General features: G+C 39.7%; 17 protein-coding genes across 25 annotated transcripts; 10 read left to right on the top strand and 7 right to left on the bottom strand.

Moving 5' to 3' along the window:
* Positions 1-313: 313 nt before the first annotated feature.
* Positions 314-5,285, bottom strand: LOC128258229 (forkhead box protein biniou). The gene is made up of 4 exons (XM_052989738.1): positions 4,048-5,285; positions 2,459-2,735; positions 1,739-2,129; positions 314-796 (listed from the first exon to the last, which is right to left on the bottom strand). The coding sequence occupies exons 1-4, from the start codon at positions 5,112-5,114 to the stop codon at positions 495-497; spliced, it is 2,037 nt and encodes a 678-aa protein (XP_052845698.1). The 5' UTR covers positions 5,115-5,285; the 3' UTR covers positions 314-494.
* Positions 5,286-12,929: 7,644 nt separating this feature from the next.
* On the top strand, positions 12,930-14,099 carry LOC128258329 (uncharacterized). Of its 5 annotated transcripts, none has more exons than XM_052989904.1 (4): positions 12,930-13,225; positions 13,277-13,345; positions 13,493-13,684; positions 13,752-14,099. In XM_052989904.1, exons 1-3 carry the CDS (start codon positions 13,193-13,195, stop codon positions 13,682-13,684), a joined length of 294 nt encoding a protein of 97 aa, XP_052845864.1. In that variant the 5' UTR covers positions 12,930-13,192; the 3' UTR covers positions 13,752-14,099. The 5 variants fall into 5 exon arrangements, with proteins under 5 accessions (XP_052845864.1, XP_052845863.1, XP_052845862.1 ...); XM_052989903.1 differs by having other exon boundaries at positions 13,748-14,099; XM_052989902.1 differs by having other exon boundaries at positions 13,745-14,099.
* Positions 14,100-17,950: 3,851 nt separating this feature from the next.
* Positions 17,951-27,097, top strand: LOC128258227 (G protein alpha i subunit). Its single transcript, XM_052989736.1, has 5 exons — positions 17,951-18,505; positions 25,063-25,534; positions 25,599-25,693; positions 26,030-26,218; positions 26,280-27,097. The coding sequence occupies exons 1-5, from the start codon at positions 18,385-18,387 to the stop codon at positions 26,468-26,470; spliced, it is 1,068 nt and encodes a 355-aa protein (XP_052845696.1). The 5' UTR covers positions 17,951-18,384; the 3' UTR covers positions 26,471-27,097.
* Positions 27,098-27,388: 291 nt separating this feature from the next.
* LOC128258228 (uncharacterized) lies at positions 27,389-28,284 on the top strand. Its single transcript, XM_052989737.1, has 2 exons — positions 27,389-27,542; positions 27,607-28,284. Exons 1-2 carry the CDS (start codon positions 27,476-27,478, stop codon positions 28,203-28,205), a joined length of 666 nt encoding a protein of 221 aa, XP_052845697.1. The 5' UTR covers positions 27,389-27,475; the 3' UTR covers positions 28,206-28,284.
* LOC128258226 (putative serine protease K12H4.7) lies at positions 28,197-30,377 on the bottom strand. Its single transcript, XM_052989735.1, has 5 exons — positions 30,264-30,377; positions 29,325-30,209; positions 29,068-29,206; positions 28,527-28,998; positions 28,197-28,427 (listed from the first exon to the last, which is right to left on the bottom strand). The coding sequence occupies exons 2-5, from the start codon at positions 30,110-30,112 to the stop codon at positions 28,354-28,356; spliced, it is 1,473 nt and encodes a 490-aa protein (XP_052845695.1). The 5' UTR covers positions 30,113-30,209; positions 30,264-30,377; the 3' UTR covers positions 28,197-28,353.
* A 1,309-nt stretch (positions 30,378-31,686) lies between these two features.
* On the bottom strand, positions 31,687-35,071 carry LOC128258438 (uncharacterized). Of its 3 annotated transcripts, none has more exons than XM_052990041.1 (3): positions 34,936-35,071; positions 34,022-34,486; positions 31,687-33,940 (listed from the first exon to the last, which is right to left on the bottom strand). In XM_052990041.1, exons 2-3 carry the CDS (start codon positions 34,413-34,415, stop codon positions 32,748-32,750), a joined length of 1,587 nt encoding a protein of 528 aa, XP_052846001.1. In that variant the 5' UTR covers positions 34,416-34,486; positions 34,936-35,071; the 3' UTR covers positions 31,687-32,747. The 3 variants fall into 3 exon arrangements, with proteins under 3 accessions (XP_052846001.1, XP_052846000.1, XP_052846002.1); XM_052990040.1 differs by having other exon boundaries at positions 34,714-35,070; XM_052990042.1 differs by having other exon boundaries at positions 34,786-35,070.
* Positions 34,446-36,915, top strand: LOC128258440 (uncharacterized). The gene is made up of 4 exons (XM_052990043.1): positions 34,446-34,464; positions 35,679-35,765; positions 35,825-36,117; positions 36,547-36,915. Exons 2-4 carry the CDS (start codon positions 35,696-35,698, stop codon positions 36,745-36,747), a joined length of 564 nt encoding a protein of 187 aa, XP_052846003.1. The 5' UTR covers positions 34,446-34,464; positions 35,679-35,695; the 3' UTR covers positions 36,748-36,915.
* Positions 36,916-36,990: 75 nt separating this feature from the next.
* Positions 36,991-39,781, top strand: LOC128258437 (cilia- and flagella-associated protein 52). The gene is given in 6 exon segments (XM_052990039.1): positions 36,991-37,545; positions 37,604-38,308; positions 38,489-38,678; positions 38,680-38,719; positions 38,782-38,998; positions 39,065-39,781. Coding segments are annotated over 6 exon segments (2,226 nt in total). The 5' UTR covers positions 36,991-37,123; the 3' UTR covers positions 39,717-39,781.
* Positions 39,782-40,354: 573 nt separating this feature from the next.
* Positions 40,355-45,668, top strand: LOC128258472 (UDP-glucose 6-dehydrogenase). The gene is given in 4 exon segments (XM_052990101.1): positions 40,355-40,741; positions 43,442-43,501; positions 43,503-43,581; positions 44,236-45,668. Coding segments are annotated over 4 exon segments (1,431 nt in total). The 5' UTR covers positions 40,355-40,591; the 3' UTR covers positions 45,378-45,668.
* Positions 45,669-46,016: 348 nt separating this feature from the next.
* LOC128258473 (SURF1-like protein) lies at positions 46,017-47,386 on the bottom strand. Its single transcript, XM_052990102.1, is given in 6 exon segments — positions 46,017-46,266; positions 46,268-46,460; positions 46,520-46,714; positions 46,774-46,847; positions 46,849-46,896; positions 46,964-47,386. Coding segments are annotated over 6 exon segments (903 nt in total). The 5' UTR covers positions 47,168-47,386; the 3' UTR covers positions 46,017-46,077.
* A 196-nt stretch (positions 47,387-47,582) lies between these two features.
* On the top strand, positions 47,583-48,657 carry LOC128258145 (ubiquinol-cytochrome-c reductase complex assembly factor 1). The gene is given in 5 exon segments (XM_052989576.1): positions 47,583-47,630; positions 47,632-47,640; positions 47,755-47,943; positions 48,002-48,253; positions 48,332-48,657. Coding segments are annotated over 5 exon segments (774 nt in total). The 3' UTR covers positions 48,608-48,657.
* LOC128258140 (uncharacterized) lies at positions 48,592-49,829 on the bottom strand. 3 transcript variants are annotated; one of them, XM_052989571.1, is made up of 3 exons: positions 49,811-49,829; positions 49,219-49,424; positions 48,592-49,164 (listed from the first exon to the last, which is right to left on the bottom strand). In XM_052989571.1, the coding sequence occupies exons 2-3, from the start codon at positions 49,379-49,381 to the stop codon at positions 48,659-48,661; spliced, it is 669 nt and encodes a 222-aa protein (XP_052845531.1). In that variant the 5' UTR covers positions 49,382-49,424; positions 49,811-49,829; the 3' UTR covers positions 48,592-48,658. The 3 variants fall into 3 exon arrangements, with proteins under 3 accessions (XP_052845531.1, XP_052845530.1, XP_052845529.1); XM_052989570.1 differs by lacking the exon at positions 49,811-49,829 and adding an exon at positions 49,665-49,746; XM_052989569.1 differs by lacking the exon at positions 49,811-49,829 and adding an exon at positions 49,612-49,630 and having other exon boundaries at positions 49,219-49,552.
* A 117-nt stretch (positions 49,830-49,946) lies between these two features.
* Positions 49,947-56,833, top strand: LOC128258131 (uncharacterized). Its single transcript, XM_052989555.1, has 4 exons — positions 49,947-50,104; positions 50,325-51,727; positions 54,218-54,396; positions 55,151-56,833. Exons 1-4 carry the CDS (start codon positions 50,097-50,099, stop codon positions 56,012-56,014), a joined length of 2,454 nt encoding a protein of 817 aa, XP_052845515.1. The 5' UTR covers positions 49,947-50,096; the 3' UTR covers positions 56,015-56,833.
* A 731-nt stretch (positions 56,834-57,564) lies between these two features.
* On the bottom strand, positions 57,565-64,095 carry LOC128258134 (mediator of RNA polymerase II transcription subunit 15). The gene is given in 7 exon segments (XM_052989558.1): positions 57,565-57,957; positions 58,607-58,998; positions 59,001-59,484; positions 60,392-60,449; positions 60,502-60,685; positions 62,324-62,628; positions 63,906-64,095. Coding segments are annotated over 6 exon segments (1,425 nt in total). The 5' UTR covers positions 62,403-62,628; positions 63,906-64,095; the 3' UTR covers positions 57,565-57,729.
* An 8,877-nt stretch (positions 64,096-72,972) lies between these two features.
* On the bottom strand, positions 72,973-75,267 carry LOC128258137 (zinc carboxypeptidase). The gene is made up of 5 exons (XM_052989560.1): positions 75,021-75,267; positions 74,448-74,963; positions 73,999-74,092; positions 73,413-73,709; positions 72,973-73,355 (listed from the first exon to the last, which is right to left on the bottom strand). The coding sequence occupies exons 1-5, from the start codon at positions 75,168-75,170 to the stop codon at positions 73,162-73,164; spliced, it is 1,251 nt and encodes a 416-aa protein (XP_052845520.1). The 5' UTR covers positions 75,171-75,267; the 3' UTR covers positions 72,973-73,161.
* Positions 75,268-76,436: 1,169 nt separating this feature from the next.
* Positions 76,437-77,123, top strand: LOC128258142 (uncharacterized). The gene has a single exon (XM_052989572.1). It carries the CDS (start codon positions 76,504-76,506, stop codon positions 76,954-76,956), a length of 453 nt encoding a protein of 150 aa, XP_052845532.1. The 5' UTR covers positions 76,437-76,503; the 3' UTR covers positions 76,957-77,123.
* Positions 77,124-93,929: 16,806 nt separating this feature from the next.
* LOC128258133 (amidophosphoribosyltransferase) lies at positions 93,930-98,525 on the top strand. The gene is made up of 3 exons (XM_052989557.1): positions 93,930-95,146; positions 95,209-95,378; positions 96,996-98,525. The coding sequence occupies exons 1-3, from the start codon at positions 95,101-95,103 to the stop codon at positions 98,421-98,423; spliced, it is 1,644 nt and encodes a 547-aa protein (XP_052845517.1). The 5' UTR covers positions 93,930-95,100; the 3' UTR covers positions 98,424-98,525.
* The last annotated feature ends 23,371 nt before the right edge of the window (positions 98,526-121,896 follow it).

The raw sequence follows: 121,896 nt of genomic DNA, 5'->3' as shown, positions 1-121,896 counted from the left end.
TTTCTTACGCATCGCCACTACATGTAGAGCCATTCATAGTGATGTGGCTAACCAAAGCTATATATTTAGTTGGAGATGTTGTTGGACTCGTATAAGAAATTATTTAAAACATACATACTCATATGCATAACAATACCCAATACAAATTATAAAAACTTTAATTATTGCAATGATCACTTGGTAAAATTCAGTTCCCATAAGAATGATACAAAATGCCATTCAAAAGCTATCGAATCACAACAAAATTACACAAAAACGCAGTTGATTTTAAAAGTGTATATTCATTTAGGTGAAACATTCTCTGCAATGCATGTCTTGTTTATAAATAGTTTGATTTTGTTGCTATGCGTATAAAATATTTATTTATGTGTAGTTTCTCCTCTAAGCACTATTCAACTATCTTTTGTCTGCCGCTACTTAGGAGCTAATTAAATGTGATTATTGTATCCTTTGAGGTAATTATGATGAATTATGGCCTTGCCCAATGAAGGTGGCTAATTGGTGTACTTGAGGGCTTCGTAATATCCACCGCCGCCATTGAGAGCCACCGAAGTTGGGGGCGGGGTGATGGGCGGCAAGTAAACCGGTTTGCGATCGATGGGCGAATGGTCGATCACATGATTGCCACCGGATTGCGATGGCGGCGGGGTTATGGACGCGTGGTTTTGGTGGATGGACCCATGGTTCTGGAGGTGATGCTGATGGTGGTGGTGGTGGGCTTGAGCCTGGGCCTGCGCTTGTGCCTGCTGAATACTGGATAGTCCGGGAAGTTGCTGCAAAGAAATCGAGCGGAGACCTGCGGAAAAACGTAGAGAAAAAAACCGATTAAAATTGCAGCTCTCGTTTTATGGACAAGCGCTAAAACTCACACTGCGCCGCTACGTCGGCGGCAACTATAAAAAAAAAGGGAGTCGATCGAGTGCGGCATAGATTACCATATGTTCTTGCCCCCGCCCTCGGTAATTCGAGATGTGAACCGTCAGCAATTAAATTACCCTGATTGACGCGAACACCCAGGATTATGATCCCCTTTTCAAAGATCTGCCCTGCACCCTTCAAGTGGCTGCACTTGAAAAAAAAAAACTTTACTACTACAGATTTGTTGTGTAAGTTAAAAACACCAAGTCAATCTGTTATGTAAACTGAATATATTGAAATGATAAAAAATTCCACCTAAGTAGATTACACAAATGTTAAAGTATTAAAAAAATTGGTATCATAAATAAGATTCAAAGTTAGATTTTAATCTTCATATATGTTAAAGAAAAATGTTTCAAACTAACGCCGAAAAATAAAGATTGGATTAGCACGTGCTAAACCAAATCTTATTAAAAAAGTGTTATGAAATCAATGATTTAATCTTGCACTTTAATTTTGAATTTACAATTGGATAAACTCTTATTAATTTAATATTATTTCAAGTGAATAATTTAAAAATACGGAAAAAGATAGTTATTTAAAAAAAAAACTCAAAATATTGATGATGTGGCAGTGTCTTAAATTCTTTTCTCTTTAACACTTTAGAGTTTCTTTTAAACTAACTAAGACTTTATAATAAATTAATTGTCACTAACTAAGTTGTTTTGACTATTTTATCTAGCAATATTTTTTTAAATTTATTTGCATTAATTTTGAACTGGTTTTATAAAGTTGCACATTTATTTTGAAGCTAATACTGACTAGACCGTTTCTCGCAGTGCCTTCCGACCCTCATTGCTTTCTGGGGCGTCTCACTTACCGTTGTCCAGGCTGCCGGCACTTGTTGCATAGGAATAGCCCGCGGCCACGAGATTCGCGGTTGGCGCATAATCGCTTTGAAGCACCGCCGCGGATCCCAGCGGAGAACTGGAGGAGCCCGCCGCCGAGGGCGCCATTCCCAGGGCGGAGTGGGCCAGCGGGGGCGTGCAGGCGGACGCATTGGGGTTGCCGCCAGCTGCCAGGCAGGATATGTTCGAGTACTGCGGCAGGGGACCCACGCCCATGCCCACCGAGGAGGGGCCGCTGTGGGCGGCGTGGGCGTTCCACGGATCCCCGAATCCTTGACCGCCAGCCGGTGAGACTCCATTAGCTCCGGCTGATGTGTAATCATAGCTAGCGAAGGCGGGCGAGGCATAGAAGTTGGCATTGTCCTGGTGGGTAAAAAATATAGATTAGAAAAGTATAAAAAAAAAAGCAAAAAACCATTGTGTATACTTTAAGTTGTTCTAACAAAATTATTTTTCAAAAAATGTCTTTGCAATAACAATGGTTTTTACATTAAAACGCTAATTCTAAATTTTTCTAAGCAATACAATTTAAATAAAAAACGTATTCTAGTTATTAGTCTTGTATTCATTCAAATAATAATAGTCCAAATTTTGTTTTAATAATTTAAAAAAATTCAATTTCAATAAGAAACATTTTAGGATATTTTCAGAGATATGTAATTCTTGATTTATAAATACTTTTCCAAACTTACCATTCCCGCATCGCCATAGCTGCCAGCGTAGTATCCATTGGCATGACCGGCGTATGGTTTGACCTTGATCTTGGACCGATAGCCCCTTGGTCGACGTCTCAAGCTGCCCTCGTCCTCGAAGAGATGCGCCGAGTTCTCGTCGATGGTCCAGTAGTTGCCCTTTCCCGGCTTACCCACGCCCATGCCTTTTGGCAGCTTCTTGAAGCACTCGTTTAAGCTGAGATTGTGGCGCACTGAGTTTTTCCAGCCCACATACGGTCCACGAAAGAATTCATAGCTGTACAGAGAAAAAAATAGTCCAATTAAGCATAAATAAAGTATTTTAAACTATTGTATATCTCCCAAAAGTTCTTTAAAATGCTTTAAACGTTTGACAAAGCTTGCGAACCTTTTAAAACTTATATAGTTTTTAATAGGTAACTGACTTAACTAAAAATTAGAATTTGATTGGCTTAATCAAGAATTTGAAATGACTTTTTGAAAATATGCAGTTTCTCTTTCTTTTTCTCAAAAGACAAGCGTCAAAAGACGAAAATTGATAATCGAGCGTTTATTTATTCTACAGCTCTTGCGAAACTCAATTAAAACTTTTTTTTTTTGAACGAACGGAGTTCGGCGTCAAAAAAAAAAGAAAGAAACGATGTCAGCTTAAAAGCCTCTCACGCATGTGGAATTCCCTCCTTCCCCGGCTTTCCCCTTTTTAAGCTCAAGTGGATCTCCGTCTCGTCGCCGAAATCGAAATCCAAACAAGCGGAGCGTAATATGAGCTATCTGAAGGATGCGCATGCGGCAAGCCGAGTTGGCTAAATAGAATCGGAGGCAAGTAAATAAACCCAAGCGACACATTTTTGTTGTCGCCCGACATTGATCGCACGACTGGATCGGTATTATTATCCCACATTTGACCGCTGGCTATGCCGGAGTGTCGATATCGCCAATTGGCTCCGTCTGATCCGTCTGATCCGTCCGAGATGCCGCCACCAGTCTTCAATTCTAGTTCATTAAAGGGCGGATTTTTTTTCACGGATTACTAATTTTGAATCGTTTTTTTATAGTTTGCTAAGATATGACTGCTACTCTCAAAACAATATAGTTTAATTAGCCGTTTTTAATATAATTTACAAAAAAAAACTCAGCCTTACACACTTTTTTGTATTTTTTGAAGCAAAAAAAAAAGTTGGTTTTATATTAACTTCACCAAAAACTAATTAAATACCCTAAATTTTAATTAAAATTTGCAGTTAATTTATCGGACCTTTAAATAGTAAATGTTCTTAAAGCTTTGTAATTATTTAGAAAAAATATTGAATAATATTTGCGTTAATAATTGTGAAACCGTCTTAATGGTATGCATAAAGTAGCTTTTTAGCTTTAAATTTTAATACCAAAATTTAGCTTACAGGTATGATAAAAAAAAAACAAGTCTTTGTCTATTTTTGGCACTTCAGAATTTCTTGGAAAATAACTAAATAAATATTTTTTCCAATCTCATCTTCTTGGTTAAGTAAGTAATGTTCCTGTTGCCATTTTTGTGGCATTTTTTCAGTGGTAATATCAAAATGCACTTGTCGAAATCCCCTGCGAATTACCTCTTCTGCAAATAAGCGTAGATTTCGGAGAGAGTTAGTTTCCCAGTGGGCGACTCCTTGATCGCTTGGCCGATCATGTTGATGTAGCTGAGGGCTGGTTTCTCTGGCCGTCGGGTGCCCGACTTCTTGGTGGTGTCCGGAGTGCTGGGTATATCCTGGTTGATGGGGCCACCTCCTCCTCCTCCACCGCCTCCTCCCCCCGCCGAACCCTTGATCGCCTGAGGATTCTGACTGGGTGGCGAGGAATCGGACTCATTCAGCGACTTGGCAGGCGAGGAACTCGAACTGGAGTAGTTCAGGACAGGCATCCCGTGGGCATTGCTGATCACCTGACTCGGCGAGGCGGAGATGCGCGGCAGGTAGGCACCACCAGGCGAGTGCTGGAGCTGCTGCGGCTGCACCTGCTGCGGCGGCTGTGGCTCCACCTCGTGACTGGTCAGCAGTTGGTAGTCATTCGCACTCAGTATGGTGTTGTTCGAGCAGTACTTAATCGTGGACGTGTACTGATGGTTCATCGGCTGCAACTGAACCTGCAATGGCTGCGCCTTGGGCGTGGAGCTCACGTACTGCAGATCCTGCGGCAGATCCGTGGGCGTCTTCGAATTGGATTGCGGGGAGGCGGATCCCGCCGAATGGGCCTGGGAATGGGCCTGGGAATGGGTCTGGGCCGTCATCAGGACCCCATACGGTGGTATGGGGCTCGAGGAGGCCGGCGGAGTGCCCATGCTGTGCAGGGCACTCAGACTATAATGCTGGGCGGCCGAAACGGGCGTGGCGGTGGGCGCGACATCCATATAGTGCTTGAGCTCCATATACCCAATGTTTGGCTTCTCGTCGACCATCTCCGTGGGTGATTCACCGCCACCCATTGTCTGGTAATTGCCTACAGTTAATAGATTCCCCGAGCGGTATAGATGCCCAGTTTGGGCGTGACTGTGGGCGTGACTGTGGGTGTGTGTGTGGGTGTGGACGTGGCCAAATGGCGGGTGGGCACGGGGATCATGGTAGTAGCCCAGCTGATCCATTGTCATAACCGATCGATCCGACACCTCCTCACTCTTGATCATTTTCACTTGAGTTTCTCTTATCAAACACTTGTTTTTTTAAATATTTTTTTAAAATTTTCTTTTTGGATTGGCTTTCAAAAACTCAGTTTCTTAAACTAAAACTAAAACGCGCGTTTTTTTCCGGCGGAGTTCTGGTTTTTCTAACCGCTGGAAGACCGCACCGCTTGGCTATTCTCGCTCGACTGACGGCAGATCGGTCCTGGAGCAAAGCTGAAACCACGATCCCATCCGATGCGATCCACTTGAGTTGCCATCGGCCGGAATTCTTTTTTTAGTACGCCCACGCCTTACGCAAATCGCTCGATATTCTCTCTTTCTCTCGGCTTTCCCATGTGTTCATATATGTTTGGATTGTTCTCTTCTTATTTTTCTCGCCGCCAATTGGCTCATCCACAGGGTTTTCCGCTCCGAGAAAATGCAAATGAATTGGAATTCTCACTGCATCAGGTCTCTGACTTGGGGACTGCGGTTATTGGAGTACGTAAGGCTAGGGAACTTTGGTATGCCAGGTATCTCGGAGACTTAAATGGGAACATAGGGAAAGTCGAGCCCTAAACGGCTTTAATTACTAGGGGTAAGATATAAAAGATAATACAATCAGACATTTTTTAACACAAATAAGATTATATAAAAGTTGATTCTGTTACAAAACAAGAGACAAGTATGTAAAATGAAAACAAATCTAAGCTAAAGTAATCAACTGCATTTGGGTAAAGATTAAATGGTCTAAAAATATTGCAATTAGAATTTTAATAAATAAAGACACTTTTTTCAATTGTCTTAATTGTCTTCTTTATCCAGTTTTAGGTAAAATAAACAATAAGGGAAGGGCTTTAGTATTATATTGCGATTTCTAAGTAAGTATTAAGTATAGTATTGCATTTTAAGTTTAGAACTTGAAATTTCACCCAGTAAATATTAAAAATGTTTACTTTATTATCATACTTCAAAGAAAGGAAACAATTTCCAGTGGCACAAATTTAAAGCGTTTAGTTCAACCACATATTTGCAATAATTAATTTTAGTCAGCATTTGGGCAGATAAATTTTAGCAGCTGAACCGCTTGTTTTGTAAACATGGCCTCTGTGTATAAATGCAATAATTGGTTCAAAGCGTTATTAAATCTATCCTGCACTTGCACCCCCGTGACCCCAAAGATCTCGATCGGAACCCACTCATTACTGACTCATTATGGTTATTATTTCCGACACGAATCGAATTCGGATTGAGTTAAACCATTGGCAACCTTTGTTCACCCACCTCCCCGCTGGGAGGCCTCTTTACCCCGTGGCCAGTCAACAGTTAATAAATAGTCAAAAGCAGAAAGAGATCCTCGAAGATCGAACCCCGCAATTAGCGCGAATGAATTAACGTTTAGCGGTGCCAGCGGATTCGGTGGAAAAAAGGAAGCTGCCGTCGCTGGAGGCGGCATTCGAATTTCGAAACGAGCTGTTAATTGATTTAGTCGTTGCCTGGCACGGATCCGGACTGTGTTCGAGATCGGGAATGGGAATGGGAACGGGAGCGGTACTGGAAGCCGGAGGGGGGATCATACGGCCGGAGAATGGGCCGTGCAGCAGCACCTCTGAGTGCCGCCATTGCTGTCGGCACTACGCCGCCTCGTTGGCAGCAGGGCGACCGTGACGGAGACGAAATCATGGGCGTAGAAGGGGGCTTAAAAAAAAAATTAACTTTTCAAACATAAAATTCAGCAGGTTAAAGTTTGTCCCATTCTAATAATTGAAGATCGCCTTCTATAAAAAATTATACATTATTTTAGGACAAAAAAAAATTCAAAAAAAAAAAATTAAAAGCCCTACTTCCCTCTTAAGGATCCAAAAATTATTATTTGACACAAAAATAACATTATTATGACAAAAATCATATTTTAAAGCATAAATTAGCTCTTATTTCTTAAGGAATCACCCTCTGGGTCGATATCATTAAGTGGTTAAAAAACAGAATTTTTTCCAAATGAATAGGATTACGAGTATATATATTTAGCATATGTTTTGTGTTGAATAGTGCTTTTAACAATTAAAAAAATATTAGGTCGGCGGTCCAGATCATTAATACTTAAATCAAATTTTTAAAAACTTTAAAACTATTTCATAAACTATAAATTTAAAACAAAATTCTTTTGCAGGTTAATCACTGGTTTTGGCAACCCAACAATCATATTCCATTTATCTAAGGACATATTCTCTGAAATGATATAATAAATAAAATAATAATAATAGCATTAACACCCCTTTCAGCGAGGCCCCCTCGACTACGCCCCTGAACCGAGTCGATGGCGACGCCGCTCTCTATCGCTCCCCCTTGCTCTGAAGCTGTCGCTTTCTCGCTTTCTCCTTCGCTGTCGCCGGGGCAACGATTTAATTCCCCAAAGACGAAACGAGATACACAGGGGCGCGCACAAAGATACAGATACATTTTGTGGTGCCGGCGGTGGGAGGGACACACGGGGGCGGAGTTTTGTTTACATTTCACGAAATTCTATTTGTCGACGACGTCGGGCATTGATTGAGAAAATCGAAGGAGAGAAAATTCCGCTCGCTACTTTTATTTTCTGACTGTCTTGCGGACGCGGCCTGAAAGATATTTTAATTTCATCCGCCACTTTTTTTCCGCCCGTATATCAAGCCACTCGCCATTTTCTGTGAATTTCCCAGAAGACCATTCGGGTTTTCCGAATTGTAGAATTCCTCCGTCTTTAGTAATTTCCATCGGGCATTCAGATATTTTTCACTTTTGGCCATTTTTCTTGCCGCTTCTGCGGTTTGGAGGCCATAAATTAATTTTACTTTTGATTATTATTACTTCTCCTTTTTTCGTTGTTTTTTTCTGATTTTTTCGTTTGGCCCGCTGTTTTTGTTTTGTGCACATTCAGGAATTTTTCTGCGAGTGAGGAATAAATTAAGCAGGCCACCAATATCTCACAGACCCTGATATGGCGGGAAATTAATTAATTGCTCTGTTCGGCGATGGATTCCCAGAACCCGAGAAATAATGTTCGATTAGCCTGGCAATAATTTACAAAAAGGTGTAGAAACCATTAACGATTTATTGTTTTCACATAAGGTTTATTTACTAAAATTAATGTGGCCACAAGAAAGGTTAATACTTTAATATTTTAAATTGTTTTTAAATATATTAAATTATAAACCTCAATACCTATGAAAATTATCCAGGCTCTAATAAAACATTATCATTGAGCTCTTTCCGTTGGTTCATTTAACAATTGCTATTTTTATAGACAGAACAAATAATTGTATTTTTTCAAAGATCTTTCAATAATGAATTATTCTCGTATCTATGGAATAGTTTCAAGGACAAATACATTCAATAGTAAAATTCATGTTTTTCCTCGACAAATTGATTTATGAGGGAGGGATTACATTAACTGCCCACTGAATATTTACTGCAAAATTGATCAAAGATTTCCCGACCATATTTTGACAGTTTCCGTTTCAGAAAAATGTTTGCCAAGAATTTTCCAATATGGTTTCCCTCCGCTGATTTTATTTTTGCATTTCCCGATACGACATCTTGTCTTTATAGCCGATTATTTATAGCCAGTGTCCGACCGAAATGCACTGGCCACCCAGCGAGCGAATGCGTCATCTTAACTGGGTCAACAGTTCCGCCTGTGGATTCCAGCCATCTTGGACTTGGACCCCTCAACTCAGAAGACTTTTCACCTTGCTTAGCCCATGAGTGAGCTCTTCTTGTGGTCATAACAGATCCATAAACACAGACAAGGGAATTCCCAAACAATAGTCGTCATCGTTCCACATTGTTGTTCCATTTTCAAGTTCAGATAATCATAATAAAGATAAGTTGGCATAGACGGAAGGCGCGCTTCTTGTTTTGCTTTTAATTTTAATGTTAATGTTATTAAATGGCCGAAAATTGTTTACTACTATGGCTGTTGTAAACAAAATTATGTATACGACGCGTTGAGCCGGCTGATCTTCGATTCTATCCCAGGCGATCCCATTGATGCCCGTTTGCTGCTCCTGGATGGGCATCGCATCTCAGGCATTGTTTAAACTGTAGTTTTAATAAACATTTAACAATTAAACGCTGTACTCTAAACACAACACCAGCAACCAGCAACCACCAACCATCAACCACCAACAACTTTTGTATACAAGAAGAAGCCGCATTGGGATTTGTTTTTGCACACTGACCTACAACAACTGGTGAAAGCAAACAATTGCACCTAAACCGATCCTCGATCGCCCGATCCACGCCCCCTGGCTTATTAAACAGTCTTCCAATAAATAATCAAATAGAAGAAGCAGAGAGCCTGAGGAAAAATCCGACAAAATTTCAAAATATTTACACAGAGTTTTCGAACCGAAAATTATGCCGTCTAGTTAAACTTCACTGCCCCTCGCCCACCATCGATTGGCCAAGACTTTGTTTAAATATTTACATTCTGCTGTGCGCAATTTGTTGCTTAGATCTCACTCTAAACGATTCCGATCTGGGTGCCCCCAGATTTTGTTTATCACAGTCTTGATTAGGATCACGTGTTGTGGCCAAAAACCAAAATTCAAATATACAAACACCGCATTATTTGCCTTTTTTAACTAGCTACGATTTAAGTTGTTATTGCTCTTTCCCACGACTGTAATTATGTGTTTGTAAATATTTATGAATTTCCACGTTTTATTTCCCATTAAATGCGAGCAGTTCTGTTTAAGTGGATTCGATCTTGTTTGGGCTAACGCGGTTGACAAACCTGAGTGGAATAAACACTAAAATGATGGCCCAAAGTTCAAAAAGGTAAATTCAGGGGGAGGGTGAAAGCATTTTAGCTGGGATTTATAAATAAGGAAAACACACAAGAAATTAAACAGAAGACGGAAGCGGAAAAAGTTTTAATAAGTTCATAGAAAGCTAGATTAAAGGGATGGAACTTATGATTCTAATAAAATTAATGGAATAATTAGTGAAGTAAATCCATTGGCCTTAAGAAAATTTGGCAACCAAAATGATATGATTCAGAAAATAACAAAAATCCCAAACAAGAAACAAGTTCTTAATTTTGCATAAATATCTGCCCACAACTTAATAAATATTAATGCATTTATTTAAATAAAGATAAAGTGTTAGAAAGAAACCGAATACATTTTTTAAAAGTTAAAGACGAATATATATTTTTCAATAACGAGATAATACTAAATTGGCTTTAAATAATATCTAGGTAAGTATGAAAACCAATTGCAAATGAAGACAATCTGTCTAATATTTAAAAATAATTGCCTAAAACTTAAGCTAAGACACTGAATGAATGTTGGCATTGCCAGTAAATTAAAATTTATGCTAATATAGGTATTCAAACATTTCCAGAAGACTAAAATGTAAATTAGTTTTGCCGCTTTTAAAATGTGAAAATTCCTTTGTTCTTTTGGCTTTAACTGTGCTGTACTTGTTTCGGTTAATTGCATTTTCGGCCCTCGCCTCCTGTTGTGACCAACGATTGCCACACTTTGGCAGTTCCACACTTTAGTTGGCCATAAACACCTTGGCCGCTGTGAAATGTACGGCTGTGTGTGTGTGTGTGTGTGTTTGCACGAATCCAAGATGGGCGCCTTGCGCAAGATGGCCAAGAATCTGCCGTCGGGCTGTCGGTGCCATTGCCAAACTATGCAAACTATGGGCAGACGCAGTTAAAGTTCAGAGACGCCTCCAAATCCCCCATCCCCCATCCCCCATCCTCAATGATGCCCCTATTGGCGCTTTGCGCCATTCAACTGTCGAAGCTGGCGCAATAAAATCGAACAATTTATAGACTTGCGATCCATTTGGTGCGCAATAATTGCGCCAAATGTACAAAAATTAAGAAAAAAAAGAAACGGGTCAGAAGAAACACAGAGAGCGATTCTACAAATTACTTTGAAAAAGACCCAAAAGAAACGCTGGCCACTTCGGAACCGATCCCCGAAAAACCGATCGCATCCGATTCTCCACTTTGGCTGCTGTTGTTTAGCTTTTAGTTTAATGGCCGGTACTTAAAATGCGTTGACTCACGGCCAACTGAAGAACGGGAAACTGAAACTGGAACTGGAATTGGCGATTTACACGCTTTTCATCGCCCAATCGATTCCGCAACGTTGGCAGTAATTAATCTTTCCGCTTAAGCACCCTTGCCAAAACGGCTGATCACACATAACGACCTACGATCTACAATATCCAGTCTTTTGGTCTTTCTCTTGCAATCCGCAATCGAAGATTTCGATCTTGTATCTTGTATCTTGTATCTCCGATCGCCTCCATGGGATGGCATCTGTTTCGTTTCAATTGACGCTCATTGTCGTCATTGGTCCTCCCCTCAGCGTCTGTCTTCTCCTCTCTCCAATTCTTCCGTGTCGTTCGCTTTGTTCTTCCAGGGCTTTTGTAGACGCGTTTTTTACGGGTCTCTGTCTTTGGCCTTCGAGGGCAGCGCACCTGTGGGGCCTAAAAATATTCGGATCCGGGGAAAAACCATTGCTCAACATTGAAATGTCATGGGTTGTGTTCCACAGCTTGACAGTCGAATGATGGGACTATTAGCTTAAATGTTTTCACGCTTCCCAAGGATACATGGTTGAAAGTAAAAGTTTTCCCCCTTTTTTATTTGCCTTGATCACGAAGTCCACGAATGATTAGTTCACATAGTTCAAGGGGTTTGTGTTTCAGTTTAGATATGGAAGGCTTTAAGTCTCTACAATATGAACACTAAATCCCTTGATTTTAGGAAAAAATTACTTAATTTTAGGAATAATTGCCTTAAATTTGAACCTTCTTTTGGAAAACATCACCCAAAACGACGTTTATGGCAATAATTGTCTTGAAACTTAAGGCAATTATTCTAATTAAATTATCCCTAAAATTAAGACAAGGAAATTAGTTTACTGAGTGTTGTTGGATAAAATAATAATATAAATATTCAATAACATATAAATTATTATTATGAATAAGATTAACTGAAAACTACTTTAAAAATATTTAAAAAAAAATCGTTTCTCATTTGCAGAAAAAAAAGCAGCGCGGTTAAACCTTTTAATCTTAATTTGTTTTATAGAAAAAATCTTAATCCTTAATTTAGAACACCTTTGGACCCCCTCGAAACACAAGCAACCTAAGTTTTTTGGACAAGCAATCATCACTAGATCATTAGTAAAAAGACAAAACAAGATCAGAGGCGCAGACCGATATCGTGTTCAAGTGGCTTGCTGCGGAGGAAGAAGCCCAAAAGTAAATGTAAATTTAATTTTTGGTTTAATCGACGGCGACATCCTGACGCAGCAGTCGTCGTCTAATTATCCGCACCCATAAATCGGACCAATTGAGGCGCTGATGACAAATATTTTGACGTGGCGCCGCCTCGACGATTTCCCCGCTTTTCCAGCTCCCTTTTCCCAAATCGCAGTCCGAGGCTAATGATGTGTGGTCGCCACTTGAGATCGATTTTGGAAGCGGTAGCCACGGGTGACTGAAAACTCGGTTTGTAATTTTGTAACTGAAACCGAAAACCAAAACCAAAACTAGAAAATGCAAGGCAAGCAACCATTGAGCAGCGGAGCACCCATATGTCACATTCCGTACGGAATTCCTTCAGCACACAGCTCACAATTCTGGCTAACAACTCGTTTTGGCAGGACAAGATTATGATGAATGGATTAACTACTACAGCGCTCAGCACTGTATAAAGAATAAGAAAAATTCCTTTTAATTATTATAACTCAAAAAAATGGCAAGAACATTTTTTTTTATCATGAATATTGATCAAAAACCTTGAAATTTTAAAACCTAATCAAAGCAACTTTTTAATTTAACATGTCAAAATCAACTAAATTCACTTTTTCTGAGTTTAATTTTCAAAATTTGTAGTAGTATCGTTTTTAAGTAGTAGTATCGTTTTTAAGTGATTTTTCGGCGAACCTGTGCAAAAATGTATAGCATGCGAACTATCGCGGTTTTAAAACTAGGCAAAGGTCTAATGTGCCCTCGCCTTCGTGCTGGTTCCTCAAATAAAGGCGATTCAAAGAAGGAGTCTTGTAAAAGCGAAGTATCCAAACAAAATGAGAAGGCAAAGAAGGATTTTTGTGGAAAAGGTAGGTAACCCCAATTACATTTTAGCTTTGCTAACCCTATTTCTTTTTAAGTCATACGACCTACCTCGCCCCGCTGTAACAAAAAGCCCGTCGGTAAAGATAATACAACCGGAGATAAGTGTAAGAAAAATTGAGAGAGTTTTCTGAGATTATGGCAACCACTGAAGCTAACCGGATAAATTTTTAAAAATAAAATTACTATAAACATAGTTTTTGAAGTCGTAGATTGCTCTGAAAAAAAGTTCAAAGTAAAATACATTTTTTCAGACGTCAATCCTAAAACACAGTTCGAAAATGTCCAGACTTTTGCTTCAGTGCCGCAGCACTTTGCTGGTCCTTCGCCATCAAACAGCAGTTGAGAATGAAAAGGGACTGTTCAGCAAGCTCGTGGATAAGTATACAACCTTCCGGAAGGAGGAAAAGCATGTGCCACAGGAGGAGGAACCGAAGAGGTCATAGGTACATAACCTTTAATTACCAGATTTTGTGATTTTGAACTATTTCCAAAGATAAGAAAAGAAGTAAGCATTTTTCTTACAGGCTAGGCCAGAAGTCGCCCCTTTCCGCACAAGATCATATAATGGCTAACAAATTACCATATTGTTGCCGGGGGCCCGACATGAATCGGGTCCATTTTACGGGCAGATCATAAAACGGAACGTGAACAGACATTATAAAGCCATAAAGCATCAACTATAATCTGGGCAAAAATAGCTTTGGGAAAACAGGCAATGCGCAGACTTAGGCAAGTGATATAATATCGCATTTACGATGTCTAAGCCCACGGCGATACAAAAGTCGGACTATATGGACCAAACGTATCAAAATTTAAAGCGAAAACAATTGATAGATAAAAGAGAATGTTTTGAATGAATTCTGAGTATTGTTAATGGGGGGGAAAACTGCACAACATCAGGTGGCAGGTGCTTAAAAGCTCCCACGTAACTCGTTGCAATCTTGAACTGCGATTTTCGAATCCCAGATGCAGGATTGCAAAGATTGGCAGAAATCCAGAACCCCGACGAACTAATAAATCCGACATCCGACAGTGGGTGGGTACTAAATGGTTCTCTGTTACCCCGCCTTTTTCGGTTCTTCCCATTTTTATGGCAATTCAATTGCATTGCCAGCGACTTTTGTTTCCTGCCGCCGACCGATTTTCCTCTTTTCCACGGGCAGGTTGCAACCGTATGGCCGTTTAAGATCTATATTTTCGGGTTTTCCTTTTCCCGATGTAAACAAAGAGATACATATACATATAACTCACCCCCTCCATGGTCACACTTGTCGGCCCAAGACGACCCAATGGTTGAAATACTTTTTTCCCAGCTCAATTCTTTTATTTTTACATTTTTTGTTGCCTTGGGGTGCGATTGATCGAACGGATCGGTGTAATATATGTTCGTTGCTCTGCTGTTTTTTTTTTTGGGTAATTATTACTTTATCGCAGTGTAAACAAATCGAAGCGGCTATTTTAGTTGAAGAGATTATTCGCCCTGCTTTTACGATTCTGCGGCCTCATTTCGTTGGCAAATCGTTGGAATTTATTGGCTTAATGGGGTTAGTCGGCGTCTGGGGTATCTTTAATGTGGGTTTTGCAAAAGGCAACATCTATTAAGCATAAATCAAATTTATCACTTGATTCATCACAGGACAATTTATGTGTTCGGAACTCTTAATTTGTTCTATATCAAATTGTTCTATATCAAGTTTCTTAGGCATAATTTGCAAATTCTTGGCATATTATAAGTTGCAAAACAAAAGATTTTGTTTTTTTCCATCGAATTTTGTGGTTAAAAAAGTTAAAAAATATAAAATTTCTTTAGTTTTTCCATTGATGAACCATTTCACTTCCACGTTATTTTTTATTTTCTCTACTTGTCGGCCTCTTAAAGCCTTTTGAAAAAGTGCCGAAAATCAATCGGATCATCCGATGATCGACGCCCGGAGAATCCATCAATACTCTTAAATGCTTCGCGTCTGCAGTCTGCAACTTCACTTGACTGCGACTGGAAATTGAAGGGGGAGTGTTAGATGGGTGATTTTGAAGGGAATTGAGGAGATTCCTGCCTGTCTGTTGCACCTTTCAACGGCCACAAAAAGATTCCAACCAAAACTAAATTTTCCAGCTTCCCGAATTATCGAGGTAATTAATCTTCACAATCTTGAGTTTGCCCTAGTGCCAGTAACACATGTGCCAAACTCTTTGTATAGACACTGAAAACATTTTTTTTAACCCTCTGTCTTTTTTTTTTTTTGATAACAATTTGTTACTTAATAACAAACTAAACGTTAGTTAAAGTAAACTAAGAATTTAAGCGCTAAAAATTAACATAAAAAACGTAATTATTCAGGCTTAAATTATAAATAAATAAAAAACCCTATAATGGAATACAAAATAAAAAAAGAGCTGCTAAGTTCCGAAACCAAACTGCTAAGTGTTCTAGCTAAAAAATAGTGTTCTTTTTTTCTTTATGTAATTTTAAAAATAACGAGTTCACCTTTCGAATTCATTAAAGGTATTTTAGAATATGTTTTTTGTATTGGGAAAAGCAAAAAATTAGAACTCTACAATACCTAGATTTTTCGAATGCCAGGTTTTATATTTAATGTGCCAGTGTTCTAATCACAAACGTGACTTTAGTTCATAATATTTTCTCTAAGTGAATGGTTTGTGAGGGTTTGCTAACGGTATGTATGTACATATCTATTTCAAGGCCTTGCCCATCCTTGTAATTGCTCCTTCGTCTTCTTCTCGCTGCTGTTTGCTTGGCAGCTTGTTGTTGTTTTTGGTTTTGGTGCCTAGTCTTCGTATTCTTCTTCTTTATGCCGATTGAAGTTTTGGATGAAATGCCGACGTTCGTCAAATTTGTTGGCATCAGCAAACAGTTTGGGATTCATGGTGCAGCAACAACAATAACAATGCGGGCAGCATGCGCCTGATCTGCTGGCTGTGAGTGCGACTGAGAGGGCAAGAAAAGACCACCCAAAGTGCAGCATTGCTCCATACGCCCCATCCCCCATCCCCCTCGCACACCCATGGAAAAACCGCACAAATCCATATTTCTCTAGCCTGCGCTTTTTACGATAATTTACAGTGGGGGGGGGGGGGGGGGTGGATGGTGAAGAAGCTGAAGCGATCATTCATTCATAAGGCAGTGGGTTCCAGATCCAGATCCAGATCCCGATCTCCTTATTCCCCCCCTCCCCCCTACTGCGCCCCTCCAAAAATGCCGCACATTTCGTGTAAACATGTGTAAATCATGACCCGTTGATGGCCCCTATTTACAGGGGCGCACGCGAGGGGATGCGGAGTGGGGGCCACATGTGACGTCCTCCGGCGACGGTGAAACTTTTGCACTGCGACCCCATCCTCATCTTCCTGCCTCGGCTTTGCATCTTTTTGTTTAGATAAATTAGCTGCGGAAAGCCCTCCACGATCGACGAATTTCTTTTTATATCATCGATTTGGGAGTACAAGAGAAGAATCTCTACTAAAACATACAAGGCTAATGGAATTTTTCGTACCCAAAACTCAAGTGATAATAATCCATAAAGAGTGTAAGGTTAATTTACATTTCTTTTCATACGTTATAATTATTTGCTCAAAAACGCTTCTGCTCAGATTTTAATAATACCTGCAATGCCCAAAATGAAAATATTTTTATCTCGAAATTGTTATAATTTTTTTGTAAAGGACAATGTTAAACAATAAAAAATATAATGGTTTTTAATCTAAAATGAGTGTTTTAAATGAGAAGCTCATTACATTACATATTTATAATTTATAAAGCAACTCAAAATGTCTGGGCTAGCGGAGCTTGACTGTAGCAACACCAAATGCAACTGCAAGCATTTGGAATCCAAAAATGGTATTGTCCCAACGGCAAATATTATTATTATTTATGCCAGGGCTCTGAGAACTTTTTTCGGCCGGCTTGCGTGCATATTGCAGGGGGAGAAAGAGAGCAATGAGTGTGGGATGAAAGGGGCAGACGATCGCCTGCATTTCGGAGCAATAACATATTTTCGGTTATGTTTGTTTATACTTAACGCGCTATAACAACAAACAAAAGCCGAAAGGCAAAGGGCAAGTTGGACATAATGAAATTATGGCTAGTGACTGACCAGACGAAACAAGATCATTTGGGTTGGCTTAATAACTCGGAGTCATATTAAATTAAGGATATTAAAATGTTTTTTGATTAATTAAATTCTTTTCAAAGTGTCCGCCCAGGAAGAGGGTAAATAAGACGAGTTGGCAGGTCTTCGCAACTGTTTGTGACGTAACCATTGCCCTATACCAAAATAGTGGCGTTCTTACACCTAGCCACTGCTGCCAGTTCTTTTGTGTAGCAGTGGGGCCCGAGCTGCCACCCTTGCACATAGTGGAGTTTGCCGTACAACCAACATTGCCACATGTTCGGCCATACTCCGCAGTTAGTGAAGACATCCTCCCTATTTAGCGGAGACCCAGTAACGCCAGAAAAACAATATGCGATCGTTAGAGCTGGATAAACATCGATAAGCCCTGCCAAACATCGATACGACCATGAAACACCGATGTTTCACCGTTGGTTTCCCGCCTCTCACAGAGAATGTTAGAAAAACGTCGATCTAAGAAGTAAACAGTGGCGAGAAAATATCGTTAGAGACGGATAAGTATCGATAAGCGCTACCAAACACCGATAGAACAGATATTTTGAATATCGCCGATCGTCGATCTTTTCCCACCTCTAAAAAGCAAACGGTTACACTAAAATAATACGATCAAAAGTGAATCATTGCGCTAAATCGGCGGATAAGCGAAATTAAACGACAAAAGAAGTAAAATCGGCTCTGCCGCTGCAGCATTAACGTTAGGAATAACAGTGCATTTGGGTTACTTTTCAAAAGCCCCAAAAAAAAAAACAGCGTCTGCAGATCCACTTTGCGTGCGTGTGTGTGTGTGAGTGTGCGTGCCCGTGCGCATGTGTGCTGTGTTTGTGTGAAAGGAGAAGAGGAGGAAACACAAAAAGAGGAGAAAAAAGTGTACAGCCGACGACGCGCAGACGCATCTCGAAAATCGTCGAAAACTGCGAGTGAAAAGTGCGAAAATCGCGGAAAAGCCCTGTTGCCAAGCCTTCCGGACTCCAACGCGATAAAGACATACAGCGAATATGGGTTGTGCCGTGAGTACAGCACGCGATAAAGAGGCCATCGAACGGTCCAAGAACATCGACAAGGCGCTCAGGGCGGAGCACGAACGCGCCGCCTCGGAGGTGAAACTGTTGTTGTTGGGTGCGTTTTCCTTCCCTACATACTTTACTTTTACCTTTATGCCTCATTTTATCCCGTATTCCGGTATTCCCCTTTTGCGAATTCAACTTTTTGGGAGCAAAATGTGCTGAAATTCGCGCTGACCTCATTTTCTTTTTATTTTTTTTCTTGGGCGGGGTGGGTTTGGTATCATTTCTCGGATGTGCCGAGTTAAGCGTCGGATTTTTGCCGGCTTTTCCATTGGAAAATCCCTGTGAGGACGCTCTATAAGCAGACAATCCAGTGTGACTCTGTAAAGCTAAAAGAACAAAATTTGTGTATTAAAGTTTCTTTGAAATAACAAACTTTTTATGTGTGAAAGTATTATTAAACCAATATTAATAAATGAGATTTCCTGTAACACATTTCTTTTTTCATCGGAAGTTAGTGAAATTGCAAGCTCCGATATTAAAACAAAATTAAATATTTCTTTTAAATTACTCGTTTCGACAAAAAAAAGTTATTTTAAAATTAAAATTCTTTTTTTAAGTACCCTCACATAACATTACATTTTATACAAAAATCGATTGAATTAAAAAAGGTTTCAGTTAGCAATGCACATTTTAAACAAGTCACTTGAATATTATAAATTACTATTTTTTGTATCCTCGTTTTTCTACCAGTTTTTACCCGAGCAGGGGAAGATTAGAACGCGACCCCTTACCCATGCCACTGGTACTTTATGATCAAAAACCTAGTATGAAAAACTTTTAATTTCTGTTTTTAAAATTTATAAAAAGTTTTTTTGAATAAAATCGTTATGGGCTTTAATTCTGTGAAAAATGTTAAATACTTATGGTTTTATTTAACATTTTGTTTTTATGGCTGGTTCAAGCTAAACAAGTCCGTCTGTTCGCGGAGTGTGCATTATGCAATGTCTGTGTCCAATAATTCGTTGGCGATAAGGGAATTGAACGTAAATTGAAACCAAATGTCAGTTCTCGATTCTCGGTTCTCGTCTTCTGGCACGCACTTTTCAGATCTTTTGGATCGATCCCAACAAGTGCGGCGCCGCAATGGAAACATGTTTGATATGGAGTCGGTGGTTCCGATAGTGCAGCGGTTTTTGCTTAGTAGGAAAAACCATTCAAGCGTCGAGGCGCCAACGTACAGTGGTCGATTTACCCAATCAAACAAGCAACAAATTACAAATAAATAAAATTTAAGTTCATTTTTTTTAAACTAGGAAATCGTATAGAACTTGTCAGTCTAATTTTAAGAGAGTTATTAGAAATATAACTTGAAATTAAGTCGTATTCGCTATAAGTACTAACATTTATTTTGTTAAGTTTTGATAAAATAAAAAAAAAACAAAAAAAATATTGCGAAATATATACATATATTTTGGTTTTGAGAATGTTATTATTCCGCTAACTTAGGCTTTTTCGACCACTGTGCATCGTATCGCATTTGGAGTGACCCGACCTCTGCGGCAAACGCAGTGAAATTAAATGCCACGTCGCGTTGCAACCTTCTGCAATTAAATTTCCATACACCAAATGGATGGTATACATATGTACGATATGGGAACGATAATATTTCACTGTCTGCGTGTGTACTTTTCATTTTCATTGCCATTCATTTTTGAAAACAATGCAGTTGAGGTTTTTCTCCAGCTTTTAGTTGGCAGCATTGCTGATTTGCTAATGAAGCGAGCCACAATGACTAAGGCAACAAGTGGCATGCCAAATAGTACAGTGAGGACTGGCTATCAGCCACCCATGATTACAATCCCATTTTTTCTGAATTCCTAATTAAATTAATTTTAGTGAAATTATTCTGGTCTTAACTTTTGTAAGAACGCTAGCTCGACTAGGTAATCTTTATTGACTTGATTAATTTTATCAAAAAGGAACAATATTATTAAAACCCTTATATATATTTTTCTGTATCGAAATTTGTTAATTTTCTGTTTAAAGCCTTTTAAAACAAAAATCCCAAATCCCCTTCTACACTACTTTGCAAATAACTACTGTTTTTATGAGCTAGATAATGAAAAATAAAATTGGTTTGCCGAATTAAAGAAACCCCTGGAAACCGGTTTTGGAAAATAACGTAAGAAAGGTGCAGGAAATATCTAGAGTTTTCATCCCCGCATTGTGTACTTTCCGAATCCCCAGTATCGTATATTTTCCCAGCTGTTTGCGGCTCAAATTCCATGTTGACCAGTGAAAATGGTTCAGCTTTGGATAGACAACAAGATAGACAAAAACACCTTGCACCAGTTGCATTTCAGACTTACTTTTTTCCGGTGCTTGCTGCACTTGATTTAATTGTTGCCATTGTCGTTGTGGGCTGTGTTTGCACTTTGTGTGTGCCGTAATTTCTGTAGTTTCTGTTATTTCTGGATCATAAAGAAAACCGATCTCTGATCTTTGAGCTGTTTGTTGCGCCTGCGCTCTCTCGTTTCTCTCTCTCTCTCTTTAAGCTGAATAATTGGCCGTGTTTTTGTTGCTGCTTTGTTATTTGTACGCTGACATTTCAAGTGGGGTGAACGATATTAGCGCAAATAAATGGCCCCGCCACCAAATGCAGCTGCTGTTGCTACACTGAAAATATATATTTCAATTTATTAAAAATAAAAAATGCTCTAATTTGCCCAACAAGTCTTCTAGTAGGCCTTTTACGTTATGGTTGAAATTAATTGTATTGTATTGATAAGCTTAACAAAAAACTAAACTTAAACATACAATTCCCTTAAATAGAATTTTTTAAATTAAATTTTCTGAAAAAAAAAATTATAAATTATTATTTTCTAATAAATTTTTAAAAATTGAAAAAAAGTAAATTTTTCTGTGTATTGGGTCTGCTGCTCAATTTGGAATCGGAATTGTCAGCCCCCAACGCTGGGCTTATTGTGTAGATTTAATAAAGCTCCTCCACTGACACTCAATTTATATTACGCTTCTCCCCTCCTTTCCCTTTTCTGCACGCCATTCAATTGAAAACTACAACTTTCAGTTGAATTTCTTTTTTTTTCACCCGTCTACAAGCCCAAACATTTTGTGTTCAAGGGGAAAAGAATGTGTAGTATTGTTTTTTACGATATTTGCATCGAGAGAACTAAAGAGAGGAAGAGAGTTCCAAAGGCGCTTTTGGGGCATGAGTAAGCAGCTCGTATATCTGTTTAAATAAATAATATATAAACAAAATAATGTCATGCTTTCTGCCGCACCAATATCAAAATCGAAACCCCAGACTGTCAACACAGCAACTTAATCTACATTTTTTTTTTTAAGAATTCACATACAAATGCACTTGAGCACTCTGAAAGTATAATTTGGCTTATCAAAATTATCGCTAAGTGACCTTATACGTCAATTTCGAACAGCCCTATGCTCTATATATATAATTAATGGAACCGTAATTTATATAAGAAAGCGATGGAAATTTCATGATAGGACAGATTTGCGTGAAAGTCATTTGAGTTTGGTGGTTGAGGATTTCCGTTTTAGGGCTTCATTTCATCTGATTTAATTGTTTACTTTTTAGAAGTACACCATTTCACACTCGACGCTGATTAACACATTTCCCACTTCGATAACCGAGTTCAGGCGCCATTTAGCTCGCTTACTCATGGCGCAAACACTTTCTTACGATTCTCCTCTCGCTGTCTTTAGCTGTTGTTGTTTTTTTTTAACTTATTGCATGTATGTACATACATATGTGTCTGAGAGGCTTTAGTCACCATTTCTAATGATGATTCTACTGACGCTCAATAATCACCCAACCAATTAGTTGGTGCATTACGTTGCACACGCCTTGGAAAGTTCCCCACCCAGAGGGTAATACAGTAGAATTAGCTTAAATTATAATTTTTTAAGAATATGTATTTGTGGTTTAAGAAAAAAAAAAATTATCTTAGGCTTACATTGTAAATTAAATTCAAGAATTTTTCTCTGGGCTAAATAAATATTTATAAAATTATATGGTTCTAATTTCGGAAATCTAGATGTCGTAGGTTAGGATCGAGCTTCTAAACACAATATTTCGATAGTTTCTCACCAACCCATAGATTGAACCTATTGAGATTTAAGGGAAAGCTAAGGAAATTTTACTTTACAAAAGAAATTTTTATCTGCAAATGTTGCAAAAAAGTAATACTATTGAAACGAAAATTTGTCTCAAGAAATAATATAATTAAAATATTTCAATATGTTTCTGTTTGTTTGTTGTAGGTAAAAATTAACTAAAAACAAGCGAAAAAGAAAATAAGAGCTCATCGTCTGCAAAGGCTCTCCAACTACCCTCCCTTCGCCGATATCCACTGCTTAATAATGTTAATTATAATACCGTTTGAGCAGGGGCACGTTGGTCATGACGATCGCGATGATAATGAGCTTGTAAGCCCGGCTTTTCGGATCGCTTTGTGCGTACCGCCGTTGTTCTAACCCGTCTCGCTTCATCCCTATTGTTCGCCTCTCGCTCGCTCTCGCGGTTTTTCTCCCTTGTTATGGCACAGCTAACGGTGCATTGATAAATGAATGCCCGGACACAGACACACACTCTTGCATATTTTGTTATTATTAAATTGACCTTTTTTCTGCCGTTCATTTGTGGATTTTGTTGCTAGTTTTTTTCCACACGGTGGCAAGTTTAAACATTCGCCTAACGTCCATATTCGTATTCAGATCTGTCAATTTCATCATTATGTGGCGACCGTTGTTTGGCCATTATCTCTATGCGTCTCTTTCGCTCCTTCCCTTAATCTACTATAACGACATTTTTTATTGCAAAATTAGTACGCATTGTGTGGATTGACTGGAATTATAAAATTGAATAAATATGTATGAAAGTGTTTGATTTATTTATAAAAATATAAATCAATTGTAATTTAGTGCAAGTACAGTGAACATAGAATATTTTGTGCCTGTTGATAAATCTTTGGGGACCTAAAATCACGGACTTCAGCAGCGTATATTTTTATCTGTACGAAAATTGGCAACTTTCAAAATTGTTTAAAAAGTTAAAGGAAAATTGTGCAGACAAGGAGATATTTTCCTTTTGATGAGGAAACTTTGGAAAGCAGGTGTACAAAAGACATATTGCCTTAACTTTTAATCTTACAAAAAGTAATATATACTTTTTAAATTTGTATCGATTGAAAAAATATGATTATAGTTATAAGTACCTACTTAAACAAAAAAAGGTAATTTGTTAAAAGGTCACTTAAGAAAACAAATTAATGATCAACATGACTGCTTAAAGAAACTGTCCGCCAAAGAGAAATTTAATATAGATGATTTATTTACGAAAAGTTGCAACTATCTTAGTTTCAGTGCAAGTACCAAGCCCTGAAAGGAGAAAAAGTGAAAGTATAGTCACAAAGTATAGTCAGCTTCAGTCAGGGAGCTTCGGCAATTACCTAATCATCCGGTGGCTGGGAATGGACCCAACTGCAGCAAAAAGTCGGCTTAATGCGCCATTGTTGCAATTCCCCAACATCTTGTATAGCGCTTGATAACTGAAATAAAACTTAGACCGGGAGCTCGACGGCAAATGTTGCCAATTTTTTATTTGTCCATTTTCTCTATTATTTCATTTCTGCCTTCATCGAAAAGGGAAACTGGTAAGCACGTAATGTGATTATATACATATATTTTTATTTTTATCATTCGAAACAGATAATAAACTTGTGTGGTCAGCCAAACCAGACGATTGTGTTTGTTTATTAACGATCGCGGGTCAGGTCTCATTTTACAATTGCAAGCTCTCAGCAAATAAAATTATGTCCATTTAATTTTCTCCGCCAGTTCCCTCGGCTTTTGATAGCTTTGGAGAACCGCTGGGTGGTTCAATGAACTTAAGGGCTTGACCATTTGATTTATAAGGGAAAGGGAAGCTGAGGTCTAAAGTAAAATGTAAGAATTTTTTTTTACGAAAATTAAAACATTAACTTAAACGAGTAGTTATTTGCATCTGATGCAAAATAATAATACATGTCAATTACCTATTTGATTCAAATATTTCGAAATAAGTATTCAGCAATAATTTAGTAATATATTCTATTTGTAGCTGATCGGACTTTTTTAGTATTAATTGCCCATGTACTATACATACGATATCATTCATTCATTCATTTCTACTTGACCAGCGCAATTAAGCGTAAACCGGCAGCTTTTTGGCCTTTTGAACCCCCAGGCAATTGAGCAAATTTTGTGGCATCTTGTTCATTCATTCATAAATTCCTCCTCCGTTCTCCAGTTTGTAATTCCGATTGTCGTTATCACATCGATTCATTCAGTTTTACGCCCTGAACTTGGAATTTCAAGCTTTTATGTAGAGGTCACGCCCACAAAGAAATAAGCATGAGTTCACTTCGCTTCTGTTGAACCAAAATGAGTAATTTCATAAGATATTATTTGTTCTTTTTAGAAGATTTGTGTAATTTTTTAGATCAAATATAGAAAATACCATTTTTAAGACAATTTAACAATTATATCATACCGTTCGAAAAGAGAAATTCACAATACGCCCTTTTACCCTATAACTTTAAAAAAGATCACTTTACTAATAATATTTCTGCGTATGTATTTTAGGAGCCGGCGAATCAGGCAAATCAACAATAGTGAAACAGATGAAAATCATCCACGACACCGGCTACTCGCAGGAGGAGTGCGAGGAGTACCGCCGCGTGGTCTTCAGCAACACGGTGCAGAGCCTGATGGTGATCATCCGGGCCATGGGCCGCCTAAAGATCGAATTTGCCGATCCCGGCAGGACGGACATAGCCCGCCAGTTCTTCACACACGCCTCCGCCGCAGACGAGGGCATCCTGCTGCCGGAAATTGTCCTTCTGATGAAGAAACTGTGGGCGGATGGAGGTGTACAGCAGAGCTTTGCGCGTTCCCGTGAATATCAGCTGAACGACTCGGCGGGCTACTACCTCAACTCGCTGGACCGCATCGCGCAGCCAAATTATATACCCACCCAGCAGGACGTGCTCCGAACCCGGGTCAAGACCACTGGCATTATCGAGACGCACTTCTCCTGCAAACAGCTGCACTTTAAGTGAGTTTTGAAATGCTTAACACATCTTGGTTTAATTGATTCTAATGGGTTATTATTTTTGCAGACTTTTTGACGTGGGCGGCCAGCGATCGGAACGCAAGAAGTGGATCCATTGCTTTGAGGGCGTTACGGCCATTATCTTCTGCGTTGCGCTATCAGGTTAGACTTATATGATTACCTGTTGCTTAGCCTTTGTTTGATTTTTGCCTGTTAACAGTTGAAATAAATTGTGTTTAAATTAAATTCAAATTTCTCTTCTTGTACTTTGTAATACAATATTATCATATATATTTTTCAGAGCGCTGATTCTCTGATCAGTTAATTCAAATATCCCAAATCTCTGTTTTAAATTTAACGTATTCAAATTATTAAAACAAAGTTATTTTAAATACTATTTTAAATTCATTAAAACTCTATATAGCATATGTATCAAAATAAATTTTATTAATTATAAGTCTGAAAATAAATAATTTTAAAAAAAATTTTACTTTACAGGTTACGATTTGGTCTTGGCCGAGGACGAAGAGATGAATCGCATGATCGAGTCCCTTAAGCTGTTTGACTCTATTTGTAACTCCAAGTGGTTTGTGGAAACTTCCATCATTCTTTTCCTCAACAAAAAGGATCTGTTTGAGGAGAAGATCAAGCGATCTCCCCTGACGATATGCTTTCCGGAGTATGCAGGTAAAATAATACGTTTATTGTAATTAAATGCAATTTATTCATTCATCCCGAACTCTTTTAGGTACCAATACCTTTGAGGAAGCGGCCAATTATATCCGCATGAAGTTTGAAAATCTCAACAAGCGGAAAGACCAAAAGGAGATCTACACGCATCTCACCTGCGCCACGGATACGAATAATGTGAAGTTTGTCTTCGACGCCGTCACCGATGTGATCATCAAGAACAATCTGAAACAAATTGGTTTATTTTAAGAGGCGGCGGATCACAGGATCATCATTATTTAGCTTGCGTCGTAGTATTAAAGGAAAACGCGCATCAACAATTCCATTACACGCTAAGAACTCGATACATTTACGCCCTACATATACGTAATCGTATTCTCCATATATGTTTAAAATGCTTTACATGCTTGACCCACGTAATTTTAATAACCGATTTGGTTGCCAGTAGTCGCGGAACAAATAACCAACTGCAATTTAGTTAACCGTGTCCAATAAATTGCACCTGTAAGTTAACTAATTTAAACATATTAGCCTAACAAATGTAAAGTACGTAAAGGACAGCCGATGGGTTTTGTATATCCTATCCCCCAAACTCGATCGGCTCTCTTTGGGATTAAATTAAGTTTCGCGGGCTAATGGAGATTCCCAAAAGAGGCACACCGAGATCGTATCGTGCAGGGGTGCTTTTTTGGGCCTCACCATTTGTCGGATGTTTTGCAGCCCTGGCGCTGTTGCCTTTTATTTTTTTGCCAAGAGTTTGACAGCGTTATTTAAGGTGAACCTAGGCCTGGAGTTGTAAGCCCTAAAATGTAACTAGTAAACTTACTAATATGTTTAGTAATAGCCTAAATAAAAGACCATTTATATAAAACACAAGTCATTGTATTTCTGTGCAGCCAATTATGCCCATTATATTACAAAACTTTTATCAGTGAAATATATTAGATTGCCCTTAATGAATTCTGAAAAAACGTAATATGAAATGTTTTTTTTTTTGTTAATGTATATAATTAAAATAAAATTGCATATAAATTTTTATAATTACGTTTTCGAGCACTTTAAAAGTGTTGTAACCTCTAAAAAAAAGAGGTTTTCTTCGAAAAGAGATTCAACCCTGGCAACTCTGGTAGGATGCCTTCATTTTCTGTTTGAAAGCTGTCAGGCATTTTGGATTTTGTTCGTTTGGTGAAATTGTCATTGTTACGCCAGTGAATAACTTAAAATCTGCATTCGCCGCACAAAAAAACTTGGAAAATGATTCGCACAACATTATTGGCCAAATGGAATCGGTCGGTGGCAGGATCACTGGTCAACTACAGGGGTAAGTCAAAAGCACGTGGATCTGAAAACAGGATTATGACTAAATTCGCCCTTATGTCTTAAAGATTACTCCATTTTGAAGCTGTTGAACGGCGATACAGCGTATCCACGTGCTGTGATTGTAAGCCCAGCTCGCTGCTTTTCAGTTGGAGATGACAATGGTGACAAACCCAAAACCACGTCACCTGGCTTCGTGGCTCCCGGCTCCACTGGTATCCCCGGAAGCAGCTCCTTCGAGAATAACCTAAAAAACAGCACCCAGAAAGATGTGACCACATCGGTGGCTATGTCGCCGTCCGTTTCTATAGTCAGCTCTGGTGGAAAACTGGGCAGGGCCGATCCCCTAGACAGCATCGTTCGCAGCAAGGGCACCGAAGAGGGGTCGGGGTCCTCTAACGAGAACAAGAAGAGCGAGGCCCAGAAGAAGGCAGCGGAGGCCAAGGAAGCGGCAGCCAAGCAGCTGCAGGACATCATGGCCAATATGCCCAGCAAGCAGCAGGCGGAAAAATACTTCTTTCGCGTAGTGGCCTTCATTTATGACCTGACCTACCTCACCGGCACCTGGCTGCTGAACTTTGTCGAACACAACATCATTCGGAATGCCACGGTGCAGCACTACTGGAAGCGATTCCACGAGAAAATGGAGCAGGCCAAGAAGGATTAACTCCCAGCGGAGTAAAAAATTATATTAATATATTCATGCGAAAGCAAACAAATAAAACAAATCGCTGACGAATCCAAAATTTCAGCTGACTTTTCAGATTGGGGTTGAGGTGTAGCCTTCCAGCAGTTTGGCCAAGAATTTGAGGATCTTAGTTACGAGCGGCCACCAGTTGAGGCGGATCGGTTTTCACCGGCTCGTACATATTGGCGCAATGAGCAGTTCCTAGAGGAGGAAAAATATTGTTTACGTTAGTAAGCTTAACAACAGGTGCAGAATAACAAAGGGTTTGATATTGCATCAATATTATATAGCAAACCATACCTTCTATGTAAATCGTAGGAAGTGAACGATTTGAAGTCTTCACCAATCCAAGAGCATGCCAGGGATCAATAGAACCGTGCACATACAGCACATTTGTAGTCTTTGGCTTGAGCGCACCATAATTCTCATTGGTAGCGGACACCACCAGATCCAAGAACTTTGCGTCCATGTTTTTGGAGAACACATCCATGCACTGGCGAATAAAGAAATCCACGCCAAAGCGACCACCAAAGGTGTCTGCCTGGTTATCGGAGGTCTGATAGAAGCCGAACTCATGGCAGGTTTGGTAAGTCCACTGCCTCATTCCCTTGGCCGTCTCCGAATCCCAGGACACGTTCTTCATATCTGCTACCATCTTCTCGTATTTGTAGTCCAGGCAGGTGGTGTTTGATTCCTTTAATAGCATGTCATTCACTAAGCCTAAACGGGTCACAGGTGGTCCAACCGTGGTGTTTAGCATCACATCACAGACCTGTAAGTTTGAAATGAATAGTAGATAGATTATTAAAGTTTTGAAATATTCGTATCGTGAAAGACCCACGTCGTCAATGGTTATAGTGGCATGAGGACTATTGTCCTTGTTGTATTGAACCACGCCGGCAAAGTTTCCAGCCAGGTTTTCAAAGAAATTGGCCATGTCCAAGTCGTTTTCAATGGAATCCTTGATGGGAGTGCAGGTCCTACAAGTAGAAGAGTTTACACCAACTCAGTAAAGTTATCTTTCAAAGTTAAGAAGAGGAATAAGGGGCTACGTATTTAAGTAGCAAAAAAAAACTCCATTTCCATTCCATTACTTACTTAAACTTCTCATCCAGGCTGCGTTGCCCGATCATGTGCTTGAGAAGGATCTCCACCTGGGCAAAGCTGCGGGTCACCGCCTCCACGCATTCGGGTTTGTATGCGGCCAGCGATGCTTTGACCACCTCGAAGTACTCCCGAAAGTCGACCTCGGCCAATAGGGGTCCACTGGAACTGATGGATCCGTAGATAAGCTTGGGATACTTCTCCCTGGCCCAGGCAGCCAGTGATCCCGGATAGGAGCCACCGAAGGCGATCCATTTCTGGCCATCGGCCAGATTGAACTTCACCTTCATGGCGGTCACAAAGCTGGCCAAATCCTCCAGAGCCTGCTCGGAGCTCAGATAGTGTAGATTTTCGGTGGACAGATCCGCTGTGGGATGGCTCTTTCCATAAAACCGGTGCTCCAGCTGCAGGCAGAGGGCTCCAAAGTGTTCGGCATAATGGACCCAGGCTCCCTCCCGCATCCACTTGGCGGATGCCTCTCCCTCGCCACCAATCATCAGGAAGATGGGTGCGGAGCTGTCATTCCGGTAGTAGTCGGCATTCACAAAGTACCGCTGTTGCCAGGTGCGCCCATCGCTCGCCTTGAAGTGATCCAATTTCTGCTCGAACCAGAGATCCTCGGACTCCAGGGATCTCTGCAGTGTTGGTATCTTACTGGGCTCCCCCAGGAACCCCCTGTCCAGTTTTCCGCGTCGAAATCCAAGCCCCGAGATGGGCGCAATCAGTCCCAGGAGCAGCAGTCCCAGCCCCAGAGGCCTCGGAACGCCCCCAATAAAATGCATATTTGTCTCCTTTGTTTGCTCGGGTCAAGTGGAAGTTCCAGTAACTGTGGAATCTGATTAGATCGAATGCCGTTCACCGTTGAACTGTAAATAGCGACTAAAGAGTGGTGTGAGCTATTTATATAGGCACCGTTATGTGTGTCGCACTTGCCTGATTATTCAGTTCTCGCTATATTCGCAAAGCCGGCTAAAGCAAAACCAAAGCATTAGGGGTGTTCTTTATGTTTATACGGGCTGATTTTAATGGCCGCTTATCATTAATATCGATTCTTAGCAAGTGCATTAAAAATATTCTAAATATTTTTAATAAAGTGTAATAAATTAATATTTTAAATTTTAGGTAAACAAACTATTGTAGTCCATGTTCATTAAATGAAAAAAGTTTTTAAATCAACTTTGACACTGATTTATTCACAATTTTTTTCTGTTTTTTGATTGTTTAAATTAAAGAGGTTACCTTCCCATCAAAAAAAGCTTTTAAAGCTGAGCAGCTATTTCGGAATCTACAGTTCATAGAAATATCAATAGCTATTCAGAACAGTATTACTCGCGTGTCAAATAACTTAAAGTTATAATATATAAAGCCTTTTGTGAATAATGAAGGTTCAAAAAATATAAGTGTAAGTACAGTTTGCAAAGATTTGCTTCTTTATCGAATATTTAGCTTTTGAATCTTTAATGAATCTTCATTTAGTAGCTAGATTTGGCAGCACTGTTGACGTGGTAACATCATTTTGCTTTCCAAGAACGGTTACTCTAATTGAATTGTGCGATGGTTTATTTTTTTTTTGTTCATTTTGAAAACAATTTTCCTTAAAAATTGCCATTACCCGGTAATTTCTTTATATAGCCGAACACATTTTGCAGAAAAGGCATAAAACAGCAAATTTTTTGGAGGGCCAAAAGAAACCGTGGTGCGTCGTTTCCAAACATCCGCCTCCAAGCGCCTCAAGAGGCTTTCTAATTTTAAGGGACAGCTTTTAAAACAAAATATTGAAATAAAACAGACTACAAAAGTAATTTTCTAGAGTATTAAATAGTGCAAATTCTATAGTTTATCCATCATAAGTAAGTGGCTTATGATTACGGAATCCTAATTTATCATGATCAATTGCGATTAAGTTTGCAGACAAAAAGTTGAAATTTGATTTGCTTTATGTAACTCTTCTTGGTTTTATTGTTAAAATGATAAGTTGATCTCAAATAATGGTATATCGAATCCATGTTTAACTTGTATTTTCCATTATTTAATTTCTCCAATGAACTGCGTTTGTAAATCTATCCAAATTATTTTTCAACACAAATCCACTATTATTAAGTTTATGGCTGAACATTTCATACTTATAGGAGACGTTTAAATATGCTTTGTCAATGTCTTCTACCTGCAAAAAAAAACAATTTTAATCGCCGGACGATGGGTCATCGCAATACTTACGTTGATGTTTGGGATAAAGTTTTCTTCAATAAGAGTAAGTTTTAACGGTCTCTGAAGTGCAGGATTCCTTACAGATTTTAAAATGGTGTAAATTTTAATGACCGTGCTTGTATCTACCTCCTCTCGACGAAATTTTAATGTGACGTAATCGAGCTTTTGACAAGATTCAAACATCGGCAACAGACTATTTATATATAAATTGGAAAAAAAACAATTTATATATATACAATGATTCAAGTTTAATTAGTTTTCCCAGCTCTGATATGTTGCTACATAAGCGTTTGTAGCTAATATCAACTTTTTGTAGTGACTTTATTTGCGATATTTCGTAGATTTCTTCATTAAATGTAATTGGTGTATGAAGATCTTGTAAAATTGAGTCACTTCTAAGAGCAAACGCCCGGTAAAGTTCAGCGAGCGAGTCTTGTGCCTCACAGATTATTAGTTCTTTAAGATTTTTAATGTTTGCCAAAACTTCTAAACCAGGTTCTTTGCGTAAATTGCATTTCAAAGACTCCAATGTTTCAAGTTGGGTCAAATAATTACATTCATTGAATCCAATTAAGATATTATCCAAGTCCAATTTTTGAAGTGTTGCCGGCGATTTGTGTACTAAAACCCTTAATACATTTTCCAAAGGGTTCATATCAATAACAGTAGAATGTTCAAGTATCAAGTGCTGTAGATTGGGTAATCGATCCAATCCTGCACGTAACACTTTCAAACCTTTTATTCCAATAATTTCAGACATTTCTGCAATGTTTAGAGCTCTACGTGGTAATTCAACTTCCAGGTGCTGCAACCTAGTTAAACTATTTGAAGAAAACGCTCCGAAAAATTTTTGTAGCGAATAGCTTGGACTTAGTATCAGTACAATTAATTCTTCAACATTCGAGCTAGCTAGCTCTGTCAAGGATTGGTAGTCCTCCCAGTCCGAAAAACTGCACTCAAGTTTTTTTAGCGACTTTATTTGGGAAACCCTTATAACCTCTTCAGGAACGAGTTCTTCGGAATATCGAAATCGTTGAAGTATATTCTTCTCAGCCAGCTTTGTGAAAAGTGCGGTAAGGTTTCCTTTTCCGGATATATCCAAATCCTGGAGATTGTTGAGTCCAGCCAATTTCTCAATTCCAGATAGCTCTGAGAGGGAGCACGACAGTTTCTTAATGGTTTGAACTTTCTGCCACTTTTGAGATATCCTTAAAACATATATTTATCAGTCCACTTATATGAAATTCTTCGATCGTACTCAAATTGCTGGTGGCGAAATGCTTGGAAGAGTGGATTTAGTGTTTCATTAATTGGAAGGTCTGGTGTCTCGATGGTATTGACGTCGTTCATTTCTGCATACGATGGCCGCTTATAAATCTGCACCTTTTTTTCATTCTTTCTGAGGGTAAAATCTTTGCAAGCTATGGTAGCTTGCACCTGGCATGCAATTAGCAAGTCAAAAAGTAGCTCTGATGTATGGGAATTAATGGACTCGCGGACATTAATAACAAGGTGTTGCAGGTTTATTAGCTGACTTAAAAACTTCATGGAATACCATTCGGACAAATGGCAAGCCAGAAATCGAATAGATTCTATTTTCGCAAGTTCTACGGCCTCTAATTGATCTATTGATATATAATTTATTAAGATATATTTCAAGGCGAATGACCTTTTTGGGATCATTGATTGGAGGAATTTTGCCAGTGGCTTGGGATCTTTAAATTTATTACGTTTGTTATATATAGTCAATCGGCTTAGATTGGGCAGCTTTGATAAGGAACCCATTTGGCCAATGTCCGACTCATTATGTATATTTAACATAAGTTTCGCTTTATTTCTGTTAAACTCAATTAAGGTTTGTTTATTTAAAGGTATGGTTACTAGGGATTCCTCAATTAAATTACTTTCTTCCGATGTTTCACATAAATCGAACTGTGCTGTAACACATATATCATTTGATCGATCATCTTTCCTTATGTCGAAAGAATGCAAAGAGTCAAAAGTCGGTAACGTAATATACCGACCTTTATTGCTTAAGTGATCTGTGATAAACAGGGTCAAAGGTGGTAAACTTTTAGGTCTGTGCAATTTTCTCAAATCATCAAAAAATAGCAATTGCGATCCGCTTTCTTGGACTCCAGATATAGTAAAAAATTTTAAATTGGGCAACAATACCAGTGATGAATATTGGGCGGCCCCGCCTTCCGGGCTTAGATGAACTGCCAGCACCTGAAGATCTTTGCAATGGCGTCCGATATCAGCAAGTATTCCATGGATTTTAGTGCCTTCAACTTCTAAATTACTCAAGTTTGGGATCCTGGTGCAGATGTCATATAAATCTTTTGCAGTAACATCAACATCAAACTTGACGCACTCAACGATAAAATCCTGCTCTCTTGCCGCTTTAAATTAGAGATAATATAATTTTTGATTTGGTTGAATAATTTTTGTTATTACAAATGTATTTTCAAATTAAGACTTACTTTTTTTTTTAATACTGACGTAAACCAGGCATTTATCGTGCATATTATTTTTAAAATGTAGTTCAACATAGAAAGGATCTTTTTCTCTGATAGATTGTAGGTAGGATATCCAAAAAAATTCATTTCTTTTAGACAACTTATTAACTCGTAGATCTATTAGTAGCTTTGTTATCCTGCACGTAAGAAACAAATCAAGAACCTCGTACAGACGTTTGTGATAAGTCTCAAGTAAATCCAGGAAAATTTCATGGGCCAACACAAAGTTTATTAAATCATCATACTTCAACATTTTGCTCCAATGTTTTTTTAATTCGCAACCAGTAATTACGTATTTCATTATCTCCAAGAGGCAGTCGCGGTTCAAAACTAAATTAAATTCGCCACTTTCGTCCATTTCTTAGGTTGATTGTTTAATCACCAACGACTCAGATGAGCTTTTTAAGGTGAGTAGAAGTTTATTTTCACCTAAATAAGTAAATTTAGGACAAATAATATTTTAATCGAGAAATAGAAACCTATTTTAGGAAGGCTATAAAAGCAATTTTTTCGATACTTATGTGACTTTACTGCTGTGCTTTTTTATGAAAACTGAAACATTTTAATTATGAGTTCGGCTCAAGCATTTCTCAGATAAGGGTGTACCAAATTTTAATTATGAGTTAGGCTCAAGCATTTCACAGATAAGGGTATACCAAAATACAAATGTATAATCATATTGTACGAGCTTTTTAAAGAAAATTTGGGGTCGGGATAAACAGATGTACACAGTGGAGTACGTCGGATCGTCACATCGACGGAAAAATATTAGAAATGTGCAGAGCGTTGCCAGACGTCTCGATGGAAAAAAAGAATGGAAGTGGAGGGAAAAAGGACAAAAACACGAAAAACCAGCGTATCTGCCACCATTCCAATACCAAATTTTAACTCTGGTGTCGTTTGCTTTCTCAAATTATTTTGTTTGTCAACAAGCCCAGCTGATTGACAGTATGACGGAAGCACCCGAACTCGGGTGAATCTGAAAACTTCGGTCTCACTAGACTGGCGAAACTGTTAAGGCTGTACAAGGCTTAAATTTCTAAATGGTGTTTTTTAAGTTTTTAACTAACATTATACGAAAACTCCTCAAATTGTTAGTCTCAAGTTCGAAGTTTCTTCTTACCGATAAATATTTTGTGTATACAAAATTTAAGAGTGAAATGTTTGTCAAAAATAATTGTTTTTTTTGAGGAACTGCCTTTTGGTCAAAAAAATGTGTTTTGCTTATTTATCAAATTAATTATTCAATTAAAGTATTTTAAAAGGGTTTTAAACTATATATATACCTCATTTTTTTTCTGAATCAACAATATGTTGAGAATGTTCTGTATAAATTTCAAGTCAACCCGAGTAAAGCTAATAGCTATACAGAACAGGAGTTGCATATTATATAGCTAGAAGTTAAACCTCTAACAAGCTCTTAAATTGTGATTAACGAATTTGAATTGAATGTAATTTTTAGGTTTTTTAATGAACTTTTTTTGTAGCTAGATTTGGCAGCACTGTTGAAGTGGTTTCATTATTTTGCTATCCAAGAACGGTAACACTTATCAAGTTGCGCGATTATTTGTTTATTGTTTGTACTGAATACAGTTTGAATATAATTTTCCTTAAATAATAGTGCCTCGTTCCCGCGCAATGGACTTTAATAGTAGTACCTACGACCAGAAGTATTTTAACTTCACAGCGACACAACTTTCAGCAGAGCGTCCGTATTACTTATTTAGTATAATTGGTAGCGTTATGTATCATAATTGTATTTTATAGGCGAACACATTGTGCAGGACATCATTAAAAAGGGCATAGGACAGATCATAGACAGGATAAAGACCCCGGCAACAGCGGATCTATTGGAGGCCCAAAAGGAAACCGTGGAGCGTCGTTTTCAATCATCAGCCTCCAAGGGACTCAAGGCCATCAGAGAGTTGGACAGGAAGGTGTTTCACGTGCCATCGCATGTTCTGCATCCGGAGCATATGTTTTTTGAAAATCAGTTTACCAGCGAGGAGGAGGAGCAGAAATCAGCCAAACTGGAGGAGCTAAAGGCAAAATACCGAGAGGTAACTATTACACCAGGGATCGGTATCATCTTGTAGGCCTAGTCGCAATTGAACATGATGATTACAGTTGGCATTACCAATTCGCTCGATCAGCAATAGCATTTACGTTACTTATAATTTAAGAAAGCCTCACCTTATTTGATTGCTCAATCATATCTTAACAGATAACTAATATTTTGAAATGTCCTCGTCCCCCAAATTCTTAATATGAAGATTAAAACAAAATTATCAGTCATAAGGCTATTTTCTAAAGTATAAATTCGTCTAAATATGTAAGTAAAGGTAAAAAAAAAAACTCATCGTGATTACCTCAAAAAATTTATGGGCTTAAAATTTTTTTTTCTGATAATCCAGTCTTGATTTATGAGTCTGTCTTATAACTCAAATTTATTTTTATTGCTCATTTCGATTTTGTTTAAACTATTTTAGAACATGGCAATGCTGGCGCATCTTAAAATCGAGGCAGACAAATACGCCGCCATGGAGGATCTCATTAAAAAGGAGATGGAGATGCAAGCTCGTGTCCACAGAAACTGCTCCTCGCTTAATGTGAGCAAGCTGAAACAATATTGTTCCCAAGCGACCGCTCAAGTAAAGAAGCCCATCAGTGACTTACAAAACAAAATTTAAATATTAGTCGTTTTGATAAAACTTTTCATTGCGGTAACATTTTAAATTTGTTTTTAAATAGTTAACAACTAATCCAACCCCCATCTACTGATTTAACTTAAACAATATAAAATCTTTCTTAAATTTGTAATCATATGTTTCTATGATAAATAAAATGCTATATATACATATTGGTTTAAATAACTTAACAAATAATATTATCCTTGGCTAGCAACAGCAACCAGGCAACGGTCGCTGAATAAAATTTGTAATATATTGTTTTCAAACAGAAAACAAGCCGGCTTAAAACCTTCAAAGCATTTTGCACGAAACCGACACAACAACATCCCTTATATGTTACATTTGAAGTCATATATTTTACTATAATCCTGTGAAAATGGGAGATGCCCAGGAAACCAGACAACTGCTCCCGCGTGCAATCTTTGGGATCAACGGAAAAGTGGAGAATGGAGTGCGCCAGCATCCGGTGACGGGATCAATTATCTTCGCACTTGGAAACAAAATAGGTATCGCTGACTATAAGAAAAACACCCAGGAGTTTGTAGCGGGACATACAAATACAATATCATGTCTGGATCTCAGCAAAAGTGGCAAATACATGGCCTCCGGGCAGATAAACCACATGGGATTTCGGGGCTATGTGATCATCTGGGACTACGATCAGCGCAAGGAGATCTCCCGACATGATCTGCACAAGGTCTCCGTGCAGGCCATATGTTTTACGGCCCAGGACCGCTGCGTGGTGTCCATCGGAGGCGTGGATGATGGATCTGTCATCGTTTTCGACATGGAGGCATTGTGGGTGACTAAATCGTAAACGTTACCTTAATTATAATCATTCTTTTCTTTGTTCTAGATCTCCCATTTGTCAAACACCCGCCTCGAGGGCTATATCCGGAAATGCATTGACCGTCCGACCGTTGCACAATAATCCGTACTTTTTTATAACTGCCGGAGATAAGCATCTGCGCCTGTGGAGCATTCTGCGCGAGGAGAAGAAGCTGTACGTCCAGGACGTTCTGATGGCCAGCAAGACAAGGGTTTTCTACTGCGCGCGCATTAATAAGACGGATGAGTTTGCCTATTTGGGCACTGGAACTGGTGACATCGTGAAGATCGTCCTCAACTGCTGCGATCGCGATCATGTGAGCAAGCAAGGCTCCACCAGCTGCATCCTGGGAGCCTTTGGCACCCACAATCCCCGGAAGCCATCTGGCAGGGACTGCAATCGCTATGTGAACGGCGTTCGAGCTTTGTATGTCCTGGAAGGAGGACGTTTGCTAATTGGAGCTGGAAATGGCGACATAGAGCTAGTGGAGGAGCGAACCGATGTGCCGCTAATTAACTTTAGGGACTATCCAGGTCCCACGTGGCCATATCTGCGCACCCTGAAGAAGACTCATGTGTCAGGAAGGATTTCATCCTTTGTGCGCTCCAAGCCGGAATCATTTTACATTTGCACCGACACGAACGAGATTTACGGACTTAATATCAAGACCTGGGTGCTGAAACTACTGCGAACATGCCACACCAAGTCGGTCTACTGCATCACATTTCCAAAGTAAGTACAGAGTTTGCGAAATAGCTACTTTTTAAGATTTAAGAAAAAAGGTTTTAGTTATAACATATACATAGCTCACATCTAGATTTTAGATTATGTATAGAAAAAGCAGAGACAATCTGTCTTAAATTGAAATTAATGTTAAATTAAAAAGGAAGTTACAATATTTTTCCCTTAAAGAAATTACTCAGGAGTTTTTGCCACCTCTGGCAAGGAGTGTATCCGAATCTGGTCTTCGAGTCGCAAACAAGAGCTGCTCCGCATCATGGTCTACAACTTCAACTGCGCCTGCGTTCGGTTTACCCACGATGGCACCAGTATTGTCTCCGTATGGAACGATGGAATCATTCGAGCCTTTACTCCTATCACCTGGAAGGCTCATCTATGCTATTCCCAATGCGCATAACAAAGGTAAGTATATATGGCATTTAAATTTAATACATGTCTACTTAGAACCTAATATTTAATTCTAGGATGCAGTGCTTTGGCAGTGGCCTCCACGGGTCGTCTTATTATCACGGGCGGCATTGAGGGACAAGTAAGGGTTTGGAAGATAGACCCCTATCGCCAGGATCTCTTGGGTGTGCTGAAGGACCATTCGGGACCCATAACCTCGCTGGATATCAATTATCTAGACACTGAAGTGATATCCGCCTGCACCGATGGCTCTTGTGTGATCTGGGATATCAAGTAAGTTAAAACTACAAAACAACCATTATTATTTAAATTATTAATCTTATACATAATCCTGCCCAGACGCATGACTCGCAAACAAGTGGTGACCGCTAACGCGCAATTTATGTCAGCTTCCTATTTCCCGACCGGAGTCCAAGTGATCACCTGCGGCTCGGACGGCAGGATCATCTACTGGATGGTGTACAATGGAGCCTTGATCCGGGAACTCACTGCCTCCAAGAAGTCATCGGTTAATTGCCTTGCCATCAACGAGACTGGGGACTACTTCATCAGCGTGGGCAGCGATCTGCAGGTCAAACTCTGGGACTACAACAGTGGTGCCGTGGTGGGATTGGGCTCCGAGCACGCCTCCTCGGTGATCAGCTGCGCCTACAGTCCCTGCATGACCATGTTCGTCACTGGGAGCACGGACGGATCGCTGATCATCTGGGATGTGCCGCGGGACTTCTGGGGCAGGCCCAATCCGCCAGATGCGGCCAAATATTCGCTGCCCAAGACGTCGTCCAAAACCAAGATGAATGAAGTGTCGGCCAGAGTGAATTCCGGCACAAATCTGAAGACGCCAAAGGGGGAGAACATTGACGGACTGCTGAAGGCCACTCCCAAGGACGATCTGTGCTGCGTGGAGTGCCCGCCCTGCGCCAAAAAGGAGGCAAAGATCTCCGATCCTTACGCCGAGTGTGGAATAGTGCCGGACGTCAGGAAATGCTGAGCTTTTATTCGTTTATATTCGCTTTGAGTCGTGAAATAAAGGCAGTTTTTCTTCTGTCAGCTGAATTGTAGTTTTATATTTTTCATATACCCATATTAGCCTCGAATCCTTATATTATGTCCCTGTAAAAACTAAAAATTTAAAAATAAAATACGTCTGTATAAAGCCATTACCATTGCAATTAATTTTGATCTATTAAACTATTCAAATCAATATATCAATTTATTTAATCTGACGGTTAAGTTCAAGTTTGAAACTCTGATATATTTAAAATAATTTTATTATAATGTTAAACCAAATGCATTTGATCTGTTTATTTATATCAAGTTTAGCTTTAATTTAAAGCCCAAAAAGGTATTAAAACAAAATTATTCAGAACTTACAAATTTTTGATACATTCTGTTTCCAGTTAGACTTTAAACTTAAGTAAAAACTGTTTTTGCTTGCCAAATAAAAGTTGCAAAAATTTTAAGACCATGAAAAAGTTTAAAACTTGGGTAAAAGTACAATGATATATTTACCAAAGTTTAAATTGAAAATACATTTAAATTTTGAGCCTCTCTTGAAAAAGTGTGACCGTTTCCGGCGCGGTATATTGGCGCAAGTGGCGCGGCGGTCACACGGCACAGCCATTGGTTGGCTCTTCCCCCGCTATTGTCGTTCGTAAACTTAGTTCGGGTGGGTGGTTAGTTATTGTTGTTCCGTAGTCGCGTAAAGTTGACTAATCCGACCGACCGGACCAGACCGCTCAAATCAAAAAGCACGCGACACTCGCCGGAAAAAAAGGGAAAACGGACAGAGGCAAAGGAAGAGGGACGGGAAGGAAAGCCGAATAGTAACAGCAAAACAAAACAAACGACGAAAAGCGGTGCGAAATGAAGGTCTGCTGCATTGGCGCTGGATATGTCGGCGGTCCAACCTGCGCGGTAATGGCGCTCAAGTGCCCCGATATCGTGATTACCCTGGTGGACAAGAGCTCTGAGCGGATTGCCCAGTGGAATTCGGATAAATTGCCCATTTACGAGGTTGGTTTTTTGACTCACGTTTGTATGTACATAGGAAGTGCCGTATGAATGTGTGTGTGTGTGTGTGCCCGTGGGAGAGGGAAAGCAATAGGTTTACTCGCATGTGTTTGTTCACGCCTTAGCCTTGCAGTTTTTTTGTTTTTTTTTTTTGTTTCCACTAATCCTAAACAAACAAAACATCAATCAATCCGGAGATCCATCGAGAAGAACTGAAGAAACGTCGATGACCGCTCATGCCCAAGTCGGTGAAGCCCTCGCCAACCCCTCCGAATGAAACCAGTTCCCAGTGCACAGAAAAAACTACAGATTTGTTCAGAAGTCAATCTATGAAATATTTGGATATGTTTTGTTCTTGATAGAATCAGCAAATCTTAAGAAAAGACAACCTTCAACAGGAAGGCAAATATAAAGATTTTGTTAAATAACCAAGTATTTTTTTTTGTTTTTATGATAATGCTAAATCAATTAAAACAATCTTAAAGTATGTGAAATTTTTCTATAACCAATACTTGCATTTTTATAATAAATTATTTAAATTATGAGGTCAAAAACTATACATTTCTCTCTCTGTAGTCGGTCTTCACTCGAACCTCGGTGCGTGTTTGGCATTTTACTAGACACTCAGGTGTTTAACGCACTTAGCCCACAACAAGGTCAACGGTCAGTCCTCGTGTTACGGCCATAAGTCATTCAAGACAAACTATAAAAACTCACAGAGCCAAATGATTGCTGAAATATGATTCGGCGCGGAAAACAAGCGTGGGAATCGATTTTACTTTCCAGACTGCGTGACCATAATGCCCAGGCCTCGATTCCAGATATTAAGTGCGCCACGAAGCCATAAGGTATAAGCGGGGATTTGCCGGCATATTCTAGCACGTCACATATGTATGTATGTGATCTCTTTTCCATTTTTACTGTCGCATTTCCGTCCTGGCTTCCGCCTGCCCCCATTCTTTATACCCGGCTCCCCGCACTCCTTATCGGGTCTGCGCCAAAACAGAGACTCGGGTCGAGATAACCACGCTGGGCAGGGCGTTTAGGGGTTTTAGCGGGCGCACATTAGTTGGAAATTGTCCAATTATCCACGTTCTCGGCAAACACCCCAGTATCTCTCGGGGAATAACGCGAAAAAAATAATATATAAACACCCAAACACAGACGAACCTTCCTCATGTCTCGAACAACCACTATCTGTCCAAATTTTAGTTGTAGAGGCATTGCTTTGTAGTAAACTTTATTTTTAGGTCTACTGAATTACTCAGTAGTTCACATTTCTTATCAATTACAACTCTTTTATTCTTTAGTCGTTAAAAGATTAATGTTTTGCTTTAATTAAGCTTATGCTTCTCTTAAGTTTTTAAGATTGTAATGATTTTTACTATTTTAAATGCTATGTGCGCAAAATTATTATGTTTTATTTTATGAGCGACAAACTATTAAGTTCTTGTTGTTTTTATTTTTCAAAGCGAAAACTCAAATCTTATTCTAATTAACGAAATTTTCTAATTATTAATTTCTTAATATATTAATCTGCCAAAGCAAAAACTTAAATTATTTTCTAATGACTTGCTAGAAAAAAAATTTAACAAATGTTTCACATGAAGAAGTTTGATTGTGTTAGATACTACATTTTGCACATAAAAAAGATGGGCAAAAACACGGCGTTGAGTGCACCCGCACCCGTACGAACAGAGACTGTCTAGCACACATTCCACTCTTCATATTGATATTCACTTACCAAGATTGCATCATCGCCAGCAAACATAATGGCCATAACTTGGAGTACTCAATTGCAATTTGCTGGAAATATCAATGCGGCCTTGTCAACAACATCCTCTTGTTTTGCATTTACACAATTGGCTATTGACACTTTTTGTTGCCATCTGTTGCCAATATTTCCTAGTCAGTGTACTCATTATCGTTTTCTTCATTTTCCAATACAACGCAAAAACTTATCAGTCATAGATCATGTCTATGTCTAGCAGCCCAGACCATATATTTTTAGAAACTTTCCTTAAGAAACATCTCTCTTTGGTTTTCTATTGTCTCCGTAGATTAATAAACCTGAATGATAGATCAGCATTAGTTTTAGTAGGTAAATGTGTTGTCAATAATAGAACAGCTTATGTTTTAATAGATAAAATCGTGGCCGATGATTCTCAGATTTCATAAGAAAAGAAAGACATGCCAAAAGAAAGACAGTTATTAACACCTGCCTCCGAGAAATCCATATACATAATACGTATGCAAATTTGCTCGCTCACAAAACGAGTTCAATGAACATTCAAATCGTATCAGAAACGGAAATAAGTTGAACGAATAAGGGAAATAAGAATTCGTGTGAATATTGCATAAGCGTGAGTAGTCATGGGAAGACCCTATCCTCTAATTTATTAATTAATCACTAAACGCTTAAAAGTGGACCACTCAAAGTGGTATTTCAGCACGTAAACAGAGTCACACTGGGGTTAATTGAGAGATAGCTTTCATAGGAAACGGAATCGAATAAGGTCCACGTACCAACACTTATAGAAGGGGTATAATCTTATCGGTAGACGTTCCTACGAACGTCACCAACTGCTCGGCTTTGGGAGTGGGTCGTGATTGGCATTACAAAAAAACAAAAAAAAAAGAAAACTAGGCCAACAAGTTGTATAATTTGTAAAATATTTTAATGAAGTATGTCTGTCGTTTTAGCCCGGTCTGGACGAAGTAGTGAAGAAGTGCCGCAATGTGAACCTCTTCTTCTCCACGGACTATCGAGACGGCCATTAAGGAGGCGGACCTTATCTTCATCTCGGTGAACACGCCCACAAAGACCTGCGGCAGTGGCAAGGGTAGGTAACAATTATGCAAATATTTACAAGATAAAGGGAGTGAACACCTTTAAGTGAGGTCTTACTATATGCATTATATTCAAAGTCTAGGTTTTTATTGCAACTTGAAGGCTGAAACCTGTTGATTATAATAACTATAAGTGTCAGAAGCGACACTAAGTACATCCATGTTTACAACTAAATACATATTACCACAACCATGCTTAAATCAATATTATAGTTGCATTTTAGCATTGTATTAGCTAGGTAATATTGTTATTACTGTATTTATATAGCTAAAATCTAACAGTAGAGTATTGCATTTCTTTTTAAAATAATAAACTAAAACATATGAAATTTCATAAGAATATTCGTGGAATAAAATAATATAAAGGAGATTATTTAATAATTAAATTAAATAACGCAGAATTTTTGATAAATATACTTTACTAAGAATTAAAAGAATAAAAAAGCAATAACTACAATAAATAGGTTAAATTCAAAGAATAGGTTTTCATGAGCTTAATTGCTTTAAAATAAAGTTGAATAAAGATTTTGATTAATTGCTAAGGTCAGGAATTGATGATCTTTTAAAGGACACTCACCCTTTCGATTGTGTGTTAGTAATTAAGCAGTAGTTACCAATACCAATTATTCATCACCTCTATTTCTCAGGACGAGCGGCGGACCTCAAGTACGTGGAGAGTGCGGCCCGAATGATCGCAGAGATCGCGCAGTCCAACAAGATCGTGGTGGAGAAGAGCACGGTGCCCGTGCGGGCGGCGGAGAGCATCATGCACATACTGCGGGCGAACCAGAAGCCCGGCATCCACTACGACATCCTGTCCAACCCTGAGTTCCTGGCCGAGGGCACCGCCATCAATGATCTCCTGAATGCCGATCGCGTACTGATTGGCGGCGAGGAAACGCCCGAAGGCCACCAGGCGGTGGAGAAGCTGTCCTGGATCTACGAGCACTGGATACCGAAGCAGAACATCCTCACCACCAACACGTGGAGCAGTGAGCTTTCCAAGCTGGCGGCGAACGCTTTTCTGGCCCAGCGCATCTCCAGCATCAACTCGCTGTCGGCAGTGTGCGAAGCCACTGGAGCAGATGTCTCCGAGGTGGCGAGGGCCGTGGGTCTGGATTCCCGCATCGGTTCCAAGTTCCTGCAGGCCTCCGTGGGATTTGGAGGCAGTTGCTTCCAGAAGGATATCCTCAACCTGATCTACATCTGCGAGAACCTCAACTTGCCCGAGGTGGCTGCCTATTGGCAGCAGGTGATTGATATGAACGATTACCAGAAGCGTCGATTCTCCCAGAAGATCATCGAGAGTTTGTTCAATACGGTGTCAGACAAAAGGATAGCCATCCTGGGATTTGCCTTCAAGAAGAACACTGGTGATACCCGCGAAACCGCTGCCATAACCGTATGCCAAACACTTCTGGAAGAAGGCGCCGCGCTGGATATCTACGATCCCAAGGTGGAACCCGAGCAGATCATCGACGACCTCACGCATCCCAGTGTCACGGAATCCCCGGAAAAGGTGAAGAAAGCGGTGCAGATCCACAGTGATCCCTACAGTGCCGTTCGGGCCACCCATGCCCTGGTCATCTGCACTGAGTGGGATGAGTTTGTGGACCTGGACTTCAAGCGCATATACCAATCGATGATGAAGCCGGCGTACATCTTCGATGGCCGCAAGATCCTCGACCACGAGAGGCTGCAGCAGATCGGCTTCCACGTCCAGACCATTGGCAAGAAGTACCAGCGCGCTGGACTGCTCCGTTCCTGGGGCATTGTGCCGCAGCTTTAGGCTCGAAGGGCGACGGAGATGGTGGCGTTTACACTTAAAGTTGGCGAAATTTCCAGTATTTGCGAGACTAAATTGTAAATATCCGTATCAGTTTCTGTAACTTAGTATATCTTAGAGTGGGTCGATTTAAAGGATGAAGAATATTTAGGACGAAAAGTAATCTGCGAATAATTCTAAGCTTAAATCTTGGATCTTATAACTACTATATCAGTTTGACCCTACTTAAGTTAATGTAAAACAATAATCTTTAACTCGGTCAATTCCTATAAAGTAAAATGTCAAGAAAACATCGATTCTTAGCTATAACTTGATTATCTTGTTTTAAAAATATTTTTTTTTGTATATAATTGCAATGCAAACTTCGAATTTGAAAATGAAAAAGGTCAAAATCATTTTGGAATTTTCTATAGATTTATATTTGATCCTATAGTTTAGAAGTTTTCCTAAAATTGACCCAATCTAATGTGTGTGTTTCTTAATAGTTCAAGTATTCAGCTTGGCACGCCCGAGGGAAAACCTCAAACCGTATTTGTATTCATATTCCTATTCCCGGGCCGATCCGCCTCTCGAGGATCGGTAGTTGCAATATAAGCCGCAGCAGGACAGTCCTTTCCTGCGGCTGTTCAATAAAAACCAGCATTTACACAAGAGCATGTAAATTTTATAAAAATAACAACAAAGCGTTTGATCTAATTCCTTTTTAGAAAGGTATCCTTTTGACTATTTGTCTGTACCAGAGGAACGAAGTGGCCGCCGATAAGCTGAACCAGGTGACCAGGTATGACAGGTGATCGTTGCGCAGGGTGACGCGTGTCTGGCCCCCGATGGGACCATTTTTAGCCGCCTGGACATCGTAGGTGGCATCCAGGAACACGGGAGCAGCTCCTGTAGGAAGCACACATGCGTGCGAGGTCGCGATATAGGTAGATATTGCCTTTGTGATCGGGTGTGAACTGAGGACGGGCTTCTCCTTTGCGCACCACGGCTGTGAGTTCCACTTCCGTCTTCAGTTGAGCCAACGGGCGTGTTTCCGGCTCCACTTGCTTGCGGGACACCCATCCACGATTGACGAGGACTATGTCGCTGAAGGATTTGGTAGGTTTAAAGGGGATTTAACTGGTTTTTGCCTCTGGCTAACTTACTCTCTGTCTGCCAGTTGAAAAGGGGTCACTATTAGGTATCCATTGCCCGAATCCCGCTGCGAAAAGAGTCCTCCTTGAGTCTCTACGCCGTCGGGACGTATGAGTGATCTTGGACCCATGCGCATCTCTTTTTCGTGCAGAAAACGTCCACGAATTTTGACCATACGGTACTCCATGTGGGAAAGGTCGCTGAGACTAAAAGCAAAACTTATTTTAGTAAGGGAAAATATTGAAGCAATGGGTGGGAAACATACTCTTCTGGTAAATCCACAGGAGCTGTGTTTAGTTGCTTACTAAGATCCTTTATCAACTGCTCCTTCCAAATCTTTCCGCTTTACTTGCCAGCAACCAAGTCCAAAAGTAGTGGCTGGAATCAGCTGGAGGAATGGATTTTCGGATTTATATTAGATATTTAAGTAGACCGAGAAATATGGGTTTACCCACCAGCAGAAACCATCCCAAAGGAGCAATCTTTTCCTTGTCCTTGGCCGCCTTAGTCGGAATACTTGTGGTCCAATCCACCGGCGTTCGCTGTTGTGTCATCTTCCTGGTGACCAATTTCTGGGTACTACTGCTGCTTGGGGTACGGCACCCAGTCTTGACATTTAGGGCCACTTGCCGGCACATTTGCGTGCCCAAACGCAGCATGTTTTGTATTATTGTATCTTATTTTTTCCAAATATTTATTTATTTACATTTCCAATTGGAAGTTGTGAGTGCTGATATGACCGTTGGTTGCTGAAGGGCGCAAAACTACTGGTCACACTAAAATTGAGCTATACGCTTTCTAAATATTATAAATGAAACTTGTAACAAAAAATTGTAATAATCAATTAAAAACGAAAAGTTAACATGGAAATGACTATTTTCTTATTATTTCTATCTAAAAATACTTAACAGTGCTTCTGTAATACATCTGGCAGGGCAATGTTAGCTGAGTCTGTTAATTTATGTATAAGATCGAGTTGGCAGCCCTGTTAAGAACAGCTGTTTGGGGACTGTTGTCGCGTGCAAATAATTTTTTTTAACGATTTTGTTTAGTGAATTTATAAAGTATTTAAAAATGCAGTGCACTCGTGCAGTTGCAAGACTGGCCAGTGGCATAGTCAGACACGCAATGGGTTAGTAGAAAACTAATGCAACTATTTAATTAGTCCGTAATACAAGTGTTTGAATGCAGTGCATGCAACTCTTATATAAATCGGGCTACAACATTTTCAATTTCTTTATTACAGGTACCACACCAACCCTATAAACAGACTCCATTAATATTGGGAACCTTTGAGCAATCCTGTCGTTTGTGTTCATCCACCGGCGTTGTAGATAGTCCCAATAAAACCAAATCCGGCACAGGAGCACCCACAGAAGGCGGCATTCTAAAGAGAGTGCTTACCAAAGTGGGATTCACACCCAACACAAAGGCGGTATGTGCATTATTGTTCCTTTTTTTGGTTTATATTTATCAAGATTATCTTATTTCAGCGCCTCAAGGTAACCAGTCATCTGTTGTACGAGAGCGTGGCCGATAAGATCAACTATGTGGCCTTCTTCCGCGACTTCAATCTGCCAAATACGTTCAACTCCTGGTTTCTGGTCACCGAACTGCACGTCTGGCTCCTCCTAATGCGCTCCATGGCCGAGGGCTCCGAAACCGGCGAGGACGGACGCTTCCTGCGCAATTGCATTGTGGAGGCCATGTGGGGAGATGTCAACACTCGTGCGAAGAAGTTGGGAGTAGGTTTTCTGTCTTTAATCTACCTCTACTTTTTAAATATCTTTGATACTTAAGCTAACCTATGTGATCCCCAACAGGCCCACAATCCCTCACGCACACGTCAGCAGATCGAGACATTATCCGAGCAGTTCCAAGCGGCTCTCATCGCCTACGACGAGGGCATTATGTCCGACGACCGGATTTTGGCCTGCGCCCTGTGGCGCCGCTTCTTCGAGATGAACTGCGATGATTACGCGCAGATCGAGCGATTGGTGAAGTACGTCCGCAAGCAGGCCGCCATGCTGGACAGTTTGTCACGCGATCAATTTATAATTAAGCCCAAGGTGGCCTGGCTGGATCTGGACAAGGTGTAATTTTAGTTTTTATTTGTTTTTTAATAAAGTTGAGAGTAAGTAAAGTAAAAGCTATATGACCAGATCCCTCGTGGACTGATTACTCAGAGTACGCAATTGACACTTGAGCAGAAATGCTGTGATCCTACGTTCCGCCCGATTTCGCAGGGGCTCCTGGAGTTGGGCAAGGACCTGGTCCATCTGAAGGAAGCTGCTCTTAGGAGACAGTATCTGCGCTGTTTCCTGCTCCTCATAGATGATTTCCTCCTGGATGATCTGCTCGCTAGGCTCCTCGATGATCTCCTCGATAAGGAAGGTGCTTGGCTGCTGGATGACTTCACCATCTTCGTAGGTTTCCCACAGAAAGTGCACGGGGGTTTCCTGCTCAACGGAATCCTCCTGTTTGCCGGTGGAATCCCTAACCTTTTGCTTGCACTTTGTCTTCGCTGATGGCTGACTCTCGCCTAGAAATCGGAGGCGCTCCAAATACGGCCAGGTCGAACCACTGGTATCCGCCCGACGGATCTCTTTGCGGAATTGGTAGTGCAGGTTATTCCAGCGCATCAGGCAGAAGTCCACTGGGGAAATAATTACTTTATAACCGTGAAGATATAAGATTATAGATTACTTGCCATCACAGCCCATCATCTCAGCTATCCGCGCCCATATATCCGTCTTGGCCTTCATTGCATCGTAATTTGAAAGCCCAGATCTTTTATATAGCACTGGATTGGGTTCCACCAAATCTATTAGCTTGAAATCGAAGGGTCGATTTTTCTTGTAGCTTGTCCGCATTGTTTATAACTATTTCTTGGGCTTTAAGTTGTTCACTGTGCGCCTTAGATATATGCTATTTATTAATTAATAATGGCTAATACTTTATTAAGTTTGTTTACTCTTAATTTAATGTTATGTTTAATGTTAATTAATGTTATTGATCCCTCGTTGAAGCCATGTTTGTTTACTCTACAAAGTACGGTATTTAGTCGAATGAGTGAACACACTGTAACGACTAGAGGTCTCACCTAAAGTAATAAATTTAAATTTTGTTGTTTTATTCAGTTTCACTTTAACAAACTTGTTGTTATCCTAAAGTATTACAAAATGTTTATTTAATTGTCTTTGTACAATTAACAAATATATACGGGAATTGCAAAATATACTTAAATAAGTATTGGCAAGTGTTTAATTCTTTCTCATTATTAACTTATCATAAAAAAATACATTTTCGATATATATTCTTTAATACTGTGCACTCGGTGAGGGATTCCTGTACTCACTACTTGCAGTGTGCCCATCGCTTAGCCCAAATCATCGTTTTGCAACACTGCCACCACAAGCAACCCCTTTGAACTTTTCATCACTTTTGGTGCAACTGCAGTGGCTTCACCTGGTAACACTGCTTTTAGTGACGACGTAGGAGCTGGAAAATTGCTAAGTGAAAAATTGTGAAAAGTGCCCGAAATACTATAATTTGGCCAGCTATATTACCACTTGCAGCACACCAGCAATGAATATGTAAGTTCGCAAACACTTTCCCATAAAATAAACCGCTTTTTGTTCCGAAATTCAAGTTGCCATGCGGCCGGGGGCCGAGTGTCGAAAATCAATAAATTCAAAATGGCAGTAAAAAATGAAAATTACATAAAAAAAGATCGCTTGAAGTAAATTGAAACATTTTGGCTACGCATCAACAGGCTCAAAATTCTAATTTCATGGCGCAAAACGCTCGTTGCAGGTACAACGGACAGGTGAATACCTACGGCGGCGGCGGTGGCGGAGGAGGTGCAGCAGTTGGTGGACTAGCCGGCGGCATGGTGGCAAATCGCATGGGCGGAGGTGCTCCTGGGGGCGGACCCGGTGGAGCGGGCATGTTCCAGCGGAATCGCTCTGCCCCGTATCCCGGTTTCAATGGGCACGGACCCGCCAACGGAGGACAGCGACGCATGAATGGCGGAGGAGGACCCGGCATGGGAGGACCCCGCCAGCAGGAAGGATTTGGTGGTCAGAACGGAGGACAGCGCTCTTCTAATCACGGCGCCCACTTGCCCAAGATCGTTTGGTCCTTGGTCAATCTCACGCCCTTCCGCAAGAACTTCTACAAGCCCTGCGATTCGGTGCTGGCCCGCACTCCTGTGGAAACAGAGACCTTCCTCACCAGCAATGAGATCACTATCAAGGGCGATCAGGTGCCCACACCCAGTATTGAGTTCGAGGAGGGCGGCTTCCCCGACTACGTGATGAATGAGATCCGCAAGCAAGGTTTCGCCAAGCCCACGGCCATTCAGGCCCAGGGCTGGCCCATTGCTTTGAGTGGACGGGATCTGGTGGGTGTGGCCCAGACCGGATCGGGCAAGACCCTGGCCTATGTCCTGCCGGCGGTGGTGCACATCAACAATCAGCCGCGCCTGGAGCGCGGGGATGGACCCATCGCCCTGGTGCTGGCTCCCACAAGGGAGCTGGCCCAGCAGATCCAGCAGGTGGCCATTGAGTTCGGCAGCAACACACATGTGCGCAACACCTGCATCTTTGGGGGAGCGCCCAAGGGGCAGCAGGCAAGGGATCTGGAGCGCGGCGTGGAGATCGTGATTGCCACACCTGGTCGGCTGATTGATTTCCTTGAGCGGGGCACCACCTCGCTGAAGAGGTGCACCTACCTGGTGCTCGACGAAGCCGATCGTATGCTGGACATGGGCTTCGAGCCCCAGATCAGGAAGATCATGCAACAGATCCGCCCGGATCGTCAGGTCCTGATGTGGTCCGCCACCTGGCCGAAAGAGGTGCGCCAGCTGGCCGAGGAGTTCCTTAACAACTACATCCAGGTGAACATTGGGTCGCTGTCGCTGAGCGCCAACCACAACATCCTGCAGATCGTGGACGTGTGCGATGAGAACGAGAAGTTGATGAAGCTGATCAAGCTGCTGACGGACATTTCGGCCGAGAACGAGACCAAAACCATCATCTTCGTGGAGACCAAGAAGCGCGTGGACGAGATCACGCGCAACATCTCCCGTCAGGGCTGGCGCGCATGCGCCATCCACGGCGATAAGTCGCAGCAGGAGCGCGACTTTGTGCTCTCCAGCTTCCGCAATGGCCGGCACTCAATCCTGGTGGCCACCGATGTGGCTGCCCGCGGACTCGGTGAGTAAACGTAGCCTTTGTGGGCTTGCAATGGCCACCTTCCGTTTTTTCTCTCCGTAACCAAGCAATTGTTGCCTGTGGATCAATCAGCATCCCGTGGGGTTTCATTCATTATTTTGTGATTCGTCGTCGACGCCTTCCTGGTTCGTCTGGTCTCAGCGATCCGTCAGCGATGAATCGGCCAACACCGCTCAGCATCTTCGCTCTTCCTTCCGCTCTGTTTCCAGAACTTTGGAGGTTTTTTGTTTGGGTCAGTTCCGGATTTCACATGTCATTTTCGATTTGAGCTCAAAACGAAATCGAACTATTCCCTGGTAGCGGTTTTATAAATGGAATCGTTCTTCCAGTAAAAATGGTTTTTCAGAGTGTAAATATCCACAGTTGGAAGCATTTTTTTTTTGTATTTATTTTTACACCAGTGGTCGGCACACATACTGTAACATGCTCGCACTTCTTTGTATGAGTAGTTTGCACGGCGAGTCTTGTCAGTGTGTGTGCGGTTTTATACTGTTCGTGTCGGCCTCTGCCGTCGTTCTGCTGCTGCGCCGTCCGCAAGGCCTTAGCCTATGCCTCAGAGATAGGAGCGTGCCGACCACTGATTTACACCAATAACTTTAAAATATTTTGTAAAAAAGCTTAACCAGTACATTTCGCTGAGCTGTATTTGATCTTGAATATGTTTATTTTAATTGATATATAAACCTTATTTTAAGTCCAGGATGTTTTGTTAGAAAATGTTATATTTCATGGCGGGCAGCTAAGCGAATGTACTGAGCTTTCAACTGGCGAACATCTAACGAACTTTATTATTTAGTGAAAGTGAAAACCGGAAAAGGACCGACTGCTTTTCATTTTGCATGTTCGAATCTTATAATTTCCGGAAATGTTTGGGCTTTGGATAAATCAATTTCAAGTGGTTCAGTTCCTGGTGGACCGCTTAGTTCCATCGATCCCTTTTGTTTCTGCTGAATGATTCTCCGAAAACGAAGAAATGGTGTGGGCTCAAATAATGAGGGGAATGTGTTTGTTCTCCATGCATTGCTGGTTATATGATGTTGTTTACTTTTAGTTTGTTTGTTGCTCTCTTGCTCATAGTTTTTAGTTGTGTCTCGTCAATCACATTTTGAGTAACCTTATCGTATAAAGCAACTTATTGTCAGTCAAGGAGTCAATGGCCCAGCAAAATACTATTGAAAAAATCAAAAGTAAATAATCCCAGTGCACTATAAAAAAATAACCCCTTAATCCAAGGCGAACCAATAAAGCTATGCCTTAAAAGTATATATAAATTTTTTTCTTTTTTTTTGTTTAGTTTGTAGTATTATAATATGGAGAAAATAATGTGTTAAGAAATTATAACATTTTGCGGCCCACGAATTTTTTGACTGATGCTAATTTTCTGTAGATTATTTATGTATCATAAAGTATTCTATACTATATTACGTCGCTCCTTACTCTATGTATAAAACCGAAATTTGTGTGTGAACAAAAATATCATCAGCACTTTATGAAATGGACTTCGATTTTTCAAATGGCAGAACAAAAAAAAAAGTTTAAAGTTAAAAGTTAAAAAGTTATATACACAAAGCAGTTAAAGAGAAAAGCTATATATACAAGTTGAGGGTTGAGTTATAAGTTTCTAGCATTGCGGAGATCCGTGGGATCTCCCTCATCACGACCCAATTGCGAGGACAGGATCTGCAGTGACTCTTCCGCGTAAGCCTAACTCTTATCCATTCTAACCCTAGATCTACAGGGTAAGTACTAGGCTAATTTACTTCTTCCTAATCATAGCAATATGTCCGCACCCCTCCTCCCTTTGTCCCATCGAAGTGTCTAACCATCTCCCCCCTATAAAAGCCCAGCACCCTCTATCATAAGCTTTGATCATTCATTTAATTTTATATTAGCTACTTATAATATTAATTTTAATCAAGCCGTCTCTTGTATGCATTAAGCTTAAACATTTATATTACGATTTGTGTATTGCAAAAAAAAAAGATATGAAAGTATGATGAGAAGAAAAGGTCGAGGTCCACATTTCTGCAGTATAGAAAAAACATATATCTATTTGCCAAAGATGTATAGTTATTAATATACGCTAATAGTATTGATGGCGAAATTTTTGTTCAAAGTACAAAACATACCAAAAAAAAATATAAACCAAATTACCAACCGACAAAGTCCATTCAACGATTCGATCAAGTATCTTTTAAGTTTTATTAACAAAGTTAACAACACATATGATCGCCCCGATCATAAACAAATACCATAACACGTACACACACACACACGAAGACAGAACCGGACACAATCACACGAACCACCAAACACACACAAATAAGTTTTTGTTTTTGTTGAATAGTTTCTTGAGTATTGAGAAAGATTCCTATTTTCGACGCATTGGTTCGATTCGATATTTTTAACGCTTCTTTTCACAATTCTTCAATTTCCAAATTCGAAATGAAAAATATAAATGAAATCAAACAGACGTTGACGATGTCAAGTTTGTGATCAACTATGATTATCCTTCGAACTCGGAGGACTACGTGCATCGCATTGGACGTACCGGACGCTCAAATAACAAGGGCACGGCCTACACCTTGTTCACGCACTCCAACGCCAACAAGGCCAATGACCTGATCCAAGTGCTGCGCGAGGCCAACCAGGTGAGTTTTACTTGGATCTTTAAATCCTAGGGCTCGAAAGAATCAACTAGGTGAACAATAGGTATTAAAAATAATGCAGTTGAAAAAGTAATCAATATAAAGCAAATTTAAATATTTATCACACTGACAAATGTCAAAAAATTTTTATTATAAAAGTTTATAGGTTAAAAATAAAAGTTACATCGAACTCGTTTAACTAATTAGGTAATTTTTATTCTTACTGTACATTTAACATTTAATTTGAGTAAATTCGTAACTATTCTTTACAAATTACATACATGAAACATTTTAAATGGCTTATAAATGTAATAAATTAATTAACATAAAGTTTTATTTAAGTAATTTTTAAAGAATATTAACGAATTTAATCAAATTTAATATGATATGTAGAATATTCTTATTGATCGATCAGAGCATTTTGAGAACTGAGTTTATCCCATTTATCCTCGGAATTAAGATTTAAAAACTGGGTCAAGAGGAATCTACTTCATTTAATTTACTTATTTTTTAGCGTAGTTTGTTTTATTAGTAAATATCTTCTATACAATACACTTATATAGGCGGAAGTAAAAAAAAAATCATTTCAATAAAGAATACAGAGATAAGTAAATAAATTAAAAAAGTTTCAGCTACCTTTATAAAGAGATTTTCTGTTAGAAACTTAAAAACATAGTTTATTCTTTTGGACCTAGTTCATTGTTAACCTGTTGGACAATCCAATGTACTTACGTATTTTTTTTGGAACCATATGCAGACCATCAACCCGAAACTGATGAACATGGCTATGAGCGGGGGCTACAACAAGCGTGGAGGCGGCATGGGTGGAGGCTATCGCGGCGGCAACGGCTATCAGGGCCGCAACCAGCAGATGGGTGGTGGCTACAACGGCGGCAACAACTACCGCAACAACAACGGTCCCGGCGGCAACATGAACCGCAATGCCTTCAACGGCGGCGGCGCAGGAGGTCCACCCCGATTCGACCAGAAACCACGCACCTCACCACCGAATCAGGGCGGACAGGGTGGATACCGTGGCCAGGGAGGTGGTGGCTACCAGGGCCAGCAGCAACAGCAGGGCGGCGGAGTGCCGTTCTCGCGTTTTAATCCCAATGCCGCTTGCTTTGAGCCCAACAAGGCGCAGAATGCTCCGGGAGCCGTGCCACCACAGGCCCAGCACCCACAGCAGCAGCAGCAGCAGCAACAGCAACAGCAGGCGGCACAAGCTGCCCAGCAGCAACACCTGCTGCCCGATGCGTCCGTGCAGGCCGCGATGACAGCGGCCAACTACGGGATCGACCAGAAGCGTTCCCGCTTCTCGCCGTACAACATGAACTTTGCCAACATGCCCCCGCCACCGATGAACCAGCAGCAGGCGGCCCAGCAGCAACAGTTGCAGACACCCCAGCAACAGCAGCAATTGCAGACGCCACAGGCCTATGGTCAGTACTCGTCGATGTCCTCCAGCATGGCTACCGTGTCGCTGAATGGAGGAGCAGCGGCGGTGGCCAACTCCTACCGCGCCCAGTATGCCGTGCCCACGCAGGCGGCTCCCTATATGATGGCGAACGGCGGCGATATCTTCGCCTATCCGCCGCCCCCGCTGCCCGTGCAGAACTAGAGGCTCTATAGTTCGAAAGAGGCTACCAAATTGTAGATCCTGCTCTACTGTAATTTCCTTTCCCCACACGAACATTACACGCACATCCGTACACACCACCCGTATAATTGTACACACAAGTCACGATAACAAGTCCTGGGACTTCGTAGGGAAGATGTTTGATGAGCGTCGATGATGTACGTTTCGTGTAGATCTCCTCCGCCCACGTCTTAGCTATATAATATGGTTTAATCTGGAATCAAATACGCTTTTAATTTGATAAATCATCTTGTTTCCCCAAAAAACCCAATTTAGTTGATAAGCTTTTGGTTTAGTCAAATTGTTAGGGCATTCGAGTGCCGATCATCGATGTTGTTGGCATTTATATTTCCACAGCCCTGGGCGTATTTGATTTCTATATACAATTCTCGAATATTGTACCTATCCATTCATACACTGCAAATAAAATGTTTGCAATGCTCCAACCAAACCCAAGCCAAAAGAGATTAGATGCAATCGGATGATTAGGAAACACTAGCAGGGAAAACACTCCCGCACACCTTTCACACTATCGGACACACTATCGGACACACATACACATGAGAAACAATGTCAATTTCTTAGAATCAAATGCGTATAATCATGTCATCTTAAACCATATTATGTGACTAGTCTAATGAATTGCTTAGCTGGATACTTTCAAACAAATACAAAATCAAACATACGAGAAACAAAACATATTAATACTTTCAAAAATATGAAATGCAATTCCATTTTATGTGAGCCCATAAGTATGAATTGATAACAAGATATAAATAAAGGAATTAATTAGAAGTTCAACTGCCTGTTATTAAGTGTTGCCTTTAGGAAAGAAGACGGTAAGTGTTTAAACTTAATTGATTTGCTTTTATTTTCCATTTTTAATATATATATATATATATCCATATAAGAAAAACTATTATACATCCAAAATTATCATAATAATAAATAGAACTAAATTATACAAATATTACTAGACAGCTTCATCCGTTAATTGCATATCCAACGAACATTTTATCATCTTCATCCTCATCTTCAACGTTACATCATTTCGAGAATTTGACGGAAAATATTTGTTAAAAAATTACACCATGAGATTTATGACTAACAAAATTGCATGAGAATGTAGAAGTCATTTGTTTGTTACACTTTATATTATTTACTTTGTATGATTTGTGTTTGCTTTGTTTTGGCTCTATCCTCCGCCTCCTTCTCCTTCTCCTCCGCATCCTCTTTGTGGCATTTGCATATATATCGCTTTATAACGTTATACTCGATTCCTAAATCTATGTACCTTGCGCTTTCTGATCCAACTCGCTATATCCCTATTCTACTCGTACTCTCTTTGTCTGCCTCTTGAATATTTTTGTAGTTTAATGCTTTACTTGTTGCTGCGCATAGGTTTAGTTTAGTTGTTCATCTTGTTTGTTGTAAGTAGTACGCATATAGGGGCTCGATCTGCCCACCGGGGGGGTCTGAAGGGTCTGAAACATTGAGTGCAGTTTTACAATTTCTTAATTGAATTTCTTTGATTTTCTTTTTTTTTTTGTTGTTGCTTTTCCTTGGTTTTTCGTCATGGGGTTCGTTTATAATTTTGGTTAATTTTAGTTTTCATCTTTGGCTACAGTTTTGTCTTGCAACTGTCTGTCTGAATGTGGGTGCATCCTCCGTCTGCTGGCTGTTTACATATATAGATATCACGAGAGTTCCTGCGAGAACTGCGTCTCCAGGGTGGGTCTAGTTCTAGTGGGGTTCCTGCTGGGATTGCGTATCGGTGGTCCTGGGCTGCCATAGCCCGCCGCATACAGCTGCGGGCACGAGTCTTTTATGAGTTCCTGCGTCTCGCGCAGCTGCCGCTGAACCTGCGGCGCCAATCGCTGCACGCTGATGGCCGGCGGGAACTTGTACTCCGCCGCCGGAGCGGGCTGAAAAAATTAAAAAAAAATAATTCGTTATTCCAGAGGACATAAGTTTTTCAAGAACATATACACACTATAAAAAGTACCTAAATGTCGTAAATTTAAAAATATACATGTATGTATAATAAATTTTAATTTAATCTTCGTATTAAAAAACAAACATTCTATAATGCTTGTTAATGATTAATAATTTGTTAACTTTGTCAAAGTTTCATTTTTGAGAAAACGCAATAAAAATAATTTATTTAATGTCATTAAGGACTGTTTTAAGTAATCAAACTACCTAAAACTTGTATAGAAAAGTTGCTTCTAGTTTTTCCTTTCTTTTTTGCAGCATTTGAAAATGTTTAAAAATACAGAAGATGTTAAAAAGTGGCCAGTTAACACAATTAGAACAAAATAAAAACATTAAATTTTTATTAGCGATTTTGTTTTACTTAGAAAAAATGATCAGTTAAAGAGGGACTTCCATCCCCTTCTATAGAAGTATATTCAAGTATCAACTAACCCTGATTCAAAATATTTAAAATTAGCTGAGGCATTTTCTCAATGCTTATTAAGCTATATGCTTTTCAAAAAGCTTGAATAATATTTTCTAACTGAAATTTCAATGAGATCTGTCGAGGACTTCTAGGGAATAATAAGGACAGCTCACCTGTACGCCGTGCATCATCTCGCCGTAGTAGGCGCCCGGCGGAGGCGGCGGCGGCTGTTGCTGCTGACTTTGGCTGTGTGGAGCGGTTGGCGGTTCGTACGTTTCGGGGGCGTTGGGAGCGGCCGTCGCCGTCGGGGGGGCAGTGCTCGGGGGGGCGGCACCGTAGTAGGCCAGCTGCAGGGGCCCTCGTCCCGCTGCGATTCCGGAGATGGCGCCGGCGCCATTGAGGAAACCGCCGCTCGAGCCGGCGGCAATATACTGAACGGAAGGAGGCGGGGCCGGCGGTGGGCAGGCGGTACTGCCCGGCGGACCAGCTGCAACGGTACTGCCATAGATCAGGCGTTTTGGACTCACGCTCTGCGGCTTGGTTCCGGCGGGAAGGGACAGCAATATTGCTGTTGCTGCTGGTAGAGTTGCTGCTGTTGCTGCTGCTGCTGCTGCTGCTGTTGATGTTGCTGCTGCAACTGGGCAAGTTGGGCCGCTGCCGCCGCCGTGGACGTGTTGACAACATTGGGATCCAACTGGGGCAGCAGGATTAATTGTTGCTGCTGCTGCTGGTAGAGCACCGCTGCCTGTTGCTGCTGCCGCCCCGCCAAAACATGCTGAGGTAGATACTCCGTCGTGGGCAGCGTGACTATCGTCGAGGAGGAGGCGGTGACCGCCGCCGCACTGGAAGGCTGGAGCAGCAGGCCGGCGCCACGGGGTGGCTGCTTCAGCGGCACCTGCACCTGGCGGATGGGCGTCGTCTGCAGCGAGCGGCTGGCCGAGGAGCAGATGGAGGCCGTGATGCTGGCGGACTCCCAGTGCTGGCGCAGGGCGTTCAGTCGGGCCTCTTCCAAAGCGATCTCCGTCTCGCTGGCCGAGTCGTAGTCGGGACCCTGGAAAATCATTGAGTTTAGCCAGATTCATAGAACACGCACAGGAATTTAAGCAGATCTAATGATCAAAACATTCTCCTAACACACTCAAAAAAAATATGTTGATTAAAAAAGAAATTCAATTTACCATTTTTCATATTATTTCGATTTGCTTGTGATTTATTTTAATTTTGGCTAGCCATAGTATGTTATTCTTACTTAATTTAAGAAATACATTTAAAATTATAAATTGTATAACATTATTATATTGGATCTGATTCCAAATCAAAATTTTAATCTTTATATTACACACGTTTTTTTTCCGTGCATCTATTTGACTTCTCTTTGAAGTCTGATCACCAGGTAACAAGCGAATTTTAATGGTTTCCCACATGTTGTTGGAAAAAAAAAACAAATTAGAGGCCATAAAGCCAATTGTTTTGCTGTTTCGATAGCGCAACCAAATACTTTGTGTATTTATATTCTGATCGTTGGGCAGCAAGCCATTTGTCTATTATCACAAAACAGCCAATTACATATCAATATTATGACTATTAGAATCAAAACGTTGTCCAATTTAGTTCTTCAAGATATTTTTAATGAAATGATTTTCTTTCCAAATGTCAACAAAGGCTTAGATGAGATTAAAATAAATTTATACTCTATCAAAAAATATGTTTTGACGTGTAAATCAGTATAATTTATGATTTTATAGCAGCGGGCGTGTTAAAAAGATATTAAGTATACGTATTATTTAAATTTTGTATTTTCTTTTTAGAGAACTTTTGTGTTTATGAATTTCTTGTTTCTCTGGTGCTATAGCACTAAAACTTCTTAAAGCACTAGTATGATGCTTTATGTTTAAAATACCCTAGACATTTTTATCATTAATCCCCAGTTTTTTTTATAATTTTACGTGGCCTCTCACCTCATCGATCTTCTTGTCCAGCATGCGGAAGAAGTTCTGTTGGCTAGATGATATTTCCCTGGAAAAGTGAGGTGTTTATTTTCGGTTAGGCGGGCAAAGGGATGTCTTACTGGCTTTGGAGCAGCGACAGGTTCTTGGCACGCAGCAGGGAGACGGCCACGTCCTCGTCGCTGTCCTGGATGTCCTTATTGCTTAGCTCCTCGCTCTCGTCGTGCTTCTCGCGGTCGCGTTGTTGTGCCTTCTCGGCATCTTCGATGTGGCCTTCGTCCTCGTCCGTTTCGGCATCTGAGTCAGCTGCCAAACAAATGGATAATGTCAGGGAAGAGTTTCGAGCATTAGTCAAGATGAGTGGGCAATTTCGCGAGTGCCACGGAGTGGCAAAAGTTTTGCAATAAACCAAGTGGGGCAACTTCTGTGGGGGCCCATTTAAGTAAAAATGCTTAGAAAACAGTTGTCGAAATTATTCTAGGACATAGGAAGAAATGTGGACACTTAAAAAAACTAATGTCCCCGTAAGATGATATAAAAAAAAAAAAATCAAAAAGTTTGAAAAGAGTTTTTTGAACCAACAGCCCATTTACTTTTCAGTTTTAAACATTCCTTTTCTACTTCCTCGTTCTCCTTTTGCTAATCCATCTTCCGTAACGTTCGGCTTGACCTGCGAATACTTAATATTTCCTGGGGCCATTCTTTGAAGTGGCTCTGCTACCCATAAATTTAATTAAAAACCGTTATGCATTTTAATGCAAATTCTAAGAGAGCCAAGTATTATGAATAATTAATCTAGGACCGAGACTAAAGCTTAGGCGTCTCCGAAAATTTGGGTCGTTTATGGCACAATGGCGCCTTTGTGTATGCTATACTTTTTAGCTTTAACCCTTTTACACACAGCACACTTACAGAGGACCAAGCGGGCTGGCCACACCCCTCAAAGCGGCGCCCACTGCAACAACAAGTTGCCTTTTTAGCAGTTAATTATACATACACGAAAACACGAAAAAAAAACAAGAAACACGCTCACAGCCACAAAAGAAAGGGGTTTGGCATAGTCAAAAGATTGCCATGTAGGCTAGGTTTTTTACGTTTTTATAAACTTAAGAGCAAACACACACACACACACAAACACTGGCAGCTAGTGTGTGTGTTTTTGGTTTATACTATATATAGACAATGCTCTGGGCTTTAAAATGTAGGCCTTTATTATATCTGAATGCATGGCCTTAAAACTGGGCTTTCTCCCTCCTCCTCCTCCACCGCTCTTTTTGCTGCTGGTGACATATTAATCAATGGTGTCCTCATTGTGTGGAAACAGGTGGCTCACATACACGTATGCACAGACACACGCACAGCTGGAGGCAAATTGATGTCGTCATGCGTGTAAGCATTGTTGTGCGAGGCAATACTTTTTTCCACTCATTTCCCCCCATTTCCCTTTCTCTACACAAAAGAAAATGTTAATATTTCTATAGATCTTTTTCTTTTTTTTCTATCGAAATAATCAAAAGTATCAAAACAATATCCATTTTAATAGGCAAAATGATCAACAAGAATGTATAGGTATACAAAAATAGATGACTTTTAACTTTCGTCGAATATATACCAATGTTTTTTTCCATTGATTGAATAATTTTTTATAATAAAAATCGAAAATATAATAGAATACGACATTTTATATAAAATAGTATGTTTTGTAAATTTAATATTATTTACTTATATTAATGGAGCTATTACTATGAACAATTTTCTGTGTAGGTATTGCATTTGTTAAATAAAATGTATAATAAAGTTTATAACTATTGGCTGTAGGTTTTTAATTTTTGGATCAGGTCAAGATCAGGTTCTTAAGCAATGATTGGGACATTTTTTACGTGCACAATAGATGGATCTTATAATGTCAGGCCCCAAAGGATATGCTCTTTTTTGTGTACTCACCATGTCCCCCTTTCTTGCCGTTCGCTTTACTCTTCGATTTCCTGGGATACAAGTGTATCTTGCTCTGTCCACAGCCCATCTTTTGAATGTGCCGCTGCCTCTAGAAATCCAGAATCGCTGCTGCTTCGGCTTTTGTTGTTGTTTTCAATTTGTGTTTCTTTTTCTTTATTATTAATTTGTTGCTCGACACGTTGCTCTCCCGCTCTGTCTGCCGCTCGTCACTCTGCACCTCTCGTTCTGGCTGTCTTTTATTTACGTTTGTCGTCTATTCTTCCTTCTGTTTTATTCAATTTTCACTAATTTAACTACGTGTGTAAATTTAATTTATTTGATTTGATGTTGTTGCTTTTGCCGCTGCTGCGTCTGTTGCCGTTGTCAATTTCGAAAGATTCAGGCAGCAGCAACAAATGCTCCTCGGGGGGAAATACATTTGTGCGTGAGTTTTTCTCACGGAAAATACCACCCAAGCCACCCACTCGGCCAGCCACCTATTTCCAGTTCTAACCAAATTCAGGCCAACTTGGCTAACTCAAGTAAATTATTAGGGTATTAAATAAACTGAAGACATCTATCTAAAAGTTTTCTAAATAAGAAAACTATCAATACGAATTGAGTTTTAAAAATATAGTTCTGTCTACTTTTTTTTACTTATTAATTAGCCCCACAAGTTGGGTTGGGTGCATTAAAATTCTATTACTGAGTTCGACCTATGGATGTTTTACTGTACTAACATTTCCCACATTTATTTGTCTTCTGTATTTTGGGGACTGTAGCGGAAATTAAGTGGGTCCCTTGGCTGGCACTCAACCACTTGTTCCAGCCGTGCTATAAATTCAATTTGCAGCGTCAATTTGTAAACAGGACAAACCCATAAAAGGGTTTTCTGGACCAGGGCTCCGTCACTACGCAATTCGCTCTCCTTGAGAGTTTGTGGACCTGTGGTTGTTGTTGACGTTTTTAGCTTTCTTGAAGGTGGATCAAAACCGCTCGCCCTGTTGTTGATCTTGTTATTGGTGGTTTAAACAAATAATAACAATAATAAGCACAACAAATAGTGCAACCAAAACACTTGAATTATATTCAATTATTCGCAGAAAGAGTGAGAGTATTCGGCCACTCGCTCGCTCGCTCTTTCGCTCACTGGGATATTATAATAGACACCGACACGGGCACACGCACGCACACAAGCTCCACTTTCGGGGGAGGGCAAAAAAAAAGAGAGAGAGCAGCGAAAAAAGAGAGCCCGTGTGTGTGTGTTTGTTGGTGAGAGATTCGGCCCGCTCATCGCGTGCGAAATTGATTTTTCTATTTATAAAAAAAAATCAAAATATATCCGCTTGGCTCGCATCGCTTTTTTTGATCATTTTATTTTTGTTGCCGCCAACTGGCAGCGAAACATAATTTATGTTTTATTTATGATTGCCAGATTTTTATTCAATTTTCATTTCCCTGGCGATTTTTGGCTGCCGCAGTTTTTTTTCGCCCCGAAAGAAACTTGTTTGATTTATCACATTGACCACTTGGGCACATTTGGCCCGAATGAAAACACAGACACAAATACACTATCAATTGCAGCATTTACCGCTAAACGAACATCATATTTATTTACACCAAACTTCTAATTACTAAGAGGAACTGTAGGCCATTTATCGTGGGATTTCAAATTATTTACACTGGCTTTTCCTGCGGAAAACTTTGCCGAAAAGTATCTGCGACGCGCTGCGAGTGTGTGGAATTTTGTATGCTGAAATTTATGCTGCCTGACACTCCTCTTTGTGTCACAAAGAGAGCGAGTTCTGCGGGAGAGGACTCTCCGCGCGAGAGAGTGCCATTCCAGCACACACACAACTACGAGGTGAGTGCCCAGTGAACTGGGGGTGCGTTTTCCGGCGGAGCTTTCGCACAGGGGTTCAAATGCTACCGCGGAGCTGGAGCTTTTGGGCAAGCTTTGGGGGGTGGCGGAGCCAAATCGCAAAATTGAATAAAAAGCTCTACGAGCTCTCAAAAGCTACCCTCTAAGAGGAGTAAGCTCTAAGCTTGGGACTGGAAACTTTTCGAGTTGGCAACGCGAAAGCTGCTCCACAAAGCTCCTCCAGAGGTTAACCCTTGTTCTTAAACTTTAAAAAGGGTGTATACAGTGAAAACAATATATTGTTTTAATGAACATCATTAGAAAGATCATCTTTATATGCTTACTAACAAAACTTCTACAATTTGACATTACAATTTGACCTTAACAACGAAATAAATGCAGTGATCTTACAAAAAGATATTTGTTATAAATATAAACGGGAGGGGTCTGAAGGTTTTTAGAGAGCTTTATTTAAAACTAAAATGGTATTTTTACTTACATAATTAATTAATTAAATTAAAGTTATGATAGTGCCAGAAACACCCTGTATTGTTTGGGCAGGATTGCCTGCAAAATAGGTTTCCTTAAGTTTCCCAAATTTCGCGAAATATACATTTGTGTTAATGGAGTGAATAATAAATTACATGTTTTTATCACTTAAGCACCTTTTCATATTTATATTATATTTAAGGATGTTTTTAAACTTTTATTAAATCTACATATATTTCTTTATGTTACAAATCTGTTCATATTTTAATAAAAATGCGTTTAGCCAATGCCTATAGGCATTGTTTATAAACATTCTTCAAAGTAAATTTTATAAATTAAGAAATCAAGCTACAATTATTTTCAATGAAGTTTGTTAAACTTATAAAGGTATTAGGAATTTCTTCTTTTATATTGCAATTAAAATTTTTGCCAATATATTGTTGGTTAAAGCCTCTTTTAATGATATATAATTATATTTTCTATTTCTAGTTTCTATGTCGTAATTAATTTGTTGACATATTTAAATACAAGAAAGAATGCAAGCATTAAAAGATTATATTCATTTACAAAAACAAAATATTAAAAATAAATAATAATTAAAAGGACTCGCAAAAAACTCGCGCCCTGTCATGTTAGGCCTCATTAATTTCCACAGCAGTGAATTCTGACCATCGCTCCGCTCCACTTCTGCTGACCAAAAACCAGGACCAGCTAACAACCCCCTGCCAACCCTCCCTTCGGCATTACATGTAGATGGCATTATTTATTGCATAATAATGAAGTGAGAAACGTTACAAATCAAAACACTCGACAGCATCGAGATAAACTTTAGTCCGTTTCCATTCACTCGTTTTTTTTTTATCATTATAATATATTTTTGGGGCAGAAACTTTCGCATTTTTTCCATGCATTTGTCAGCCGCAACGGAATTGAAACGTTTGCGCTTTTATTGCCACGGACGTGTGTCGTCAGGGGGCAGGAATTGCGACTATATCGTTCTCAAGGGGTGGACATCTCGGACTGGTGGGAAAAATATGAAATGTATATGGCCATGGTGGACAGGAAGTAATATACAACAAATGCCAAATCATATCTTCCCAATGATCTTTTGGATTGGTCTAAAACGGGGTGGCATTTGCCGTATTTTATTAATGGTTTTAGATGGAGTTAAAGAAAAAGCGTTCGTTAAAGATACCAAATAAAAGCCATAGGGAACATATATTCATTCAAATTCCTTAAAAGTATATTGCAGAGAGGTCAGAAACTTATATTGTTCTAAATAATTATATTATTTTTACCTTTCTTAACAATTTCTTCCAGCAATAGCAGTTTTGTTGTCATTCCATTTTTTAATTTCTTTGTAATTTTAACATTTGTTTTTAAGGTATTTGAACGTTTTTAACTAAAGTTATTTTATTTCATTATGTTTTATTTTATTTCGTTTAAGATTACAGTAAGGTTCAAATGTGTAAAAGGCTTTGAGAAAATAGAAACTGTGAACATAATTTTCTGATTTCATTGGTTTAATACCTCTGCTTTTATAAACTGACCTCCCAACCACCCAACAGTTGCTACTCCACAAGCTCCCCCGAATTCTGTATATCCATGCGAAAGGATTGTCATTGTCCCTTTGGTTAACTGCTGATAATGGCAACATATGTTTCTGTCACATTGTTTGGCATTTTTCCCGCTGTCTGCAACAGTTTGAACCTGCTGGGGAGTCCTGCCAGCATTTAGGCAAATTTTCGCACTCCTTTCGATCTGCGCCCCCCAGAAAAACAATTTACATAATTTTCAGCGATTTTCCGCAGCTCTTTCCTGATTTCCCTGCCTTTTGGGACAGGCGCTACTGATGATTTTGGATGGATGGGGTAAAGGAGTTCGGCGGCAGTGAATGACGTTTGATGCGGTGGCGGTAGCGTTTTGTTTAAATCTCGGCTGACGATTGTGACTATCATGAAAGTGGGCGTGTCCGCCAGCCACGTGACCGCACGCGTTGTGTTGAATTTAACACGGGACGGAGTCCTTCCGATCCGGAGACTTGGGTGCAATGCAAATGGGGTGCGGTGCGAGCCAGCCAAATATTTTTTAAACTTTTTGCCTTGGCGGACGCGTGCAGCCAATAAGTCCTTCATCACTTCCGCTTCAGTTCAGTTCCGTGATTTTGCACAAATAATGTTTTGATTGCGTGGCAGCGTGACGTGTAATTATTATCGCCGCACACAATCGCCAACAACAAAGACTAAACCCCGGATTCCTGGGGCTCTTGGGGGAGAATGCCCGAGTGCGGCAAAGCAATTAAAATGATTTGCCAGATTCAAACAAGCGAGAAGATCCTACGAACTGGTAATGGATCAATGACGTCAGTATGGGAACTAATACTTCACACAAGAAGCTGCTAGATAAATATAATGATATTTTATAGAAGCACTCAGCAATAATGAGAATGACTAATCAAGACTTTATATATTTAACATTTAAACTGAAGGCTTTTCATCTAAAAGAAAGTCAGAGATAATAGATGTTTGCAAGCCTTATAGTCACACATCACTTTAATTTATATGAAAATAGATAAAACCATGAATTGAAGACCCAAAAGGCTCCAAATGTCTTTAATTAAAAGAGATCCCGAAAAAAACCCAACATTTTCCAAGAAAAGTTCTTAAGGACACTCACTCGACTTCAACAAATCAAAAATTAAAAATGGCTGACAAAAAATTATGCAAATTTCTGTGGCGCCCAATCCTTTACAGGACAGCGAAAAAATTTCATTAAAAACAGCAGCAGCGCAAGAAATCTTTTGATAAAAATTAAAAACTTTTCACTGAAGGACAATCGACAAGGCGGAAAAAAAGATGAGAGAATGAACGAAAATAAAACAGCAGAAATTGTGAAATGATGAAACAAGGAATTAAAACAAGCAATAATAAAATATTATGACAGCGTGGAAACGAGGAAAGAGTCGCTGAAATATTTAAATTTCGCCAAGCTGCTTTTATATAATTTTAATGTCCTTTTTCCAGAGCCTCTTAAGGTCCAGCCAAGTGGAGTGCGACTTGCCGGCTGCTTTGCATAATTATATTCATTGAAAACTTATTTTCTTCAAGTTTTCCGCAGCAGGAAAATATTAAAAAAAGGAAAAATTGCGGGCGAAAAGAAATCCGAGAGCTGAATTGAGTTACAACGGGAGAAGAAGGCGAGAAAAGAAACAGTTTTTGACATTTAATTGCTAGAGAACTGCATGGAGAAGAGTGCGGAGAATGGAGGTGAAGAATCGGAGAAGAGCTGCCCAAATGTCCACCACTTTACTTGGAGAAACTCGTTTCAATGGCCGGTCCTGAAGATGCTGGAACTGCTGCTGCAGAACAAGAGGACCGAAAGCAGAGGAGCTCGTCCGAGAGAAAAAGAAAAAATGTAACATGATTTAATGACATGAATTATTTATGAGTTTCCTGTCAATCAAAAACCACGTCAAAGCATTTTGATGGCGATGTCAACGCGCCAGTGAGCAAAACACACGGTGCTGCCTTGCAGAGGAGCGGTGTTCAAGATGCGTAAAAAATAAAATACGAAAAAATATAAATAAACAAACAGCCAAGGTAGCGAAATAAATAGTTGGGTAAAAATTGGCAGGAGCCTTTGCGAAAGTTTAAGGTCCCAAATGAGTTTGGTACAAAAGTAACTTTCTTAGGAAATGGAAGAACGAATAATTAAGTCAATAAATAAATAAAAACCGATGTTGCTATTTCCCTATGTAGACTAAAAAAAAAGTTAAAAAAATAATTTTAAAGGAAAACAAACGAAACACAATGAGTTGTAAGAAAAACAAGATGTTAAAATATTATATATACTTGGTAAAAACATTAAAGTCTCTTAAAGATATCTTTAAAAACAATTGGTATTTTATAAATTAAATAAATTTGTAAGCAAAATTGACTTTAGTTATTGAAGATGCTGAAAACAAAAACCTGGAAAAATTTAATACTTTTCTCAAGCTCTTTTAATATATTTTAAGTTTTTAGGTCCTTTGCTTTATTGTCCTAAATAAAAAAAAAGAATCATCCCCGTACAGCCAATCAATATTTTTTTAAATGCCAACAAATAGCTGCACAAATGATATGCTAATTTCTAAGCTTTTTAATCAAGCCAAAACCGCCTGTGAATTTGCATTTTGTTTACTTTTTTCCCTATTGTTTTGCCAGAACAAAAGTGTGTTCCATTGTAGCCCTTCGAATGAAATCAATCATGTAATTTATGTTAGCATAATATGCCCACCAACAGACAACTCCAGCACGCCTGCCGCCGAAATGGACTGCCAAGAAATAAATATTTAACAATAATTGATTTAAAAGTCGCATGCAAATGTGCCAGGACGAAGGACGAGTGGCGTCTTCCTCGGTTTAAGCCGCTTGGCACGTGGGTAAAGCAACGGCTGCTTTCGCAATTGGGGTGTACCTTCTCCTTTTTTCCATTTCCCTGGGCCGCTACGCAAACATCCTGGTTCCAGGATACTCGGACTGCGCCTTTTAAGCGTGAAATTATAGAGAATATCCTTTAAAAAGCTTTTGATTTCGCTGCCTGCGTGAGGTCTGCGTCCCATCCGAGGCGTATATGCAAATGTCCTTCATCTGCTTAGCGCAAAAAGTTGTTTTCTTATTTTCCAAGGCGACCCAAGTGGCTCCAGTTTTCCCCCTGCTTCCTACCCATTTTCCTTCGGTTAAATCGCATTTGCATGTCTTTGTCTGAAGTTGACCTCGTCTTGTTGAAGTTGTCGCTGCGTCAGGTGTTGCCTACAGGATACTAATGTCCTCCCGTTAACGCCCTTAATGGCAGAGACAAGCTGCCTGCATAATGGAGTTCTTTCCTTCCTGCAACTCCATCCAGATCCTCCCAGTTTTTTCCATCCCACAACTGTCTTCATCTGTCAGCTAGCTGCATTCATTCACCTGCTTCGTCTAATGTTAATGACATCTCCTGGGCCAATGCATCAGTCCTTTTTCAGTCAGTAATCTGGACCTTAGAAAAACTAGCTCAACGGCTAGTCGAAGCCAAAGGATTCGAGGAGGAAGCCCAACTAGAAATGGGGAAGGTTAACTTAGAGGTATGGTTGCTAAGTTTGAACAAGAGCGACCTAATAACACCCTGTCTTTCACTAAATATTTATATATATAATAGATACGAATAGGTAGAAGAACCTTATAATATATTTAACATTACTTTTTCTTTCTGAATATTTTATTTAAAATTTTTAACTCATAAATACAGTCATAAAATATTTTTAAGAACATTTTGAAGTTGTCTTACAAATTTACGCAATAAAAACTTAATGATATTATGTTTACATTACAACGCAGATAGCTTTTGTTTAGACAAATGAAATAAAATAAAAAATAAACTAAACATGCAAAAGCAAATATCATACTTGGATTTAAAATCCAATATTAAAAGAACAAGTTAAGTAATTCAAAGACATTAGACCAACTTTAAGAGGGCAAGTAGCGATCACATATCCCCCATTGGGAACGAGCATTCCCACTCCTCCGGATTGTACCCTTGTACCCATTTGGGTAACCGGGTAGACAACAGAAATTAGCATTACTTCCGAGTGATCGCAATCTGCGCATACTAATTGCTCGGCCCGGCGACTGCGGAGTCCAAGTCTCTCGGATCCATTCATTCATGGGGGCAATCATTGAGGGAAGGCCTCCGCTCCAAACTTGGCATTGCCTGAATGATTCTGATTCCGATTCTGCTGTGATTTTTTCCAGCCTGTCTAGACGTTGCATATAAGGCAGCAAAGGCGACTGAAAACTGAAGACTAAGACTGAAGACTTAAGGCGACGCGATGCGATGCGGAGAGCCTTCTTGTCTCCTCTGTTTGATTCTCGGGAAACGGGAACCCTTGGCTTTCCTGCGAAACGGGCACAAAACACCAATCATCCAACATCATTGTCAACACGCCAGCGTCGTAGTCTTCGTCGTCGTCGTCGTCGCGTCGTCGTCTCTGTGTCGTCGGTCCATAAACGGAGGCTTCGCTGTGCCATTTAAGGATCGCAGCTCCGCGGACTGTCATAACTCCTGGTAGTGGTAGGCGTACCGCACCGTACCGGGGATCTCCTCCATTCGAGCGCCATCGCAGCACTATGCGATCATCTCGACCCATTCCCATTCGATTCCGATGGCGATGGCGATGGCGAATTCCGATTCCAATGCGAATCCCATCCCATCCCATCCCATCGCATTGCCAAACGTCCAAAAAAGGCGCAGACGCCGCAGCTTCATGACGCGCGTTGGGAATATCCAAGCATCGTCGTCTTCGTCATACTTTCCCTGCCGATCCACAGATCCAGAGATCCAAAGATCCAAAGACCCACAGTCCAGATCATATTTCCTTTCTTTTCCGAGAGCTACAAGGCAGCAGCTGGTTGCTTGCTTGGCCATTCTCAAGCGCTCAAAGTGTCAAGCGTCAATTGCCGTTGAAGTTTATTGCCTTGGCAGCAATTAAAGCCATTTTTTTTTTGGGGTTCGGCTCCATGTGACCAAAATCAATCCACTTTGATTTGATTTCTTGATTGGCTGTCGGGGGAATTGAAATGCATAATTGAATTATCAAATTAGAGGTGGTGTTTGGATAAATAATTGTTATTCAGAGGGGACTTAGTGGCCATAGTGAATGACTCACTGGGTGTTTCTGAGTTGAATTTATAGTTTAATAATGCAATTAGGTCGGCTTGTAAGACTTCAATGAAAAAAACTGTGTTTTTCTAGGCGATTAAATTGCTTGCTCAAAGAGTTTGGAAGGGTTTGTTTTACTAATGAGTTAAAGAAAGAAATAAAGTAAGCTAATAGTCATTTTTGAGCTTAATAAAATGCCAAAACTATTAATATTTAATTAATGATTTACTTTTTAAGAAACTCTGCAGTTTTGTTGTTTCTATAGGAAAATAATGTAAATGTTCTGTGACAGTAAATCTTATTTGGACAACTTTATGGCACAAATAAGGAGTTTTCACTATAAGTACTTAGTTCCTAGCTTATTGCAATTTGGCTAAGTAAGTTTTTATTACTACCGGTTCAGCTTCAGCAGGGGTTCCATTTCCCTCAACTCTGTAGCATTATTTCCGTGTAACTCAAAGAGAAAAATTCATCACCGCAATATGCGCAACACACACCTAACGAAAAAAAATGCAGAAAACTAAGGAAAAAAGAAGTGGCTGTGGCAGTGGCAGTGGCAGGAAAATTGTCATAAAGGTGCAACTGACAACAGCAGAAGAGGAGACAGTGAGGTTAGGTAAATTTCAATTTATATGCAGAGAGAACAGTGAGTGAAAAGGCAGACACAGGACATGGCACACAGGACATGGGACACAAGAGGATGAGGACGAGGACAGGCAAGGAGCCAGCCAACGCAAAAAGTGTCACCGTTATATTTTCTCGAATTTTCCAAGATTTTTCGTGCCATTTTATTTCCACGTTCTTGCTGTCATTTTCATTTTATTTTTGGATGCCAGCGACGCAAGTGGAAAACGCAATTTCATTAGACAAATTGAAAAAAATAAGTGCAAGCGTACACAACAACCAGAGCAAAAGGACTCTGTGAGAGGTTCCCATATATATATCCCATATATCCTATATATATTTTTTTTTATGTACTGTATATGTACCCTATGTATTAAGAAGACTGACGCCATGTTGCGGACAATCTGAAGATTTTCGCTGGTCGTTTGCCATTCGTTGCGATTGTTTTTCACGCGCACATACGTGTAGGAGCGGAATGGAGTGTATATACAGATGTGGATGGGCATCCAACGGTGGAGCAGCCTCGTCCTTGTCCAACAGGATGCTGCGCGCGCGTTGAAAAGAGGCGGAGACTCTCTGCCCAAACGGCAAAAAATAAAACAAGCCCAACACTTGGCGCTGCGAGGAGCACAGCGCGGAAAACACAGCCCGGAAAAAAAGCCAAAGAAAGCACTGAATGCAGCCGGAGCTCTTCCCTTTCAACACAGTGTTTTCTGTTCGGCAGCACTCGCTTGCCTCACTTTCCCGACTTTTCCGCTTTCCCCCAAAAACGATGCGACGTCGCTGATTGGAAGCTTCGGCAACCTGCTCGTTTTTGGGGCGGAGCAAAAGCTCTCGACGCAGTGGCGCCACCAAATGGGGGAGCATTTTCCAATCAACGGGGGTTCATTTGTCTAAAAATAAAATGTTACGTTAACCTCTTTTCACAGGACATAGTATTTAAAATATGTTTTATTTCGAATTCAGAAAATGTTACAGGACGGTAAGCATAATTTATTTATATTTTATAATGTGGTATAATTGATATCTTATGTTCAATGACAGTATTGACAGTATTCCAAATAACATAGAATTAAAAAAATAAAAGCAGTATTTTTACATTACGGCACCAGTTTGGCAAATGTTTTTTTATACTTTATACCAATAACAATAACAATTTGAGTTTAAGCTTACTGTTGTCTTTAAAAATAAATTATTGTTACAAAATATCAATTTCTCGGGCTGCGGCAATCATGCCAACAAATCCTTCGGTCACCTCGCGTGCCACTGGAATAATATCCTCGGGTGGAAGGAGAAAGCCAAGAGCGCCCTTATCGCGCAGTTCTATGGTATAGGGTATTTTGATGTTCTTCACCGCATAGGCCCATTCCTTGCCCGAACCAGAGACTTCATCTATGAAATTGAATATATAAATGATCGGAAATTTGAACTACAAGATGGGCAACCCACATAAAGTTGTAGCACTGGATCCGTAGGTGAATACGGTGCCATATCTCCTGTAAAGAGCATCCGAAAAGCCCTTGGCCACGTGCATCATTTGGGGATAGTGTTCGGGGAACTCAGCAGCGGTATGTCCCCAAGGTGAAAGCACGTACTGCCCATAAGAGTGAAGCGATATGTAGATCTTAATGCTGCCATCAGGTATGGAGTTGTTTATATAAGCAGTTAGCTGGCTGATTTCGGGATCTGATTCTGCCGAAGGCCCAGCGTAGATCTCTGAGCAAGGATTCGATTCGGCACCAGTCACTTAATAATGAATGCATTAGTTAACATAAGATAAAACTAGTTAAATTTTAATTAGTAAAGAGTGGTTTACTGAAACCTGATCCATCCACTTATTATCTATGCTTAACTGACCTATGGATATGATCACAATGTATACCTTAAAAGTTATGTTTCTATTTTTGAAAAGTGTCATTAATTAATGCTCTGCTTATTAAAAAAGTTTTCTCGAAATGTTTTCCTCCAAAATATGAGTCTATCCCTGTATTAATCTTATAGCCTTTTTCTGTGAGAATATTTTTAACAAACTTACGCATCCAAAGAAAGTCGAAGTTGCGATTGAGGTCAGTTCCGATGCACTTTCCCGTTGGATCCGAGGGCAGACGGGACTTTCGCCAAAGACGTTCCTACCAGTCATGGGAATAACGAAAATATGTATTTTATAATTGGTTCCGATCAGTGATAAGATGACGGCGCTTTAATCGCCACGTATTTAATCTGATCGCAAATATTTTTGCAGCGAGTCGGCGGCACTTTCAATTACGGTAATAACTTAATAACACTAGTATTATGATAGAGGGTATATTGCCATAGGAATATTGCAAATTGTTTTTGGAAAGCAACATTGCTTCAATGCTTTTAAGCTTGCACTCAAAGCATCAATGTCGATTTATAAAAAATTATCTTTGGTAATACAAGGGTGTTTAAGCTTCTGCTTGCCAAAGTGTAATAAATAAACAACTTATACGGAGTGGAACTTACATGCTCATGGGAATAGGCAAAACCATCCACATTTAGGACGGGGATGATGTACCAGTCTACATTCTGGGCTATGTCCCTAACCGCAGGATTCCGGGGTACCAGTAACTCATCGATGAAGTAGGTGATCGTCGATGAGGTAATCCATTCGCGGGCATGAATGTTGGACTCAATGAAAACAGCTGGATTTCCCTCTTTGTGTGAAATTTTAACACCCCTAATGGGTCTACCCTCGTAGGAGTTTCCGATGGTGAAGGGTGTGACTATATCGGGATAACGAGCCTCGATCACATCCAGCCATGAGTATATTTCTTCAAGAGTGTGAAACTGAGTCCACTCCATGGAAGTAATACGCTGTCTGGGTCTTTGGGCATCGATGTGGGCTTGGACATTCTCGATCTTTAGGCTGTATGTAAAATTGTGGGTGGCCAAGAGGCTTTCAAAGATCCCCTGAGATTCAGGAGGCAGCATTAAGTCCGAGGATTCACCCAGGTGACGAGCTTCACGCCAACTGCTTAGCTGGGGATAAAATTAATTTTAATAAAGATATTATAAGGTTTTTAGACTTTAAACCACCTTCAAGACATTTTCCTGAGCATTGAGCAGCTTATACTGCTCCAGGTCATCAATCCTCACATTGTAGACTTTATAATTATCATATCGGACTTGCTCTACGCCAAAAACCAGACCGATGAGTCCTACGAATAAAAGAATTTGCATCGACATACCGCTCTAATGAAAGGCTACCGGGTAACTGTCGAAGCCCGAAGAATTGCAGTCTGATTAGACCAAACTTATCGCGACGACTGCCCAATGAGCCCACTAAATAGGCCAACTCGAAAAGTATTTTTTATCAGCTATAAAAACAAACTATTTTGGGCTGGGCGAAAGAAACCACAAAAAGGGCGAAGACTCCAAGCAGCTCGAGTTGTCTGGGCAGGCGAGCACTTGGTACTTAGGCTGTCTCTCAACTTTGCACATAAATTTTGTGCAACGGCAGCCCATTTCATTGTAGGTCATTGCATAATGAAGTTACCGCCCCGAGGCACATAAATTTCCCTCGAGCTGGAGGAGATTTCAGCCCGCTTTCTGTTCGCTGTCTTCTGTTTGACTTGCGGCGCTTAGTGCGGCGCATTTTGTGTAGGCCTGTTTCGAGTTGGTGTTGGAGTTTCAGTTTCAGTTCGTTTTTTATGTCCTGTGGCGAGTGCTTAAAGGACTTCGTCCTGGGCTTTGGTCATATTTTGCGCGGGTATTAGAGGAACACGACTTGGTCGTTGTCACCGCATGAGGTGCGTCAACGTGTGTCCTGTGCCGACAAAGGTATGAGGTTTTCTTAAGTGGCCTGGACATGAAAGGCGCATCAAAGTGGATTTCCAACGGGGGGAAACGGGGAACGCAGAACTACAGGGGTGGCAGCAAAATATTTCGCAAAAATGTTAATGGCTGTGTGAAATATTGGTGGAAAATGCTAAACTCTTAGTATCATTCAATCTGGTTAACTTCTGACTGCCCAACTGAGAAGGGTGAAGAATTTACAGCCTTAACATTAAATCAGGGATTTAACAACACTTTACAAAGTCAGCCATAAAGGATATCAATGCATTAAAATTTTTATACCTCAAAGCTTTTAAGTTTGATGTATACAATGAAAGCCACTTAATGTTTTAAAGGCTATTAGTACAATATATTTTTGTAGTTGCTTAAATTGTATTTTAAACGTTGAAACCAGTAAAATAATAAACTTAAAATAACACAATATCTTCTTGAGCTATTACGATAAAAATGCGTTGTTTACATTCAGCAAGAATCAGTAAATCCATGAAATCAAATAATATTAGTTAAGCAAAAGCACAAATATTTTAAGCAAATTTATTAACTGTAATTGGCACTCTTACTTAAATGAATCTGTAAAATTTACCAATAATTTATTTTGATACAGAAAAATGTCAAACTATAGGTTTTTGTTGTTGATACTTAATAATGAGACTTTCTTGTCACATAAGAAAACATAAATATTCGGATATTCAGAATTAAACTTATATTTAAATATTTAAGAAAAATGGGACCCTTCGGAACTTATATTGCGTTAATGACCGCGGCGTGGGGAATGCAGCTCTGTCCTCGACTATATATCGGCTCGGGTCAATCGGTCTTAGGACTGCAGATTTCGAGCATTACAAGGGCCTTTATTGAGGCCAATCTATATACTCTGATGACGATGCTTGTTGCACTTCTGCCCTTTAAAATGTTTACAAGCCAGTGGCAGCGCAACTTCAAGTTCATCTTTGCTATGCCATATTTGCTGCAGTCTATCAGCTGTTTTTGGATCACAACCCAGAATATTAATGAGCTTCTGACGTCACCTGCGATGCTGGCGGTGGAGGATTATGTCTTAATACACCTAAAAATGATCCTGATCTTTGGTCTGCAGCTGCTCGCATTGATAGAAATGGTTTTCGTTTTGTTTTACCTCCTGAAGAAGCAGCCTCAGGAGGTGTTTAAATATAAATAATCTGAGTCTGAAGGAGTACAGGAAAAGGCAAAAGCAGGAGCCGTAAGATGAAATTAAAGCTTCTACCCTTGCGCCAACTCCTTTCAACAATTAGTAGCGGATTATTTGATTAGCCCGCTAATTGCCTTGTCCTTAACACCGTACCAAATAAATTTTGAGAACACTTATTTCTTATCAGTGGCAATAATGGTGAGCCAAGCAGGATTAAAGCCAACTCGCTGGCGCAGGATAACAAGTCCTGCGGCGAAAACTTGCGCCGAAACTTTCAACACCTTTTTGCCGGTAACTCGGGGCGCGGAAATCGCGGAAAACTTTTTAACCAACGGCGAACACAACACTTGTCGTGGCGCGTGCGATAAGCCAGTGCCGCATTTTTAATTGCCAAAGTCCTTGGGAGTTGGGTCGGCTCAAAGGACTCGCTTAAAGCAGCCTTTAAAGTGTCATAAATATCGCGGAGTTAACATTTCCTGCCGCTGTTGTGTTAATTGTGTTATAGCGGCTGGCGAAAAGTAAAAAAATCAGCCATAACATAAATCTCAGTGCTTGACCGGGAGGACATGTCGTATGCTTAATACTTTTCACTCAACTCGCGAAAAAATGTCAATGCCGGAAAGCGTTTAGCATTTGCTTTTTTCTCTGTTCGCCGTGGATTTAATTAGCCTCAAAACGTCCCCGGAAAATGGCAACCTGGCATGCCACATGGCAAGTGTCCTCGCGTTTGTGGCAAAGGGTAACAGGATAGGCCAAGGAAGTGGCCCCGACCAAGGAAGGAAGTTGCATGTTCGGCCTCAAGTTCAATTTGCTGGTTTTGGCCACATTTTTGGACATTCAAAGGAGCTTGTGTTGGGGTGGGCAAATCGGTTGAGGAAAACATTAGGATGAGAGATGGGCGTGCATTTATTGTTGAGGCAATGCTCATGAGTCGAAAGAATTTAAAAACTCTGTAGTCCTGTTAAGATCAAAACGACTATCTGAAACATATATTAATTTTTTTTTAAAAACATCGTTAAAATAAGAATAATTTAAAGTCTTATGGCCAAAAATTTAAATCTGTAAAAATAGTACTAGATAAAGAAAATTAACATTTACAAAATATATTTTAAATTAAATATATAATTGCAAACTTCATGAGTATACATTTATGTAAAAATACTTGTATTCACTTTGCAACTATGTTGCAGTTTCCTTATGTCGTAAAACTCAAATCAGGGTTGTTTGATTCCATATTATAGCAGTGCTACACAAATTATAATAATTTAACAATAATAATGAAAACTACTGTCTTTTCAGGGGATGATATCGACAGTAAGAGGAAGGTGTGTAATTGCTTGTTTAAAAAGCTATGTGCCCTGTTTCCTGTTATGAAATCTTCAATATTAATTTTGAATTATTAATATTACGATGGGCACTGCACTCGTGAGTGAATAACAGCAGAAACCAAGCTTAATCTTAAATGAGGGTTTTAACGTTTTAAGGGCCACTCAACCGAACTAAACCTTTATTTTGTGAAATATAATCCACCCATTCTCACCTAAATCTATTCTGCATGTTCTTGGGCAATTACTGCAACATCTTTTACGTATGAACTGCTGATCATTATCATGGCAATTATTATTTTCTACCTTAAGCAGGCCGCTCTATTGTTAATTTGACTCCATTTCCCGCTGGAAAAGACCAGGAAGAATTGCGGTTAAGTGGTTCCATGCGTTGACACGCCCAACTGGAGCAGCAATTACCTGGGAATAATTAACGCTGATGCATCGCAATTTAATTGCCGAATAGGCACGCTCGTGTGATCATCTCCTTTCCGATCCCTATAACTAGTCATCCTATTGTGTATATTCCATAACCCCCATCCCAACCGACGTGACAACGTCCGCAACAAGTGCCAGGGGCGTGGCACATGCCGATGTGATGATGATGTGCCGTGTTCAGTAAGCGATTATTTTTTCAGTTGAGCATTTCTTCAGCGTCACTGGGGCATCGAATTGTTTTCATTTCGTGTGTTTGTTTTTTAAACGTCGTCGCTGGCAGCTATTTATTGTTAAATGAAGCGATTTGTTTGTTGTCACTATGCGTCGAAGCGTTAAAACATTTTCGCTTTATTTTTTCTACTCTCGAAAAATTGTTTTTTCACTGCCGCAAAGCGAGAAAATTGAGAGTGGGTGTGCCGGTTAGAACGGTGGAATATGGCAGCAATAGCCTCAGGTTGAAGTGGTTGGGATTTTTTGGCACATCGTCGGTGGCTCAGGTGGCTGTAAGTGGTGGGGGTTAAGCGGTAAGTGGTTGGAGCGAATGCCTTCTAAGCGCCGTTGTCGATGTGTGAATTCCAAACAAGCTGCGGCAGCTGTTGAACATCAAGGCAGAGATGACGGAATAAAAAAAATATTGTTAGATTTGTTCTAGGGTTTTTTTGCCTTGGTGGGACGGATAATGGGTAAGGACTGTGCAACATGGTGAGAAGTGTATAGAAAGGCACTAATGTCCTTCTTTGCGCTTTCCAAAAAAGTTTGATTTTGTGATTTGACTTCAGTTATTAAAAACTTGTTTTAAAGTTAACTAGACAGAGATTTAAAAGATAAAAAATGAACGAAAACAATGAGCATTATACTCTTACAAATTGTTAATAAAATTCAAATACTCAGAAGTTGAACTTAAATACATATGTTTACTTTGAGTTAAATGGTTACTTTCAAACATTTAATTGCAATTTGTAATATTTTTATCTGCCTAATATGTTTTTTCTCAATATTTGGTCTGTCTTTTTCTGTTTAAGAGAGATGTTTGTAAAGAATGCCTCCCAACGAATTAAAAGGGGCTAATAAAACTTTATAAAGGGGAGCAAGCACCATCATTTTTTAAAGCACCAACCCCTTTTGGCGCTTGGCAATTTGGTTTCCACCTGGGAACATTTATCATAGGCACCGGCACCCAGCTCCATCCTGCTCACATCATTGACTTAATTCCACCTTGACATTCTTTTGGCTTGTAGCTGAGAACCCACATCAGCGATCTCAGACATGCTAACTAAGCCCTTCACCTCGATGTGGATGTGGACGTGGATATGCTGATGCTGATGCTGATGCCACCGTGGGCGTTTGTCTCCGCCTAATCCGCTTTTAAAGTAAGTAACAAAGTAGAGAAAATAAAACGCAAACCGGAAATCACAAGTCAAGTTGATGAACTGTCGCTGCGGAGCTGTCCTCGGTTGAAAATCGGGCAGAGGCACACACAAAAGACATGGCAATGGCACCTGCAAAAAAGTTTGCAGACACATTTGGACCCTTTGCCCCATGCGTATCCCCTTGCCCGTTAGAGATTTACGCATTTATTTTGCATTTTTTATTTACCGCACAAAACATGCGCGCAGATTTAAGCAAAAATCGCAGGCTGAAAAGCAAAAGGCAACGAGTTGAGAGAGTTGGTTAGACACATTTTTCGGTTCGCTTGTCGATTTGCCTGCGTTGACATGACAAAAGGCGCAGATCTGCATACATTTGCATGTCATTGGACATTGGTGGATCGCATCATCAGGCAAGGACACTGAAATCCCCTTAAGACATTCGGGTATTGCCCCAGAACAAGCCGTTTGCCCACGCTAACAATATGTTAAGTTGGCCTAAGTCAGCCTCGAAACTCCAGATACATTTCCAGCCTCTTCCTCAACGAGTTAATCGCTTAATGTCGCTCCTTCGCGGCCATTCGAGTCATTTGTCAGCTGTCTGTTCTGACTTTTCAGAGTCTGGGTGAGGTTTTCCTCTTCGATGGGGGAGCATAATTGTAATTTGTTTGAATTAACCAGCGAGATCTAGCCATTGACAGGCAGGCCCCCGAAGACCAATAGTCACCACTTGGAAATACCCAAATTTATGGCCGGACCCTGGACCATTAACAAAAGTAGCAAATTGCTTTCGGCTGGTCAGCACTCGAGGCTAATGTCCTCACTATTTACTGACCAGAGATCTCCGGCCCCTTTCGAAAGGTAATAAATATCAAAAGCACCCTGGAGGCAAATATTTACTTTAAAATTGAAACCCCCAAACCGCTCAGCTATCCCTGTTTGTTCGAGCTGCGTAAGTGCGTGAAAGGGTTGGCAGGCGCAAAAAAAAATATATATTTAAAAAAAAGAAGCCTTTAATGGCATCGCTTTTTGATGTTTCCTGAGCCGTGGGTGTTGGCAGGCAATTGGCCAGGCTAACTCCCCTAAGCCCACACATCAATCGATTTCCTGCCATTTTTCTCTATCTTAAACCATCGATAAGAAACATTGCCATCATGCCCGGCTGAAATTCAATTCGAAGCTATTTTGAGAATTTTTATTGCTTGCTAAATTGTTTTTATAGGCCTTTCCAAACCAGCCAGAAGCTCTTCTTCCGGGGCACTTTAATTTCTTTATTTCCACTGCCTTTTTATGAATGTGAAATTGTCATGCAAGAATTAGCCGTGTTCTATGTTCTGGCCACGTCGCGAGTATTTCGTTACATTTTATATTTATTTTTTACCAGTTTCACCCTCGGCTTTTTTTGTTTATTTTCGCTGGTTTTGTGGCTAACCGACACGTCAAGAACGCTGGCTTTTTATGGCTCCGTTCGGCCAGGAATGTCAGCAATTATTTCCGAAATGCTGGAAAAACATTGCTAAATGTTTGCCATGTTTGCTTGACGCTCAGGAAACGTAAACATTTAGTGTAGTCGGTGTAGTTTCGCCCACTCTATTTCCACCCCTCCCTAACCATGCTGGCCAAGTCACCTCATATGCATTCATAACTAACCCGATGGAAAATGCATTTTAATGTGCGCAAAAATCCAATTTAAATTCAGAGCATTTTCTCCACTCAGCTTTTCTCGGCAGACGCAGCATGCAATCACAAAATTAGTTGGCGACGAGATAAGAATTTTAGTGCTCCTCTGCCACATAAAAATATCGTATATATACATATATATACTCGTGATATAGGGAGCAATGGGTATAAATCAACGAAATAGAGGGAGCAGCTGCAAACAAATTCCAAATAATTCCTGTGAGCGACGTGGAAAATTCATTTGACAAAATGCACAAAAAAGCAATTTCGAGCTGCAGACAAATTGAAATATACGCAAGGAGCAGGTGCTGCTGAAGAGGGGCAGTGGGGCATGGTACTGCAGTGACAGTTGGGGTAAATAAATATATATATATATATAGTATAGTGGGAGTACATAGGGAAAAGGCGAGGCGACATTCGGCCATGTATTTAGGGTACGAAGATGCAGCCACCACCTAAAAGTATGCTACGAAAACAGACGAAGCTGCTGCTTCTTCTTCTCCAGCTGCCGTATGTGAGAGGCGCCTACGCTTGTATGTGTGGGTGTGCCTGAGCTTTTTGTGTGCCAGTGTGTGTGCGTGTGTGTGAGTGGGTGGCGTGCGATTCGCCATTCGCGCGCGTTGAAAATAGGAGGAGCTGAGAAAAACTTTCCATGCGCAGTTCGAAGTACTATCAACAAAATATGAACGAGAAAACTGCGCTAAAATATTGGAAAGTAACTGAAAAACTACTTTGTCAAAACGCTATGAAATAGTTGCGGCTTTTTAAAGAACTTTTAAATTGGTAAAACAGAAAAATTAGCATTTTACCCGAAACATTAATTACGAAGTCAGAAGCCTTTTAATTGCACTTTAATTGTGTTCGAAAAAGGATAAGCTCAAAACCAATTAAACTTTTTTTTAAAAATGGTTTTAAATAGCTATTTGTTGCTTTAACAAATTTTGGAAATGAATAATTTAAGAACGTAATAATTATATAAAAAGTAATTATTATATAATTAACATTTCTTTGCTTTTACAAAAGCCACAATTGTAGAACAAGTTAATTAACTTCCATTCGCAAGCCTTGATCTTTGCATAGTTGTGTATCTTTAAGAAAAGTAGCTATAATTTAAATCAGACAATTTGATAAACTTTAAGTGAATTTCCATTTTAAGTTAATTTCATACTTTTTTAAAGCATCCCATGGATTTCACTCCATTCCTTTACTTTCGAACTTTTTTTCGGCTTATCCTAACTAATGCGGAAAAGGCGGAGCTCATTGCCTGTCATTTGGGTTTTTCCCGCCCCCTTTGGGGTTAACCCCATGGCAGCCAGGTCCTGGAAATTGTAGCCAGGCTTCCCGCTGTGATAGAAATCTCTGGCTATTAGTACAAAAGTCAGGTTTGGGGGCCCAGTGAGTGAACTCCGAGGCAGCGATGGAATCGATGGCCCAACAGGCCGTTTAGCGCCATCAGACAATTCCCGCTGGCTCAGCGGCATTCACGCGTGCGCAAACGGGTTATAGGGGCTATATATGTACGATCCTACGATCCGGTGGGGGTTCGGGGGTAAGGACAGGGATCGGGGTAAACAGGATAAATGCAAGCTGGGAGCACCCAACAACAATCAGTCGATTGTCACAGATATTTGTCATGTTTCTCTGGCCGAACTTTCCCTGCTGTTCTGGTCTGCACAACGTTGTAAAAATGTCAATTGCATTTTCTGCCTTCCTTTTTTTTTCTGCGTTTGCCCGGGTCTCTGTTTCTCTGTTCATCGATCGGATTTCATGTAATTACATTGTTTTCTGATTCATAATTAATTTGATCTGTTCTCAACTGGCGCAGCCCGCATTTTTCTGAGCACTCCGACTGATTTTTACATGAGCCGCGCTGGCAATCGAACATTGATAGTTACTGAGTGATGATTTAATGAGGCAAACGTGGCATGTTGTGAATGAAATCAATTTTGTGAATGTGCAGAATGGCAAAAACAATGCCAGCGCACGATGGAAACATCCCAGGAAGCGAAGGACAGACGTCGAACAAGCATAGTTGTGAGTACGAGTCCGAGCATAAATATCTCCAGTTGGGTGTTGTAATGAGACTTATGAATCAATGCAATGTTGATTGAGTCGGGCTGGTCCACCGGCCGGAGCAGCTGCCAATGTGTTTCCCTTATTAGCCATATTGCTACAAGGCTCCGACAGACAGCCAGTCATGCTTTGAGATTGTTTTCGAAATCCGCAAGCAAATATCTCTAAAATCAACAGCTGATTTAAGTAATGAAAGCAGAATAAATCTCAATCAGAGAGAAATTAAAAACATCCTATATACGAGTTATCTTCAACATATTATTAAGATTAATTTTAAATGTCAAATAGGTAGTGCCATTAAAATTAGCTTCATAAACTTTTGTAATATGAACAAAATTAATTGAACATTAAAACTTAATAACACGTTTCAGAAAAAAATGAAGTTTCAATGAAGCTAAGTAAAAATACTTATACAGTATTACAAGTAATGAAAAAAGACAGTTTTGTTGAAAACTTTGTATATCTAATTAGAGGTATGGCTAGAAAACTTCACAGATAAATTGCTAAATAATATATTCATACTTTTTTTTTGGTTTTTTTTATTACCGGGAATCGAATCTCTTATCAGGAAACCGCAACCTTTTTTATCCGCAACACGCACGACTTGTGATTAACAAATAATGCGGATCACAAATCAACACCTCAACATGTTAATCATATCAAAAAAGGAGGGTTTGGTAAAATGGGAAGACCCTGAAAGTGAACCCTCTACGAGTTACGAGGCACAAACCCCTGGAAAACAAAAATTAATTAAAAACATCAACAGAACGCGTCGAGATTTACAAATGTCTCCTTTGGCTGGCGGAATTAGTTCAGATGATGGTTTCCTCGCTGGGAAACGGGTTTGGTTTTTGGGTTTTGGATTTTGGATTTTCGAGTGGGGTTGTGGGTGGTAAATTCCCAGTCACACCTTTGTGCTGATGGCTTGATAAACGACGTCGACGACCGCAGATTCATTCATGGTTCACGAAACCGTGAACCGGGCTCTAATCAGCAACCCTTTTGTGCGAGAGCTTGCCCCGAAATTGGGTTGGTTTTATTTTATTTCTATCTTCCTTTTTTTTTTTTGATATGCAGATTTCGAAAAAAAAGAAAGAAAGGGGACCGATGATGATGTCATTCGGTGGCTGACAAAACGCTTGACTGATTACACTTGTATCTGTTTTGTGTAGAGGACTCAATATGCTGAAGGATATGAAGGATTTTAAATTGTCGTTGACTCCCCTGCTCCTTTGTGCTGGGGTGCTGAATTTGGTTTATTGAAAGGCGTCAGTGCGTGAAATGATGTGTGTCAATTGCATGAATGCCACCGCATTTTCTCATCCTTTTTTGCTTCCTTCCAACTACAACCCACTCCGGTGTCGAGGATTTTTGGTTTTGTTGTCGAGTTGACAGCGATTATGCAAATCGGCTGAGCCGGAGAGATAAAACTGCATTAATTTCTGAAAGGCTTTGTCCAGGTCTTAAGCTGCCTTTCGCCAGCTCTCTTTTTGCCGTCTCTAACTTAAAGTTCTTCTTTGGCCAAAAACTACACGAAAATTTGCATTGTTGGTGAAATTTTCAATTTATATGCTAAGCAAAATGCAGAGCTCTCTCCGCTCGCAATGCAGTTTTAATAAGCAATTAAAACTTGATCGCTGATGGTGTGTAGCCCCCCGTCGCATGCCCTCTTTAAATCACCCACATATGTGGCTGTCATTAGGGCCAACACCATTTAATTGCCCCGGCCAGCAAAATTTATTGTTTTCATTTGTCGTGTGTCCGAAAATCAACCGCAAATTGCCGAACAAATGGTACAAATTGTTTAAAATTGCATTGCCACCTCCACGCCTCATCGCACACCCCGATCGAAGAGTGACCCCTGTGCCGAGGGTGCATTCTAATGTGACCACTGGCCAGTGACCATCTCATCGACCCCGCCCCCGAAAATGCGTATCATTAAAATAATTGATACGCTTGTTCGAACAACGCCTTTACACCAATTTAATTGATAGCTGTCCCTTCGACGAGCGTGTGCGCGTGATTTAATTTTATTGCTCCCCCGTTTGTCCCTCTTAATTAGTTAATAGATTCGATTTTCTTTACTTTCGTACGGGGGCTTTCTCTAAAATGTATACAGGGGTAGTTATTGTAGTTTATGGTCGCTCGTAAAATGCTTGCCAAATTTGTTGACAAGTCAGCAATTAATTTCAAGATTAATGACAGAAAGAAGCGGTGTGATTTGAGGGAGTTGAAGAAAATACATTGATGCGCATGGTTGAGATGGGCGAACAAGTGGCGACTTACGGATGCACTTAAAATTTAGGGACCTAATAAGGACATTATTTAAAATAAATGTAACCCATATCTGTTATAAGTTTCTTTTAAAAATTAAATTCACAATGTTATTTCACAAAATACAATCATTTTTGAATCTTTTACTGCAAGCATGAAAATAATGTTCTTGAAACATTTTTAATGAATGGACATCAAATTATATGTAAACCATATTTAGATATATATAATATTTTACACGTTTTTTTTTTATAAATCTTAATATAAAATATTTAAAAACTTAATTATTTTTTAAGTCCTCGGCAATCCTCTGCAGTTAGTTAGGAAATTTAATCTAAGATTTGATAGTAGTACCATTTTGTAAATTTGTTTTTAATTGCAGTCATAAAGGTTACAATATAATTATTTTTATATTCCGGTTCATATATATTATTTTTCTTTCTAAAGTAATAATTTTAGTTACAAGCTTACCATTTTCAGAATATTTGGTCCTTGAATCACAGGCTAAATGAAATTGTTATGATAGTCAGTTTGGCCATTTCTGGTTGGATAAATCTCAGATAATTTTTGCTGGCTAGCAAAGAGCATCAGTTTTATGTCGGCTCCGCTCGGGCGGAGCCATAAAACTTTTTCCCGCTTGGCTTTTTAATCTTCTCCAGCTGCGAGTGAGTGGATTTCGCTGCTTATCAGTTGCGTGTGTAATTGTCGTATAGAAATTAACAAGGGCCGGAGGAAAATGTCTCTGCCAATAGGAAAAGGAAAAATGGAAAAAGGGAAGAAAATCCGAGATGTTAAGAGGCTGCGATGCGCTCAAGTGGCGAGATAAAAGCCCTCGAGCTGAGTTAATGACTTCCAGTCGCTGCTGGGGGTTCGACTTAAGACGCCATTTTTATCGCAATTGTCCTTTGGCTTCTGCTGGCACTCGAAGGACTCTTATTCCTCGACTGGTTCGGAATCTGCTGCTCCTCTGGCTCTGTTCATGTTGCCAAGTGAGCGTGGCAAATGTTTTAATGGCGAACGGCGCGACACTTGAGTGCAGGCCATGTTGGAGGAGTTCCACTCCCATTCCCGTTCCCATTCGCAGGATTTGGATTTGATTTCGTCCTGCTAATGAAATCACGTCCAGATTCCATTTCGGCCACGCCCTGAATAAATATTCCTTACATTGCCTTTGATATTTCAAATCCATTTGAATTTTAATTGCCCACGAAATCGCTTTTTTCCCATGCAGGCACACACACACACACACATCAATCATAATCGATCAGGCGGGATTTGGCTGATGATGATTGTCCTGAATCCTTCGAAGCCCCGGTAGATGCCTTTTTAAATGCATTCTAATGCGGCACGGCCCAAAAAAGTGAGCTATGGAATCGTTTGTGCGCCGGGTCTGCTAAGCATATCAAATGATGTGTCATGTGTCCTGCATGTCCTGTATGTCCTGCGAACGTCTTTGTCTGGTCCTTGAGAGCACTCAGCAACAGCACAGGCAGCAACTTGCAAATTATTTGCATTTCAAACTTTTGTTGATGACATTTTTCATGAAAATTTTAATGTGTTTTACTTTTTTCTCGCTTAGGACTTCTCGTACCTGGTCTCGCACACACATTCGCACACATTTGGCATATTAATATATGCAGGGCCTGGCTTTTAACACTCATATTCCAAAAGGAGGCGGTGGGCGGAAAACTTTTTCCACACGAGGATGCGTTTTGAAATGAAAGTTGTGCTACGGCAAAAGTCGGGGAAACATTTTCAATATTCATGCGCCGCTGTGTGAGTGTGGGATGTAAATGTGGCTGGCAAACTTTTAACATTTGTATGAATATAATTTAGAATAAATAAAAAAAAATATTTGCCAGCACTGTGTCCAGAAAAAGGCAACACAAATACATTAAAATTCCATTAAAAAGGAGACCGAAAGAAAATTTGCCCACATATGACTTTTTTAGAACACAAACAAAAAATGGCTTATTAATGGGCATGAACCAGATAAAAAAATAAAATAGTATAAATTTGGTCAAATAAAATATTATTTAAATGAACTCTATTACTTAAAAAAGGTTTAATGACTATTTTCAATTTTTATTAATGTTCTTTACCGATTTAAAAAGATTAGATCGATTTTGTTAAAAGTCAATAAATAGGATACATTATTTAGCATACTTTAATTTCACTGTTGTACATAGTAAATGATATATAGAGCGGTACTAACTAAATATATTACAGATCTTCCTTCGCTGGCCGTTGTCAGTCGCACTCGATGTCCCTTTTTGAGTCGGCTTGGTCCTTGTCACAATTATTGTATAAATTAACGTCACAAACAAATGTTACAAAAGTCGCCAATGAAGTGGAATGATGCGTAGAGCGCTAAACTGCCACCCCGACACCCTCCCTTCGTCCACGGATCCACCCTCCATCGGCTTGACCCCCAACCCTTAACCGCAAATGTGCCTAATTTTTCGTTGTTATCCTTTGTTGCCGCTGTCTGTCGTCCTGTCTGTCCTGCGGACTGGAGGACTCCTAGTAATGCGTTAAATTTAATGCACCATCCTGAGGTTTGGCTACGCAAACAAGCGCTTCACTGTACTCCAATCGCGACAAGTGATTCCGAGATTTACGACTTTTGGGGATGGTCTCGTCCTTTGGCACGGGTGTCCTTTTTGTTGTGCTAATGTTTGGCGTTTTTATGGCTTGCAGCAAATTTGATTTATTGGCAAAACTTGAGCGTTGAGTTGCTCGCAAAGTTGTGTAAAGTTTTTAGAGGAGAGTTCATCATATAATTGATGCGATTTGCGGTTCATAAAGTGCAATTGCCTGTAAAGTGACAAAAGCGAGGCAAGACAAATGCTCTAACACATATGGGAGTATATTTTTGTGGCCTTTTAAGAATGCCATTCACTGTGTCAACTGTATATCTGTTTCGTACTGTAATATTCCGAGTGATCACAAAGTGAAACGGGTGTTTGAGACAAATTAATTCAAGCTAAAAAGTTTTTGTTTTTTATAAACACTGAAAACGACTTGATATTCCAGTGTGCCATAAAATATAAATCTACAGAAATTTTTTCTTGAATCATTTTAGGAATTTATTATTTGTTGTGTTAGTAAATTTAAAACAAAGGAGCTTGAAAATATTCAGTCTGTAAATATTAGAAAGGAAATTTGTTGGGAACTACAAATTAAATAAAAAACCCTTATACATAGTTTAAATCGTGTTTGTAGTTCTTGTCTCAGGTATAGTTACGGGAAAAATCGTTAATTTTATTTGGTTTTTTAAAGGAGACAAGAAACTAATTTTTGTTTTTATTTCTATAATAAAAACAAGCCATGCAAATATATAAATTATGTTAAAACAGATACATTAACCTTTACAAAAGTCTTAAATATATCTTATATATTATATTTCAAAACAGCAAACTATTTGAAGATTCTATTTGTTTAGAAAATGTATTTTTAAGTCTTCCTAATTTGAAAACGTCGAATATATTGCTATCATTTTGCATTTACAAATGTACCTAAAGCCAGCTAAAACTAGATCAGATCACCTTTCGGATCTCCCTTCTCCAGTTCAAAATGTGTCAGTGCAAAACGTTGGACTGTTGTTTGTCTCCGCCGAAGATCTGCTCATTTCCCATGCCAAGCGCAGATACAGATACAAAGCCCAGACGACGACGACGACGACGACGAGTCGGCCTCATTAGGTGACCCAAAGTGTCCGAAACTATGCAATTTACATGCACAGAAGCCCCTCGGAGATAGAAATAGAACCCACGAGGGCCAATAGACCGTGGAAGATAACAGCGGAACTGGAACTGAGACTGGAGAGTCGAAAAGCCGACCGACGACCAGACACTGCACCAAAAAAAGCCAGTCCCGGGCGAATTCGAATTATGTTGTACTGGGGGTTTCGAGGGGTGAGGACCTGAGGAGCTGACTATCCCACAGATCGTTGCTGGGCGATACATAAAATTTGAATGCGTTTTGCATACATTAACCCACTGTTGCCCAATGCGCCAAGGGGGTGACTGTGGTCGGTAACGGTCAGCAGTTGACCAGCGGCGACTAGAAAATGTGTTTATTAAATTTTATGATTATTGGCCAGCAATTGAGCAGCTTGCCTTGGGAATGTGTCGCCGGGCACCATTCTCTATCCGTTCTTCTTCAGCAATTTCGACTCCATTTCGATTGTGGTAATTGAAATTTTATGCGCACAATTCCAAGTCCCTTTAGAAAACCAGTCGAGAAATGGCCTAAAATTCTCACGCGTAACTGGAGCAGTTTTGGTGTGCCTGTCGACTGTGTTCTCGGTTACACTTTGCGTTGGTAATTCAATTTACGTTTCCGAAATGCTAATTAGCCCGGCCAAGAAGAAGGCTTACTTTTGGGTGTTACACATGTTCGGCTGTTGTTTTGGGATCTGCCTAATGTGCCACAAATTGAAAGTCATTAAGATTTAACGAGGTCCCACTGTAAACACGTTCTGGCCCCCTTTTGACAGACATCAATCAGCGGTTCATTACGAATGCACAAGTTGGCTTTAAGAAAGCGCCAACAAGGCCAAACGGATTTTGGTCTAGTTCTTAAAGATGAGGAAAACTAATTAGAGGAATATTGGGAAGACGATGGACGGTGGGCGTGGAGGTGGTACACATCGCTGGACAATTTCAACGCTCCTCAAATTGGCAACTAAGTAAACTTGAAAGCTGACGGAGCTGGTCCATCCAGTCAGGTCTACACGCCCACTTTTCAGGGGGACTGTTTGTTGTTGTGACTGCTTCGTTATGCAAATTTCTCACAGAGCCAAACAAAAAATAAAAAAAATTACAAAAACCATCGTGAAAACAAAAGACAGAAATGAAAATTGTGAGCTCTATATAGTAAATATATAAAGCAAATGCAAATTGTATATAAAGAAATGCCAGAAAAGACAAATAACATGGAACGACAACAAATTTAAACGACGGATTTCTTCAGCTTTCATATTTGTTTTTTTCCCCCCTTCTGTGGAATAAATAATAAACGTAAACGAATTAAAAACGCTGGCCGAAAAACGAGAGGAAGGACCTCGAACTGAAGCTGTCCTTTCGATATTTTCGTGGTTGCTGGTAGGCAGGGTGAAAGCATCAAAGTTCTTTACTGATTTGGCTTTGGCTTTTGTTTACTTAAACCAAGTTTATGCGGCTTTCAATTAGTTTTAATTGAAATTCCCATCCGCCAGAGAAAAGCAATTGGACTTTTGCGTTTAATCAAAGTTTTTCCAAGCAATGTTGGTTGCGATTGAGTTGGCAAGAGTTAAGATGGAGTGATTATGCTGATTACAAGCTTAAAAATAATGTATTATATTTTGTAGGCTGGGAGAAAATACATTTAAATTTTAGTTTATTAATAAATAAGTAAGATTTATTATAATAGTAACTTAGTATATATTTTACCAAGAACTAAAGAACTATTTTATATTGCCATTTTAATTTGCCTAGTAAATTGCCAATTTAAGGTATTTTTTATTTAAATTAAGCCATAGAACTAGTTGCAACTTTTGGCGATATCTGGCTAGAGTAATTGTCCCCCTTCAGCTAGCATTAAGAGAACATTTTATTCAATTGCGGCTAGCGGAGAAAAACAAATAAAATTTATTTTCCCCCTTTTGCTGGTCACATTTGGGAGAGAGCATAAAATAAAATGAAATGATGCGTTGAAAGCAAACGGAGAGCCCTTGGCTACTTTCCTCTGAAAAAAGAAAAGTGGGCGGCGCCAATCCATGTGTGGTTGGCAAAGGATACGTGTTCCGGGGGTCCGGAGTGGGATGGTATAACGTTTTTGGCTCAATAGATACATGGTCATGGGGTTCGGGGCCATTTGATGATTTTTGCGTCACCGTTGGTCAAAATCATTTCGAGCGCAAGCAACTGGAAACTGTATAAAAATAATGAAAAAGGGAGCGAGAAGAACGCAGCGTGGCAACGAAGGCAACTTGAAATAAATGGTCAAAAGAAATAAACAGTCCCATAAAGAATAATCATTCAGAATTCTGCTGAATTATGCATGAGGCAGACGGTCCGTGGTCCGTGGTCCACGGTCTATGCTCCAAGCTCGCCTTGGTCCACAGTCCGTCGACCAGGAGCAGAAAACTGGACGCCACTCCAGAGGCAACGGCGGTCCAAGGAGCAGCAGGAGGTGTGGCACTCACATATGCGAAAAGCCCCCCTCCTGGAAACGCCAACCATCCCCCAACCCACTCGCTGAAGCATCATTTTCCTCTTTATTATCTGTTTGCTTAGCTGTGAGTGTGTGCTGGATTTTTATCAGCCTTCTAAGCAGTTAGCTGGTTGCACAGAGAAAATTATTTGAAATCAAATCAAATGTATTATTTTTTCAAAATTTTTGAGATCGATAAAAAGGTTTTGTTTTAGACAAATTAAAAGCAAGTCAAAAAATGTTGATTAAATACAATAACAAAATATATAAATAAAATTTGTATGTCTAACTCTAAAATTATTTGCAATTACTTTCCAACATTCAATATTGCATTTGTTGTAAATGCTTTCAAAATTAAAACAGAACAGAATACATAAAAAACTGCACAGGTCTGTTTATAATTTTTAAAATATTTTTTGATCAATGTTTGGTGCATGACTTAAAAACATGCATTTGCAGTTACAATGGTTCATATTTTATGAAGAGATTCCGACATATTATAAAAATAGTCGTTTTTCTCAGTGCATATGATGGCTCCGCTTCTATTTTTTCGGAGGAGGTACAGAGTATGAGAAGATGGCGCTAGGAGTGTCCCGCGGAGCTCTTCGGTCTGCTTGGTGGCGCTTGGCCAAAAGTCAACCAACATTCGCATAATTTTCGATAAAGCTTTTCGCCAAATGAAATTCAAGTGGTTACACATGTCTCACAGCCACCCAACCCAGCGATTTTCGGTTTGGTCATTTTTCTTGGACACCCCCCAGCAATCTCACCCCATTCCAATCCATAAGCCCCACTTCTTCCAAAGTCATGCTCATTTCCACATTATGTGCCGCATCTGATTATCTTCGTTCTGTTGTTTGTTTGCCTAGTTCCTTTTGTATTTTTCGTTTGTTTGTTTGACTGTTTGTTGTTTTTGCCGAAAAATACTGATAATAAAAGGTAATGATGGGGGCTACCACCTATACGGGTTATCTCTTTGTTAAAGGGCAGCTATGACTCGTCCGAATTGGAAATGGAAACTTTAAGTTTTGATAAAGAAATAGTCATGGGGGTGCTCATAGTCATTTTTAAAATATAATTCTAAATTGGCATTAACAAATTAGGAATTTTTTCCAAATATCGCTTTTCGATGTCATTAGATATAAGGTGAATACAAATGTTACAAATTATTTAAAAACCCGGTATTCACTTGAAGCCTTTTCTCGAAATAACTTGTTTTTCTGCCCGTTTTCCTAAATATATAAAAATCAGGGTTCAACAATTATGATTTATTTTTGTCGTTTTCAATGTGTAATATTTAGTTTGAATCTTGCTTAGTCATTTAAAAATGAAATATCGATTTCTTAATATTTAATATCGGATACACTTGAGGTGTTTAATGCTTGGAATATAACAAAATGAATAACTAATTAAAAACAACTTAAATTTTTTAAGTCCATTTAAAAAAAAATACTGTTCCATTCTCCATAGAACTATGTAATGTTTTTTTCGTTGTTCAAAATATTTATTTCAACTGCTAGACGAGCGGTAATTAAAACTTTTTAGGTCGCGTCGACCTTAAACAACACGTTCATAAATACGGCGGTGTTCTGTCTGGACCCCTCAGTTCGGCTCAGCACTTATTGGAATCGGTTTTGTGGACCCTGGTTATCAGGTAGACAACCGCATTAGACGCTTATGCCTGCGGTCGCGTCTATTGCATCAGATGAGGTGCGAAATCGCAATCGAAATTCCCAATCGGAAGCTAAATCAGTGTTAAATCGAATATCAGTTGATCACTTGGCTCAGCTTTTCCGAACCTATAAACAAGTTGCATCTAAATAATAGATGAACAGGCGGCTATAATTAGCACAAGTGATTAGTTAGGCGACTGGAGTGTTGTTTATTGTTTACGATCGGCAATCGTGTGATCGCGAACGGATCGATCAACCCTCGCCTCGATTGCGCTCCACTGGGGGCCTGAAAATTGTCGTATTTTCGCGATAGCACAGCCCATTTAACTTGCAAAAGAAAAACATAATTTAATCTGTTATTGTTTACGCCGAATGTGTAAGGAAAACACTTCTAAAATACGTCAATGGACGCATTTTCCTTCAAGTTGACTCAGATAAGCCACAAAGTGACAACATAGGGGAGGAGGGTTGGTATGATTTTTTTTTGCTGACACTGTCTCCAAGGGGGGCCCTTTAAAATAATTAAACTATGATCTTGAAATGCATGTGCGAGCACATTAGCTGATAGCAAGTGTCGGGCCCGATTAAAGGCGCACATGATTTGAGATCAATGCCGAAGTGGGATGCGTGATTTGAAGACTAGACGGACATAATGCGGTCATTGAATCTTCACTGAATCTTCGCTGTGATCAAAGCCAAACGTGAGAACGAAATGAAGTGTTTATTCGGCATATTTGGCATGAATCGAGGGGGATATCAAATTCTGCCCGGCATGCGGTTGTGGAACCTTCCGCTCCGAATCGATCCGCTCCATCGCCGAGATTGCATTCCCAGCTCAACTGATAAGTACGAGTATATCAGCTGCCCGCCTTATACGTATCGCCCGCCGATGATGATGATGATCGGAGGTTTAATTAGGCGCGGCTGTAACATGAACATTCATAATTCCGCTGGCATTCAATCAATGCAGACGTGAACAATTCCAGTGATCAAGTGATCGACTTAACCAGCGATCTCGTGCAAAGTGTACAGTGTCTCAATCCCACTCAATACAATTCCCACAAAAGGTGCCAAACAAGAAAATCGATACTCAAAACATATACGTAATTGAAATCCAAGGAAACCATGGCGCAAAGTGGTTTGGAAAATTGCTGTTCCAAGCTCATCAATGGTAAGAATAATTAATTATATATTTAGTGATTAAATTTATATATTGTGGATTGTCTGCAACAGATGAGTTATGCTGCCAGAAAGAAAAGGATGGGGTATTAAAGGATGCATCGCCAAAAATATTTCCCGACAAAATCTATAAGTCGGTTCAGCCAAAAGGAGTTGATGCCACAGGAATGACCTGTGAGTGTGGAGTTTTTGGAGCCATCGCATGCGGAGATTATCCAACACAGGTGGGCACAAAAACATTTTTTAAAATTGCAAATTGATAATTTACTGAAACACAAAATAACCCAACAAATAAAAGAAAATTTATATTAAAAGGAAAATGTGTTATACTTTTTAAGTCAAAGGCAAAAAATTAATAATTAAATAACAGTTCAAATTAATTTGTTAAACTCATTTTTTTTATTACACTAACAATGTATTTTTGACTTTAATACTTTTTAAAATATATTATTTCCATTCAAAGAAATCGAAATGTAGATAATTTAAAATCTGAAAATCAATTGTTTACCAACAAATTATAAAAATCATCATACTGTTGGCATTACGTCCTGATTCGCAACCTTCTTGAGTAATCCCAGATTATCAAAGTAAGATTAATAATCAGTTAGCAGCAAACAAATAAATAATAGTAGACAATAGGAGATAACCGAATCAATCGACAGCGATCCCCACCTTTGTGTTCGAAAACCCCAAGAAATGTCGATCACGAGAGATCAGAGCAAGATCATTGAGCCTGTCAAACAAGCGGATCACTTGGCTTGCAAAATTCTATGCTGCATGGCCGTACGTCAGACCTACATATGCAAATCGCTGGCATGTGGGTCAATGGTAAGCCTCGTCACATCCATTAGATCCACCCCCTGCTGATCTTCAAACAGTTCTGGGTCTGTGGCCAATGCCCAGAGGCTGTGATGACGTCAATGAGATCGAACCGAATCCATACACGCGGTTTGCGGTTGTAATCTCTGTTGTTGATGTTTTTACGGCCGACTGTAATGAAATGGAAAATAACAGAAAGTACCAGCGGGTTCTGGGTCGGGAGCAAACATCCCGTTATCGGCTGTTTTTCTCATGTGATTTTAAGTCAAAAGAGCCTTGTTAAACTGAAGTATAGATCTAAATTTTAAATGTTGTCTTAGGTTTGCTTATAATCCATTGGCTTTTAAAAAAGTATGCTATTAACGTTTTGTAGACAATGAAAAAAGTTTTTTGAAATAATATTGGAGAGACATTCATAATTACACTTAGGCAAAGGAAAGAACTTAAAAAAATATAATTTAAAAAAAACCCATTAATAAATTATACTGTAAGAAGATAGTTAAGTATTCTAGATAAAGAAAAAAAAAAATATATATATATATATATTGTATGTATATATATAAACAAAAAAAAAGTTTAAGAACGAACTTTAAAATATTAACTAAAATTTCATATTGTTAAAGGTACGAAATTATTTTTTACATAGTTTTGCCATTTTAAATAATTTGTTTAAGGGAAGCCATAAATTACTTATTAAATTTGATTACGCTATATAAATAAATATAATTTTGTAGTTTAGATGGTGATGCTGATCTAAAGATACGATTTTCTATAAACATTTTTAATATTAAATATTTTGTTTAAATATTAATATACCATACTAAATTTAAAGTCTTGCATATATTATATGGGCTGTATTTAAATAAAATATTACTTTTAAGTTTAAAAAAAAGTTGCGCTGAATTAAGTATTTTTAGCAAACTTTCTAGTTTAATGTTCATTTAAACACATTTAACACTACTAATCTGCACATACTCCTTTGAAATAAATAACAATACTAAATGGGATTTTTCTGCTTACAGCTGGACATTGCCCAGATGATCTGCTTGGGTCTGGTGGCGCTGCAGCATCGAGGACAGGAGTCCGCGGGAATCGTGACCAGCCTGGGCAAGTGCTCCAAGAACTTCAGCGTGCACAAGGGCATGGGAATGATCAACAACCTGTTTAATGACGAGGCCATCAGGAAGTTGAAGGGCAACCTGGGAATAGGTCACACTCGCTATTCCACCTCAGCAGCCTCGGAAGTTGTGAATTGTCAGCCATTTGTGGTACACACTGCCCATGGAGCTCTGGCCATTGCCCACAATGGAGAGCTGGTGAACTGTGAGTCCTTGAGGAGGGAGGTCCTGGAGCGCGGAGTGGGCTTGTCCACGCACAGTGACAGTGAGCTGATTGCCCAATCCCTGTGCTGTGCTCCCGAGGATGTCTCCGAGCACGATGGACCCAATTGGCCGGCCAGGATTCGCCACTTTATGACCCTCGCTCCGCTTTCCTATTCCCTGGTGGTGATGCACAAGGACAAGATCTACGCCGTCCGCGATTCCTACGGAAACAGGCCTCTTTGCTTGGGCAAAATAGTTCCTGTGGACGCGGGACACGCGAATATCAATGAACAACTGGCCGAAGGTTGGGTGGTCAGTAGCGAGAGCTGTGGCTTCCTCTCCATCGGAGCCAGATATGTCCGTGAAGTGGAGCCCGGCGAGATCATTGAGCTGTCGAGGAATGGCTATAGAACTGTGGATATCGTCGAGCGACCGGACTACAAGCGCATGGCATTCTGCATCTTTGAGTATGTGTACTTCGCCCGCAGTGACTCCATGTTCGAGGGTCAGATGGTGTACTCCGCCCGTCTGCAATGTGGTCGCCAGCTGGCCAGAGAATTCCCCCTTGATGCGGACTTGGTCAGCTCGGTTCCGGAATCGGGCACGGCTGCTGCCCATGGCTATGCCAGGGAATCGGGCTTGCCCTTCGGTGAGGTTCTCTGCAAGAATCGCTATGTGGGCCGCACTTTCATCCAACCCTCGAACAGATTGCGCCAGTTGGGAGTGGCCAAGAAGTTTGGTGCCTTGGCTCAAAACGTTGAGGGCAAGAGGATCGTACTGGTTGACGATTCCATAGTGAGGGGCAATACCATTGGACCGATCATCAAACTCCTGCGAGATGCCGGAGCCATCGAGGTGCACATCAGGATCGCCAGTCCGCCGCTGCAATATCCCTGCTACATGGGCATCAATATTCCCACTCGCGAGGAGCTAATAGCCAACAAATTGAACGCGGATCAGCTGGCGGATCATGTGGGGGCGGACAGCCTGGCCTACTTGAGTGTGGAGGGACTGGTGAAGGCCGTCCAGATGAACAAGGCCCATGTGAATCCGCTGAAGGCTGGCTACTGCACCGCCTGTCTAACGGGCGAGTATCCTGGCGGATTGCCCGAGGAACTCAGCTGGTAGGATCTCAGCATTTATTAATCTTTTAGAAATAATGTAGTTGTTAGCTCGAGTGTGTATATAAAATATATTGTTTACCTTGGGGTCTTTGACCCAACACAAAAAGTCGTTGTTATTAAATCAAGAGTCAGTGGGTTTTGTTTGTGGAGATAACGAAAAATACGTCAGACAAATCATGTTTTGGAAGTTCCACTAATCAAAACAAAGGCCATTCTAAAAAAGGGTCAAATTTTAATTGTTGGTAACAACAAAGGTTTTTGAATTATTTATTTATTTACTATTATTTATTTTTATTTACAGGATCAATTAACATTGTTTATTTTTGAAATTATTTTCCTTTTTATATTTTCATATTTACTTACTAGCTTAAATATTCAGATAGATTTTAGAAAGAATTTTTTTTCATGATTTATATGGCTTTCTCGCAAGGAACACATACTCTAAATGCTAATGGGCCACATCAACGTCTGATTATTTCCAAAACTGTCTAATGCCATAACTTCAATTCATTTCAATTTATATTTCCAGGCTTTGTTTGCCGAGGGGTAGGGAAATGATGGGGTGGAGTAGGAAGCAGAGTCGCTCGCTTCCGGTTATAGCCAAGCTCGATATAGCCTCATATCATACAATATGGTAATCGTGTTTGCTTTTTTTGTCCTGTCTCTTTCCGGCTGTGTACTGCCCCCATATCCTTGTGCTCCTATGTCTCTCTCTTTCTAAAGTCTCCCATTGGGGCGTTGCAATGTCTAAAGCGGGGCGTTTAGGGCGTTTAATCCTGCGGAAGATGTCCTTGCGGTTATGCAGAGGGGGTATTTGGATTTCGTAAACCCACTTCTCGTTTCTCTCATCGTATATAACTTTTTTTCTTTTTTTTATGACTCGCGCCGGGTACTGGAGTCAACAATGTCATCATTATTCTTGAATATTGTGTTGTATTTTCGCAAACAATTTCGCTAAGCTGCGCGGCATTGGCAAAGCCGGAAAAAGGGGGTGGCAAATTTGGGGGTGGTAGGGGGTGTCCTGGACTGAAGTGTGGCGAGGACATAAGAGAAGAAAATAATATGCACTGTCATTGTAACTCGCTTGATTAATTCTTGTGTAGGGTACTCAGTGTTTGGAACTAAGTTCGGTTGCTCTTGGAGAACCCAGAATAAATAAATAAATTTTAAATAAGTTTTTAAAATTAAGTTTAATTAAAATCTGATTGGTATATATTATTTAACTAAATGGACTTATACTAATTTTTATGAAAAATTGATGTATAAATTTTTCATATTTTTTTAACTTATATAATAATAATCGATAATACTTTTTTACTTCTTCATTATTTTTAAACTTATGAATACAAAAATTATTGTTGTTAAATATAATAAACATTCTAAAGAATTCTTTAAAGAACAGAAAACTATTAAAAGCATACTAAAGCTAAATTTGTTTTGATTTTAAAACGCAACCTCCTGTTTACAATGTAAACTATACATACATAAAAAAAAATTTCATGGTCAGCTCTACAGATTCATTTTTGTCCTTCTTTGGCTGAATCTTTGAAATCATTAAAGCAGTTTAAATTCTATAACTTGTTCTGACAATTTCCCCAAATTTGTAGTGTGTTTTCTTGGTCATGTCAGCTTTTTTTTTACGGCGTATCTCCTTACCTCTCCATTTGAGCGCTCACCAAGTGGCTACATAAAAGAAACGACTCCTGGCAACATTGAAAACAGACGCTGGCACTTCTATTCAACACACTAGCGTCGTTCGCTGCTACAAGGATTCGAAAGAAGTACCAAGATACCCACGGAAAAAAATATATAGGGAGAAACGTTTGCTTATGTGCGCCGTCGTCGATCACAAACACAAACACAAACATCCTGGGCCCACTGCCGCAGACAGTGACAACTAAGCACGGCCATATTGCGGGGTCCCTGCTATCCAGCTATCCAGCTACCCAGCTACGCCCCTTAAAAACCCCATGAAAACCTCCGAGAAGAGCCCTGAAAAACCCCCCTTACATCTGCGCCGCAAAACATGCTTTAAATTTTTTAATAACGCCGGGCTACAAGAGCGCTGACGCCCACGTCCGGACTTGGGATCCGGCTTTCGTGCCCGATGACGACAGCCGGCCCCGCCCCTCCGTCCTATCCGCCCACCGTCGTCATTTGCACAGAAGTTATGTAAATTAATGTTTACTTAAGTTCCCCATGTTATTTCTTCTTCGCATTCTTTTTTTTTCGCCTTGCACTTTCACAATGTTTCCTACTTCAAAAACAAAAGCAGACAGTGGGTCTAAAAATGGTAAGAGAAGGAGACTGAAAGGTTGGCAGAAAAAATTGCAATAAATTTGGCAGCCGTTTCTGCAATTTAATAAAAAGCTTTCGGAGGGAGAAATGGAGAAAGTCATCTCTAGTATAAACAATCAAGCTTATTATTGGGCCAAATGGTTGAGTAAATATATGACGTTAAATTATGGCAATGGCATGCAAATGAAATGGACGGAGATGAAGATTATGAAGCCATTATCCAAACACTTCATGGAAATTGTCGCCTCAGAAATTTAATTTAAACATCACCGCCGGAGGCATCGAAGCCATATCCTTCTGCCACTCGACACATGCAACAAGTGAGTGGGAGCAAGGAGCAAGGGCAAACCACACGAACCGTCAAAAGGCAAACAAAAAGGACTCCTTGCCAGCTCGATGTCCTTCGCATTTCCCACTTTTCCTTCACTCGATAGGCACGCAAAACGTGCCCGGCATGCAAGACATGCGATAGCCAAAACGACACCGAATCAAATGGAATTTTCTGGCCAATAGAACACTTTGCCGGCTCCCAGGATGGCAAAGGCTGACCCGAACATCCTTTCTTCAGTTCATTAGCAAATCAAACTTCCGTCTTTGGCCCCAAGACATCTCTGGCATGTGTCCGGCGCAAAAAGGCACGAAATTCCTGTCTACCGAAAATTTGCATTCCTTGAACTGTTGATCCGAAGGACTAGAAAACTGCTTGTCAGCTGGTAATTTGATTTAAGGGCTTTGCCTCCGCTTGACCAGATAGCCACAAAGAGGTAACTAGTCCGCAGGGATATTAAACATATTGCCCAGTAATTATTTGGATAAATAAACAAAATCGTATTTAACATTTTTGGTTTTATTTTTATCAATTTGTAAATTAATTTAAATGTTTTATGTATTTGTTAATTAATTCAAAAACATAGCAAAATGTTACTTAATTTTTTTTAAGAGATTTTTTATTATTTTGAAGAAAACTTGTTTTTTCCTCAATATAATATTGCTGCAAAACATGGCCAGTATTAACAAAAACCAAAGCATGGCTGAGTTTAATGTCCTTTTAAAGTCGTAAATATATTCCCAGCTAATTTTCCATTCCCAAAATGGAATCTAATCAAATGTCGGTCCTCCCATTTCCGTCCAGCTTAGAGCATCAAAAAGAATTTGCATAATATTTTTAGAAGCAACTGAATAAAGTTTTGTGAGCGAGTGGACGAGCCAGACGACTCAACAACATTTCCACAACTTTGCGTTAATTTTCTAAATATTTTCTAAAATTTTCAAATTGCATTTGGAGCAGCAACGGATGGCGATGGAAATGGAGGTGGAGATGGAGATGCCGCAGGGCAATTCCAATCCAGGTTGCCGTGCTTCAGCTCATTCAGTAAAAACCACTCCCCCATCACCCACAACATCCAACGAACAAGTTGAATTTTATAATTTAAAATTATGAACTAATATAATTTAATTTTAGTGGCTTGCACGCAGAGCTCCAACGAAAAAGATGATGCCCCCTTCGGCGGAAAAGCGAACGGGGGTGGTGGGGTTTTCTGGGCGGACACAGGCAGGAAATTAAGTGCATTATACCTTTATATATGTATAATGTTGGTTATTGTGCACAACAGCAAATACAACAAAAGCGCGTTGAGGTAATAAATATGTATGAAGTTTGTGTTTGTGCACCAAAGAATGCAATTTCCCTCGAAATAAAGGGCTCGAAGAGGGGGGGTGAGGGGTGCTGCATTTGACATCGCGTGCTTTGGGGCGATTTTCCCGCTGCATTGGCCAATTCTGAAGAGCCAGCAAAGATAATAACGATAATTAAGGCAAGCGGCAAACCAAATCTCTGATTTGAGTGACATGCAACAACAAAATAATTCACATCCAGTGCGTCACACACATAATGCAGTGAGAGAGATGTTTGAGTGTGTGTTTAAGCCAGAATGTAGTCGCCATTTTGGGGGCTGTTACACTTCCGGCCATCATTGCTCACAGTGTGTGACAATGCATGATGAAAGCTGGCCGAGATTTGGATGCACTTCGAGAAATAAGACGCAAGAACACCTTGCAGATAAAGTGAAAAGTAAGAAAATATTAACTATGGTTACAAAGAACAATTGTAGCTTTTATAATACAATAACCATTTACGCGGACTGGTAAATGTTTTAAGTTTTGTAAACTATCATTAGGAAATAAATGTTTCAGAGAGGAAATAGAAAAACTTTATTAAACCACTATTGGTGAATTGACCTTGTATTTTGTATACAATCAAAGTGAAAAACTTGAGGTCATAGTTGGTTATTAAACTGTATAACTCAACTTTTTGATAACTACCAACAACTACCAAATATAAACTGAATTTTATGGCCAGTGAGTTTTAAATAAAAAAACTATAAATATATAAATACAAATGGATTAAATTGTTCAAACCAAATTGAGTGAATTTTTCAAATAAAGAATAAAGTTGTTCAATGTTAACGAAATGAATATTTGTAGAAACCACATATATAACAAATGTTTTATTCCTGAATTTTAGTTAATTAAATATATGAATGAAATTAGATAGCCATAGAAAAAATAATTATTAGGTGATATAAAAAAACATTTTTTCTGAAATCGACTAATTACATCACATCATGCGAATCTTTTGGAGATTTAATTCCGTAATTTACAAAGTTCTTAATTGATGCATTACACCTGTTTTCCCTCTCTGCATGGAATGTTCAATTGGCTTGATGGATTTTTCTGATGATTGTTGGGGTGTAGGCAGGTAATATTTTTTATTTGTGCTGCTGTTGATATGGTGGGGCACCAAACTGAGCACCTGGGCGACTGAATGCATCTGTTGTGCTTCCCATTGCGTGTAAGTTCATTATGTTGCCAACAGTTGTTGTTGCTCTTGTTCATTGTGTGCCTGATACGCCCAACAACAACAGCGAAAACAATAAAAACAACAACCATAACAACAACCACACAGACAACAACAACATCCGCAGTCGCAGTCGTCTGGCCACCATTGCAAATTTCTACATGGCCGCTCAACTGAAAATTGTTTGTGCAGTTGTATTTTTTACACATTTTTTTACTCACATTGTTGATGGTGTTGTTGTTTTTGGTTGCCTGTTGTAAATTGCAGTTTCCCGTTGTATGCGCTCGTTGTTGCCTTTTGATTGTTGTTGTTAATGTAGCTGCTGCAAGATTATTTATTATTTTAATTAATTTATTTTAATCCATCACCCGAAGGCTTATCAACTGATGTGGCTAATTTAATTACAGCTCATTAATTAATGTAAGCGTATTCAAGTGGTAATAAATGTTGCGATAACGAATGGTAATGTTGGGAAGGTAATATTTTTTGAGTAATTATTTAGTCGAGTGTTAATAGTACGAACTTCAAATTAAAAATTTACTATCATTATGTAGTTACAACATTTTTAAAAAGTAAAGTAAACAGTAAAAAAATGAAGAAAATGTAAAATTGCAAGACCTTGTTCCGATCATATGCCACTCAAATGTTTAATACCTTTTTTCGGCATAAAAACTAATTTCTTAGAAATCAATAGAAAAATGTATATGTTCAGACAAAATTCAATGTAAATCTAGAATCTTTCTGAACTATGGCTTAGGTTTGGTGGCTATGGACCTATACCAAATTACTGTTGAAAAACCCTGAAAAAATATTGTTTTTACTTAAAAGTGCATAAATCCCGAATAATGACAAATTCATTTTTTTTGCAAAAATGTTGAATTATTTGAAAAATTTAAACAAAAATGTTTTAAAAAAAATTTAAAGCATTTTTTTAAAACAATCTTTCAATATATCTCTTTCTCATTTAATTTTAACTGCTTCGCTGCAGTCCGCCCCCGGAAAGCAATCAAAGCAGACTAAATCCAAAAACTCCTCCGAACTCCACCAGTGGCTCGATGATTTTTGTATGAGCCTGAACAAGGACATATCACGCATGTCCTTGGCGGATGGAGCCCCGGTTCCGAATTGTTTTTGGGTTTGTGACCTCACTAAGACCTTGGGTGGCGCCCTCTGGCGGCCCGTTTGAAGTTCGTAACGCCCCAACTGATGAATTATAAAACAAGAAACTTAGGTGAAGTAGCACGAAAATGTGAACCGAGAAAGAAATCACGTAACTGTCAAATATCTCATCATATCTCATTTCATGTTGATCGACTGTGAGAAAACTTGGCGAGAGAGCTTTGAATTGGGCTCGTTGTGGGCGATCGGGGGTTTCGGGGGGTTCCGCCGGGAAGATGGAACCTCTGGCAAAAGATCTTGACTGTCTGATAGGGCGGCGAATTCACACATGTCTTGCGGATTATAATGTGAACTGGTATCATTTGGTCGGGGCCTTTGCGGGTTTCCCTGCATTATTCCGCTCGTCGTGGGTGCGTTTTTCGGTTCGGAGGAGTCTTCTGTTTGGGGCTTCGAGATTTGTTTGCTTGCCACTTTTTGGCAGCCGCCGTCACGTCTTGCAGCTGGCTGCACTCGGGCGACAGATTGCGGATGGGAAATGAGTAATGGATTTGAGTGAATAATTCTTAGAAAATGAGATTTTGTCTGCGGAATTCATTATGAATTTTACTGTGCCCCCACTTTTTTCGCTGTTTGCCTGGGAAGTGAAATTGGGAATAGAATGGTCTTCAGGCCTCTTTAAAATGTGCTTTCGTTCTCTCAGAGGTGTGCCAGAAAAATATTTTAAAATATACAACTGTCAACTGATTTCTATTCCATCTAACATTTTTTTTTGTTAAATATCTACTATTGCACAATTTGACCTTAAAATAACACATTCAATGCGCCTTTATTGTGTTATATGTTATGCATAAGAAAATTCTTATAAAAAACCCTATGATTTTTTTTTGTTTATTTTGTTTAAGATGTTTAACTATGTGTTTTAATGAAGTGGAATTTGGTAATAACTAATGTTTACTGGGATACATTTTCTTTAGAGTAAGTCGTTCAAGCTCTATTCACTTCGTAATACCATTGTTTTATTTTTTCGGAATTTCGGGTCAAGCACCTTGCATGTCTAGAGATTGGCACAAATACTCCCCGGCTTTAATTGGATAACTTTCCTTATCTGCGGGGTCTTGCCGTCGCCTACAACTATATCCATTAGCCGGGCTCTGGCTTTGTATTCTGGGCCATTTCGAGTGGCATCCATGGATGCACGCTGCACTGAACACCGCACAGAGGAGTTGGGGTTGGAGTTGGAGTTGAAGTTACAAGTCGGGAATTGGATATGCAGAGGAGCGTATCATAACCGGATCGCTTTGGAGCGAAGAGCGTGAACCCCCGAGTGCAGTGTGCAGGTTTACTGGAGCGTTTTAAGGGACGGAGGGCAGTTTGCGGGGGGTTGGGGGCTGTTTTATTAATGGACGAGTCCACGCTTAGAGCGGCAGATACCGAAATGACTCTAAGATCTCCACGTCGCGATAGCCACGGTCAAGTTCACAGTGTTTCATTAGCGTGTAACGTCGGCGAAATTGAAAATGTAACGGATCGCAGGGGCAGGATCTGCGATAAGGATCGCCCTCCACTATATATCCCCGTCCCGCTAAGTGGTTTATTGATATGCCACGGCCAAAGGACACGGCCACAAAAAGTGCACCTGCCTAGGATCCTTAACCCTCGTTGTACCAACTTCAGCTCCCGTTTCTCGTAATTATAGAATGACTGCGCGGTTTTTTTTCCGTCTTCTCCAGACATGATCACCTTGAAAGTAAAAGTCGCTTAATGCATTTTTATGTTAATTGTCGGGCTTCTTTCCTTTTCTTCGCCGTAAACATTGCGCGCAAAAATGTATTAAATTAAAACAAACAAATAATGAATAATAAGCGGTGGTCGAGAGTGAAACACTCGGAATTTGCATAAGACGAGAGAGTGTTTTGGAGAGTAACTGCGATCGACAGCTGAGCGCTACAATGTAAAGAGCGCTACCAGCTGACTATTTTATGTGTAGTCGAGTCTTGAGTTATGCTTAGATAATTTTTCAATGGCATGCAAAGTGCTCATTAAAGCAGACACATGCTAATTAGATCGAGTCGGTTATGCCAGCGGATTAACCCATTTATAAGGAATTATCTTGGGAAAAATATTATCTGGAAATACTGCGACCTAGAATTCTTTTTTTTATTGGATCAAAAATTCTAGTTTTCTTGGATTTTTAATTTTTAAGATATTTTTGTATTCTATCAATTTTTCTGTCAATTAACACGCCTGTGAATTTTTTATTTAGGCAACAATATTTTAACTGAATAACAAATAAATGTCTTTTTATGGCATGGAAGTCACTAAGTATTGTTCTTAAAAGTTTAGTGTATTTGTTAAAATATTTTTGTCTTGTTTTTAACTAACAAATAATTTGTTTCCGATTGTCTTTAGCGTTTGTTTAAATTAAAACGAAACGTTTATACAATTGAATTGATGGTATTAGCAAGATTGAAACTCATTTCCTGAAAAGATTTTTTATATATTTCTTAAACTTTGTTTTTGGCTTAGCTTTGGTAACAATTTAAAAAAGCCTGTCATATTATTTGTTTGCTGCTTCTTTTAATCCCGAGCATAGGCTTTGTAAATATGTTCTTCCTGTTAATTTAAGTCCAGTTAAATAGTATTTTGGTTTTTAATGATTCAAATAAGCTGAGAATATATTCGCACGATTTGGTAGAACATTTGTTTCAAATTTACGTTGGCGCTTCTTTCAAACGCCAAACCCCAACACATTTGCAAAAGCTTTGAAAATGTTGAAAATCGCAGAGCGAGCGGGAGAGCGAAAGGGAGACTGTGAGAGTCAGCATTCCAGCGCACTGGAAGCACCGGCACTGCCTATGTCCGTCTCCCTCGCACCGCTGTCCGTCCAGTGGGCGTTGCCTGGCGCCTTCGCTCAGCGACTTCCACTGCGCACGCTCGCCTCTCTGAGAGTGGGCGTTACCAGAGCGCAACGCAGCCGCAACGAGCAGGTGGCTGGAATGAGGGGGACGGGGCTATACAAACATCGTTGGCCAGAGCGAGACGACACTAAACAAAATGGCTGCTATCATGCTCCGTTGACCGCTAGGTGGCGCCAGTTAGGGCTCCACCGGCTTTTGGGGCCGCTCTCCCACATCGCTCTCTCAGTGCCTCAGTGTGCACAAAATGTTTGGCGCGCTTTGCAAAGCGATTTGATTTTTGGGTTAGTCGGTTTGTCGGAAGCTCCGCTCCGCAGGACTCGCTCTTCCCAAACACGTCGGAAAATCGGAAAAACTCCTTGGGCACTCCGGCCTTGTAGGCGCATTTCCGTTTGGTAATTTTTCACTGCAAGAGCATGCCAAAAAAAAGAAAACAACAACAGCGAGCACACAACAAACAACAGCAAAGGCAACAACAACGACGGAGGAGAAACTAAACGGAACGAACGGAACGAAAAGACCGCCTTGACGATTTTCACGCTGACTGCGTTGCTTTTGGCCAATAAGTGCATTTGCTTGGTACACAGAAAGAAAAAGCTTTGGAAGCTAAATTATTTTCAAAACTTTTATGCTCAATCCATTTTTAATCACAAATTAACACAAACTAAACTGAAATCGTTATTTTTACAAAAGTATGCAAATATGAAAAGTATTAAATCAAAAATTAAAGTTTTAAAAATGTAATATTTGTCATTAAATAAAAGGTTACTGATACTGTTTTTGTACTTGTCAAAAATCATATACATTTTTTGAAAAATGTACGGGAACACGATTATTAAATAATGATTTTGAACAAAACCCAAAATTAAAGCTTTCCTATCATTGGAGTACAGTTCTAAATCATTTTTGAAAAATCGTATACTTGTATAAATAATAACCAAATTTTTAGAGCGAAGAATTTTGATCGACTTCTTGAGACCATTCTTTTAAGATAATTTGCCATAATTACATTTCTCAATATTTACGTTCAAAAAAAAAAAAAAGTTAACTTAAAATTTTGAATTCAATTACAAATATTATAATTGTAATTCAAAACAAAATTATTAAAAAAAGGAATCAATTTTAAAAATTTGCAAAATGTTAAGGTGTTACTATTACATTACACGTTGTGTTAATTCCAAAATGGGTGAGCATTATCTTTTCTGTGTATTGTGTGAAATATATTCTTTCCCCACACTTATTGGGCGTTTTGTGCCACTTCGTCTTCTCTCTGGCTTGTGCTCAATAATTTTAACATTGTTGCCCGTAATGAAAGCTTTGCTCTTCATTTAAAGGCAAAGAAAAAACGGGACCAGGCTTTGTTGTCCTTCCGCCCCAAGCCGCCGCCGCCCGCCCACTACCCACCCACCGTCCCCAGCCTTGATCCTGGAAATACGTCCTTTTCAACTCCGTGCTGTAGTGTCCTGCAATTGCTTATTGCATTCTGACTCTGGGTGTAAGGTCCTTTTTTGTGCGCCGTCCAACTGCGAGTGTAAGACAAGCTTCCTGCTGCAAGGACGAAGGATGAAGGGCGGGTGGGAAGGGGTGTGGCGACGGACGCAGCAGTTTGCGTAATAAAATTTGCATAATTTTAAATGTATGTGTGCGTGTGTTGTTGTTGGTGTCTGTCTCTCGGCTGTCTGTGCAAGTCTCGCATATCCTTTTCGGGCATCCTTACGCATTGTCTACTGCTTTGTTGCACATACAGAAGCACGAATACACTCATAAACACATATACACAGAAACAAATGAGACTCTCTCCGATGGCAAAATGCAGCAGGATGTGGCTGCTTTAAGGTCCTTTAAGCCATGTGCACTGAGCCATTTAAATTAGCTGGATATGTTCGTGTTTATTTTCCAAAAATACATTTTTTTAAGAATAACTTTAAAGTACATATGTACATTGAGTGAGTAGAATACTTTTCTCTAAAACTGGGGTATAAAGTCTTGTAAGAAATCTTGCTTAATGTGTATTCATATGAATATTGACACAATTATATTTTGTTTTTGATTTATAGAAGTAGCTTTGATAGATATACATTTATTTTGCATACGCTCTTTAAAACAAATATTTTCTATGAGTCTTAAATAAATCAAGGGACGTTTGTCGCATTGATTAAAGTATCTAATTATTGCAATAAACAATAAGACAGCAGGGGCTTTCCCTTTTCTGGACTTAGAAGAAGGGTTTTGTTTACGTTTGTTTAACCAAACTATTTGCATGTTTACGAGGAGCAGGGAAACCTGAGCTTTCCATACAAAAAACGTTGAATGTCAAATAATAAATAATAAAAATGTACGACTCGACTTAGCTAACACGCACCGCTGAAAACGAAGAAATATAAAAGGCGAAGCACACTCAACGTCAGTGGGAATATGTTCTGCGTGGCTTAATCCCTGCCGACAAGCCACTTGTTATGCTCATTAAGCTTCGGTTATTAGGGCCATCAAAGTGAATCAGGACACAACTATAAAAGTCAACCCTTGCCCGCAACTTTCCCCAATGAACTGGAAAGAAAGTTTTGCGTTTCCTCCTTTTTCCTTTATTTTTTTTTTGTTTTTTTGTTCTCAAAGTTTTTGGGTTATTTATACATATATTTGTTTGCTTGCTGTTGCTGTTATTGTTATCAACATTAAATCAAATCACAAAGACAACAACAATTACAAAAAGGCTCTACCTCGGACTATGGACAAAAAAAAAGGAAAAGAAGCGAGAAAATACAAAAACCGAATAGGAATAACAGAATTTCTATAATGGTTTTCTACAAAACCGGGGGCAGAAAAAAAGAGTGCGGCCAAAGAAATGGAAAAAAAGGCAACAGAAAATTTACAATGTCGCCGGTTTCCGTTCGACTGGGGGGCGTGGAAATGTGGGCGGCGGGGTGGCGGCGTTGCTTTGGTTTTGTTGTGGCAATAAAATACATCATAACGGTATCATAAGCGAGGCGAACAAAGCGATACACACAAAAAGATAAAGAACGCAAAGGATGGAAGGGAAAAAAGGCATCGAAAATCTGTGGAAAAAAATCCATTTGCAAGGCGTACAAAACAGAAAAAAATATTCAAATTTGGTTACGATGCGCAAAAACAACAACGACCTGGGCAAAAACAAAAGCTACAAGAAACAACACACACACACACATACACTAATACAAAGAGAAAAAAAGGAGGGAAACGGAGGCCCCGAAAAAGAACAAGAGCAACGACAATGGCGTCCACCGGAAATAGTCACACATACACATCCTCGCACACGAATAAATGAACATACGCATGCAAATACTTACCCACACATAAAGGGTTGCACATGCCGTTAGTTGGTGGCCTTCCACCGCCTACCGCCTACCGCCTACAGCCCCACGCCCACTTTTCCGCCCACTCCTGCGTCCTGCGTCCTGTGTGCGTGTTGCAACAAATAAAATATTAAAATTGGTTCAATGAATTTCAATAACAACAACAAACACGAAATCAAAACTAAATTTCACTTTATTGATAACGAAATACAAGGTAGCACGAAGGATGGAGGGTCCTGAGAGGCGGGGGTCCTGGAATTTTAGGGCATTCCGGGGGCTGGTGGCAAACGGTTATGGATTGCGTGTGTGCTGATGTGGTTATGCATGGCCGGCACTTGAAATATGCGAGTTTATAAGCGATTGGTTGAAGCCACGGGTGGAGAAATTATTGGGGGTTAGTAAAAAGTGAAATAGTTCTGGGCTCGATAAGATCGGATTGTCTTGAGGTTTGAACTTAATGAGATTGGTCGTTATCTTAATTAATAAGTATTCAATTTACTTCAACAAGTTTACATATCTATTACTAATTTTAAATTATCAGCTGCTTTACTTGGATAAATTTTGATTATATATTTGTTATAATTTTGTATAAAAATATTTATTATTTTTTTTAAATTAAAATGTTGTTATGTATAGGCTCTTAAAATATTTGTTCCCATTCCTTTTGTGTTACATTCGATATCGCCGTTTCTTATTTTAGACTCATCCAAAATGTTTACCTAACTAGAACTTTTGAAAATAGGTATAAATAACACATGTCAAGACTAGAATTTTTCAGTGGTTTAAGTGTTAGGTAGATGCCTGCCGAAATGTCCATGCTTTTCCTCTAACTAATGGAATTTAACACAAACAATTTTTAGTGAGTTTGTGTCCTATTTAAATATGAACATTTACCCCTGGAAAGCTCTAAACTCTTAATGTTTATTATCTTGTACCATTAAAGCTACTTTAAAAAACAACTCTCCTATTTCATGCTCTTATCACTGGCTAAAAAAACCCCCGTCTAGCAGCCTCTGTTCCTGTTCCTTTGTGTCCTGCCGCACAACACACATTTGGCACACACTCACACTCACACACACACAAGCACTGCATATGAATACATATGCAGATAGAAATCTGCACACATTTCGGCCTATCCGTGTCCGTCTGTGTTTGCATGTGTCGCTCGCTGTCCGTGTGCCTGTGTGTCCGTGTGGAAATGCCGTCAATCCTAACCCTTTCGCAGGCATGGGGGTCGTTCATCTCCCCGGTGGCCTATCTATCGACTTATTTGCATGTTTTCTGATTCATTTTTTGCGCAAATCGATAAAAATGCGTGGCGAACGACGAACAAAAAAGAAATGATTTACAATTGCCAGATTGATGGGCGACGAAAACAAGAAATCAAATACTCTAATCAATGTAGCGGCAATTAATAGAAATTGCTTATGGAAATGGGAATTGAAAGGTCCGATAAAAAGATATCTGTGCAACATATACACAGGGAGAAAAATTGTTCCATATAATAAATTTAAGATAGAGGAAAAATTAAATAGTTGGACTAGTATAATAAATTCAAACTTTTTTTTACTTTATTTGTAGGACATTGAATCCTAAAATCATGAACGCTAAAAATATGATTTAAAAAAAAAAAGGTATACAGAGAGAATTATAAAAATGAACTAACAACTTTATATATTATACGAAATTAGTTAACTATAATTTAAAAATAAAATAATGAAAGTTGGAAAAAAAAATAATTTAATATTTTTTGTCAACAGTCCGTAAAACTAAGATTTTTCATCATCAGTTTTATTCAAATCAAGATAGAATCAAATATTGAATTTCCGTGTACTTATAATTAGTGCCAATGTATTTGTATATCCTTTACACGCACAGGCTTTTTTTCTATTTGGCGACAATGTCCAAGGAATCCAGCACAAAATGGCAACATCAGAACCACCTCACCAGGAATCTAACTATACCTTTATGGAGCGGGGTGATGGGACTCAAGTGGAGCCCAGACGAACGTGCGTTGGCTGCTTGGGGGTTGAAAGGACATCAGCTCACACACACACACACACACAAACGCACTCACGTAGAGATACACGCACACTGTGGTAGTTAACGACAAATAACAAACAAATACAAACCGAAGTCCTGGCAGAAAAGGGAGCTCCCATCGCGTATTTGCCTGCTACCCCCACTTTCTTTTTAGTTTATGGTATGCGTGAATATTCAAATATTGCGTTGGGTGCCCTCGACATATATATATATTTATGTGTATGTATATAGATAAAAGTGTGTGTCCATGTGGGGGTTGCCACAGCAACAGGAAATCGGACGCATGCGTACTGCTCGCCCCCTTGCCACAGTTTTTCCTTTCCTTCTTGTTTGTGTTTAACCCCCTTGTCATTTCCACCCCCCTCTGCCATCATCTCCATGGCACGTTCGGTTTTGGTGGAAACAAAAGCAACGCCGAAATAATAAATAATTGCTAGTTGGCATTGAGGTGCAGGGGCATGTAAAGCCACCCACCCCCTCTCAGTTCACCTACCCCATTTACCTTTTCTTTTGATAATTTGCCTCTTCTTCTATTAGTTAATTAAAGCTTTCGGGCGACCACGGGGCGTATGCTTGATATGCCTTTAAACCGGCCATCGATTTGCGTCTACTTTAAAGCCATCGAACGCCTGTCGCCATGTGAATGTGTGCTGGGGTTTTGTCATTTTGGGTGAATGGCGTGCCTGTCTGTCAGGATGTCTCCTTTTGACGCTGGAGGGGCTGCGGGGGCGTTGCAACCTGTCTACATAAATACTGTCTGCGATAAGGCCTTTGTTTTTGCCATAAATCTCATTTTATGATGAATTGATATGCGACATAAAGTGAGCGAAATGCAATCGAGTCAACCACACAAAAACAGCGAAAGAGGTACAATTGCAGTCAAATAAATAGGGATAATAAAATTTTACTTGGCAAATGCATGATGTTTTAATGTATCATGAAAGCCCATTCGATTAACCTCATCGTAATTAAACTTTAAATTTTTTCTATAATAATAAAATATATTTTTTAAGAATGAATACATTTAAGGACTTGAGAATTTACAATAATGGCGCTCCATTATTATTAATGGGTTTATATTTGATTTCTCCTTGTATTAAGCTACTATTGGACTTAAAAAACTAGTTTTAATTACAACCCAATACTAGTATTTTAACCATAATAGTATAAACATGTAGACGCCTACATTTGTGGCTTGCCTTGATTGAAATAGCTCTATATAATAGGGAATGGGTAATAGATTCCTTTGATATGCGCAACGATTTGATAGTAGTTGATCCCATTCAAAGGGACTGAATGAATCAAACCGACGCCTTCTGATCTCTCCACAGTCAGTGGTACAAATCACACCGAAAGAGTTCTGGCAGAGCTTGTCTGCAGTGAAAGTTATGCCAGGATAATGTCTGGCCGTTTGTCTATCTCCGTCTCTTTTGCTCTCCCTGTCTGTGCATGCGCTTGCACCTAATTTGCATAAACGCTCTGGCAGCAGCTTCAAACTTTTGCCCACATTGCGCAAAAAGAAGGCGGGCAAGGAAAAACGATTCTTCCCCTGGATTTTCCTCCAGTTTGTGAGTTTGTGAGATGCGAGTCGAATCGCTGGCACTGAAACTGAAGTGCAAGGGCGGGGAAAACGAAGGAAAAGCGGGGGAAAAGCGAACCGAGTGAAAAATGCGCAAACTTGCTAACCAAGTTAGCGCGTTATTTTAACATTTTCCGCTTTGCTACTGCCGCGGCTGTCGCCTTTTTCACGCTTTCTCTCTTTAGTTCGGCGATTCTTTCGCTCTGGTCTCTTCATCTTCGTTCAAGGACTTGGTACAAATCACAGCCAGTTGGAAATTATGATCGATGAGGTCCTGCGAGCAGCAGTCGCTCCATAGTTGGCGAAAACTTATGCGGTGGTTTGTTGAAAAATTTGTTAAGTTAGCTGATTGCATTGCTTTGGATTTTTTCGGTTAGCGAGATATAAAAAGGAAAGAAACAATCCAGCCTTATACTGTGTTTACTATAACAATAGATAAAATTAAATATTTTAATTTAATTTGCTATAATTTCTCATTCAACAACAAATTTTTTAAAATAATTGAATTTGTTCCGTTTGCCATTAAATCAAAACAGAATAAATGTTTCGTCAATTTTTTTAATTAATTATCAGCAGCTTGTTATATTTTTATTAAACAACTAATCATAATATCTTAGCAAGCTAGTTTCAAAAAGGCTTTAAAGCGTCGTATAGACATAAATATTTGAATATAGTTAAGACTTTACAATGGAAAAAGCTATCATAGTAATTCTAAGTAAATATATTTAATTTTAATTGTATGCTATGCAGAATATGTTCGAGTTTGCATTAAATTCTCAAGAAGTTGGTTTATTCAGCTTTTCATGAAATTCCCAGAAGCCAAGTTGATTTTGGCTACCCAATTAGTTTTGTCTATACATTTCTCGAACATTTCCAAGCTATTTTCATAAAATGGGAATTCTGCCCCTGAATTTACCCACAATAATGTCGAGCCTTCCTTTCCAGCCGCTCCTCATGCAAATATCTAAGGTCAAGAGCAAGGCTGCATATCCTCCGCAGCTCCAGAACCGCCGCTCTGTCGGCATCCTCATTCAGCAAAATGCATAAAAACTTTCAGTATCACTGGGTCACATGCTCGTCTGCATCACTGATGAGCTCGACTGGGGGAGACGGCGCCAGCAGACGAGCCTCCGCCGATGTTCCGATATTAACAACAAATTATGGCATTCAGCTCATAAAATTGCACAATAAACAAAAGCCAAGAAGCGTATGTGTGTGCATGGGGTGTGCGAAAAGAAAAAGTAACAAATGTGCAGAGGGAGAAAAAAAGGAATAATTTGCTGTAATAAAAACTTTTTCGTGATCTACCTCAACGCAGGATAAAAGTCCCTTTCGAGATTCGAAATGGAAAGTGGAGGCAACTCTTTTTCTACCGCTTGCCGAGGGTTCACTGTACGTCGGGGGCATAAAAAAATCAGCTCTCGTGTAATAATCATAAATTAGTTTATGAGCCAGAGGAGCAGCGTCATCGCGTGTCGCGTAACCTTGCCCTTCCGCCGCAAAACTTTTATCCCTGAATATGTGTGTGAGTGGAGTTTTATTTTTATTTTTTTTTTTCAGCCAGCTTTCTTTGCCTTTTTATTTGCAAGCACCCTGTTGAATTTTTACGGGTGGTGCTGCTGCTGCATAAAAATGGCAATCCGCCGTGAAAGCGAGATACACATATCAAGTATCCGCCGCGTGCGCAACAGAGATGGGTTAGAAACAAATTTGAAATTCCGACAACGACAGCCCCCTCACAAATCTGTTCGAAAACAAATTTTGAATTACAAATCGGCATCGGCATGACGTCACCGCGCAAGGATGTGCAGCAAGGACAACGCGAGCGAGTGGCACAGAATTTTCGCACGAGTTTTGCATTTGAATGTGAGTTACGAGCTCCTCACTCTCGGTGTGTGTGTGTGTGTGTGTGTGTGCCTGCACAACAGCTGACTTTTGTTTTGGCGCGAGCTTCAGGAGATCCATTCGCCCAGATAAGGCTCATAAAAGTCCTTCGGTCTGCGCAGACTCCACGCGGAAGACTTTAAGTGGAAGCCAGAAAAAGAACGAGCCGCACAAAATGGCCGTCTTGGCCATAAAGTAGCAAAACAAAGCAAAGGGCAAATAGAGAGAATGGGAGCAGGAAAAAAAGAAACGATGAAACTTGGCGAAAGTCTTTTCGTTGTCAAATGCAGGCAACGAGCTCTTTGGTTTTCAAGAATTATGACGCACATAACTGTTTTCAATTAGCTGTGGGTCCTTCGGGGCCAGGACTCTCTGTCTTTCTTCTCTCTGTTCCCTGCTCTTAGCCAAAACTCTACAGAGAAAACAAATGGAGGCATTCCTATTATCTATAAATAAATTATAAATCAAGAAACCTCAAAAAATTAGAGCAAAAATTAGGGAACAACTAAATATTATAATCTTCTCTTGATTTCAACAATTTCTATCTAAAAATGCCTTAACTCAATTAAACTTAAAACTTAGTTTACTTAAATTTGTAAATAATTTTACAAAGCAAATTAAAAAAATTGTAAAAAGTCAACAAAAATATCTGTGTGGATAAAGGGTGAAATTATTTTAAATTTTAAACTTAAACCAAAAACGTAAGGTTTTAAATTAGCACAAATTATAACATAAAGTCCGTGTGACTTTAAAATTGATGTACTTACTCATTGAAGCACAGTTTTTTTGAGCTAGCTGATTTTGTTCACTTTTGTTTTCTGTGTATATTTATTTTTTCCCCCAGCTGCCACTTAAAGCTGTTTTTAGCCGAGACTTTAATTTTGTATACAACAACAGGACTTTGCCAAGCATCGTCCTCTATATATCCGACCTACACACGCACACACCCACTCGCAGGGCACACCCACTTTCATCATCAACGAGGGGGGCTTGGTGGGTGGTGCTGGATTCGTTAGCATTCCGTGCTGCGCTCGCATTGCAACACGCGTCTGGAATACAAATGAGGATCGCTTTCGTCCTCGTTGCCGTTCACATTCTCATTCTCGTTCTCGTTTTCGTCCTGTTTCTCGTTTCTCGTCATCATCAGCGGTATTTGGTAGCCGGCAGTCGTCAGTCCACAGCATCCGCCATTGACAGCCAGTGTTGTAATACACACATACGCACATACGCACACTCACACACACACACACCCTCGAAAAAAAGGAGCCACAAATATACACTCTCGGAAAAACACACAAGCACACACATGGATTGGCTGGCGGGCAGGACACAAAGTTCGCTTATTTTTAGTATTTGTTTTTGCTCGTGCCTGCCTCGTGTTTCGGCTTTTTGTGCTGCCTGATTTCTATGTCTGGTTTTGCTGGGTCAGGATTTTAAGAAGAACTAGTTCCACAACACACATTAAAGTTGAATTAAAATATTACAAAAATTGTAATTTATTAAGATAATTTCAATAAATTTTAGCTAAAATTAATTTAACTTAAGATATAACACTATTATAAGTTGCATCAACTATTTGTTTTGGTTAGAAAAATAACTAGGTAACAAAAATGTATATTCATCTTAACTTGTCCTAAACCTTATTAGGCTATTTAACAAATTAAATTGATTATTAAATGTTGTAGAACGTATAAAAAGTTCTTTGTAACTTAAGAATTCTAAATTTTAAAATTTATCCAAGCTTGTTATTTTATTTCCTTTTCCAAGAACATTTTGTTTAAAACCTTACCAAAATGTAGTTAGACAGTTTTGTTTAAGCTGAAAGTAACTTAAACTCCCGTTTAATGCCCACATTTTTTCGCGAACTAGCTCACAGTCTGCAAATGCCACATGCTTTACCATTTCAATGGAAACAACTTGTTCCACTAAATTTCACACAGAGTCCTCTTTTGTGCCAGGCTGCCCCAACGTTTGCGTTGGTCCTCCGCAAAAAAACTCCCACTCGATGGCCAGCTTGGTTGGCTTCCGCTTCCTGTGTGTGTGTGTGTCCCTTTTTTGCAGGACACCCAGCAAGCCTCTTGATTTGCAGTCTGGGAAATTCTCTTTTGTTTGCTTATATCCTCCAGATGAAAAGATGATCCAGCCTGATTTTTGAATAGCCAGAATAGTCCGAGTTAAATGCCCTTCATCTTCTAATGAGCGGTGAGCGCTGACAGTTGTGCTTGATAAGCGTAAAACCGTAACGAATGTTCGGCCAGAACAGCGGAGCAGGGGTAATTAAACAGTCCCGGCAACAGTCGAAGCGTATTAATCATTTAATTTACTCCTTTTCACGGCGCAGACATTGCACGGCCGCAGGACTTTCCGCTCCCGGGGGCACTTGTCGGCGAGGGCATTAACACCGCTGTCCTGCTCCTTCCCGGTGAATCCCATTCACGTGTCCTTGCAACCCTTTCGTGTCTTTGCCGCGTTTAATTCGTTCGGGCATGAAATTTCCGCGTGCGTAGTGGAGCTCCAGCCCCTCCTTGTCTGTTGTTGCTTCATTAAAATAAATTTAAATAAACTACGCTGATTATGAAAGTGCCATAAACCGCGAAACTTTGCCTTAAGCAGCTCAACACGAAAGGACCTCTTCAAGGTCGCTGGCGGAAAAGTTTCAACATTTGTTAAAATGATTCGACTGGCTACTCATTTTGATAATAAGTATAATTTGAAAATGGTTCTCTTGTATTTTGCATTGGAAATTGGCTATTCAAGATCTCAGTTGAATTATTTGAAAAAATTTAATATTTTGTTAAGAAAATAATATATATCGGCTTATAAAATTCGTATAGCTTGAACCCCCATTTCAACAGTAACAAAATAATATAAATATAACTTAGTCTTAAAATTCAGTCTAATTTAAAATTTAATTAGCTAAGGACAAGCAAAAAAAAAATTTTTTTTTCCAACCAATAATTTAGATTAAAGTTAATAAAAGATTGTAAAAAGATTTAATTCCCTATGCAGGCTACGAAATTGCCAAAACACAAAGGACTTCTTTAAAGTTGCGAGCCCAAAAGTTGTTGAAATAATTTCACCATTTGTTCTAAATGATTTGACTGGCAAGTCAATTTATTAATTAGTATAATTTAAACATTTGCCTCCCGCCAATGGCAACAACCCCCTGTAGCAGAAAAGAAGTGAAACGCCTAAAATGCGGCAATACAAAATCGATGACAAATTGCGGACACGTTACGCGTAGTTGAGCCCAAGACGAGTTGAGCTCGTTGCGGATCCCCGGGTTTCGGTTTGAGTTTGGGTTTGGCGTGACTGCTAAATACGCTGACAATGCTGCACCCTCACCCTCGCCAGAGACAAAGGCAAAGGCAACAACAAACTCCGCCACCAGCCATAGCCACCCCACAAAGGGCAAAGTCAGGCAGGCTATATCAATGGGCAAATTAAAATAACAACCTAATCATCGTTTTAAGACCGCGAGAAAAAGGCGACACGAGAATCCAAGCACGAGGGTGGCATATCCGTCGCCCTGACTGCCGCACTTTTGGGTGGCTGCACTGCAATGCTGCTAAATGAAACGCAAAGGCCTTTTTGTCAACGCTGCACTGGGAGAAATAAACAAAGAATTTTATAAACAGACTAAAAATGGTAAAGCTAAAATAAAGATATATATATATATATATATATACTATATTTTAACTTATTGTCTTTTAATTTTTTTTTTTTTTTAATTTTTATTGTCTGTTTTACCGAATAAAGTTAATTTAATTTCTATCTTAGTGAAACCTTAATATATTCGCAAAGTACTTACGAAATTTCTTGGCTTTTGAAATCCATATTATTTTAAACACCTTGAGCGAGGCTTTTTATTGTTTTTAATTTTATTGTAATTAAAATCCCAGCGCAATTTTAAACACCTTGAGCGAGGCTTTTTATTGTTTTTAATTTTATTGTAATTAAAATCCCAGCGCGATTTTTATTTGTAGCGCTAATCAGTGGTTACTTTTTCTATTTTTTTTTGTTAATTTTTCTTGGAGGTTTTTTTGGAGTTCTGTCGATAGCATAACATGTTTATACAGAGTGGATTTATTTTCTTAATTGCTTTATTCAGCTACATTGATGAAAGTTGAAATGCTAAATGCATTTATTCCGAACTTGAGTTATTTTATTTGTTTTCGGTGCAGAGCTCTCCCACCCCTTTGCATTGCCGGCGTTTTTGAGCATCCCTTTTTCCTCTTCTGTCATTTTTATGTTCCGGCGTTGGTTCCGCCTTCTGTTCCTGTTTCACTTCCCGTTCTCGTCTGGGCAAGACAATTGCCCAAAAGTGTTGGAAGTCAAACGCAACCGACCCGCCACTAATGCGTCCGCTCCAGCCAGCTTCTATGCCATCCTCGGATTTGGCATCTGAATCGGAATCGAAATCGGAATCGCAGTGCAGTGTAAGGATCAGCGGCGGTAGAAGGAGCATCAGAGCCGTCGAATTGCTCCCTTGTGACAGGCCAATATAATGCGCCACGGGGTTATGGTGATGGTGATGGTGAAGGTGATGGGCTGTCCAAAGGGGGAGTCACTTCTATAGGGGGTGGCAGTGGGTGGCCGTGGGTGATGGGGTGCTGTGAGGCCCGGCGATTGCACAACAGATTGCCGCACTCATATCAGGTTGCAACCGTAGTGAGGTCGCACTCCCTGCTTGTCTCTCACTGATACGTATGATGGATCGCCTTAAATACCTTTAAATTAAAACGACGCTCAAAGCGAAATGAGTTGTGGGAGTTCTTGGCCAGACGATTGCCGCAGGGGTGGCGCAGCTCAGCGGGTGTCCTTCGGTGGGGAGGGGGTGGCTGTGGCTGAGCCAAGGTGGAACCAATGCCCGATTTAAATGCCTTTTAATTGAACGCAGCGTGAGGCTTTTTATCAATCGCAAATACATGTTGCAGTCAGTTTTATTTAGATTTTATTTTAGTTTACAAAATTTGCATTCATTGTTCTACTATGTAGCTCCAGAAAATAATACATCCAAATTGTTTTGTACCGACAATATTTTATTAAAATTAGTGCAATTTTTCTTTCTTACAAGCTCCTAGCAGACAATACTTAAAGTTAAAATTGCATATAATATATACAAATCCGAAATTAATAAACATAAATTGCAAAAAGTCCTGTATAACCAATTTGTCTTGCATTTTTTATTTAACTTCTTCAGAAGATAAAGAGTTTAAAGAATTATTAATTTTTATTTTTTAGACTTCTATCTTACTATTTTAAATTTAAAAAAAATATCTAAAGAAGTTCCTCTTATATTACGTATCAATTTCTGTAACCGCTGTTGATATAGTTCAATTCCTTACAATTCCTTTCGCCCTCGCCATCGCTGCGAACTAGTTTTGCAAATTTATGCACCATTCAGTGACAGCTACCAGAGCAACTCTATCGCTCATAAATATATATCCGAC

The sequence above is a fragment of the Drosophila gunungcola genome (assembly GCF_025200985.1).
Source record: "Drosophila gunungcola strain Sukarami chromosome 3L unlocalized genomic scaffold, Dgunungcola_SK_2 000003F, whole genome shotgun sequence".
Classification (NCBI taxonomy): domain Eukaryota; kingdom Metazoa; phylum Arthropoda; class Insecta; order Diptera; family Drosophilidae; genus Drosophila; species Drosophila gunungcola.
Note: the sequence above shows the minus strand (reverse complement) of the source record. Positions and strands in the feature narration are given on the sequence as shown.

What these genes read in the sequence shown, in the direction of transcription:
- LOC128258227 (XM_052989736.1), top strand. Translation starts at nt 18,385, where the DNA reads ATGGGTTGTGCCGTGAGTACAGCACGCGATAAAGAGGCCATCGAACGG. An exon ending in GGTGAAACTGTTGTTGTTGG is followed by an intron (nt 18,506 to 25,062) that starts GTGCGTTTTCCT and finishes TATGTATTTTAG; the next exon opens with GAGCCGGCGAATCAGGCAAA. An exon ending in TGCAAACAGCTGCACTTTAA is followed by an intron (nt 25,535 to 25,598) that starts GTGAGTTTTGAA and finishes TTATTTTTGCAG; the next exon opens with ACTTTTTGACGTGGGCGGCC.
- LOC128258131 (XM_052989555.1), top strand. An exon ending in TGTGGCTGCCCGCGGACTCG is followed by an intron (nt 51,728 to 54,217) that starts GTGAGTAAACGT and finishes GAAATCAAACAG; the next exon opens with ACGTTGACGATGTCAAGTTT. An exon ending in TGCTGCGCGAGGCCAACCAG is followed by an intron (nt 54,397 to 55,150) that starts GTGAGTTTTACT and finishes AACCATATGCAG; the next exon opens with ACCATCAACCCGAAACTGAT.
- LOC128258140 (XM_052989571.1), bottom strand. Translation starts at nt 49,381, where the DNA reads ATGCGGACAAGCTACAAGAAAAATCGACCCTTCGATTTCAAGCTAATA. An exon ending in TGAGATGATGGGCTGTGATG is followed by an intron (nt 49,165 to 49,218) that starts GCAAGTAATCTA and finishes TTATTTCCCCAG; the next exon opens with TGGACTTCTGCCTGATGCGC.
- LOC128258226 (XM_052989735.1), bottom strand. Translation starts at nt 30,112, where the DNA reads ATGCATTTTATTGGGGGCGTTCCGAGGCCTCTGGGGCTGGGACTGCTG. An exon ending in AGCCTGGATGAGAAGTTTAA is followed by an intron (nt 29,207 to 29,324) that starts GTAAGTAATGGA and finishes TTCTACTTGTAG; the next exon opens with GACCTGCACTCCCATCAAGG. An exon ending in CCACTATAACCATTGACGAC is followed by an intron (nt 28,999 to 29,067) that starts GTGGGTCTTTCA and finishes TCAAACTTACAG; the next exon opens with GTCTGTGATGTGATGCTAAA.
- LOC128258133 (XM_052989557.1), top strand. Translation starts at nt 95,101, where the DNA reads ATGGCGCAAAGTGGTTTGGAAAATTGCTGTTCCAAGCTCATCAATG. An exon ending in CTGTTCCAAGCTCATCAATG is followed by an intron (nt 95,147 to 95,208) that starts GTAAGAATAATT and finishes TGTCTGCAACAG; the next exon opens with ATGAGTTATGCTGCCAGAAA. An exon ending in GCGGAGATTATCCAACACAG is followed by an intron (nt 95,379 to 96,995) that starts GTGGGCACAAAA and finishes TTCTGCTTACAG; the next exon opens with CTGGACATTGCCCAGATGAT.
- LOC128258440 (XM_052990043.1), top strand. Translation starts at nt 35,696, where the DNA reads ATGGACTTTAATAGTAGTACCTACGACCAGAAGTATTTTAACTTCACA. An exon ending in GACACAACTTTCAGCAGAGC is followed by an intron (nt 35,766 to 35,824) that starts GTCCGTATTACT and finishes TGTATTTTATAG; the next exon opens with GCGAACACATTGTGCAGGAC. An exon ending in TAAAGGCAAAATACCGAGAG is followed by an intron (nt 36,118 to 36,546) that starts GTAACTATTACA and finishes AAACTATTTTAG; the next exon opens with AACATGGCAATGCTGGCGCA.
- LOC128258142 (XM_052989572.1), top strand. Translation starts at nt 76,504, where the DNA reads ATGGGACCCTTCGGAACTTATATTGCGTTAATGACCGCGGCGTGGGGA.
- LOC128258228 (XM_052989737.1), top strand. Translation starts at nt 27,476, where the DNA reads ATGATTCGCACAACATTATTGGCCAAATGGAATCGGTCGGTGGCAGGA. An exon ending in ATCACTGGTCAACTACAGGG is followed by an intron (nt 27,543 to 27,606) that starts GTAAGTCAAAAG and finishes TATGTCTTAAAG; the next exon opens with ATTACTCCATTTTGAAGCTG.
- LOC128258229 (XM_052989738.1), bottom strand. Translation starts at nt 5,114, where the DNA reads ATGATCAAGAGTGAGGAGGTGTCGGATCGATCGGTTATGACAATGGAT. An exon ending in GCTATGGCGATGCGGGAATG is followed by an intron (nt 2,130 to 2,458) that starts GTAAGTTTGGAA and finishes TTTACCCACCAG; the next exon opens with GACAATGCCAACTTCTATGC. An exon ending in TGCCGGCAGCCTGGACAACG is followed by an intron (nt 797 to 1,738) that starts GTAAGTGAGACG and finishes GTTTTTCCGCAG; the next exon opens with GTCTCCGCTCGATTTCTTTG.
- LOC128258329 (XM_052989904.1), top strand. Translation starts at nt 13,193, where the DNA reads ATGAGAAGGCAAAGAAGGATTTTTGTGGAAAAG. An exon ending in GAAGGATTTTTGTGGAAAAG is followed by an intron (nt 13,226 to 13,276) that starts GTAGGTAACCCC and finishes TTTCTTTTTAAG; the next exon opens with TCATACGACCTACCTCGCCC. An exon ending in TAATACAACCGGAGATAAGT is followed by an intron (nt 13,346 to 13,492) that starts GTAAGAAAAATT and finishes ACATTTTTTCAG; the next exon opens with ACGTCAATCCTAAAACACAG.
- LOC128258137 (XM_052989560.1), bottom strand. Translation starts at nt 75,170, where the DNA reads ATGTCGATGCAAATTCTTTTATTCGTAGGACTCATCGGTCTGGTTTTT. An exon ending in TTGCCTATTCCCATGAGCAT is followed by an intron (nt 74,093 to 74,447) that starts GTAAGTTCCACT and finishes CATGACTGGTAG; the next exon opens with GAACGTCTTTGGCGAAAGTC. An exon ending in CTTCGACTTTCTTTGGATGC is followed by an intron (nt 73,710 to 73,998) that starts GTAAGTTTGTTA and finishes TTCATTATTAAG; the next exon opens with TGACTGGTGCCGAATCGAAT.
- LOC128258438 (XM_052990041.1), bottom strand. Translation starts at nt 34,415, where the DNA reads ATGGACGAAAGTGGCGAATTTAATTTAGTTTTGAACCGCGACTGCCTC. An exon ending in CGTCAGTATTAAAAAAAAAA is followed by an intron (nt 33,941 to 34,021) that starts GTAAGTCTTAAT and finishes TCTAATTTAAAG; the next exon opens with CGGCAAGAGAGCAGGATTTT.